We start from the raw sequence: 121,036 nt of genomic DNA, 5'->3' as shown, positions 1-121,036 counted from the left end.
CGAGTGACTTTGGATATGTTTAGAACTAATCGGGAGTCAGTTATGTATAGGCTCCCCATCTTCTACCATGTGTGTACCAACTCTTAACGCTACCAGACATTCAATATTAATGGAACTTAAACCACAAAATAATAGTATTTATTATACTGTGGGACAGAAGTAATCTTCTATACCTTTATAAAATACAGACACAAGAACTTTTTACGGATTTTATGCTGCACCTGCTAAGGGAGTCATGAGTATTTATTTTCATCAACTTAATTTTTTTTTTCAGTCCCTTGAGATAAAAGTTGATGATAAAAAAAATTTAAACATAAATTTTCTGTTTTTATCTTAGGAGATATGAAAACTGTAAACGAACACAGTATTCAACATATTAAGGGAGTTAAACAATTTTTTGTTATTTTTTTCGAAAAAAAAAATGTCCAACCCTAGACAATTTGGGTCCATTAACGAAATATTCACAGATTTTCTATCTCTATATTATATACATCAACCTAGAAATATTTTAAGCAAAATTTCGGCAGGTACCTTGTACATTAAACTGACATACATTCAGATAAATAAATATATGTAAAAAAACGTTTGTTGGGGTTTAACGACCGTGAAATTACATTTCCTGGAAGTAGTACCATGGTAAAGACTGCAAATAGTAGTATATAATAGTATATTCGGGGGCAATGTATTTCTTATGGGACTACAATTTTGGTTGTTGGTGGTGGTTGCTTCCTAATCGTACGGATTCGGCCATATTGGACTCAAAATTACTCAAAATGGCTCTAAAAGTATTCAAAATGACTCATAATAACTAGAAATTACCCTATTTCGAGGGGGGGGGGGGGGGGGGGGGGGAAACATTTTGAGGGAAAATTTCCTGTTTTATTCCTCAAAAACTTAAAAATTCAAAATGCGGTATTTTCAAAAGACTTTTGCCTTAGAAAGAACCCAAATTCCTAAAAGCGGCTTAAGAGTCCCAAAAGGAAGCCGCCAATATCTGCCGAGGCTATGAATTTGGCCTTGATCGTAAACTCGAAATTAATTAATTTTTGACCAAAAATTCGGAAACCTATTGCAAAATTAATCAAAAAATTCGCTTATTAAAATATGTATTAATTCAATCAATTTTTGCACTTGGTTCGATCCTTGTTCGATGTGAAATTTTGATGTTAGGCGAAAAAAAAATATAAATAAAAAAAGGTAATAAATACCTAAAAGAGGTTTAAATACCTTATCTACCAGCCTCCAATTTATTCCATCGATTACCATCCTTGGTTAGATTCACGACCCGTGATAAGAGTAAATAATGATTTAAATAATTTAAAATCAATTAAGATCAGTTTTCTGTTATACTTCGTGGAATTTATTAATTATTCTCCCTACGAAAAAAAAAAAAACATACAAGATACCTGTCCGATGAATTAAATATGTTGTCGCACTGCCTGACACAGAAGTCAATTTTTTTTCGATGCATGAAATACATTTCAACCAGTTCATGTAGAATGTTAGGCGAATAGGCCAAATATCTTCGAACCACGAGACCAGGCCATGTACAATGTCAGGCTATAAATCAGATGTCTCCGAATCACGAGGCCAATTGACCTTACTATAGACACAACTATCCAGAATCAACAGCAGGTTACGATCGGTCGCAAAATGCGGTAGGATAAAATGACTCCAAATGTATTTGCCTCAAACTGTGTTTGGCTCCAACATACTTTAGCTGCAACTGTCTTTGGCTCTAACAGTCCTTAGCTTGAAATGTCTTTGGCTCCAAAAGTCTTTGGCTCTAACAGTCTTTGGCTTCAAATGCCAATGGCTACAAAAGTCATTGGCTCCAACCCTATTTAGCTCCAACAGTCTGTGGGTCTAAAATTCATTGACTCAGAAAATCATTGCCTTCAATGGTCTTTGGATCCCTCTTTGGCTCCAGCAGTTCTAAATTCTCCAAATGCTCTAACTGCATTTAGCTCTAACAGTCATTGGCTCCAAAAGTCAATGGTATAATACCCCAATTGCTCCAACAGTTCCAAGTACTTCAAAGTCCAAAGTCTCCAATGCTCCAATTGCTCCAATTTGCCAAAAGCTCCAAGTTCTCCAATTTATCTAAGAGCTCCAACTGCTCCAACAGCTCCAAGTGCTCCAAATTTCCAAGTACTCGAATGCTACAATTTCTCCAAGAGCTCTAAAGCTCAAATTGTTCCAACAGCTCAAATGCTCAAATTGATCAAACAGCTCTAACAACTCCAATTGCTCCAAGTTATCTATTTGCTCTAAGTGCTCCAACTGATCCAACAGCTCTAAGTGCACCAATTGCTCCAATTGCTCCAACTACTCCATCTACATTTGGCTCCAACTGATTTAAATGACATTTTTTATCGAACTTGGCCTAATTGCTGGTATGACCAGGTCAAGCCTCGAACCACCTGCTCTCGCCGCCGGCTTCGTCCCAAGCCAGCAACTCAGTGCCGACGCCCGAGACGTCGTAGCACTGATCAGCCCCAGGTCTACAATGATAATGGAACAGACTCAGATACTGTTATTCGTACCGCAGTGCGTTCATTACTGGAAGAATGTGTGAAAAACCTCTGAAATACATAATGCTTATATGTAGTAGATTTTTTCCCTTCAGATATGCACTTTTAGAAAAAAAATAGTAGGCCTATGTAACACTTTTGCATTGTGTTTTTATTTATTTTGCCTTCTATTTAAATTTTGTGGTTGAAAAGATAATCATAAAAAAATATTTTAGTGGTGAAAAAAAAATCTTTTCAAAGTCAGTATTTTTTATGGAAAAAAAATATATATTATTTTACAGTCAGTTATTTAAATATGATAGTTTTGAAAAAAATCAAACAAATAAATTTATGATGTAAAAATAACAAATCTATAATTATAAAATAAAGTATCTTATTTTATATAATTGTTTCAATAAGTTAATATTTTTTTCTGTCGGAGCAAGGCGATTATCATGGTGACTCTTCCAGCTGCCAGGACCTGAATGAATCTGATTGGCTAAGTGAGCATTCCCACCATATAGTCAGAATTTCGCGGAATTAACTGCCTCCCCCCCCCCCCTACTGATTTCCCCTACATCCCACCCCAATTTTTTTTCTTCGCTCCTCCCACTTTCCCCTCATCGCTTTCAATAATGACGCAATCGCGCTGACCATGCAGCAGTTCCTAGCCCTCTGATTGGTCGGGGCCACTAAATCCAGTGGGGAAAGGGGGATAATTTACTTATAAATTAGTGACTACGAGCAAGGATTCTTCTTCCGGAACCATCCTTCTGTTTCCCGTAACCAACCTGCTTGATATTAATGCATGAAATTTTTGCATCCAGCATGTAAGTGCCCAGGGTCTTCCCTGTGTCTATGCAGGTTTTACCTGGGCCCAAATTATCTAGTTTTCAGTCTAGAATAGTCAGTGAGGGGAGTTAGTCAGGGCTAAAACGTTGCCATGACTGGCCAATCCCCCTCCTAGCACATGATGCATGCTACCTCTCCTGCATGGCTCATAACCGGCATGATTAGAGCGTATAGGCTTCGGCCTGAGACGCACTTAAGAGTCTTACCTACCAAGACCTCTCCCGCACATTCATAGCTTTAAGTTAGGTTAGGAAAAAAAAAACGGGAGAGTCATTTGTGCTTCTGCGTCCGGATGAGTTCGGTTGAGTTCGCGAGCGACTACAATGACTTGCACAAATGCACAAATTTAGTTTTTCCGAACATTTTTAACTTTGAAATTTTTCCGAACATTTTAACTTCAAAATTTTTCCAGTCTCTGTTGGCTGTGCCCCGCTGCGTCCTTCACCCGGTGCGTAACGGCTCAGTGAAGATCGCCGCTGAGCCAGCTAGTATGTGACATAGATAACGCCGCGTCACTGGCTGGCCTGGGTGTATACCATTTGTCCGAATGTCCATTTCTCCGAACGACCACTTCTCCGAGCTCCTTTTGTTCGAAGAACCACTTGTTCGAGTGACCACCTGCCAGAGCGGCCAACTCTCCGAGCTTTACTCGTCTGTGAAATGAAAGCTTCCCCACGAGCAAGCGGAGTGGCTATGCCCTGGCGCTACGCCTATGTCAACCAACTGACTTAATTCCTACGCATTCCGCATGGAGCGCTCGATTCCCCTCACGCACAAAAATGTTCGCGCTTGTAGTTAATAGTACACTTATATTATTTATGTAGATTACCTACTATACAATTTTTACTGAAAAAAATGGCAGGTATTTTGTTAAATAAAGTCTTGGTAATGTTACACTTTAAGCTGGATTTTCAAACTTTTTTTACAACAAAATTTTACTTTTCATTACTAATTTTAATAACCCTATTTTTTATATTTTTTACAGCTCAATTAAAACAGTATGGAAATTAGCATTTTTTTTTGCTATCGGAATTATTAAAAGAAACAATAAACTGTACTAGTCCACACACATACAACATGAACACGACCATTAACATTACTTCTACAATAATTTAACGTGGTATGGATGTTGCACAGGTATTCAGAATAACCTCACTTCACGTCGAGGCACCTTCATGTGTGATCTGTGAAGAGAGAACCTGTGGAGAGATGGCACCGAAATGACAAAATGGCAGATGCATCAGTAATAAAAAATTACTACACTCTATTGGGTGAAAATAAACTGTTTTGCGGCAGCACACACTAGCAGAGGAAAACAATATGTCAGCCTCCAGCAGATATAAACAAGATGGCTGGCAAGTAGTCATACTAGCTGGCGATATATCTACCTTGGCATTGGTGGTGGTAGTTCAGTCTGTCGGTGACTTCAGTGGAGGAAGGATTTGTCGCCAATTTTAATCGGATGACCTCGCCAGCGTCAAAAAGAGGACTCTATTATGTATGTTTATTAACTATAATATTATTAACCTTTTTTATTAAATTTAAAACTTTTCCCATTACCACGTAATAATAATTATTAATTTTCAATATGGTGGCCGTCATGTCATAATCCAAGACGACGGAATTTTTAATTTTAATTTTTATCAAGTAATGATTTTTACAAATTAAATTTATTTTCCAGATTTTACTGGATAAAAGTACGGATTTAGAAGATCGAGACCATAACGAAAAGTTTAACGATTACATTATAATTCGAGATGGCCTCCATGGCATCCTAATTGTCAAGGTGCGGCTTATGACGGCTTGTCGTAGGGGAATTGAAGATACTGTCAAAATTTTCAAGCAATTGCCATCTTGAGGACTTAAACAGGATGTTTTCCCTTTAAATGGAAATTTTTCCAACGAAATTGGGGAATTTTTTATTTTTAAAATTTTTAGAGATTTTTCGCGAATGTTAAAAAAAAATAATTTTTTGGTTAATTTTGGCAAAATTTAAAGGTCAAGGTTAAGGTCATCCAAGCTGGAGGCCACGACGTCAATTACCAAGATGGCGGTCGGCTCCTCTGGTTCTTCCTGGCGAAGCCTGTCCCAAGACCAGTCAATTTATACTACTCATGTTTGTCTCGTATATTATTCACGAATAATTATCTAGAATACTGACAGTACATTAAACTCTATTGCGTAAACAGTTTAGTTTCCTCTGGGTCTATTCTGATTGTGAACAGTAGCCATCTTCTTCGGCTACATAATCTCATAGTTCTACAAAATAATTTAAAAAAAAGTTTGTTGTCTGTAAAGTCGGTTTACGGACGATAGTTTAACGTGACAACGTCATAACAAAATATTAATGAAATGATTGCATACTTTTATGAATAAAATTGAATCATTTTTATTTTAATAATAAAATAAAAATACTTACTTGAAATTATACCAGTAGGTAATCAGATTTTTAAAATGCAAGAATAATTAACCTTTATTGCCAAAATTCTTGTTGTAATAAGAAATGAAAACCACATTAACTTTTTACTTCACTTTATAAACAGTCGACGAAACAGTTCACGTGTAGATGACTTGTAATTAATTTTAAAAACTGGTTATACTATACTACTGCTAAATTTCTTCGGTGTGTTCTTACTGCTGGCGCCAGTACCATTAATAGTACTCGTTGATTTATAAATAGACCCTTTTGTTGTGTGTGTGTTGTCGGGACGATATACACTGGCTGTCACTATTTTTCAAAAAAAAAAATATATATCTATATATATAAATATATAGATATATATATGTGTCAATGGTACTGTTATGCTCTTGCCCTGTGACCCTTAGAAACATGCATAAAAATGTTCTTTATCATAAAACACATACTCTTGGACACAGGTAGCTAGGTAACATATATCAACACATAGGGATATAATTCAGGTTTTTATTATTAAGAATAAAATGGCTATTCATCAGGGACAACTAACATATGTGTAGAGATAAAAATCAATACTGTATTAATATAATTAGATAAAAAATCACAGAAAAACAATCCTAATGATACTGAACATGACTCGTGGATATGCGCTTATGTAAATTAAACATCAGGAAAATACGTAGCACACATGAATCGTTCACAAAAGTTCGTTAGTGTAAGTTCAGAAAATCAATCAAATGATGTTTTTACGGACGCATTCTTACATAACAGAAAAATGTTTGAAATCATAGCACAATTAAATAGTATGATTACTATTTATGTTTATATATGGGTTCGTATTTGCCTTGGCTTAACTCAGTTTATATGGTAGAGACACGAAACTTGTACTCCCATTTCACCTCTGGGTATCACAAAATAAAATAATAATTTAAATCTTGGAAATATCAATTCATTACGTAGTTCAGGATAATTGACACCTTTTACGTGAAAACTAATCAGTTTGTAGTCAAATCGAAGTGATTCACGAAGAAATTACATACAGCTGGGTATGTCTATGGGCGATACAGAATGCAAGATCTTTACTTACAGATTTTCACTCCTAATAACATATCCGTCAGAATATGCCCTTATAATCTTACACATTATTTATTTATACGTCGTTTAAGCTCATCCTGAGTGTCGGATGGCATAATCTAGCTAGCTATCTTTCAAATTTTAAAATAGGCCTCCCGCCTTTGCGTCGGCATCAGACGCCTTTTACAACCCAACTTCTTATTAATTAAGACGTTCTAGACGCCTCACATCTAAAACACGGCCTCTCATTGGCCGAAACCAAAATCGGTTAGCGTAATTTACAATAGGAATACCGTAAATAACACTTATTAATACAATCGAAAACACAGAAATGCGGTAAATTTAAAACGAAAATTTCCAACAATGAAAATTTCTTTAAGTAATACCCCGAATAAAATCATCGTTAATTCGTTAAGTTCATTAGTCCTTAGAGGGGTATACTCAATTTACTGTCCATATAAGTCCATTTCAGATCATAGAGCATAGCTCTCGTAGATATACATAATTAATAAAAATATATTTAAATAACTTTTGCGGGCGAACAATATACAAATTAAATAATAAAATTTCATAATAATAATAACAGTCAATATAATAAGATTTTATAAATGATATCCTTAAAATAAATCATTACTTTCTGTGCATTATGAAAATAGTAACAGCACAGAATTGCCGCCCTTGTCAATCATATTGAAGTGAAATCGTTGACTTGTTCAAAACAGTACAATGTGATTGGCAGTTTACCGTCTCTCTCGCACTATGTACAACGAATAGCCTTGTCGCCTAGCGGCGCGCGCACCACACATAAAAAAAAACTTGGAGCGACCGAGTTTCTTCTTCTCCTCCTTTTTTATTTATTTATTTTTCTATCGTCCTTTCGACCGTTACACCAGACAATTCGCGCAATTTTAATCACTGTGCATCGGGTCGTCGCCGCTAGCAAACCTGCGCTCGAATGGTCCACGGGTTTTCCCGCGCAAAATCTTCTCTGCTGGACCTGCTGCAGCTCTCCGACGGCGTCTACTCCGTTGAGCCGCTCCTGTTGAGAGGGACGTGGGAGGACATACTTACTGTAAGTAGCAATCTCATATGGCTGTAGCGGGTGTATGTACATGTGAGTCAACAATGTGACGTTCTCCAGGACACGTCACGGCAGTGGATCAACGTCCACCCGCGGTGCAAACGACATCGACGGTGGCGGCTGAGGAGGCATCGGGACAGCGCCCGACCTCAAAGCGGCCAACACCAACACCTGCTCCACACCAGACGTCGGCGGGTTTGGCGTGTGGCGGCTCGCAGCACCGGACACCACGGCTCCTAGCTCCGCGGCGAACTGCGGCTGCAGCTGCCGCCCTACCCCACGAACACGTGAGAGGCGGCGTCGGGACGTCTGCGGTGCTGCTCGTGTCGGCGGAACCGCCACTTCTCACAAGGACGCACTCGTCGGGTCCCGTCACTGATAGGTACACAGCCGTTGCGAACCGTATTGTGTACATTTTAACTAACACGTGTCCCGGTCATTAAACAGTCTTAAAACTCTTCACTCATGTGTGAATCGTGCACTTGTAACGCACGAATGTCGGCAGGCTAAGACATCTTCTGTGCTTAATGTAGCCTATCCACAAGCCAGTTCAGTATAAACTAACTCTATTAAAACAAATAGTAACTAATGGGATCAAATAACATCAGATATTAAATAATAAGTATAGTAACTTAGGCTAACCATTCATTAACTTTCAAAGTGAAATTGTTACATCTTAACAATAGGTATTATTAGCTAGATAACATTCAAGCATAACTTTAACTAAACTGATTTTCATATTAATGAAAGGGTTTGTTTACATCATTGTTAGGCATCCTTATGCCTTCAGGTTGTACCTGTTTTATTCTATGTACAATTTCATTATGCATCTCGTACATTTCCATAAGCATCATCTCACAATCTTTCATAACTTCATGATATCAACAATTGATAAAATTAATAATTCTCACTAACATCTCATATCATATACATAAAATCATATTTACAATATCACTTCAAGGAACATTTCATATATTACATCATTAAAAGCATTTGTTTATGTTAGCAAACAAATCAACAATAGTTTTGATTTCGTTTAAGTACACGCATCATGTGTATCTTGTGCTTGGAAAGGGAACGCACAGTGTTTCCTTCTCTTTTATCTCTCTTTTATCGCAGCTTATCGCTCGGCGAAGGTGGCCTTTCTTTTATTTTACTCGAGTGTCTGGTGAACTTTCATTTCTACCATTTCTCGCAAGGTAGTATTTTTTTTTTCTGTAATCAGCTGGGTTCTCATATAACGCAAACAGCTGTTTGGAAAGTGTATAGCAGTTTCCCTCTCATCTCGACCATTAGTTTCGTTTTTCAGGCATCCGATGCGGGCTTCGCAGGATCCTGACTGTGTATTCATATCATTCAGAAATTTCTCTGATAGGAATTGTTTCTTGTTAAAATAACTTGAGATTCATTATCTCGATGCAAAGGATAATTCTATCCTGACAAAGCCAAGTGAAACAAAAAATAAATGCTTTCATGATAGCTTGCAAATGTTTTTTTTCTTTTTTTCTTTTCTGGCTGGCTCAATTTTGCAGTAACTTAGTACTTGTTTATAATACAGCCTGCTGACATTTACTGCAACAGTGTACTAAGTCCGCGACATAGTTGTTAGACATTGAGTTTTTCAGGTCTTCGTTTGACATCATATTCGCCTACTCGACGATTACAAACATAAACAAACAAAATCTCAAGTGCCACGTTGAATGAAATTAAAGTATTTTGTATAGTTTTTTTTTTCACAATAAATAACACAGTCGTTCGTATATATCTCGTTATTATTTCATAAATATCATTATTTAAAATAACCAAATCAAGTTAATTTAAAGAAATAGCTTTCTAATACTGAGTGGATTTGTATGCGAAAGAAATGCATACTTTTCTACTCTGCATTCAGGGCAGAATGCAACCCTATGAGATCGTTTGCAAAGCCCTACTTCAATCATAGAATTCGTGTAAAACAAGAGTATTAAATTTGCAAAAAAAAAAATTTTTTTTTTCATCTTCTTCTCCAGCAGTGTTTAATAACAAAAAATAAATAAATCTCGGCGATTCTTAATAAATTCAGTGGTGTGTTGTGCTTCGGAAAAAATTGGAGTAACCACATCAGTAATTCAAGGTAACCTTATTATTATTATGCTAGTAGTTGCAAAGTGTTCATGTGCTTCTTAGATGCTTTGTAGAACAGTGCTCACCCATGTTTACACAGCTAGGCCATACTTCTCTCACACAAGTTAGTCGACAACACACAAGCTTGACATTTCTTTTTGCTAGTTAGTATGATAGTACTTACAGATAGGCGCATCTCATTACATGGATTCAGGTATTACTGTTAGTGAACTTATACTCACACGAAGAATAACGCAGACCAACTGACAAACAATATTATACACATAATACACTATTAAATTCGAAGATTCATTACATCTGTGTGGGTGGCATTTCACTTCACCTCACTACAGGCAATAATAAGCGGGAATTGCACTTCCGCATCGACGCGACGATAATGTACCAAGCGGGTATCACACTTCCGCTACACATTAGGTACCTGTCAGTGGTTGCAATACACCTCACATGGCGTATTAAATTACACAGTAACCATTTAATACCTTTCACATTCATACTGGTCAGGTCCTGGCTCTGACCTAGACATTCCGATTGCGCTCAGCTGTTATAGTACCTATACTCGCACTATACAGGTGTTTCACTAGCTTGTGTCGAACTTGTTCACTGGGACACAGGTTTCTTGTAGGCTCTCAACTGCGAAATATTATACCGGCCTACTGGTCGGCCTGTAGATGGGTCTTCCAGAGCATAACAGTTCTCTTGAACTATGTCAGTTATGACATATGGTCCGTCGAAAAGCAAAAATAATTTCCTGGTGACATTCTCCCATGCCTTGCTGACAGGAGATGTTTTCTTGAGCACAAGGTCGCCGATATTAAATTTAGACAATTTGGATGCTGGTTTCCTTCTTCTTCGTACATCAGCTTCTGCTGTGAGCTTCATTCTTACGAATGCTTCCACTTCTTCTCCTGTGGGTAGTCTTGTCCTTTCGGGCTCCTTGTCACAGTGGGGTATAAATTCAGGGTTGATCGCCGCCGATCTATCCAGGCTCAAAACTTCGCTAGGGGTTATTCCGATTGAGCTATGCACAGTATGATTAATAATGCACTCTACATAAAGGCAATTTATCTCGCCATGACTGTTGCGAGTGGTGACACAATGTTAGTAGCAATCCACCTATAGACTTCATGAGTCTTTCCACCGGATTACTCTGTGGATGTCTCACGCTTATAGTAGTCGGTGTTATACCTAGTTTTCGTACACCTTTCTGCCACAGGTCGCTAGTGAACTGCGTACCTCGGTCAGACAACACAACTTTTGGCGTACCGATTTTGTCCACAAATGATTTCAATTTATTTAACACTGCTTTTGCAGTTGGGTTGACAATAGCATACAATTTGGAAAATTTAGTAAATACATTCTGCATTACAAATACATGTCTGACTCCTCCCTTCGATTGTGGTAAGGGTCCAAACAAGTCGACCGACACTAATTCCAGTGGCGTTGTCGGCAGGATAGGCTGTAGCACACCATGCAGGTGCTCACCTGGCGGCTTCACCTTTTGACACAGATCACAACCACTTGTGACCTTGATTACACATCTGGACATGTTAGGCCAGTACAACTGCCTCTTTAGTGCTTCTGTCACCTTCTTGCTTCCCACATGTCCGAGTGCTGTGTGGGTCTCCCAGGTGATTTATTGTCGCAGATCAGCTGGTATCACTGGTTTCCAGTGATCTTCATACAATCCTGTTTTCCCAGACTTGGCGAACAGGGTGTTGTCGTTGGACAAACAGTAGTGTTGATGTATCCGGTGGTCATCTGGCTGCTTCTTGAGCTGGTCAGTGATCTTCTTGCAGTATTCGTCTGCCTTCTGTTTTTCATTCAGATTGCTCAAAATTTCTCTTAGCTTGGTGCCGGGTTGGAAAATCTTAGCAGATACAGGAGCAATTAAAAATTCCTTCGGATGAACTGAAGTTGAAGTTGCATTCTCCTGTAGCTCATGGATTCGACTGAGGTAGTCTGCTGCTGTATTATTCGATCCTTTGATGTGCTGTATCCTGATGTCATACTCTTGTAGTAAGAGAAACCATCTGGTTAACCGGCTGCCAAATAACTTTCCGGCCTTTAAGCAAGTTAATGCTTGGTGGTCAGTGAGTAACACAATAGTTTCTCCCAGTAGCAAATCTCTATATTTTTGCAGGGCCCACACTATTGCAAGAGCTTCTCGCTCTGTCACAGTATAGTTCCTTTCAGCTTGGTTTAGCGTACGACTAGCCAGGGCCACAGTCTTCTCCACTCCTCCATCTTCCTGGGCTAGCTTGCATCCCAAAGCGGTGTCTGATGCATCTGTGTACATGAGGAATTCCTTTCCTTGCGTGGGATGATAGACAACATGTTCAGTTAGAAACAGGTTCTTCAAATTGGTGAAAGCTTGTTCATGTTCTGCGCTCCAAATCCATACTTGACCTTTCTTAAGTAAGGTAAACAAAGGAACTGCACACTGGGCTACTCTATTCGAATAATTCTTGTAGAATCCAATGATACCAAGGAAAGCTCTCAGCTGTTTTACATTCCTGGGAGTTGGAAAATCTTGAATACATTGTAATTGTTCTGGTGATGACTTTATGCCTTCTGGTGTTAGTATGTGGCCTAGGAAAGGCAGTTCCTCCCTGCAGAATACTGATTTTCGGATTTTTACTGTCATGCCTGCCTCATGCAGTTTTTGTAGCACTGTGGCAACATGTTGGATGTGTTCTTCGAAGCTAGATAATGTGACTAGGATGTCGTCAACATAGGCCCTAGCGAATCCTTGGCATTCGGGTCCCAATGTTGCATCTAGGCATTTTGTAAAATCTGCCACCGCATTGCACAGTCCGAACGGCATGACTGTGAACACGTACTGTTGGTTTCGAAATAGGAATGAGGTGTATTGGCAGGAATTTGGTTCCAGTGGTATTTGCCAATACCCGGACGACAGGTCCATCGTAGTGAGGTATCTCACCCCTTGGTACAGCCTTAAAATCTCAGATGTTTGCACTGGGCTCTCTCTGTCCTTCACAGTTATTTTGTTTAGTTCTCTGGCATCCAGACATAGCCGAACGGTGCCATCACGCTTGCCTACACATACAATCGGGTTGGCGTAGGGACTCGCTTCCCTCCTCACTACCTTCCAGTTGATCATCAGTTGCAGGTAGGCTGTTGCTTCCTGTATGTACTTCACTGGGATGGGGTAGGATTTTCGACGATATGGTGCATCTTCATCCACTCGAATTCTGGCTTGGTAAAACTTGTTATGACCTGGCTTGTCAGTGAACACCTGTTGAAAACTCTTCAATAATTGGAACAGCTGTTGCAGCTGGTTGGGTGTCACACTTGCTGCACCTTGCAGTGACTGTCGAATGTCCTCCAATGAGGCTTGTAGCTGCTCGCTGGTCTGATTGCTGTAGATTCTCATGTGCATGGGTTCATCACATAGAATTCCCACAAAATTGTTCCTTACGTGCCATTTGCTGTTAAGGGATGTAGGTTTGTCACTATCACTTGAGTGAATGACACATAACTTAAAGTCAATCACAACACCAAATTGAGATAGGAAATCGGTTCCTATTATAAGGGGTTTCGCTAGGCCTTTCACTACTAAGGCAAACATCTCCTTAGGTTGGCCTAGGCCTCTTACTGATATCAACACCTGCCTGTTGACAACAGGGCTTGCTCTGGATGTCACCCCAATAATTTTCAGTGCTGGCACTGGCAGCTTGGGTAAGTTCACTCCTTGCTGCTCGAGGTACTTTACCAAATCTTCACTGATGCAAGTGACCTCAGCGCCACTATCTATCAAGGCAGTTACTTCATGGTCACAAATCTTTAGTGTCACTTGGGGACAAATGGCGTACACTTGAGGTATGGATTCTTCCTCATTTTCATGATACAAAAATTCTCTCTCGCTATCTCTTAACATTACTGTGCATAGAAACTTGTAGTAGCTGACACAACTGTACACTGGAGTTGTGTTATCCACCCCTGAGCCTGGATAGGGGTTTTCCGTTCAGGGCGATCGCACGGAAACCCTTTCTAGTTTAACGTGCCCGTGTTGGCACGTCCACCTGGAGCTGGTGATCTGGCTCCTTCTTGACGATTCCACTGTCGGTTCCCTGCTGCTTCAGACACAGCAGCTTTGAATTCTGCTGCCACCTGATTTGCTGGTCCCTGGTTGTAGTACGTCGTCTGCTGAGATGTAGACGGTGCAGTAAATGGTGGCGGGAAAGTTGTCATCTGTGTGTTCCGGTTGTACGAGAGGTGGCTGTTCTGGGCATGGCCGCCACTTGTCTCGTGAGTCCTGGGGGCATAGTGGTATGGCGGGCGGTAGTCCTCAGGTTTGCCATTGTAGCGGGGCTCGTCGGTACGGCGGTACTTCTTGCAGTACTCCAGATCGTCTTCTGACGATGCTCTCCGGCGGCGGTCTGCTGACTCCCTGGGTGGCCATGACTCTGGCGAGAATGATCTTCGCTTGTTGTCTCGGTAGTCCCCCTGCCTCCGGCGGTGGTTTGCTTCGTCATCGCTGTGGTAATTCCTGGAGTTGGACCACCACGTCTTCCTCTTGTGATAGGGGGTCTTTCTGTAGCCTGTCTGGTATTGATTGTTCCGGCTAGGTCCTCCTCCTCTTGGCTGCCAGTTCATCGTGTTCACCGCTGCCTGTCTGAGCTCCTTGGGTTTTCCCTCGCGATTCTGCCAGTAGTTGTGGACAGGCTGTTGTCGGTGGGGCTGTGGAACCCTCTCACTCTCCTCCTTGGTATTGGGTGCTCGGTCCATTTTCTCAAGTTTATCATAATTGAGAAGGCGCTAGCGGAACTCTGTCACATCACGGTATGGCAGGCCTGATAACTGCTTCTGATACTTGAGTGGGAGCTGCGTGAGGATGGCCGCGATGAATTCATCATCCGTCATGGGCTGATCAAAGTAGCGTGTCTTCTCAAACATTGCTGATAGATGCACTTCCAAGGACGCGCACTTCCTTGGGTCATACTTCTCCGTGTGAAGCTGTGCACGGAGGTGACTCTGTATTCGGATGTTCCAATACTGGTTGTGGAACAGGGACTGGAACTGGGCGTAACTATGCGTTGATGCACTCAGCATCTCCCACCAGTAAAATGCCGGTCCTTTCAGGGCGCTGTTGAGACACTTCAGTATCTCTGTATCTCTCAAATGAAAGTTTGAGGTGTATTCCTCAAATATTTTCAGGAAACGGATGGGGTTCTCTGTAGCTCTGCCAGCAAACGTGGGCATAGCTTCTGCCCAATGCTTAGCTGGATGGTGCATGAGCGTGGCCGCATCAATGTTGGATGGGCTCAATACAGGGGTTTCTCTGGGCAGATCCATTTGAACGGTAGGATGATTGTGGATGGGTAGCAGTGGAATTGTGTACATCTCACTGGGGCACGGTTGCCTGTCTACTGGGGCAGTCGGTACAGTTGACACAGGGACTGTGTGTGACTGTGAGCTTGGCGGTCAGCTGACTCACTCCTGGGACTGGGGTGTACACTAAGGTGCTCGATTCTATCTCGTAGTGTGGCAGTAGCCACCTCCATGTCCTCCAGTCTATGTTCGAGATGCTGGAGATGTCCTCGCACCTCCTCCCTAGCACTAGCTTGTCCCTGGTGTTCATTCGAGATCATGTTTCGTATGGATGTTACATGAGTCTCCAGACTGTCCACACGACTACTGTTCTGTGATACCTGCTCAGATATCTGCTGGACCTGTTCGTGTTGCTGGGCCAGCCTAACCTCAATGCTGTGTTCCAGGCTCTTTAATCCTGAGTTGGTCTGATCCCTCAGCGCTCCCAACTCAGCCGTAAACCTCCCCATTTGAGTATTGTTCTGTTCAAGTTTCGCATTGTTCTGCTCTAATTTCGCATTTAGGGATGCATTATGCTGCTCCATTTGAGTATTACTCTGTTCAAATTTCGCATTGTTCTGCTCTAATTTCGCATTTAGGGATGCATTATGCTGCTCCATTTGCGTATTATTCTGCCGTAATAACTGCACGAGTGCTTCCAGTGTCACAGGTGATGTAGCAGTATTATCTGGCAATGGTGTGATGTTAGGGACAGTGGCCTCCCTTTCCTCCTGCTCCCCTGTTGCTGGTGACATGGCCCGCCCTAACCTCTCAGTCACGGTGGTAGAGTGATCACTAGGTCCCTCCACACAAGTGTTCCCTGGTGAACCCCCTGCTGATGATGTAGTCGCCGTGTCACTTCCTGAATTCCCTGTGTTATCGCAGTCTTCACACATACTGTCACGCTTACTCCTGAGTGAGTATGTGGGGTGGTTGTGTGCCATGTTATTATAATGGATTAGATACACTATGCAGGATCAAATGACAACTTGAAATAAGGTGTGACAACTCAGTGTCAACACACTCGGGCCCCACGTTTATGTGCGCCACTTTCTATACTTGTAAACTTCTTCGGTGTGTTGGGCCCCATGTTGTGGTAGCCACTTTCTATACTGTACTACTGCTAAATTTCTTCGGTGTGTTCTTACTGCTGGCGCCAGTACCATTAATAGTACTCGTTGATTTATAAATAGACCCTTTTGTTGTGTGTGTGTTGTCGGGACGATATACACTGGCTGTCACTATTTTTCAAATATATATATATATAGATATATATATATGTGTCAATAGTACTGTTATGCTCTTGCCCTGTGACCCTTAGAAACATGCATAAAAATGTTATTTATCATAAAACACATACTCTTGGACACAGGTAGCTAGGTAACATATATCAACACATAGGGATATAATTCAGGTTTTTATTATTAAGAATAAAATGGCTATTCATCAGGGACAACTAACATATGTGTAGAGATAAAAATCAATACTGTATTAATATAATTAGATAAAAAATCACAGAAAAACAATCCTAATGATACTGAACATGACTCGTGGATATGCGCTTATGTAAATTAAACATCAGGAAAATACGTAGCACACATGAATCGTTCACAAAAGTTCGTTAGTGTAAGTTCAGAAAATCAATCAAATGATGTTTTTACGGACGCATTCTTACATAACAGAAAAATGTTTGAAATCATAGCACAATTAAATAGTATGATTACTATTTATGTTTATATATGGGTTCGTATTTGCCTTGGCTTAACTCAGTTTATATGGTAGAGACACGAAACTTGTACTCCCATTTCACCTCTGGGTATCACAAAATAAAATAATAATTTAAATCTTGGAAATATCAATTCATTACGTAGTTCAGGATAATTGACACCTTTTACGTGAAAACTAATCAGTTTGTAGTCAAATCGAAGTGATTCACGAAGAAATTACATACAGCTGGGTATGTCTATGGGCGATACAGAATGCAAGATCTTTACTTACAGATTTTTACTCCTAATAACATATCCGTCAGAATATGCCCTTATAATCTTACACATTATTTATTTATACGTCGTTTAAGCTCATCCTGAGTGTCGGATGGCATAATCTAGCTAGCTATCTTTCAAATTTTAAAATAGGCCTCGCGCCTTTGCGTCGGCATCAGACGCCTTTTACAACCCAACTTCTTATTAATTAAGACGTTCTAGACGCCTCACATCTAAAACACGGCCTCTCATTGGCCGAAACCAAAATCGGTTAGCGTAATTTACAATAGGAATACCGTAAATAACACTTATTAATACAATTGAAAACACAGAAATGCGGTAAATTTAAAACGAAAATTTCCAACAATGAAAATTTCTTTAAGTAATACCCCGAATAAAATCATCGTTAATTCGTTAAGTTCATTAGTCCTTAGAGGGGTATACTCAATTTACTGTCCATATAAGTCCATTTCAGGTCATAGAGCATAGCTCTCTCTTAGATATACATAATTAATAAAAATATATTTAAATAACTTTTGCGGGCGAACAATATACAAATTAAATAATAAAATTTCATAATAATAATAACAGTCAATATAATAAGATTTTATAAATGATATCCTTAAAATAAATCATTACTTTCTGTGCATTATGAAAATAGTAACAGCACATGGTGTTTAGCAAATATAATTATGAACAAGTTTTCATATAAATAAACTGTAATCAAATATCTATCATCAATTATATGAATCACCATAATTTTGTAGTCAATTGTAACATAACATATTATTACTGCACTCGCCGACAGCGTAACGGAACACAGCGTAACGGGACACAGCGTAACGGAACAATGAGTGTAACGGGACAAAGCGTAACGGGACAATGTGCGTTCATCGATTTATTAGACGTTGGCACGTCAAAAATAAGCCTAAACTGGTTGCAACAGAATAGGGATTTACGGGTAGCGAGGTGCACCGCCACATCCAGTACGGCTTTGTGTCTAAAACGTCAAACATAATATTTCGGTTACATAGTGAGTGCATGGGATAACGGTACTGTTTCTTAAATAATTATGTTTGCCATTGTATTCACGGAGGGAATGGATGACGGCCTATCGCTAATGAATAATCTGCGGTTGTTCGGTCAATTCTACGCACCGTGTCAGCGAAACTTAACTTATCTTGAGTGGATCGACCTATTTCCTCCGCGGGAGTATTGTAATTTATTTATAAACTGTTCCTTGAATAGCTTTCTGACATTAATTGCGCACATTAATAAGCATAATATAACTAAATAAACCCCAATCATTGAATAATCAATTATCTTTTCATGTTGCTTTAAAATAATTATGCTTGAATGAAATATCAATTAAAATATAAATTAATGCACCAATTTTTGTAATAAATACTTAGTGCTATCTTAAGAAATGTACATCATATATGGAAAAATAACTTTGTTTTAGAAATTTACAATATCTTTTTGTAGTGTTACAAACTATTTTTGGCCAATATTTTTCCAAGGGAATATTTTGTAAAAGAGCAGATTTTCTTTCTGTGTAGCCAAATATCTATATTAAGTGTAATCATGAGTTGAAAAAAGAAATTTATTTATAAGTGTCCTTGCCTTATGTGGAATTATAAAATAAAATAAGGGGAGTATCTCTGTAGCGTCGCTTCATTCATGCTTACCCGAAAAAGGGAGTGGGCGCACAATGTCCTACCTTCCCCTCTCAGATATAAGCCCCTCCTGAGCTTTGTACTTTTCGTTACAGTCTGATACGTCATCACCTCGTCTTAACCTATTGAAGTCAAAATTCATGAACTGTGCTTAATTTTATATTAGAATTGATGTTTCATTCAAGCATAATTTTTTAAACCATGGAATGGATAGCCTAACATTAAATAATTTGACTTTATTTAGTTTTATTATGCTTTTTAACGTGCGTCGTTAATACAGGAAACCTATTCAGTGTACGGTTTACAAATAAACTATTGGACTTACTGGGACAACACAAAGCATATATGCCTGAATAAGAATATGAACCCAGTGTTACTGCAGTGTTCTACAAATATTTGTTCTATTTAAAACAAATTACAATGTATAGCAAGTAAAAAGCCGAGAATAAGCTTTAGTCATATAGGGAATAGTCATATAGAAACCAGGATTCTTACCCATGTCCTTAGAAATGCAAAATTATGTTTTTTACCACTTCTGTGGACTGTGCCGCCAATAAGTATTTTTGGCACAATTATAAATTTCAATTTTTGAAAAATATTGTCGCCAGTCATTTTTTGCTGCAAAAACTTAAACTTTTTCCGCCTCCTGTACACTCCCGTTTAATCTTTGTCAGACCTGTCTCCCCAATCGTTCCCAGGATATATATAATTTTTGCCTACCATCTAATGACCCAGCAAGTGCTATCGTATTATCCCCGCCTTTGGCACACATAAGTCGCCTGTAATACCTCTCCGAGCCGTGACAAGAAGTGCTATGGCCTGCAAGCCATTAGACCTGCTAGTTTCTGAGAGCCAGCCTTACGCGAGCGATTTCAGACACACCCGCGGCTCGTCTTAACTTACGTTTCGGCATGTCACTGGCTTAATTATCCACAGCAGCGCAGTTCCACCCCACCACCCCCTCTCCATCCTTTCCTGGGAATACTGCCCAGAGCAGTGACCGTTCGTTAACGCCAGGTCTGTACACGAGCGTTCGAATGTACCGCCTCTGACCTCTAGTGGCAGAGTTGCGAATTATTTCCCCTGGGTGTTTGAACACCCGCTAAACGCCTGCCCCCTGGCGCCTCACGCAACAAACAGTGCCCCGTAGTTGTTCATTTCCAAGCCACCAGAGCGCTGCACTAGTCCCCTACATAAGCCCAATGCTTTAGCAGTCGCCTCGTGTGAGTCGATCTCTCCTTGTTTCGGACACCCCTCAGTAGGTCGCGCTGACATCGGCCAGTACCAACAACTTCGAGATATCGAAGTTAGTATTTCTCGACAACTCCCTCGGAAATCTTCGGAACCTTTCGGTCCAGAAGCCGAAGCCTCCACTCTTCCATTGATTTACGTCGTCTTTTAATTACGAGTCGCTGCCGCCCCAAACTTACTTCGCGCCGCGACAGCAGACGCACCACATGCATCGTCGGCAAGCCGCACGTCAAGATTTCACTTCGGTCGTTTTTCAAAAATGTAATCATCTAGGCAAGGGATGTGGTCCCTACAACCTTTTAGTAATTAGTAATTAGTCAGTCTGCGTACCTCGTAGAAGTAACAATGCTTCGTTAATTATGCTTGATAATATTTTCTATCTTTTTGAATTATGGAAACATCCGCGACAACCGCGTGTTCGCGAGCTCCGCTCCCTGGCTGATGCTAGAAGCCATCTCCCTGTATGGTGAGTTTTCGACAAACCTTATTCCCCGACCACAATCATCTTGGTTAGCAGGCATTTTCTGCCTATTTTGCTAACTGTCTGTGATCATGATCTGATCATGTTTTATTCGGACCTGTTCACAGACAGGGTCCAAGGACCGGATGAAAACCTTACAACACCACCCTTGAGTCCTTCCAGCAATCAGGACGACTAAGGTGCCCTGACGCCTCGTTAGCAGCTCAACATCGGCCAGCGAACTTCAAACCTCCAGTACTCCAGCTTTTTTTATGCCTTCTGTATAAACATTAAATCACAACATTGAAAAGATCGGGACACCAGAAATGTTTCTTTCGGGACTTTAATGGGATTGCAACAAATTTAACCTGTGTATTGTTTCTGATTTTATTTTAATTATGTACAATAATTAATGGTTATTTTCTTATTAGGGCCGGCCCATTCTTTTGATAATGTAATTTTAAATCCATGTTAATATAATTTAATAATATATATTCGTCAATCAATTTATCAAGTTTATTATTCTATTTGAAAGTAATCAAAAGTTATATAAACATAGAGGTAGGTACTTATATATAGACGAAATCATTATTTTGCATTTTGAAACTAAAAGATCCACAAGTTACACAAGTCATCAAGAGAGAGTGAAGAGTGACAAAATGATAGCAGAGTTTAGGTTTACTGTTTACTCTGTTACTACGGATGTGTAACAGGATAGTAAATGGTCTTAAAATTATGGTTTTCAACCAGTGACGGACGCAGAGGGGAATAAGGGGATGTACTCCCTCCCTCCTAAATCATGAAAAAATTAGGAAAATATCAGTGAAGACAGTATGTTACTGTGTGAAAATCCACAGCGCCTACAGCTACTACTGTAGGTCTATATGTCAGTGTCTTAGAGCCAACAGTAATGTAAGTTTTTTTCCCTTATACTGGATTATAATTTATATTTTTTCCAATTTTTAAAAACTCCTTCCAAAAAATTCCTGGTTGTGCCATATTTTGTAAAGTAATATTGAAGGAGCTCCAAATTATACAAACGCAAGCTTTAGTAGGTAGAGATTTTTTCAGTAATTATGTTTCATTGGCAGTGAAGTTAATTTAAGGTAGCTGTACACAACAAATACAACTAATAAAAATTTTAGGAGGAATATTTATAGGTAAGAAAAGAGTATATATAAAAAATTAAGTATAATTTTACATTTTTGTCCAAGAAATTGTAAAATATAAACCTACATTTAATATTATTATACAAAAATGTTTCTAGATACCCAAAATTTAATACAAGACTTGGTTAACATGCACGAATTTACATCTTAAATGATAACTACTAACGTGTAAAATTACACATAACAAGTTATATGTGTGAATATAACAAAGAAAAAAAATATTTATTTATCATACCAATGTAGTGTTAAAAAAATTATTACATCAGTCGAAAATGATTGGAAACAATTTAAATTGTAAAATTGTATTAAAATTAAAAGGTAAAAATATTCATCAGAGTCAATTTATACAAACCATTTATTTGCATAAATACATATCCATACTAAAAATATATTTTTAAATGCAGGCTTGTATACACTTACAGTTTATATGGTACCTAGAAAAACATATATTTACGCTAAGGCTAAACTCATTACCATATTATTTCTTAGTGTGTACAATAGTTCAAGAGTACAAGACATCAGACTAACTTTCAAAAGGAGTGGAATGTTGCAATATCAGTTCACTTAGGATCATAGAATATTTTAAATAATACTAAATGGTAATAAATTAAGAAAAAAACAATTAAGTACAAAGTGTAAAATAAGAGTCTTAGCTACAAAAAATTTATATATAATAATTTGCGAAGAAGTAAAACCCTACATAGATACTCATAGTTTCTATAAAATTACCTAAAAAAATATTTAAATTTACTAGTGTTTCATGATACATTCCAGATAGTATAAATAAAACAATAGCTATGACAAATTTACCAAAACCGATGTGTCCAATGATGGAAATTTTATTGTGATTTTACTTAAACACAAGAGTAAAAATACACCAACACATGTCATTGCAAAATTACACTTACATTGGTTGGGTCTGCTGTCACACACAGTTTGTGTAAAATCACACTATTTTTGGTGTAAAGCAACATATATACTACTATACAATTGTTGTCATTGTAAACATTCTGTGTTGTTAAGTGCTATTGTCATTGTGTTGTCCATAGTACTTGTTAATCTTCATCGTTGTGTTTATATGTTTGCTCCGTTGTTCAGGTTTGTTGTCTACCTGAATTTAATCTGATTCTTTGTTGTTAGCGCAATATGTTCGCCTGTGTTGTTATATTTTTCAAGACTAAGTTCCTTTAACGGAATTATTGTGCTGTCTAATATTTAGAGGTTGAACATTTTTTGTCCGTGCTGTCGTCGTTGTGTTGTTCATAATACTTGTTTAGTTTCATTGTTGGTTCCGTTTGTCCGACATCAGCTGATTCAGTTGTATTTTCTGTTAATTTTTAATGACAATATTTTTTATTTTCGCATGACAAATAGTGCAAAACTGCAATGGTGTATGTCCAAAAAACTGCATTAAATCGAAATACCCCATTGCAGGAATAATTTAAAGGACGTATATCATATATAATTAATTATATATTAGGTCATATCATTGGTAAACTATTTTTGGTCGTTCGAGTATTAACGTAACAATTATGTGGTTTGGAGTCCTTTAAAAGCAAACAATGTGGTTATATTGTATGCTTTTTGACTGCATTTTCATGAAGAGATAAGGGAAATTTTAATGTAAATGTGCTTGAGTCGCAATGATCTGAAGGCTGTTTGCTCAAATAAGTCGCAAAAGAATAAAATATTTGGACACCAAAAACATCAATTACCACTGATTTCAAAAATAATAATTTAAGAAAGATATTGGTACAGCGTTGCACGTGAGATTCTATTTGGAATCCTTTATCTTACACAGGAAAAAAAAATTGTATCTACTTAAAAAAATATATTCCTTTGCAAACCAGTTGCCGAAATATTTTTGTAATACTACAAAACAGAACATGTATTTTTACAACATATAGCTATGGTTATTTTTGCATATATGAAATACGTTTGAATAGATAATACAGAGTATTTATTACGTAAATTTAGGCATAATTTTATATTTCAATTGATGCTTCAATAAAAAGTAATACTTTTAAAACATCTAAAAGATAATAGAATATTCAATAATTTAAGTTTATTTTGTTTTATTATGCTTATTAATGTATGTACACAGTTAATGCTGCAAAGATATTCAGGAAATGGTTTACCAAAAACGTATTCTATTGGAGGCACTAGGACAACACAAAGCATTAATGCCCTAGTAAGAATCCACACCAATTTTTTCTGCAAAGACTATTTTGTACTGATATAGTTGTTTTCATGTAAATGTACAAACTTACAAATATCTGTAATTTTACATGAATATTTCTGTTACATTTACAAATAAAAATACAGCATGTCACGTGTGTTGTGTTCTTTTAAATTACAATGACTGCAGAAGAAGTTTCAAAAAAGAACTCTTGGAAATATGTTTTAAAGAAGGTAAGTTCGTGTTATAGCATGGTAATTTCGAAATGTACAGTCCAATTTTAAAACACGGGAGGTTTTAATCACGTTAGAAAAGCATATATTTTATATGCAAAAATAATTTGCTGACTAATTCTTACATTTTTGCACAATTATACTAAGGAAAACTAATAAGTAACTCCAACAAATGTATAAAATATCATACATCATAACTTATGTAAAAAATGCAAAAAAAAATATTACCGTATATTGCATGTAAGCTGGAATCACACAATGTAAGATGCAATTATTCGAAAATGTACAGAACCTCTAATGAAAGAATATGACGCAATTCCAAAATAGAAAATAATTTATACATATATCTGATGCCAGTTATTAACATTTTTAAAATATTCCCTTGATGGCATTCGTTATAAAAAAAGTAGGGCTGCGTTTAAAAGAAGATAATGTTCTACAACTGGCCAAAAATGTTCTTGGGACGAGCAGGTAAAATGACATCGTCCAAAATTTACGTAATGAAATCTAAATGCCAGTCTGTTTTGCAACATCTTAGCAATTAACTTTTTCATCAAGGTTCACCAGTTTTTGAATAACATGCATTTGGCTTATTTCCGACCCCTGTTTCTGGTGCAAAGACATCACGTGATCAGTAATCTATCACAAGAGATTGCATGAGAGTTTTGGAAATTTGCATGGTTTTTGCGTGAATCATGCACTGTGTGATTTCTGCTTTATTAGCATGGAAAAATAAAAACACAAAATTCAATTCAGTCTATGTCAAGTTTCTTGAAGGAACCTACTATTCCAAATGCACCTTTTGACTTTTTGTCCGTTCCTAGTCTTTTTGATTCGTTTATTTGCAGTTTTTCTTCTTCTAGGAACCAATCACGGTGTAGTTTCATCTCTTCGATTGTTTTACCTGTGAAAATATAAAGACACCTTCAACATGATAAACTCAAAACAGGTTACAGATAATTGATAGTTAGAACTAAGATTATTTTCACATTTATTTCACTCCAGGCTAGATTCCAATTGCCCGTAGGCCTACATAATAATAAATTTTAGAATGTCCATTGGTCGACAGCAAGTTTACATACATTTGGCATGCAATACGTGATGGGGAAACCAATTATTCTCCTTGGGCGTATCAAGAGCACTGTGGTCCAATCATTAACATTAAGACTTGATGTAAGCTTTTGGAGATACACCATTGCTAAGCTCATGTATGTCTGTAGAAGAAAACAACAAAAAACCCAAAATACAAAAACAAAAACACAAATTAAGCAAATAATTGCTGTTGTCAATAGAATATAAACACCACATAATATTCCATAACAGGAATATGGTCAACAAACAAAGAAAAAAAAGAAAAATGGACTAACAGTACGAAAAAACCCCCACAATTAATGACAGCACAAAAATATTGAACCCAAAAAATGTTAGTTTTTTGTAGTTTTCTTCTACAGACATACATGAGCTTAGCAATGGCTTATGTCCAAAAGCTTACATTAAGTCATGCTCTTCCATTGCACAAATCTTTCAAAGATAATTAACATTAAGCTGATGCATATGTGTTTCAAGTCTACTTTGATAACAATGGATACACAAAAAAATCGTGGCTTTATTGATAATTGAATGCTATAACTAAATAAACCATAAAAGCTAGAAAAAAAAACATTCATCAATAAATTTTTGACGATAAATAGTATTCACATACAAATAATTCTCTAGTTACTTTCTTCCATTCAAATGTTAATATATAATATTCATTAATCCTTTATTTCCTGACTCCAGTATTAATGAAACACCAAACGGCAACTTGTTTGGTAGAAAAGTCTTATCTGATATAATTATTTTTAAAATCATATTTAAGAACAGTTGACATTGAAACTTAAATTATGTATTTACACAACCATTGGTTTCGCTTGTCATTGTTAAACTCGGTGGAGCCAAACATTTTTCATAATGACTTAAGCTGTTAATTTTTAGTAATTCAATTTTCAAATTTACATCCTGATATATCTTGGAAAGCCTTAAATTGGCAGTCACTACATAAGTTCCTCTGGGTACTATGTCCTACCAATAGAATGTGCTTCATCCAGCTTGATGACTCGCATATAAATGCGATGTGACTCAGTTCGGCAGTGTCGAATGTGTAGTGTAGTGTAGTGTAGTGTAGTGTAGTGTAGTGTAGGGGAGTCATTAATTAGTGTAATTTAGTTAATTGAAACGATTACTTGTCATTTCATTCAAGCAGTATTCATAAAAATTTCAAAAATTTGTATTTTTAATTGTTATTTACATTTACCACAAAATTTTAAAATAATTTTAACAAATTTCATTTTTATTCATTATAGGGTAAAATATATTAAAACAATGGAAATATAATATGTTAAGTGATGTTAATTTGTTAAAATATATCATTTTCTAACAATTTTCATTGTAAGGACAGTCAAATAATGTATCAAACTGAGATTTGTTTAAATTTTAAACATTTATCAACAAAAAAATTTAAATTATTCATGAGTAGTTTAAAATTAATTTTTTTATGTTAACTAAAGTACCTTAGGTTTTGATTCAGTAGCATTCACTGATTCATCAATTAGCAAAAATTTAGTTAACATAATATTTATTTGCCTTAATTTCGGTGAAACAAATCAGCAATTGGAACGTAGAGTGATAGTGCTAACAGGAAAATATCATTCGTTTATTTTAGACATTCACATCAACAACTGGTTGTTTGTCTTTCTATATCTACGAAATTTCAGTGATAAACCAGATTCTTCATTGTTTACTATTTTTTGATTATCATTGGCATGTTAGTGCATAATACAACTCTGATTTGATGCGGACTGATTACAAAATGGGTCAAAATGAACCCACTGATAGTACTGATAACTATAAACCTATACGTGGAGAACTTTTAGATTCTAAATTTATATATTCTGCAAAGATGTTTGAAATATATATCGTGTTAGCAAGATTTATTTGACATAATTAATATTTCAATTAGTAATAACAGTAATGCTATAAATCAGTAAAAATTTAAATAAAATGTATTAAAAACTTTTATCTTTATTGCACAGTCATCATACAGTTTCTTTTAATGCATGAATCACAGATAGTTCTGCTACCCTGAAGATTGCGACTGCAAGGTTAACCGAAACGTCATTGAGATATTCGTTTTCGATGCGGCTAAAAAAAGGAACTTCACATTCATACACGGATTGAATGTGATAGAATATGATCGTGCTTTAGTTTGCACTTTTATATAGACAACTATCTCACAACATTTTTTTTTTTAAATTTGGATGTTAGAGACAAATTTAATTGAAATTAGGCTCTGACAGCCAAATATAAGGTCATGTTTTTTTTTTTTTTTTTTGCAGTTCCGAAGTATGAACAAATTGCAATAACATACGTGTATGCTTTATAAATTTAATGATTAGTAGAGACCGGAAAAATTCGCGGGTTCAATGACCTCCAGGATAGACTCTACTACGCTATACACACTCAGGCCAATGCCACCTGTTCATTGGCTGCTGACTTGTGAGTCGTCTCGACTGGGTGGCCTGTGATTCGACACTTCTATGAGTGAGGGTCTCTAATTGGCCCTCACTCCTCCAGATTAACAGTGAACCAGTGGTAGAAGCAGCGCTAACGTATAATTATTTTAATTGTAGCATATCACGAAATGAATTCGCGAATTTTGCAGGTCTCTAGTGATTAGGTTCGCGCGTACTTACTGTGCAAGTCCTTGAAAGAGCCGGCTTCCCCTCCATACTCAGTTGGAAGTATTTCTCGAGGAACACACTTGTACAATGACTCCATACCGCTTCCATGAACTCTTAACTGGAATAAAAATCATACACAATATCTCATCTACAGAAAAATAAATTAATATACTTCAAACAAGCATCGTAATCACAACTAATTATTGTTTGTAGAGTTGAAAGTGAATTGAACCCACCAAATACAGCTGTGTGCCGTTTATTGGTATGATTGGCACAGATTTTAATTTTTAGGCTCAAATTTTCATTTTTAAATTTTTTACAATTTTTATTCTTATTTAATTTTTGTCAGACTTCTGTACACTCATATCAAACCTTTTTTATCCTAGTTCTCTTTCCCTGGTTTTCGGCGCACATTAGTGGCCGTGACCTTAAGTCTCTCCCTCTCTCTTTTCTTTGGCCGCCAGAGAGCACACTTGTCCCCCACCCCTTTAGCCCCATGCTGGTTGCAAGTCACCTAGCGCGAGATTTGCGAGTCGAAGTTAAACTTAGTTCAACTGCGCCTCCATAGAGCGCGCGGCGCTCGGCGGCTATAGAGGTTTTTACCAAGCAACAGACCTTCGTTTTACCTTGCCTCGGACGTCTTCGGCTCCTTTCGGCGCTGAGCCATATCCCCCCCCCCCCTCCTTTTTCGGCCTACCGGGTCCCAGCATCCTTTTTTTTAGACGATCTAGCCGCCATGATGGATTAATGCGCGGGCTGTTGGGCTGACTACATCGGCGTCTCTGTCGATCTGCTTCTTGAATAATAAATCGCGTGCAGATCTGCCTTCTTCTGCGCTATAGGATGTAATCGTCTTGGCCGAGGGAATTTTTCCCTAAAACTTTTCTTTGTCTTCTGTTAGTTAGTCAGCCAACCCGAATAGCTAATTTTAGTTGTGCTTCCGCGACATCTCCGCGATGCGCGTCCTAACTGGCGATCGCGCAACATGAATGGAATCATCTGTCATCACCCTGCTTCGGTGAGTCTTTTGCATTCAATATTTCCCCCAATTCGCTCCTTTTTAAAGGGCGTTTTCCCGATTGATGGTCTGAGTGCGACCTGGTCTAATCTCTGGTGATATTGGACCTTGTTGCAGGCAGGGCGCAAGAGATACCCCCCGATTGAAGAAACACCCCCGTCATCCGAGAGTCACCCCTGCACAAATGGTCGTGATTGAAAGTCAATTGAGTGAACCCCAACAAAATTTATTCTGCTCTTCCCACCGAATTTTACCTGGTCGTGAGTTCTGAACGACAAAATTTCATAAATCTTGGTGTGCCAGTGGACAGGGGAGAAGTGTTTGTTAACGATGTAAAGTTATATCTTCAGTAATTGTAACTCAAGAATAATCAACCCTTATCAGACATGGTGTTATTGTAATTTTTTTGCATAAGATTCAAAACCAAGGCAATATATTCTAACTATTTTTGTAAACATTTCACTATGGCTAGAACCTTGTTAAATTTTCGCTAGATTCGCGGTCCGGACTCGCTAGCACTATAAATTGTGTTCATGTTTTCTTCATTAATGATTGCTAAGATGTTAAAATGCTAATTGGTTGATCGATGGTTAATCTGCCTTGATCTTTTCTGGTAAAATCTAATTAAAGAAAGATTATGCACTACATAAAAGAATATTAATATAAATAAACCAGCAAGCCTATAGATCACATGACTTATTTTGTTGTTTTTATTTAATTGAGTACATATATGTATATTTCTACCGATCCACTGACTCCCAAATGGATTGTTTGTAGGGAGTTTCTAAATTATTTCGTTCTCCGCCTCGTGCCACCTCTGGTGATGTTCGAATTTTATGTGAATTTTGTAGCTTGTTGCTCAGCTGTTTCCTAGGACTTTTAAGAGGTGTTATAACACTAAAAATCAAAGGCACGAGGGGCGTTACAGCTGCAATACAAAATTTAAAAAAAAAAAATTGGTTGTCTGTAAAGTCGGTTTACGGACGATAGTTTAACGTGACAACGTCATAACAAAACATTGATGAAATTATTGCATACTTTTATGAATAAAATTTTATCATTTTTATTTAATTATCACTATTTTGTATGGATACAAAGAAGGAGTGAAATGAAATCTTCAATTTAATTGATAAATTTACTTTTATTTGCACTCATTATTCAAATATGTTTATTACTTTTACGACGAGATTATTTTAACTATAACTTTTATACATGTTTGCTATTTAACTTCTTCCAATCTGTGTTATTCTGTTAAGGATAGGACGATGATAGGAAAAGTAGGAAACGAATTGGAGTGTTTCAAGTTTAATGTGCCTCGAAAAAGTCAAATCGATGGTTGTTCCAATCGAGTGGAAGAGAGATAAATGCGGCACAAGCGTACAATGAGTGTAACGAGACCGCGTAACGGGACAATGTCCGTAACGGGACACATTTTTGTGCGTGCAGCCGGCGTATATCGATTTATTAGACGTTGTCACGCCAAAAAATATATGTACGAACTAGTCTTTCAGTCCTTGCCAGAGATGTGTAACATCTAACATCAGTAACAAGCAAATTCATGTATTTTCATGTTACAAATGTTATACTACGAAACTGGAACACGAAATAAACGTAGAATTATTTCAATAATGCTGAGTGTAATATATAGATATACACATACATATATACATATATATACACACAAAAACACGAAATTTGTTTTCAAATAGATTTCTCGACGCGAATCAAAGTACTTTCCACACCCGCAGTTAGAATTCTTTGCCAGAGCATCTATGTCAACTATAGGATCATTCGATTCGCAGACCGAAAATTTAAATTACATAATGAAAGTGCTCCACTACAAGCGAAAAATACATGACACAATACTGAACCTTGGCTTTGGACCTGAATTTTGACAAGGAATATTATTGAAATGCTGCGCATCTTGTTAAAATTCATTAAAAAGTTTATACTATGAAGTTTCCCTTTGGCTTTGTGAGCTTCGGTTCGCACCATCTCCCACAGAAGACAGCACCGTGGCTACACATTTCCGTTACATGCAACTTCCGTTCTTACCATATTACTCCTACCGAATTCCGTATACTGAGAGCTAAGATGTTACAAATCAAAAAATTAAAATATATTTACTTTAAAACATGGTCTAAAGTATTCCCAAGGCTTTGAGTATGCCTTTTAAGTTAGAGGTGAACAACTGTTTTATTAATTTTATTGACTGAACACATTTTTATAACCATCGCAAAACTTGTTTCTGTGGTGAAATAATTTCATCAGAATAACTGGAGGTATAAAAACATCGCAAACTTGTATGGGTGATATAGTATGTTACCCCCAATTAGTTCAATGAAATCATTCTGTAACATCAATAAATTTTGGGGTGGTCATAGAAATTTGTTTTATTAAAACATTAAGATTCTTATGTTTCAATCTTAAGCACCTAAGAAGTCTAAGATGTTCAAGTACTACTTATTGATTTCTGGTCCGAGTCCACATCCATACCAAATTATAGCGTGCCTCTTATACTCTACACAGAAAAAAAATTTATGTACATTTACAAAAGATTCCTTTGGTAACAAGTTGCCAAGAAAAAGTTTGTGGTACTAAAAAACATATAGTCCTTATTGTAACTTTTTACAACACATGGCTATTTTTAAATTTGCGTTATATGAAATACGTTTTCTGTGATGATACTGAGTATTTCTTACGTAAATTGGTGAAAAATGTTATATTTTAAGTGATGTTTCAGTAAAGTTTAATTCAATAAGTAGACATTTTTATAGTTTTTTTATGCTTTTTAATGTGTGCAGTTAATAATGAAAAGTTATTCGATGAACAATTTACAAATAACTTTTACAAATCAAGCTACTAGGAGAACAAAAAGCATAAATGCACTCAGTGTTACTGTGTAAATGTAAAAAATTACAAATATCCAAAATTTTACATGAATATCAAATCAAATTTACAGTGTTAAGAAGAAAGTTGGGAATCCCTGCTATAATTTTTATCTCCAGGACATTGGATCTGTGCTGGTTGAGTGTCTTATGCTACTATTTTGACACATTGTTCGATCCATGCTTTTGCACTAAATGAATGTGAATTTGTAAGATTCACGACGGAATGCCTAGCTTATGCGCTTCTTGCACAATAGATTGAAGGCCTTCGTTGCAAAATTCACTTTCTAATTCTTGCTCCTCGACTTAGACTAAGTCCTCGGAAATGATGGCTTTCCCCATTTTTCATCACGCTTATTGCAGTCATCTCCAAGGGCCACAGAGAACTTGACCATAGTTGAAACAAGGCTGGCCGAAACGACGCACACTTCAGGTTTGTGAAATCAATATTAATTTATATTCAGGTGTTTGCGATGATTTCTAGTGTTGTATTGAATTTTGTTTTGTAAATGGAACAGAAATATTGATGACTTGATGTACCTAAGCTTTTGGACATATGCCATTGCTAAACAAATGTTCAGAAATAGTGTATGTCCAAAAGCTTATATCAAGTCATGCACTCCCATTGCACAAATCTTTCAAAGACAATAGAAATATTCATGTAAAATTATAGATATTATATATTTGTAAATTTTTTCATTTACATGAAAACAACTATAAACAAAATAGTGTTAGCAGTAAACCTGGGCTCGTGTTCTTACTCGCGAATTTGTGATTGTGTTGTCCCAGTACACACAATAGTTAAAGTTATTTGTAAACCGTACCCTGGATAGTTTTACAGTATAAACTGCGCACATTAATAAGCATAATAAAACAAAATAAAGCCAAACTGTTAAATATTCAATTATATTTTTCATTGTTAAAATAAATATGCTTGAATGAAACATATCAAAAATTAAAATAATGTGCCAATTTTCGTTAATAAACACTCAGTTTTATCTCAAAAATCGTATTTCAAATATGCAAAAATAACCACAGCCATGTGTTTCGAAAAGTTACCAATATATTCCTTGTAGTGTTACAAACTATTGGCAACTGGATTCTAAACGAATCATTTTCGCAGGCTTTCATGGCCATCGTCTGAAGTAGCTTGACTTCCGGGGTTGCAGCCGCGTCCCTGACGAAAAAATTCACCGACGTTTCGGTCGACAATGCAGTCGCCATCATCAGGTAGCAGTTAACCTACAACTGCTCCCTGATGATGGCGACTGCCATGTCGACCGAAACGTCGGCTAATTTTTTTTTCGCCAAGGGACGCGGCTACAACCCAGAAGCAAAGCCACTTCTAAAAGGAATCTTTTGTAAAAGTACACAATGTTTTTGTCTGTCTACTTAGTGGGCCGTCCGTCGGTGAGTTGACTTGAGCAGTTTGTTCTGTCACCTTCTCTAGGAGCTCGCTCTTCAGGAAGGGCCTCGCTATCGCCAGGAGCTTCTCCGTCACGGACACGCAGTTCACCACGTGGAAGTTGACGATCCTGCCCGGGAACCCGTCCTGCCAACGCAACAAGTCGAGGGTTTCAGGCATACCACTGTTGGAACAAAAATAAGATTACACATTAAATATCAAAGGGCAGACATATCATTTAAACTTTTCTTAATCTAGCTTCATAATTTACTTATAAAAGGTTTTTAAGACATGCCAATTTGCAATAAAAAATAAGATACATTAAATATCACTGGGCTCACATATCATTTCAAGTTTGCTTAATATTGCTTTATAATTTACTTATAAAGGTTTTTAGGTATACCAATTTGCAATAAAAATAAGATTTCACATTAAATAACACATGGCTGACATATCATTTAAACTTTTCTTAATCTAGCTTTATAATTTACTTACATAAGGTTTTTAAGGCATACCAATTTGCAATAAAAATAAGATTACACATTAAATATCACTGGGCTGACATATCATTTAAATTAACTTAATCTAGCTTTAGGTATAATTAACTTATATAAGGTGTTTAAGGCATACCAATTTGCAATTAAAAATAAGATTACACATTAAATATCACAGGGCTGACATATCATTTAAAGTTTGCTTAAACTTGCTTGATAATTTACTTATAAAGGTTTTTAGGTATACCAAGTTGCAATAAAAATAATTTTTCACATTAAATAACACAAGTGACGAGCACAACGCTGCGAGACGTTGCTCAGTAATTTTCCCTGCTGGGTTTGACACTTGGATGTTTTTGTCTATGCGAGCCGTATAGTTCACAGGCCTGAGAGCCACGCCCTAAAAGTTCTGACGTTCTCAGCAGTTAGCTGATCGATTGTGAAAAAAAAAAAAAAAAAACCAGAATTGTTCATGGTTCTATGTATTTTACTGCCATAGAGTATTTTAACTAACCTAACATAACCAATATTAATTTTAGTTTCGATATAATTACCTTACCAATTTCCCGGAAAATATAACATTATTATTTATTCCACTTACCAAACACATTTTAACATTAAAATTTCACTTCGGTAAACTATGAAACGGTTTGGGTTGTGGTTGTGGCTTTTACCTTTGTGAACTGTAGGCTATCTCTTGTCATTAAGTTGATGTCACCCTGGTAAGCATTTTGTAAACAATACACACCAATGCTGTACATTTAGTTCTTAAAATGTTACAGACGTTTACAGAAGTTTCCAAAATATTTCCAGACTAAATAGGTACTTTGAAATCTACCTACGCCTGTAGGCTGTAACGAAATGAATTTTTTTAAATTTTACACTTATTTTGTTTAACCCCTTGCCTCAATGGTTTGTATAAACAAATTTGGTTTCCGAGAAACATTTTTGATACAAATTATAGAATAAACAAAACAATTGTAACAATTCGATGTTGTGCCGACGAAAGGGTTTATATTGTCCTCCAACCCATTCAATTTGATAGTTTTCCTTCAACTGTTTATTACATTTATTTTAATTTTAGCATAGCTAAGAGCGACAGTATTTTCTGTCCCTTATCAACATATCTATAGCTTGCTTTCTTGAATATAAATTAAACTTAATTTCACTTTGTACAATTGACGACTTAAAGTAATACGTTAATGCGCTTCAACTGTCAACCGGGAATAAAAGAGCCTACAATGTTTTTTAGCGCATTCTATACTGCATTTTATGGACGCATTTAGCTTTGGAAGACTTTCTGAGAGCCAATATTAAAGTTGGTCGTGTTATTTTTGTCGTGATACTGTGATCCTATGCTATTTACTATCGTGATGAAACGCTGTATGACGCCTAATCATTTTGTCATGTCGTGTTCGTCGTAGCATTGTGATTTCAGCTTAAAACCATTCGCAACTACATTGAATTTGACCTTGAAAAGCAATTTCTCTACACATATATAATTCTTAGAGTCAAATTTTTCGCCCTGGAGATCACAATCAAGCATAAATAAGGCCCCAAATTGAAGAAAGATGGTGGAGTGATAAAATACTTATCCACATTATACAGGAACCAGGATCAGATCCTAGTCTGGCAATCCTGATTTAAGTTACCCAAAAAAAACTTTAGGCAAATTTTGTGCTGGTCTCTTAAATTCCTTTATTATAGAAACTGTGGTCAATAAATTCACCAGTTTTCTGGGACTGCGTTTTTTTAGTGTATTCGTCTGTCTATAATAAAATAATTTTTAATAATACCTCTAAAAAAAACTTACGGCACAAGAAATGTTATCTGGACAACCCGGTCGTGTAAAAGAAGAAGCCTTGTTTATAACTTGGTGCAAGAAACATGAAAACATAGCATCCTGGTTCTGTAGCTCCGTGTTATGTATGTAGTATGAGGTGCGACTAGAGGACAAAATTGTAGCTTTCTGCTACCATGCGCGCGTCTGTAATTAGCCGATGGTGGGGGGAATATTGTCACGTGCACCTAGCCGGTGCCACCGCCATTTCTGTCACGATCCACCTTCAGAGGGGGGGGCGAGAATCGTAGCTCTTTACATAGAAACAACTCGCTTGGCATCAACTAGTCTTAACTTCATAAAATACTTTACTGTACCTAGGATCATAGGTTCGTCATCCCGTACAGGATGTCTGGTGAGAGCTGAACTAAGGAGATTTTGCAAAATAACATAATACTTAATTAAAATTATTTTATTCTTAAAGTCAAATACTCAACATCATTTTAAAGAACATTTAAATAGCGGGATTACAATTTAAAACAATAATCTCTTTACTTCCTTAACGATTGAACGACCTTACAAGAGAGAGAATGAGAGAACTTCACTAAACACTTCCCTAGTCCTTCCGAATACCTCAAATCATAACAAAGATAAGTCCATACTCACATTTTCCGAAAAGCCTTTCTTGATCGATTACTTTAAAAAAATAACGTAGGGGCCTCTCCTGCCCTTGAAATCCCGAACGAACATTACATTTTAAAAACTATGACGCGTGACCCCTGACGAGGGCCATAGCCTCCGCCCGAAAGCTTGACGACTACATTATGACCTAACTTAAACTACATCACGAACGAACTAACTAAACAACTCGTGGCCACAGGTGAGACGCATAGCCTCCGCCTGAGTGAGCCTGAATTCCTACATCACGAACGAACTAACAACTCGTGACCACAGGTGAGACGCATAGCCTCCGCCTGAGTGAGCCCCGAGTCACCAATCACTTGCGCTTAAATTCGCGCGCCCTGCCGCGCCTACCATAACAAAAGCTCGTTATTGAAGTCAAATTTACTAAACAACTAACTAGAACATCTGGGAAGGCTACCCCCCTCTACCCCGATGTGCAGGCCACACCGCGCGGCTTGTTACGACAGCGCGCCCCAGTAACTGCGGCCCGTGGCTGCGCCAGCGCGCGGCCAAACAAACAAACAAAATTCTGCAAGCCCGCAGCGCGCCGCGCCGGCCCCGTGCCCCAATTACATGGTCACGCCACTTGCGCTGACGAGTGAACAGAGCAGCCAGCCCAGAGTCCCGTCAGTAAAGTCCCTAAATTTGATTTCAACAACCCTGCAAAATTTCAACCCGCGACATAACCCTCCCCTCACAGAGCTCGAGCCCCATCGAGCTACCTCAAAATTACAAATTGTCTTTTTCCATTAAACCATAACTATAAATTCCTCATTTCACAAAAATAATAATTTTCTTAGTTCCTTGCTGTCTGAACATACATCTAGATTCTGCATAAGATTTATTTTAAAACAACAAGTATTCATAAAATTAAATGTAAAACTTTTATCTGGTTTGTTCTCACAGGAACCTTCAGAGGCTCGAGTTCTCAATTCAAAAAAAATTGTTCTGTTAGTGAAGCTCTCTTTACAAATTAAATTACTGTTCTTAGTTTCTCAGTATTCGTTAAACAATGTGCAAATTCTTGATAATTATTATTATTTTTTTTTTTTTCGGTTTCCGTTTATTACCATACTTCTTTCGTTCTTCAAAAAAAATTAAGTGTCCTTACAGTGTTTCAATTAATTAAACTCTTATCTCGTGAAGGTTGGTGCAACTCCTCGAAGTCAGTGTTGTCGAGAAGAGTAGCTCCCTGGGCTGGCCATCAGCAAACACCACTCAACTCCAACAGCTACTGGACTGGCTTCCAGGGCAGCTCACAACTTCTCCCCACATCTGCTTCGGAGTTGTGCCATCCTCATCACGAACAGATTACAATTCTGAAACATCATCAACAGGCATTACCATCACGCCTGACAAATACAAAACTAACTACTAAACTGCAATCGATGGGCAAGGATGCAAACACACAAAAAAATAAAATTAATTAATTCAACTGCTAACATAAAGTATCCCACCCTTAGCATAATCTAATCAGGCAAATAATTTGATAGGAAAAACTTAAGGAAGGGAAACATGACCTCCAATGATTTTCCCTAACTCTTGAGTCTTGATCTTCTCTATACAGCAAATAGTCCCCACGAAGTAACTGGGTTGAAGGTCAGTTCACATGACCCACCCATAACCTCTTCTACTCTTCTTTTCTTCTGGGGGCAACCACAATGCCCACCAATCTCTCTCCATGGTGCCGAACCAGCTATCCCATGAGAGTAAACAACGTAGTCAATAGAAGCGCAGAGGGGAAACACCAATCTCTGGCTTGTCGAGTCATAAAACTGCTTTGTCTTCTTCTTCTTCTTCTTCTGAGTAAAACATCTGATTAATCTTGCTACTATTCTTCCCAACAATAAAAAAAAAGTTCATCAGGTATCTTCATAAAAAAACATTCTAACTAATAATAAGTCTTCTTTTTCTTCTTTTTTTTCTGTTAGATGTAATAGAAGGCCATGTTAGGGAGGTTATAGGGAAAAAGAGTGGCCAATTCCCACCCCATCACCCACCTAGATCATGACTAATTAACTTTTAAACTTTCTATTTCAAACAAATTAAAAAAAAACATTTTTTTATTCAAACTTTTAAATTATAATTACTTTTACTTCATAACCTCAAAAGCTAATCAATAATTCTAAATGAAATTGTGATTTATTGCATCCTTGTTCCATCCGATCTGTTTGTTTATAACCTTTCTTGTAAAGTATAAAATTTTCAAACATTACTAATTCAAAAAAAAATTAAATTCTGGTGTCCTTTGAGTTACAATTAACTTTACTATTTCTTAGCTTGAAATAATTTAAGTTTTCAGAACTATTTCATTGTCTAATTCACAACACTTAAAAATCAACTCAAAACAACAAATCATCAAAATCAATAAGATCATCTGACCTACCTATCAGTACTGTGAACTTGAACTGTTCGTACACATTTATAATAAGCTATTGTATTTAAATTCCAACCTAAATAAGGTTTTAAAAAAAAAACTACTAATCCCTCTGTAAATTAAGAAAATTAACTTTAAAAATTAAACTTAAGGTATTAGTTCTTTTTGACAGCTACCACAACTCACTAGTTCCATTACATTACTATAACCTAAAAAGTTCTGTAAATAATGTTTATAACAAAAAAAAACTCCAGTTACTGTCTTCCATAAAAAAAAATAAAACTTTACATGACCTTATTAATCTCCACTTGTAAGTCCATGGCTGCCAGCTTTCTCTTCTCTTGAATCTTCAGTCTTGGCTCTTGTTTCAGTGATCTTGTATCTTGTCTCTCGAACTCTTGTCATCTTGTAAACTGGACTGCTGCTCAGCTCATCTTAAGGAATCTGTAACAGTTTCAAAAATACATGTTAATTTAAATTACATAATTCCTGTTCTTTGGTCCTAAAAAAAAATTGTATTATTAGTACACATTACCCTGAAACAACATTATTATTCATTGTTTATTACTTAAAAAAAAATGCTTTACCATAAAATCCTTTTTTGTTCTTTTCATTAGGCCTATTTATTTTCCTTCTTCTTAATTAAATTCTGCTTCAAATGTTAATCCTAACTTAAGACCTACCATCTATTTATTATTCATTACCTACATTATTTATGTTACCCTAAAATTCCCATAAGTTTCTAATACTTCCTATCAAAGACATTCTCTCTAAAAAAAAATTTACTTGTGACTCTTAACTTAACAAACTTAAAAAAAACTTTTACACTAGACTTAACTTATTATTCATTCTTAGTTACTAAATTTCTATATGTAAACTTTAGTACTTACAAACAAAAACTGCCTATTTCTCTCTACCTCTTAATCTCTTTCAATTATTACAATAATAATGTTACCTTGCATCTTTAAACTTTCTTCTTTTCAATTAAATTAGACATCTCATAACAATAAAAATTCTGCCTATACTCTTCTTATGGGTGTCCAACCCAACAACAAAATTTCAAATTCTCAAGTTTCCTTATATTTAAATTATGCAATGCACATAACCTCTGTGGTGCCTGTACCCTTTTAGGCCTACCACCTTCTCCTCTCACAGCATGACAACTCTTATTCCTCGGGGTCTGTATTCACTGTTACAAATCAAATATCTCAAAAAAATTAAAAACAAATTTATTATTTTAAGAAAACAAAAATTTACATTGAATTTACTATGGAGCCTGGAAATCTTAATGTCTCACAGCAGCTAACATGACTAAATCCCATGGAACCCCAGGTTTACATAACCTGTGCCCAAAAATTTAAGCATACCAGGCTTTCTCTGCACTGGTTTTACAGCATCACACACTATTTAGGGCCCCTGATCTGCCATCAGTCCCAAGGAGTTTTCCCACAACCCCTCTCTACACAAGCGCCTACCGCATTCCTCTCAATTGGCTATCGGTTTTACGGCATTCTTTTGGGATCCGACCATCAAGTTAGGGCTAATCGAACACTAAACCTCCATACTTCCAAACTAATGTAAATCAATTAAATTTTCTCTGTAATTTCTTAAAATCCAAATAAAAATTATTCAAACATGCCCAAGAAACTTTCAAAAAAAAAATTCATAATCTTATCTTCAAACCCTTAAAATAAAAATAAATAGATTACTCTGTTTTCTCCTTAATAACTGTAAACTATCAACAAATATCATGTCGTAAATTTTAACTATGCTTACTGACTCTTAATCATAAAATCTCATTTGTCCTAATTAATAAACAACCGATTTCCTTAAAATCTCACTGTATCTCTCACACTCAAACTTCACTGGCTGAATATCTCAATAAATTCAAAAACAATTATCTAAACTCTTAAAGAAACTCCTCCCCAATTATTCAAATTACTTCACCTTATTTTATTTCATTACTTAAAACACCTTACTCAAAAAAAATTAATTAATTATCTAGCTATCTTCCATTATTATTTATTTACCGAACAAAACTTTCTCCTAAATTAATTTAGTAAAATTCAATTTCACATTAGGCAAGTACACTAACTCTCTACAGCAATGTTTCTCATTTCCCTCCTTCCTAACTGAATCCAATCTTACTTAACCTCCAGGGAATTTACCTCACAAAATAACCAAAAATTTCACTGTAGTGCCTATCTGCTATAGGCCCACTACACAGGGGGCTCTAACCCCACCAACAAACTTCATTGAAATGGTACCCTATCCCATACAGGATAGCCACTTCGGTACTACCATGGGGAACTCCTGCCCCAAACTACTCACAACTCTCAGGATTCTCCTGACCCTTAATTCCGTAGTCAGCCCATCTCCTATGGTCTGCGCTACAATTCCCTTTCTTCCCAGGGACACAACGCCTCACCTTAGGGTCCCTCGCCCTAATGAAAACATTAATTTTGTCTCTCTGTTCTTTTGGAGTAAATTCCCTCTACACACAAAATCTAGCCTTCCCACTTTTCTCAATGCTTATCGATTTTATAGTGTACCTCCTTAATAATGTTTACAAATCCCAAAAAAATATTTTTAAAACCGAGGTAGAATTTAACTAACAAAAACATAAACAACTTACAACGAAACACTTCTAGCCTATACATCATACACTTCTTAAAATAAATTACTTACATACTGAAAGTTCCTCTTCTTCTAAAACACACTTAAATTTAAATTTATTTAACCAATAGTCTATTTTCTTATCGCTAAGTTACCGTACAGCTGATCAAAACAAGGTCACGGCCGTCCACGTCTCCGTATGAGCCCGTGACGTCACCGAATTCCATCAGGTGCGCCAACCCTCGCTTGCGGTTCCTCCGTTCTCCGCTAGGTCTCAGCACCTCCCCGTCACGTGTTCATTCTGCCACGTCCACTGACGTGTCGTTCTGAAACAACTCTCAACATTTTTCTAATTAAAACAAAACATCACTATAAATTCTATAACTCTCTTTTACATAAACTCTCGTTTTCTCTTTAATTCCTTTCTAACGTTTATCCTTCCCTCGACTGATTTAATTCGTACGTCTCGTCTCCTACGCGCACGACAACAAAACAAACTTCTCTTGAAAATAATTCCTATTTACGACAAAAAATTTTTATTTTAAATTATAATTCTCTTAACCTACAATCTTAAATTAACTTTAATAAAACTAAACCACTTGCATTATCTTTATTAAGTATTTAAATTATAACGTATTCTCCTCACGTAAAAATCCCCGATAAACTCAACGACTTAAAACAACTTATCACTATAAACTTTATCCTTACAAGTATACTCAAATAAACATCTGTTACGTCAAAAAAAAAATCTCAAAGACTTCCTCCACTTAGATTAAATTCCGTAATCCTCTCCTCAAGTAAACTCTTAATAACCTGCTATCAGAAGCTGAAACTAACTTAATAATAAACATAAAAATCTACCTCTCTCTCTCTCCAGAAATAGAACCTACCCGGCGCCTCCACCATTTCTGTCACGTGCACCTAGCCGGTGCCACCGCCATTTCTGTCACGATCCACCTTCAGAGGGGGGGGCGAGAATCGTAGCTCTTTACATAGAAACAACTCGCTTGGCATCAACTAGTCTTAACTTCATAAAATACTTTACTGTACCTAGGATCATAGGTTCGTCATCCCGTACAGGATGTCTGGTGAGAGCTGAACTAAGGAGATTTTGCAAAATAACATAATACTTAATTAAAATTATTTTATTCTTAAAGTCAAATACTCAACATCATTTTAAAGAACATTTAAATAGCGGGATTACAATTTAAAACAATAATCTCTTTACTTCCTTAACGATTGAACGACCTTACAAGAGAGAGAATGAGAGAACTTCACTAAACACTTCCCTAGTCCTTCCGAATACCTCAAATCATAACAAAGATAAGTCCATACTCACATTTTCCGAAAAGCCTTTCTTGATCGATTACTTTAAAAAAATAACGTAGGGGCCTCTCCTGCCCTTGAAATCCCGAACGAACATTACATTTTAAAAACTATGACGCGTGACCCCTGACGAGGGCCATAGCCTCCGCCCGAAAGCTTGACGACTACATTATGACCTAACTTAAACTACATCACGAACGAACTAACTAAACAACTCGTGGCCACAGGTGAGACGCATAGCCTCCGCCTGAGTGAGCCTGAATTCCTACATCACGAACGAACTAACAACTCGTGACCACAGGTGAGACGCATAGCCTCCGCCTGAGTGAGCCCCGAGTCACCAATCACTTGCGCTTAAATTCGCGCGCCCTGCCGCGCCTACCATAACAAAAGCTCGTTATTGAAGTCAAATTTACTAAACAACTAACTAGAACATCTGGGAAGGCTACCCCCCTCTACCCCGATGTGCAGGCCACACCGCGCGGCTTGTTACGACAGCGCGCCCCAGTAACTGCGGCCCGTGGCTGCGCCAGCGCGCGGCCAAACAAACAAACAAAATTCTGCAAGCCCGCAGCGCGCCGCGCCGGCCCCGTGCCCCAATTACATGGTCACGCCACTTGCGCTGACGAGTGAACAGAGCAGCCAGCCCAGAGTCCCGTCAGTAAAGTCCCTAAATTTGATTTCAACAACCCTGCAAAATTTCAACCCGCGACAATATAGAGAAAGTGTTAGCGGAGGAACTGGGTTCTGATCTCCGCGTCAATAAAGGAAATGCAACTTTTACATGCAGCTGGCAAGGTGATACTTTCAGCACTTAGAGAGCTAGCGAGGCAGTGATGGCGAGAAACACAAGACGCAATCTCCATATTGAGAGTGGAAACGCACCACCTGTAGGCAGGAGAGGTGGTTCCTCAGCAAGGAGGGATAGATTGAAGAAATGCCTTGGTTGAAGAAGGGGGGATGCAAGTTGTGATCTCCGTGTGGAAAAGGGTAAACATGTTCCATGTCTGTAGGTAGGTGAGGTTGTTTCACAAAATGGAGTGGGGCCGTTGGAGGTTATGGGGGGAGAAATGAGTTGCGACATCTTTGTCGAAAGGGGAAATGTGATGTCTACCTTTAGGCAGGTGAGATATTTCCTCACATGGACTAGTGATGAAAGGGTATGTTGGAATGAGTTTGTGAGTTGCGATCTCTGCTGCTAAATGGGAAACGCGTTGTTCACTAGTATGTAGGCGAAGTTGTTCCTCAGCATGGAGGGGTGAATGGAAGAAATTTTGGCGAGGGAAGCAAGTTGATATCTCCGCGAGGAAACTAGGAAACACGGTGTTCACCTGTAGGTAGGTGAGGTGGTTATTCATAGGGAGGATCGCCGAGGGTAGATGCGGGGGAGACTAGAGGTTCGACCTTCACGCTGTAAGGGGCAACACGGTGTTCACCGGTAGGTAGGTGAGGTGGTTATTCATAGGGAGGATTGCCGAGGGTAGATGCTGGGGAGACACGTGAGTTTCGACCTTCGCGTTGAAAGGGGCATCACGGTGTTCACCTGCAGGTAGGCCAGGTGGTTCCTGAGCACGGACAGGTTGAGCCGCGCCACGAGGCTCAGGTTGGCGCCCTTCTGGTCCAGCACCATGACGACCCCGGGCACCAGCCCCGCCCGCCAAACCGACAGGTCGTGGAACATGGAGTAGGCCTTGGCCGCCTCGGCGTGCACGAAGCGGGACGGGTCCGCCGGCTCGGCGAAGCGACACACCAGCACCAGGTTGCCGTCGGGGTCGCGGCTGGGTAGCGCCGACATCTCTCTGTGAGGGGCACCACAACAGTCCTCGGACACTCTTACTATGAACCTTTACAGGTCCTGCCTAGTTGGTGAGGCGAAACGACAAATGCAAAAACTCTCAGGTGATCTGGCACATTGTTGTCTCTAAGACCAAGGCAAATGGACTGGCGTTCTGTCATATTGTTGTGCGTAGGACATCCATGAGATTTGTGTGGAAACTGGGCTGGCGTTCTGTCATCTTGTTGAGCATAGGACATCCATGAGTTTTGTGAGGAAACCGGACTGGTGTTCTGTCATCATGTTGTGCATAGGACATCCATGAGTTTTGTGTGGAATCCGGACTGGCGTTCTGTCATCTTGTTGTGCAAAGAACATCCATGAGTTTTGTGTGGAAACCGGACTGGCATTCTGTCATCTTGTTGTGCATAGGACATCCATGATTTTTGTGTGGAAACCGTCCCATTTTATGCCGTATAAATAGAGGTAATGGTACCTTCAAGAATCTCAACTAGGAATTTTATGTCTAAAGTTGATTCTGAAGTATGCATTTTATTAACTCTCGCTCTCTTACTCTCATATAGTTTTAAAAAAACTAAAACTGGAAACAGAACTCAGTGTATTCTTAAATGCTTTTAAAACGATACCTCTCATATAGCTTTAGCAGTTCATTAATCGCCTTGTTTTTCATGAATCTCTGCACACCGTATGTGTGCCCAGGTAGGCTCAACCCTTGAGCTAAAATCTTTGCCAGCGAAATGAAAAGGAACAGTGAGGAAAACATAAAAGACTCTCTACCTTCTGGTAAACATTTATGGTGCAAACAAAAACATGTGAAACGCATTACCTCAGAATTAACATCGTGAAGCCTGAGAAGCACATAAGAAAGCTAAGCCTTGAAGATATCCAGGTAGGTCTTGAATTTTTACATTAGAGCTTAAGAATAAACTTCACGTCCCCTATCTTGAAATAAACAACGGTAAACGTCAAGAAATACTTTTAGGCTTCTGGGTTGAGGCATTGACCATATCAATCACGGTTTGCCTGACATTTCGGCATGCCTTCTTGCAACCTTTCTAAAGTTGATAACGGCCTAAGGATAACTAAATTATTGAAAGATGAATAAATGATAACCATCTTTTTTCAAGTAAGAAGTAGTTAGTAAATTCGGCCAAAAAAAGCCCTACAATCTTGTTGTCGAATACGCACATAAGCCAGACACTCTGAAACGAAAATATCTTGGTTTCTAGTATTTAAGTTTTCACGTTATTGTGGAACAGTTGAATAGTAGTGACAGCAGTGACGTGGCATTTGTGGGCGACTCACATGATTTGAAGAGCTCTCTGCACTTCGGGCCTCGAAGGGTCCCTGTTGCTCCACACCTCAGGGGCGCTGGCCTTCAACGAGTAGTGTCTCTCCACGGTGTGCTTGGTCGCGTCTGTCTTGTAGTTGCAAGCGTGCAGGAACATGATCAGCATCTCGTCTGCGAACAATGGACAGCTACAGCGTGACCCACCTTTAGTTTGCAGTGAGCAGTTCCAACGGGCATTTGTTTTATCTCTTTCTGCTATTAGCACTGTCCTTTTCTCGGCATGCAATGTTGCCAGATACAAGCCATAGAGAATGACAGTTTAAGACACAAATTTACCATTTAATAACAATTATTGAAATACATTCCATATTTTTTATTAGTCATAGTCTAATAACATTATATTTTTACTTACATAACTGCTAAAAACCATCTTGCTTATGACCTTTTTTTGCCGAAAAATTATTTATATAATTAAATATTAAGAATTTTGACTCTCTTTGAGCACAGCACATGATTTAATGGAATTTCTTCTTATTAAAATTGACTGACTGGTACAGACAGTTTCTCCTGTGAAATACATAATAAATGGTTTTTAGAAATTATTTTTCAAAATGACTTTAATGGCAACTATTTTGTAAATATACACTATTTTATTGTCTCAGAAATATCAACAAAACATGAAAATTTAAAAATTTAAATTTATAATTAATGATGCCATACAAAATAAGATATTTTTTTTAAGTTCAGATGCCGAATAGGATCAATCTGGCAATAATCTACGCCATTTATCCTGTACTCAAACTAAGAGTGACAATCAGTGCATATATGACTGATAATGCCGGCAGCAGTACGCTTCGCCGGTGAAACTATGCTATTCGGATTAACAGCCAATGAGGTATCGAGAAAGGTTTGCCTATGAAGAAAGTGTCCGATTATGGTCGTTCAGCTTCAGACCAAATGCAACGAAATACAGACAAGCCCGAACATTACCGATTCCTTAAGACTGGCAAGGTATGAAGCCAACAAGCTAAAAGCCGTGGCTCCATAAGAAATAATACATGGTCCCAGTATCGGCACATCTGTACTACTGATGGCATACAATTTTAAAATTCGTTCATTTAGCACTACTCAAGGTCTTTCAGATGCCCTTGAGAACTCAAATGCTAACGTCACTGTGAAGCTCTTTGACTATTGGTTGGAATGGGGAGGGAGGAAAAATAAGGTTTTTAGTTTAGTATGACAAGTGTGTGAAATGTCACTGTAAGAAAAAAATTACGCAAAAAGAGTTTAAGAATCGGTTTGTTTCTTCTGTTTGGGATTTAACGAAACATTTATAAATATTAATTTAAAAAAAAATCAATTTTAACGGCTGATGTAACCAATATTTGTAAAGGCGATACTATTTTTGTGTAAAAAATGGTAATGCGATTATCTGTAAGGTACTTGCATAAAATAACGTGGAAAAATGTATAAACTTCTGGGTTTTGAACACATTTTGTGACCTAAACATTAAAAATTATTAATGTTGAACTTATTAAAATTTATTAACCACTATAATCACTAGAGAGTCATAACTAAGTATAGTGTGAGAATAATAAAATTTTAAGCTATAAAAAATTATATGACGGTCAATTTATTTAAATTTTATTAAGTTGTGTGACTAGAAAAGGTAGATTTTCTTCAAAGCTATTTTATTTCTAAATATAAATAATTTTTTTTAATTTTAGCAATTTGCGAAAATTTATTTCTTCTTTATTCTCCCAACCGTAGTTCTATATACGGCCTAAGATAGGGTTTCACAGACCAGACACTTTTCACGTAATTCAAACACCTTAAACATAATCGATTTCACACCAAAAATACAGATAAGTTCTAAAAATAAAATTACTAAAATAAAGGTTTGCATTTCCAAGCTAGAAAAATTTGAACCGTGAAAATATTAAGAGAATGTAGAATTGTTCTAAAAAAAATATTAAATCTGTAAGAACACATTTATGTGAAATTATTTTATTTTGAAGATAGTTATTGCTATAGTATTAACATTTATCAGCAACCTTTTTTAATACTTTTTTCTCCTACTAAGATTTTTGTTAAAAAAGTGACTACACGAATTATAATTGGATGCACTTTTAAGTTTAACTACCAAAAATGGATCTATTATATTTTTGGTTTAATAACTGTTTTCATATAGCTGCATAAAATAAGTACTATTTTGTAGTAAGAATACGAAGTATGGGTTCCTAAGATGTTGCATTTATACAATCTTTTATGAACTTATAATGTGATTTGTTTTTTATCTGATACCAGCATACAAATCGAATGTTCTTGGGATATTTATACAGCTGATAAGAGTAGTTGGAAATAGGGGGTTCAAGCACAGGCGCAGGAGCCAGGAGCCCGCCATCTTGGATGACGTCATCGGCGGCCATCTTGGATGACGTCATCGGCGGCCATCTTGGATGACGTCATCATGACCTTTGACCTTGACCTTTGACCTTGCTAATCTATGCTAATCTATGCTAATCTATGCCAATCTATGCCAATCTACGCTAATCTATGCCAATCTATGCCAATTCGTATGCCAATCTATGCCAATTCGTATGCCAATCTATGCTAATCCATATGTTAATCCATGCTAATCCATATGTTAATCCATGCTAATCCATGCTAATCCATCCACCATTTTATATTTCTAGAAATTTCCACCAACTTCGAATCGTGACGTCACCGTTGCACTTTTCGTCACGGCCGCCATCTTGGATTCGAATTTTTTTTTTCGAACTTTTGAAATTCGATGTAATCATCAGCCACCATCTTGTTTCGTCTGCTGGTGGCCGCCATCTTGTTTTCGTCTGCTGGTGGCCGCCATCTTGTTTTCGTCTGCTGGAGGCAGCCATCTTGTGACGTCATATAGTTCTGTTGGTCGCCACCAGATAGCAGCAGGGATTATTTTATTTTAACTAAAATATTTTCAGTGCCGAGGCTGGGATTCGATCCATGGGACGTGAAAACGTCCAGGATGTCGTGGTTACGAGGCGGACACCTTGACCACTAGACCACGAGACCAATTGGGATATGGTGGAATAAATAATCTATATATGCCACGTAGAATAAATAATCTATATATGCCACGTACTGACGTCAAGTTTTATGATAAAAGGGGGGAGGGTGTCTTTGCCTTCCCAAATGCATGAAATTCAAATTATTATTATACCATCGCCATCTTTAATTCTAGCACAGACTACCAGATGGCGCCAAATTCAAAATATTAGTTAGGGAGTCGGCAGGCAGGTGTCGCATGCCGCCATCTTGGTTCTCAAGTTGGCTGGTAGATGTCGCTAGTATCGCGCACCAAATTCAAAAATTAGTTGCCAGAGGCGCCGCCATCTTGGTTCTCAAGTTGGCTGGTAGATACCGCTAGTATCGCGCACCAAATTCAAAATTAGTTGCCAGAGGCGCCGCCATCTTGGTTCTCAAGTTGGCTGGTAGATGTCGCTAGTATCGCGCGCCAAATTCAAAATTAGTTGCCAGAGGCGCCGCCATCTTGGTTCTCAAGTTGGCTGGTAGATGTCGCTAGTATCGCGCGCCAAATTCAAAATTAGTTGCCAGAGGCGCCGCCATCTTGGTTCTCAAGTTGGTTGGTAGATGGCGCCACCGTCGCCATATTTTAGTTAATATAATCGATACCAGATGACGCCACCGCCGCCATTTTTAGTTCCTAGTGTTGCTACCAGAGTGCCACCGCCGCCATCTTTAATTCTTAAAGTTACCGCCGGAGTGCACCACCGACACCATCTTTAATTCTTAAAGTTACTGCCGGATGACGCCAAGTGTTATGTAGTCAGTCTAGACAAGTCGGGATAAGTTTGGAACCTGTAGCCATATTATTATTAATTAATAATGTATGTTTATTAAATATGATAGAGTATTTATAAAATATTGGTGTTGTGTAGAGTCTCTCTCTCTTCTTCTCGTAGTGGCGGAAGACATCTCGAAGGTAGTGTTACAATTTATGTATTAAAGCAATCACTCTAGCTGAGGAGGTTAATAACTTATAGTTACAATTCAATAATAGCGAAAATTAAATGTTTTGAAATTAAAGCAAACAACGTAAATGTTAAACACATATTTATTTAAATCTTATTACAAACAGCAAGGGGTAAGAACAATCGATGATTTAAAAGAAGTAAATAACGAGTAATAAAAGTACATAATATTCACACACTACACATCATAGTGACAAAGGCAACATTAACTCGAGACCCAATTATACATAGTAGCATGGATGGTCGAATAGCCAGAATTTTAAGTAGCTGAACATTACAATGGGCGCAATGGAATTTTCCATACATTTTTATACATTTATCCAGGCGGTTTCCATAAGTCTTTTAAAAGTTTGTTCAAGCTAGGACAGTTTCTTTCATTATGTAAATCAACAATGTTGGCACTGCACAGTTCACTCAAGATAAATTTTTGTTTGTCTCCTAGAACGTACACTAAATATCCTTCTTCAGGGTTGATGATGTCACATAACACTGATGAGATTTGGTCAAAGCACACTTCACCTTCGTTCCACGAGAGTCCATGCACTTCATAAGTCAGTTTACGATTCTCGCTTTGCGACAGCCTGTCTAGTTCGGACCAGTCACATGGCGGTTTGAATATGTATTCGTAGGTCCTTAATACATCACCGTCCACGATGAACATTGGTCCAAGTTGCTTAACCACATACCCCTTTTGTGATGTGAGGCACTGAATGTTGCAGAGAAATAATGTCATTTTTGCCAGTACTCACGATAACTGATGTGTGAAGCTGTGCTAGCTCTGCAAGGCTGATGCTAGTTCTACAGGTATGACTGCAAGGCTGCAGTGCTGATGTTGTCTCTAGGATGCTGAATGTCAGACTGGTTGTAACAACCTTTGGTGTCGTAGTACACACAAATTTATAATTCGTCTTCATCACTATCCCCCAAGCCACTATCCGTTCCTTCATCCACATCTTCGTTCGCCTCTTGCGCTTCCTTTGCGGCCTCGATGCAGGTCATAACAGCCTGATATAAATAGGTAATAAATTCCTCTTCCTCAGGGAACTCAGCGAGAATGTTGAGGGTGGAGGATGTAAGGTGGTAATGTATATCATTAAAGTCCATACCTATGTAGCGACGTACTACCTCCATTACAAATTCCCGAACATCGTCCATCGTAACACTGTTTAAATTACAATCGCAAACACTCTCCGCGTAAACACTGGTGGAAGCCATGTTGACTGGAGCTTGGTCAAAAGCAGAATGAATTCTATACCTACCACGTTAGCATGGAGATGTTGTCAGAGCCCCCCCACACCACTGGGCGGCAGTTACGGTGACCCCGGAACTCGCTCGAAATATCCTGCACAACACATTCCAAAAACATGACGTAGCCTATGGTTGACGGCACAAACACCCTGAGTGGCTCTGTGTGTTTCCTCCTGCCCGAACACGCGCTGCTGTGAAAGCCTCTTCCCGAGCACAGACGTCACTCCCGCAGCAGACAAAACAGGCGTATGCTACAGGAGCTAGAACAATTGAATAACCAAATATATTTAGACTACCCAACTACATAAATGACATGAGATAATTTCTGTGCGATAATCGTACTTTAAATAATGCAATGTATGTATAAACAATAATCATGACTAAGTACTTGAAAAAAAAAATATGTAAATGAGATGTTATTCACCTTTAGCGCTTCTCGATTTCTGTATCTGCTACCCACGAATTAAATTGAGACGGGAAACCCCACCATTTCACAAAAGGCCGGCCATTTCTTCGTTTGAGAACTTATTCCACCAAATATAAGTCCGGATACATCGTAGGCTGGATCTCTTCAGCATAGAAGCCACCACGAATAGGCTTGTGGTCCAAGTCTTCGAGGTAGTAGGTCCTGGGTTTCGATTCACGAACATGTGTCACACGGATTAGTTCAGAACTCCAATTCATCGTGAAACCTTTCTCAAAGACACCTTTCTGCTTGGAGATTCTCACAATGTCACCAACATTAGCTTTATGCTTGCGTGTATCTTTCTTCTTCGTGTTGGTGAATACAGTCCCAAGCAGACGATCATCCTTTACATCTGTCGATGGTACATCCTCCATCGAGTACGACGTTAAAGTCGGTAAAGATGCCATCGAAGTCTCAAGAACAGGCAGTTACGCGACTTATGCACCAGAAGAAACAAACTAGGTGATCCGTACACCGTCGACGGCAGTAACAAATTGAGCGTCCTGCTGTCTAGGACTCGTTTTTATACATTAACTGGTTTGAATAATACGCTAGTCAAATCAAGAACAATTTACTAAAATACTAGAGTCAAAACAACATTAAAAAAATAGAAGTACCATCAACAAAAAAGGCAGCAAATTTGGAAGCACCGACTACGAAAAGGCAGCACATTTGGAAGCACAGACTACGAAAAGGCAGCACAATAGGAAGCACCGACTACGAAAAAACAGCACATTTGGAAGCACCGACAACGAAAAGGCAGCACATTTGGAAGCACCGAATACGAAAAGGCAGCACATTTGACAGCACCGACAACGAAAAGGCAGCACATTTGGAAGCACCGACTACGAAAAGGCAGCACATTTGTAAACACCATCAACAAAAAGGAAGCACAATCGGAAGCACATTCATAGAAAAGGAAGCACAATCACAAAAAGGAAGCACATTTGGAAGCACAATCACAAAGAGGAAGCACATTTGGAAGCACAATCCACAAAAAGGAAGCACATTTTGAAGCACATTCAACGAAAAAGGAAGCACAATCATAGAAACAACGCACAATCGGAAGCACAATCAACAAAAAGGAAGCACAATCGGAAGCACATTCATAGAAAAGGAAGCACAATCGGAAGCACAATCACAAAAAGGAAGCACATTTGGAAGCACAATCACAAAAAGGAAGCACATTTGGAAGCACAATCCACAAAAAGGAAGCACATTTGGAAGCACATTCAACGAAAAAGGAAGCACAATCATAGAAACAACGCACAATCGGAAGCACAATCAACAAAAAGGAAGCACATTTTGGAAGCACCATCAACAAAAAGGAAGCACATTTTGGAAGCACCATCAAAAAGGCAGCACATTTTGGAAGCACAATCAAAAAAGGCAGCACATTTGGAAGCACCATCAATAAAAAGAAGGAAGCACATTTTGGAAGCACCATCAAAAGGCAGCACATTTGGTAACACAAGTTACGAGAACTAAGTCTTAGTTAGAAATCAGAATGCAAGAAATAAAAACATTAAATTTTTACTTTTTAATATTTAATTTATTTCTTAAGATTATACAAATAGAAGTAAAATAAGCCATTATTGTATGTAGCCAGCTTTCCTCAGTTCTTCGAGTATGAAGGATATTTCTTTTATGCACGAATAGTTTCCTGCACAAAGCGAGCCATGTAGAAGTCTTAGCTGGTCAACCAATATGTTTGGATCTTTCCACGATGTGTAATCAATCTCTTCTACCACCATTTCACTTGCTTGTTTATTATAAATACTTTTAATATCACAATCGTCCCAGTGATCATAATAAGCGTTATCAGATTTATTTATTATAACACATCGTTTCCATCGTTTCGGTCTCAGGACACCGTTACATTCTTCGATCTTGTCAGCTTTAGGTGCTTCATCACAGTCTATGCTTTTGTCAACAGCCTCAGAGTCACTGTTACAATCACTGTAGAAGACATCCTCTTCACCCAGATTACCATATGAATTCGATATCGATGATGTCGAAGTGCCATTATCGTCTTCATGCTTCCTTTTTAGGAGTCCATCATTTTTACAAAGTAAGAAAGATCTACTTGAATTCGGCTGGAATGTATTCTCACTTTTCACGTTAAGGATTCTTCCATTGTCTTCATTCTTCCATAAATCATCATCGTCCTTCAATTTAAGTTCTTCGTCGAGATCGGAAGAGCCACGAACATAATCTCTCTCAAGACAAGGAAAATTATTGTCGTAATGCAGATCACTATTCCTTAGTCTAGTAGATCCATCGTTGTACTCTGGCTTGTACGCAGGCTTAACGTTACAAGTTCTGTCATGTCTTTTTAAGCTCTCTCTCCGCGTAAACGACTTGTTACATCGAACGCAACTTATCATATTGCGTAGTGGATTTTTAACACAGTCATTCTTCTGGTGTTGTCTTCCATTCTTTCTCAAGATAAATTCTTTGCTGCAAAACTTACACCTGTGTCCTTTCGATACAGCGACAGACACCGAATCAGGATTCATATTAGTTACTGTGACTAATGTTAGATACAAACAGACAGTTTTCCAATTGGAACCATTACTTAAATATAATTTTTTAAATATTTCTTAAGCGAGAGTTATCTCATGCAAAGGTACTTGTTGTAAGTAGTTCTGCTTTTCAACAACAGATGACACCACGTATTGCTTGCAGGTAAATATTATCTCTTTCTTTCATGCGGGATGCAGGATTCTCACTAACGATCGCAATACAGGGATGGCATCGCTAGACTCCAAGGAGAAGGTAGTTTGTTCATCCAGTTAGTGTTTCTCAGATTTCTCAGGGCATATATTATTATTATTTGAATGAATAATGATTTTTTTTAAATTCCACCTAATAAAAATAAAATAGAAGCACTCAGACAAAACCATCAGGGATGATGTCGTTTATAAACATCATAAATTACCATTTTTTTTTAAAAAAAGTCCAAACTTAATCCTGATTAAGCAAAGAGTTCACAAGCGGGCTTGTGCTAGAACTCTCATGTTGCTTAAGCAAAGAGTTCACAAGCGGGCTTGTGCTAGAACTCTCATGTTGCTTAAGCAAAGAGTTCACAAGCGGGCTTGTGCTAGAACTCTCATGTTGCTTAAGCAAAGAGTTCACAAGCCCGCTTGTGCTAAAACTCTCATGTTGCTTAAGCAAAGAGTTCACAAGCGGGCTTGTGCTAGAACTCTCATGTTGCTTAAGCAAAGAGTTCACAAGCGGGCTTGTGCTAGAACTCTCATGTTGCTTAAGCAAAGAGTTCACAAGCGGGCTTGTGCTAGAACTCTCATGTTGCTTAAGCAAAGAGTTCACAAACCCGCTTGTGCTAGAACTCTCATGTTGCTTAAGCAAAGAGTTCACAAGCGGGCTTGTGCTAGAACTCTCATGTTGCTTAATCAGGATTAAGTTTGGACTTTTTAAAAAAAAAAATGGTAATTTATGATGTTTATAAACGACATCATCCCTGATGGTTTTCTCTGAGTGCTTCTATTTTATTTTTATTAGGTGGAATTTAAAAAAAATCAGTATTCATTCAAATAATAATAATATATGCCCTGAGAAATCTGAGAAACACTAACTGGATGAACAAACTACCTTCTCCTTGGAGTCTAGCGATGCCATCCCTGTATTGCGATCGTTAGTGAGAATCCTGCATCCCGCATGAAAGAAAGAAATAATATTTACCTGCAAGCAATACGTGGTGTCATCTGTTGTTGAAAAGCAGAACTACTTACAACAAGTACCTTTGCATGAGATAACTCTCGCTTAAGAAATATTTAAAAAATTATATTTAAGTAATGGTTCCAATTGGAAAACTGTCTGTTTGTATCTAACATTAGTCACAGTAACTAATATGAATCCTGATTCGGTGTCTGTCGCTGTATCGAAAGGACACAGGTGTAAGTTTTGCAGCAAAGAATTTATCTTGAGAAAGAATGGAAGACAACACCAGAAGAATGACTGTGTTAAAAATCCACTACGCAATATGATAAGTTGCGTTCGATGTAACAAGTCGTTTACGCGGAGAGAGAGCTTAAAAAGACATGACAGAACTTGTAACGTTAAGCCTGCGTACAAGCCAGAGTACAACGATGGATCTACTAGACTAAGGAATAGTGATCTGCATTACGACAATAATTTTCCTTGTCTTGAGAGAGATTATGTTCGTGGCTCTTCCGATCTCGACGAAGAACTTAAATTGAAGGACGATGATGATTTATGGAAGAATGAAGACAATGGAAGAATCCTTAACGTGAAAAGTGAGAATACATTCCAGCCGAATTCAAGTAGATCTTTCTTACTTTGTAAAAATGATGGACTCCTAAAAAGGAAGCATGAAGACGATAATGGCACTTCGACATCATCGATATCGAATTCATATGGTAATCTGGGTGAAGAGGATGTCTTCTACAGTGATTGTAACAGTGACTCTGAGGCTGTTGACAAAAGCATAGACTGTGATGAAGCACCTAAAGCTGACAAGATCGAAGAATGTAACGGTGTCCTGAGACCGAAACGATGGAAACGATGTGTTATAATAAATAAATCTGATAACGCTTATTATGATCACTGGGACGATTGTGATATTAAAAGTATTTATAATAAACAAGCAAGTGAAATGGTGGTAGAAGAGATTGATTACACATCGTGGAAAGATCCAAACATATTGGTTGACCAGCTAAGACTTCTACATGGCTCGCTTTGTGCAGGAAACTATTCGTGCATAAAAGAAATATCCTTCATACTCGAAGAACTGAGGAAAGCTGGCTACATACAATAATGGCTTATTTTACTTCTATTTGTATAATCTTAAGAAATAAATTAAATATTAAAAAGTAAAAATTTAATGTTTTTATTTCTTGCATTCTGATTTCTAACTAAGACTTAGTTCTCGTAACTTGTGTTACCAAATGTGCTGCCTTTTGATGGTGCTTCCAAAATGTGCTTCCTTCTTTTTATTGATGGTGCTTCCAAATGTGCTGCCTTTTTTGATTGTGCTTCCAAAATGTGCTGCCTTTTTGATGGTGCTTCCAAAATGTGCTTCCTTTTTGTTGATGGTGCTTCCAAAATGTGCTTCCTTTTTGTTGATTGTGCTTCCGATTGTGCGTTGTTTCTATGATTGTGCTTCCTTTTTCGTTGAATGTGCTTCCAAATGTGCTTCCTTTTTGTGGATTGTGCTTCCAAATGTGCTTCCTTTTTGTGATTGTGCTTCCAAATGTGCTTCCTTTTTGTGATTGTGCTTCCGATTGTGCTTCCTTTTCTATGAATGTGCTTCCGATTGTGCTTCCTTTTTGTTGATTGTGCTTCCGATTGTGCGTTGTTTCTATGATTGTGCTTCCTTTTTCGTTGAATGTGCTTCAAAATGTGCTTCCTTTTTGTGGATTGTGCTTCCAAATGTGCTTCCTTTTTGTGATTGTGCTTCCAAATGTGCTTCCTTTTTGTGATTGTGCTTCCGATTGTGCTTCCTTTTCTATGAATGTGCTTCCGATTGTGCTTCCTTTTTGTTGATGGTGTTTACAAATGTGCTGCCTTTTCGTAGTCGGTGCTTCCAAATGTGCTGCCTTTTCGTTGTCGGTGCTGTCAAATGTGCTGCCTTTTCGTATTCGGTGCTTCCAAATGTGCTGCCTTTTCGTTGTCGGTGCTTCCAAATGTGCTGTTTTTTCGTAGTCGGTGCTTCCTATTGTGCTGCCTTTTCGTAGTCTGTGCTTCCAAATGTGCTGCCTTTTCGTAGTCGGTGCTTCCAAATTTGCTGCCTTTTTTGTTGATGGTACTTCTATTTTTTTAATGTTGTTTTGACTCTAGTATTTTAGTAAATTGTTCTTGATTTGACTAGCGTATTATTCAAACCAGTTAATGTATAAAAACGAGTCCTAGACAGCAGGACGCTCAATTTGTTACTGCCGTCGACGGTGTACGGATCACCTAGTTTGTTTCTTCTGGTGCATAAGTCGCGTAACTGCCTGTTCTTGAGACTTCGATGGCATCTTTACCGACTTTAACGTCGTACTCGATGGAGGATGTACCATCGACAGATATAAAGGATGATCGTCTGCTTGGGACTGTATTCACTAACACGAAGAAGAAAGATACACGCAAGCATAAAGCTAATGTTGGTGACATTGTGAGAATCTCCAAGCAGAAAGGTGTCTTTGAGAAAGGTTTCACGATGAATTGGAGTTCTGAACTTTTCCGTGTGACACATGTTCGTGAATCGAAACCCAGGACCTACTACCTCGAAGACTTGGACCACAAGCCTATTCGTGGTGGCTTCTATGCTGAAGAGATCCAGCCTACGATGTATCCGGACTTATATTTGGTGGAAAAAGTTCTCAAACGAAGAAATGGCCGGCCTTTTGTGAAATGGTGGGGTTTCCCGTCTCAATTTAATTCGTGGGTAGCAGATACAGAAATCGAGAAGCGCTAAAGGTGAATAACATCTCATTTACATATTTTTTTTTTCAAGTACTTAGTCATGATTATTGTTTATACATACATTGCATTATTTAAAGTACGATTATCGCACAGAAATTATCTCATGTCATTTATGTAGTTGGGTAGTCTAAATATATTTGGTTATTCAATTGTTCTAGCTCCTGTAGCATACGCCTGTTTTGTCTGCTGCGGGAGTGACGTCTGTGCTCGGGAAGAGGCTTTCACAGCAGCGCGTGTTCGGGCAGGAGGAAACACACAGAGCCACTCAGGGTGTTTGTGCCGTCAACCATAGGCTACGTCATGTTTTTGGAATGTGTTGTGCAGGATATTTCGAGCGAGTTCCGGGGTCACCGTAACTGCCGCCCAGTGGTGTGGGGGGGCTCTGACAACATCTCCATGCTAACGTGGTAGGTATAGAATTCATTCTGCTTTTGACCAAGCTCCAGTCAACATGGCTTCCACCAGTGTTTACGCGGAGAGTGTTTGCGATTGTAATTTAAACAGTGTTACGATGGACGATGTTCGGGAATTTGTAATGGAGGTAGTACGTCGCTACATAGGTATGGACTTTAATGATATACATTACCACCTTACATCCTCCACCCTCAACATTCTCGCTGAGTTCCCTGAGGAAGAGGAATTTATTACCTATTTATATCAGGCTGTTATGACCTGCATCGAGGCCGCAAAGGAAGCGCAAGAGGCGAACGAAGATGTGGATGAAGGAACGGATAGTGGCTTGGGGGATAGTGATGAAGACGAATTATAAATTTGTGTGTACTACGACACCAAAGGTTGTTACAACCAGTCTGACATTCAGCATCCTAGAGACAACATCAGCACTGCAGCCTTGCAGTCATACCTGTAGAACTAGCATCAGCCTTGCAGAGCTAGCACAGCTTCACACATCAGTTATCGTGAGTACTGGCAAAAATGACATTATTTCTCTGCAACATTCAGTGCCTCACATCACAAAAGGGGTATGTGGTTAAGCAACTTGCACCAATGTTCATCGTGGACGGTGATGTATTAAGGACCTACGAATACATATTCAAACCGCCATGTGACTGGTCCGAACTAGACAGGCTGTCGCAAAGCGAGAATCGTAAACTGACTTATGAAGTGCATGGACTCTCGTGGAACGAAGGTGAAGTGAGCTTTGACCAAATCTCATCAGTGTTATGTGACATCATCAACCCTGAAGAAGGATATTTAGTGTACGTTCTAGGAGACAAACAAAAATTTATCTTGAGTGAACTGTGCAGTGCCAACATTGTTGATTTACATAATGAAAGAAACTGTCCTAGCTTGAACAAACTTTTAAAAGACTTATGGAAACCGCCTGGATAAATGTATAAAAATGTATGGAAAATTCCATTGCGCCCATTGTAATGTTCAGCTACTTAAAATTCTGGCTATTCGACCATCCATACTACTATGTATAATTGGGTCTCGAGTTAATGTTGCCTTTGTCACTATGATGTGTAGTGTGTGAATATTATGTACTTTTATTACTCGTTATTTACTTCTTTTAAATCATCGATTGTTCTTACCCCTTGCTGTTTGTAATAAGATTTAAATAAATATGTGTTTAACATTTACGTTGTTTGCTTTAATTTCAAAACATTTAATTGCCGCTATTATTGAATTGTAACTATAAGTTATTAACCTCCTCAGCTAGAGTGATTGCTTTAATACATAAATTGTAACACTACCTTCGAGATGTCTTCCGCCACTACGAGAAGAAGAGAGAGAGACTCTACACAACACCAATATTTTATAAATACTCTATCATATTTAATAAACATACATTATTAATTAATAATAATATGGCTACAGGTTCCAAACTTATCCCGACTTGTCTAGACTGACTACATAACACTTGGCGTCATCCGGCAGTAACTTTAAGAATTAAAGATGGTGTCGGTGGTGCACTCCGGCGGTAACTTTAAGAATTAAAGATGGCGGCAGTGGCACTCTGGTAGCAACACTAGGAACTAAAAATGGCGACGGTGGCGTCATCTGGTATCGATTATATTAACTAAAATATGGCGACGGTGGCGCCATCTACCAACCAACTTGAGAACCAAGATGGCGGCGCCTCTGGCAACTAATTTTGAATTTGGCGCGCGATACTAGCGACATCTACCAGCCAACTTGAGAACCAAGATGGCGGCGCCTCTGGCAACTAATTTTGAATTTGGCGCGCGATACTAGCGACATCTACCAGCCAACTTGAGAACCAAGATGGCGGCGCCTCTGGCAACTAATTTTGAATTTGGCGCGCGATACTAGCGACATCTAGCAGCCAACTTGAGAACCAAGATGGCGGCGCCTCTGGCAACTAATTTTTGAATTTGGCGCGCGATACTAGCGACATCTACCAGCCAACTTGAGAACCAAGATGGCGGCATGCGACACCTGCCTGCCGACTCCCTAACTAATATTTTGAATTTGGCGCCATCTGGTAGTCTGTGCTAGAATTAAAGATGGCGATGGTATAATAATAATTTGAATTTCATGCATTTGGGAAGGCAAAGACACCCTCCCCCCTTTTATCATAAAACTTGACGTCAGTACGTGGCATATATAGATTATTTATTCTACGTGGCATATATAGATTATTTATTCCACCATATCCCAATTGGTCTCGTGGTCTAGTGGTCAAGGTGTCCGCCTCGTAACCACGACATCCTGGACGTTTTCACGTCCCATGGATCGAATCCCAGCCTCGGCACTGAAAATATTTTAGTTAAAATAAAATAATCCCTGCTGCTATCTGGTGGCGACCAACAGAACTATATGACGTCACAAGATGGCTGCCTCCAGCAGACGAAAACAAGATGGCGGCCACCAGCAGACGAAAACAAGATGGCGGCCACCAGCAGACGAAACAAGATGGCGGCTGATGATTACATCGAATTTCAAAAGTTCGAAAAAAAAATTCGAATCCAAGATGGCGGCCGTGACGAAAAGTGCAACGGTGACGTCACGATTCGAAGTTGGTGGAAATTTCTAGAAATATAAAATGGTGGATGGATTAGCATGGATTAACATATGGATTAGCATGGATTAACATATGGATTAGCATAGATTGGCATACGAATTGGCATAGATTGGCATAGATTAGCATAGATTAGCATACGGATTGGCATAGATTGGCATAGATTAGCATAGATTAGCATAGATTGACAAGGTCAAGGTCAAAGGTCATGATGACGTCATCCAAGATGGCCGCCGATGACGTCATCCAAGATGGCGGGCTCCTGGCTCCTGCGCCTGTGCTTGAACCCCCCATTTCCAACTACTGATAAGTAATATCAGAATAACATGTTAACGGAAATTGGCAGGTAATAGAGTTAATGTGTTATGATTGGGAAACAGGCCAGGAAAGGATAGCCTAATTATATAGAGTTTTATTTCGTATCGAACATATATACTATTGATAACATTACCAAAATTAAAAATGTCTGTCCACAAATAAATTACACTTTCATTAAGTCAACAATCTACTCTCGCCATTCAAGTACCTTACCGCGCACTTCGGTTTCAACACATTGCCTCGCAATACTCACCATTCACGTCGCAAACACATCCCAGTTTCATAGAGCCTTCGGTCCACGATGCAACGATCTTTGCACACGAAGCCCGTCACTCGTCGCCCGCCATCGCTTGCCAAGGGTTCACTTAACATCTTCACTTCACTGCCCTCGCAGGTCACTCACGCGGATCCGCCAGGGCCGCCACCATCCTCCGTCACTTCACGACTCCCCGCGCAGGTCAACATTTGACGTGACAACGTCTAATAAATCGATGAACGCCGGCTGCACGCACGAAAAAGTGTCCCGTTACGCCCATTGTTCCGTTACGCTGTGCCCCGTTACGCTCATTGTTACGTTACGCTGTGCCCCGTTACGCTCATTGTACGCTTGCGCCGCATCTATCTCTCTTCCACTCGACTGTTTATAAAGTGAAGAGAAAAGTTAATGTGGTTTTCATTGCTTATTACAACAACAATTTCGGCTATAAAGGTTAATTATTCTTGCATTTTAAAAATCTGATTACTCGTATAATTTCAAGTATTTATTCATTGATTATTAAAATTAAAATGATTTAATTTTATTCATAAAGTATGCAATCATTTCATCAATATTTTGTTATGACGTTGTCACGTTAAACTATCGTCCATAAACCGACTTTACAGACAAAATTTATTTTTTTCTTAAAAACCTGCCTAGTCCCGACCCGGAAAGATCTTGCAGCCTTTTGAAGTGTCACGTCGTCAGAATCCCCGACTGAACACTCGAAGCTGCGAGAACAAAGGCGTACCAGTTACGCCACTTAACTCAGACAGGGATCTGGGAACGTGCTGTCAAACACTCGAGAGACAAGGATTACAGCGGAGGTATTGGAGCTACCATTCCAGGAGGTGAAAACTCCTTTTGAACACCAGCTGCGATGGCCGGCTCGCCGGACCGTCTGGCCTGCCTCGATGCCTCGTCTCTAGTATCCTCGTAACAGTGCACCCTCCTTATACCTGCTGTTTGTCCCGAACAGGTAACAATATGCTGCTGTTGTCCGTGCTGCGATGTCATCCTACGTGTACTTGATATGACCCTTCATGACAGATATAACTTCATGGCCGTAATCCAACAATTTGGGATATTAGGTCTTCTTTGAGATTATTCTGGACCCCCTTCTTCTTTATTGGTTATCGTGGCGTCTCTTTTGTCATCAGACAGTCCCACTAGGTACGTTCCCATTCCGGGCACCTCAATTGAATATGCCGTAGTTCTTGGTATGCGAAGCTTCGTGAGCGACTTCCTGTTCTTCGAACCCGAAGATTCTCCACCTTCTTAACTCTATCACATCACTGTAATTTCGTCGGCACGATTTGACTGTAGCTCTGGATATGCCCTCGTTATCGGCATGCGAAGCATAGAGGGCGACTTTCAGACCTCCGAAACTGTAAACCATGCAACAGCTTTCTTAATGCACCAAGAATATTTCCTTCGTTAAACTACTGAAAATGGCATTCACAACGTGGTAAGTTCCTGTTACCGTTCGCCTCGCCCTAATGCTCATGTTCCTTGAAGCAATGCAGGCATCTTCAATTTCCAGGGTGTGAACAAGAGCATCGCAGCTCTTTTGGCGGACTAAATGAAGGTTTTGCTGGATCTCTGCATACACGAGTCCATCTATAATTGTACTAAACGCTAGCTTCTGTCGGAGCTCTGCAGGGGCCTCCGGGTTAAGCAAGTTGCACAAGTCTCTCGACGCCACCTTCGAATTCCTGGAGTGTTTCCGAGGATCGCTGTTGACATGTTTTGAAAGCAGCCCTGCACACCTCACCCATGTGTCGGTCACCATACCTCAGTTTAAGAGCTTCTACTAATGCAGCATAGTCCTTGTAGCCCGGAAACTGGTATGGTCCACAGCAGTTATAGGGCAGATCCTCGAAAGACCAAGACGAGTGATGTAGTTTTCTCTTCCTCGCTCCACGCATTCACTTCAGCAGCTGCCTCGAACTGTCGCCTGTATTCTGTCCACGAAGACTGGTCATAGCAGGTGGGGAGCTTGAATTTTGGGTGGCCGTTAGTAGAGATTTTTACCTTGACCTCCTCGGAGGCACTCTTACAGTTTGTAGCATCTGTTACTTCCTTAATCATTCGTAGGCATTCTTCAGTTTCAGCTGATACACACTGTTGAAAGTCTGCTCGAGCTGAGTTATCTGTTGTGCCATTAGTTCTTCATGTTCAGCTGGATTCTGATTTAAACATTGCACCTCTCAATGGAACTGGATGCTAGTTTCGTTAATCTTATTAATTTATTATTGAGCAGCCACACACTCACACCGCATGCCTTTTTAGGCAAAATTCGGCAAATTTTTCCTGTAATTTTTGGCAAGTTTTGGGAAATTTTTTAAAGGTAAAGTTCAAGTTCATCTAATATGGCCGCCATGACGTCACAAACCAAGTTGGCGGACCAGCATCAGTCACCTCACAACAGATCTAGACGAAGGAGGAACATTTATATAATACTCACAATTATTTCATTTTCAACTAAATGGACTTAAAATTTTGGGTGTTCCAAGACCACTGAAATTTAAATGATTTGTTATTCGAAATCTGGACTTGGCATGGATTGGATGTTTTTGATTGCATGCTAAAGTTGTAAACTTATACACTTCATTCCAATCACTCAAAAGCTTTATCTTGCAGATGAAGTTAAACATCTGTCAAATTATTAATTTTTAACTTTACAGTTTTCTTTCTTAGAGCAGATAATGCTAATGGTATGATTGTATTTATAATGAACATTACTAAACATATAAAAATAAGTACAGTTTCCATAACTTCGAAATGCTAGCTTGAAAATATTATTTTACAAACAGAAATGACAATTTTATGTTTTTATAATGTTCACTTTAAGGTTAAAAAACGTAAACACTGTACCTGGAACGGCAGGGAGATGTGGATGTTGAGTCAACCATTCCTTCAGGTTACTGATGTCCTCTCTTCTTAAGCATGGGTTGTTTTGGTACTCCTCCTCCAAGGACAAAGGGCTCATGATGTACTGTAACAAAAAGTTCAGTTGTATTCTTTTTTTTTGCTTTTGAAAGTGTTTACACTGAATGAGTCTGCTCTTTACCAAAAAAACTTTGGCTCTAGGTTCATCACGAAAAGGAAAAGTTGAAAAGAAAAAATATATATACGATTTATGATGTAAAGTTTTCCACTGAACAACTGGTTTATTGAAGAAAGTATACAAAGAATTAAATGTGTAACTCTAAGTGTGTTGATAATATTTAATCGACCACTGCAAAACTTGTCTTGTTGTGCAGTATTTTTATAGACATAATTGAGAGTAGTAACAAGAAGCGAAGGCACAATTTCATTTCATGGGAGAGGGGGAAAGTAATGTTTTTTTTACCGCTTGTTTACTTTAAAGTTCATTTTTTTTGTTGGTGGGGATGCAATATATTTTTTATGATTGTAAAGGCGGGTTGGATATATCCTTCTGAACTCTCCCCCCCCCCCCCCCCCTCGCATATACCGCTGGGAACAAGTCACAAATTGTATGGGAAGAATGAAAACCACCCCAAATATTTCCATCAAATAATCTTACGACAGCGACAAGTTTTGCGATGGTCGTGAAATGAGCATGTTTCAATGGAAATTTTCCCGTTTTGTGGGAATTTGAAGATGGGTGTTTCAAAACTTAAGCTTACAAATCAGTATTTTGGTAACAATTGGTAGAAAAGCTGCAAAACTGTATTTCAACCCTAAATAGCAGTTTCCAGTAACCGTAAAGGTGACCACTTATAGTTTTGTAAAATGAGCTTTATGTTTATTTTACACAGGCTATAGTTGATAAATACTGATACATTATCAAAAACCTCATTGATGTCTATAATCTTAAACTGAAAATTTGATATTGAATAATAATTTGCCAAAGATATTAGATATTAGAAATTTTTCAGTAAAACATTTGAAAAGGACTAAATTATTTAAATATTTGTAATAATTTTAGATTTTTGAAATAAATTATTTGAAATTAAAATTTTACCATGTTGTGTAAGACTGTACAATTTAAGATTTTTATAAATAATATATCTAGTAAATTCAAGTTTAGATAGTTAAACATTTTATCACTTAGCTTTACCACAAAATTAGAAATTTTCTGACGAATGATACTTATTACTCAAAAAGCTTTTAAAATAAAATAAAAACGTTTCGTACCAAAAACATCTTTTTTATAATGCAAGTGCATGCTTCTTAGTTATATAAAAGTAAATTTAGTTACATGTTTGCTCTAAACATTTAGGGTATTATTTCTTTTTTAAATTCATATCATATTAAAATATGACAATTTGTAACATTGTCAGGAATTATGAGTTTAATTTATAAGTGTACTTAAACTCCCTGCCAAAATGGAATATAAAAAAACCTGACTGTGTGATTATGGTAACCATTTACGTGCAACTTCTTATAGCTACATTCCCATTTTATCACTGACAAAACTTCTAGAAAATCAAAATAATTCAGAAAATGTTAACTGTGTTAAGTTTTTATATAAAACAACATTAAAATCATTTGTAAACATTGTTTTCTTTGAAAGTGGTGTTGTATGTACTAGCTAAATGTATAGTAGGTGTTCTGCAAATAATTAGAATAAATCATTTTACTTTTTTATGTTAAAAAATTTATATGTTTAAAATAATATATATTTGTTTGAATTAATCCGTTTAAGTAGTAATTGAGTATTAGAAAGACTATTACTGACACCATAAATTTTAATAAATATGTATTTCTGTTCTTATTAAAGATATTTGTTGGGTTATTATTTGCTTAATTAGCTTCTGAACTCAGAAACATTAATATCTTTCTAAAAAACATAAACCATGACAAAAGTTAAATTGCATAAAACAATTATGTAATAATACGTAGAAATGTTTCCTGACACGAAATACGCAAACTGTAGAAAAGCTTACACAGTAAATATATAAAAAAATAATTTGGCAATTTCGCATTAATCTAATTATAACGTTAATACTTATGTACAGTCTACAAGCTTTGAAATAAAACAAATCATTCTCAATTATTTTATAAAGTACTTGTAAATTTCTGTACCAGAACATTTTAGAAACCCTTTATCATTTCAAGAAAATGCTTAAAAATATTTGATGAATTTTTGCGCTACATCAATTATCGTCTCTTAGTTAGCCACTAAGTTTTTCAAAATTATTTATAACGAGAACAACTTCATTAAACGTTTAGCACAAAAGAACGCAGGCTTGGCTAATTAAATCGAATTAGCGTATCTCAGTGTAAAAATATAATTGTGCTCTCCAACCAGGTTTTTTTTTTTTTTTTTTTTTTTTAAAGTATTGTTATCGGCTTTCCATTCGGAACGAAAGGAGCGTGCGTACACTGTTTTATTTAAAGGGGGAGAAATAAGATACGAAAGACGCCATCATGATTTGAAATGTTTTGAGCACCTTAATTAATTAAAAACTGACATTTTCCACATTCTGCTTTTGTTAAAGTATGGTATAATACTGAATGAAATACTTAAAATTGATAGTGACTCATAGCTACAAATATTTTCTTCCTGGGAATTCATTAGCGTTCAGCAGTTAATTAATTTGTAGAGACCGGAAAAATTCGCGGATTCATTCAGCGATAGACTAGAATTCAAATAAATATACCTCTTCGATTATTTTGCTATTGGCTTACTGTTCATCTGGACGCATCTCAACCAATTATAAACCCTCAACCAAAGAAGGATCGAATTACAGACGAACCAGCCGAGACGACTCACAAGTCGGCAGCCAATGAACTTGCGTTATTTGCCCGAGTGTACAGGAGAATGTGCAGTCTATCCTGAAATCCATCGAAACCGCGAATTTTTCCGGTCTCTATTCATTTGTGATTAAAAGCAGCTGTTATAATTCTGTTTTAATACTACACTATCACATCTCTTCTAAAACATCTGGTGTACAGAGCTTGAGAAAAAAAAAAACACGCGATTAGAAAACATTTCGAAGACATCCGTGCGGTGTCTGGTTACGAAAAACTCTCAAGAATATGTTGATAGCGGATGAGTATGGTCCTGTTTCCGTATTTTGCATTTAAAATGTTTTTATTTATGTTTTATTTTATTAGCATGGAAATTATTAAAACGCTTGATTTCAGAGTAATATTAAGTATGTAAATAACCGGTAGAGATTCTTGAAATAACTCAAGGGTCTTGCATTGCATATTTATCTTAGTTTCTACGTCATATAATGGCATGGTTAACACTCAAATATCATAGTTGCCCAACGCACGACGTAAGAATGCGCACTAGTCAACAGCCACTAGAGGCGATGTACCGTTAAAACCACCAGCGAGCGTCGCACTTATCATCCCGCCTCACCAACACAATTTACACTCCTGAATATGAGGGCCCTTAAATTTATTATCTCTACCGTAACAAAGGCATATTTTCAATATCAGATAGGTCATTACAAGTGAAACACTTGAAACAAATATGGCGTCTCACAGTTCCTATCTCTCCGCCTTTATTTTATCGGCCGCTGAATAATGGTGAGGTGAAAGAAATGGCAGAAGTCAGAGGCGTAAATATCTGGATTCTCAAAAGAATGAAGAAAAAAAAGGTGGGGGGAAGTTGCAAACGGCCCATGAATTTTGCGTGTGTGTTTTAACCGTCTCAAGTCATCTCTGGATAGGTTGTTTGCATGTTGTGTACTTGCCCATACGTGGGCCTATATGCATGCAATAGGCAGAAAACTTTAAAACCTGGAGAAAGTTTTCCCTAAAACAAAGTTCTGTTGTTTGTAATCATCAAACCGGTTTCAGAGTTCATATTTTGGAAGCGAAAGTGGGTCCTACTCAGTGATAGGTTTTTTGGGAAGGGGAGCAGTCATCTAAGCCCGGGGTAATAACCATCACAATAATACTTTACTAGAACTTTTTCAAAGTAATATGATTTTAAATAATATTTTAAACGTTTATAAATTTAATCCAAATAAATAAGGGAACATAACCTCACTTATATAAATACATTTAAAAAAATGTATAAACATATTTTCTATCACTAATATCCACAATAAATAAATGTTAATAGATAAATGGACCAGTTTTCATTAACATTCACTAAAATATGTATATGATTAAAAACCAAATATTTTTTATTTGTCAAACATCTACAACAACATTTTTATGGAACTTAATTTTTTTTCCAATGCCCAGTAATTTATTTTGTTTTTATTATTTATTTTAAGTGTTAAGTTTAAGTGTGCAATCTAGACAAGTTTCAGTTGGTGCAAACAACCCAGATCTCTTGCTTCGTTGCTTCCACAGAGATCGGGGTACGACAGATGAACCGACAGTATCAAGCAAGTATTATCTCAAGTGTAGAACGTGACAGACATAGCAGTGAGTCGGCGAGTTATCACCACGTGCTTGCGATAAACATTCCCCTTCCCTTTTTTTTAGGTTTTTAATGCATCGAAACTTTGCTGCTATTTGGGTAAGGTATGCCACTTTACAAGTCATTATTTTATATTTACGTTCAACACGGTTCAACTTGTGCACTATTTTAGTGACATGTTTACACACATGAAATATATGTATGTACATATATAAAGCACACTTTTTGCCATAATGAGCTCTTAGTTTTGTTTTAAATTTTGCGTGTTACTTCAGTTAAAAGAGTCGAATGGAATAATTGAAGGAACTCATTTAGGAATTTAAAAAAAAAACCTTGTATGATTAAGTATTTAAATTTCTTTCAAAAAACATCTACTTCATATTTCCTAGGCTCATAAATTTAAAAATTGTGAGAATTTTAAAAAGATAGGTTAAAATTATATAAATACTTCTAAAAAATATATATATTTTTAAATATCACGTAGTGGCCAAAAGCATTGTCTTTAAATATAGAATTCTTTGGTAATTAATTTTATAAAATTATTTTTATCATACGTACGGCAAAAATATTTTTATGAAATTTTTCCAGATGATCAAACAAAAATTATTAACACTAGCTACTAGCTTTGCTCATGTAATTTCTAAATATTGTTAAAATCATACCATTAAATTAAAAGTATGTAAATAATTTCAAACATGTTTACTTAATAAATATACATAATAGATTGTCAGTTTCTAAAATTAATTATTCCATAACAAAACTGTTTAAGAATGATAATTTTATGTGGTTATGTGTAGACTTTTAAATTTTTATTATTAGGTATCTGATTTTAAAACTACTGTTTAAAAGTGTTCGAAGATATATATTACCTTATCAAAATCACACTTAGCTCATTTATATTTTATTAGGTAGACAATTAAAAAAATTGTTAAATCTGCACCTATTTAATCTTAAATATTAAGTATGCCATTTTTTACACTAACACTTTGTTTACTATGGTCAAAGATATGATTAGAATAATAAAATAATTTCACCTTACTGCATATAACGCCCATTATTTATGGCTGTTTGATATAATCGCATCTTTATTTTAAATGTAAATTAGAAATATAAAATTTCTTATCGAACGTATTATTATTTGATTCTAAGTTTACATACCGTTAGTAAAAAAAATTACCAAATTTTTTACCCCTCTCCTTTTTTCCCACTACGATGCCAACGTAAAAAATTCATAACAAAGTAAACAAAAAAACAGAAATTTTTGTTTCTTCTAACCGTAGATGAGAACTACAATATATTTATAACAAACTTAGTAGTATATAATAGGGGCTCCGAGATCAGGCGCCAGGCGCTGGTGCTTGGTGCCGGTGTCCGCCATCTTGGTTTGTGACGTCACGGCGGCAAAAATTCCTCAAAATTCCTCAAAAATGACTCAAAATGACTCAAAATTTCCCGTTTTCGAGGGAAAAATTCCCGTTTCGAGGAAAAATTAGGATTTAAAAAAACCACAAATGTCTTTTGCCTTAGAAAGAACACCAATTCCTAAAATAGGCTTAAGCATCCTTAACTCAAGCCTCAGTTAAGCCATTTCTAGGAATAAGGATACCTTGACCTTTGACCTTGACCCCGACGGCCATCTTGGATCCACCATCTTAGATCCGCCATTGTGTTCTCGAACATTCCGTCGATGTGTTATCCGCCATTTTGAATTATGACGTCACCGTTGCAATTTTCGTTACGCTCGCCATCTTTAACTTTTTTATTATCCGATTTTAATGAAAATTTTTTTAAAAATTATAAAAAAATTCACTTAATAAAATTTTAATCAAAAATATCGAAAAAACATATATTTACGACACGGAGCTCGGAGTCCTCGGTTCGAACCCGGTGAGGGCAAAAAAAATAAAAATGGTGACCGATCCTTCCCCTGTGGCGGGGTGCTGGCAGACTGACCCCCACCACTTATGTCAATGCACATATACCATCAGGTAGTATGACGTCATGTCCGCCATCTTGAAATTTGGACGCCATCTTGAAAATCTTTATTTATTATCCGATTTTAATGAAAAAAATTCCAAAATTCATCAAAAAATTAACGTATTTAAATTCTGTTTGATTATATCGATGTACGTCCTTGGTTCGATTCCCGACGAGAGTAAACAGTCGATCCTTCCTCCATGAAAGCTACCTAGACTGATCTATCACCACCAATACCAAGGTATATATCGTCAACTGGTATGACATCATGTCCGCCATCTTGTCTTCATCCACTGGAGACCACTATCTTGTTTTCGTGTGCTAGAGTGTACCGATATCATGTAGTATAATTATCTGGTCACCACACCTTTGACCTTGACCTTGAACTTTGACCTTGACCTTGAAATTTGACCTTGAACTAGAACTTTGACCTTGACCTTGAAATTTGACCTTGACCTTGAAATTTGACCTTGACCTTGAACTTTGACCTTGACCTTGAAATTTGACATTGACCTTGAAATTTGACCTTGACCTTGAAATTTGACCTTGACCTTGAACTTTGACCTTGACCTTGAACTTTGACCTTGACCTTGAAATTTGACCTTGACCTTGTGATTTGACCTTGACCTTGACCTTGACCTTGAACTTTGACCTTGACCTTGAACTTTGACTTTGACCTTGAAATTTGACCTTGACCTTGAAATTTGACCTTGACCTTGAAATTTGACCTTGACCTTGAAATTTTACTTTGTCCTTGAAATTTGACTTTGTCCTTGATGTCCATCACGGATCCGTCATTTTATGTTCAGTACATGCTACCAGGAGCGACCACCTGCTGGAGTACACCATCTTGTGCGTGTACTCGTATTACCATCATGCTAGTTTTATTCTAACATGCTACAGTGCAGTAATCATTTATTACTGAGGTACCCACCATCTTAAAATTTGACCGCCATATTGAAATCATGTAATTATTTAGCTAGAAATGCGGGAAAAATTCCAATAGTCTCCGAAAAAATCATTTATTAATTTACAAATCGAATCGATGGATCCCTGTCCACGGTTAGATTCTTGACCAGAGACAGTTGTAACTAATTATTAAATAAATGTTAGGTTCTGTTTTCCATTACCTTTCGCGGAGTTTATTAATCATTCACTCTACGAAAATCAACTCAAGTCAATATACCGGACCAACGAATTAAATCAGTGCCGATTAGCCTATTATGAAAGTCTAATTTTTCAATAATCTGAATAACATATAAGCCGTTCATGTACAAAGCCACACATATAGATCCATTGCCTTCAGTCCAAGAGACCGAGTCATGTCATTATCAGACGTATAGGCTAGTCATTTCAGGACCACATGACCTTCGTAATCCATCGTGACATTTTTATACATTCTAAAGGACCAAGTAACCTTGTAAAATATTTTAGTAACACCAAGAGGTGATAAACTAGTAAATATTCAATCACTACATTTTGTACTACGCGCAGTCAACAAAAAAGGAAGCACCAACAACGAAAAGACAGCACCACCAACGAAAAGACAGCACATTTGGAAGCACCGACTACGAAAAGGCAGCACATTTGGAAGCACCGAAAACGAAAAGGCAGCACATTTGGAAGCACCGTCATCGAAAAGGCAGCACATTTGGAAGCACCGACAACGAAAAGGCAGCACATTTGGAAGCACCGACAACGAAAAGGCAGCACATTTGGAAGCACCGACAAAGAAAAGGCAGCACCGCCAACGAAAAGGAAGCACATTTGGAAGCACCGACAAAGAAAAGGCAGCACCGCCAACGAAAAGGAAGCACATTTGGAAGCACCGACAACGAAAAGGCAGCACCGCCAAAGAAAAGACAGCACATTTGGAAGCACCGACAACGAAAAGGAAGCACCATCAACGAAAAGACCGCACCGCCAACGAAAAGGAAGCACATTTGGAAGCACCGGCAAAGAAAAGGCAGCACCGCCCACGAAAAGGAAGCACATTTGGAAGCACCGACAACGAAAAGGAAGCACCATCAAAGAAAAGGCCGCACCGCCAACGAAAAGGAAGCACATTTGGAAGCACCGGCAAAGAAAAGGCAGCACCGCCCACGAAAAGGAAGCACATTTGGAAGCACCGACAAAGAAAAGGCAGCACCGACAACGAAAAGGCAGCACATTTGGAAGCACCGACAACGAAAAGACAGCACCGACAACGAAAAGGCAGCACATTTGGAAGCACCGACAACGAAAAGGCAGCACCGACAACGAAAAGGCAGCACATTTGGAAGCACCGACAAAGAAAAGGCAGCACCGCCAACGAAAAGGAAGCACATTTGGAAGCACCGACAAAGAAAAGGCAGCACCGCCAACGAAAAGTAAGCACATTTGGAAGCACCGACAACGAAAAGGCAGCACCGCCAAAGAAAAGACAGCACATTTGGAAGCACCGACAACGAAAAGGAAGCACCATCAACGAAAAGACCGCACCGCCAACGAAAAGGAAGCACATTTGGAAGCACCGGCAAAGAAAAGGCAGCACCGCCCACGAAAAGGAAGCACATTTGGAAGCACCGACAAAGAAAAGGCAGCACCGCCAACGAAAAGGAAGCACATTTGGAAGCACCGACAACGAAAAGGCAGCACCATCGACGAAAAGGAAGCACATTAATTTGTCATTGACTGCAATATTCATTGGTTCCAATATTCATTGGCTCCAATATTCATTGGCTCCAATATTCAATGGCTCCAATATTCAATGGCTCCAATATTCATTGACTCCAATATTCATTGGCTCCATCAGTCATTGACACCTACAGTCTTTTGGTTCCAAAAGTCTTTTGGCCCCAAATATATTAGGCTAGAATTCTTCGAGTCTAAGAGACTATGAGACCACATGGCTACAGAACTACGTGACTACGAATCTTCAAGTTTACGAGACTGCGAGGCTACAGAGCTACGAAGCCTCTAGTACACAGGTTTACGTGACTGCGAGGATACAGGACTACCAGTCTGCATGAGTACTTGACTACGAAGCTACTCGTCTACAAGGCTACAATTACAGCATCTGTTTTCGTCAGAATTTTCTCTTTTGCTCCAACTGCACCACCAGCATTATGTTATAAGATTACAAGGCCGCCTGCTTACGTAGCTTCAAGTCTACGAGGATACTTGGATACGTAGCTTCAATTCTACGAGGTCCTAAGACTTCATGACTACGCGACTTCGAGCCATGAGGTTACGAGATTACGTGACTACGAATCTTCATGTTTACGAGACTGCGAGGCTACAGAGCTACGAAGCCTCTAGAAAACGAGTTTACGTGACTGCGTGGATACAGGAATACAAGTCTGCATGAGTTCTTGACTACGAAGCTACTCGTCTGCAAGGCTCCAATTGACACATCTGTCTTCGATGGAATTTTCTCTTTTGCTACATCTACGCCATCAGCATTATGTTATAAGATTACAAAGCTACTTGCTTACGTAGCTTCAAGTCTACGAGGCTCCAATACATCATGACTACGAGACTACGAACCATAAGGTTACGAGACTATGCGATTGCAAGTCTTCAAGGTTACGTCATCGCGAGGCTATAGGGCTACGAAGCTTCCAGAACGCATGGTTACGAGAATGCATGACTAATTGGCCGCATGGCTACGAAACTTTATGTCTCTGACTGACTACAATAGCACTATTCAGTGGTGAGAGTTAATTTATTTCATGCAAAGGTACTTGCTGCAAGCAGTTCCGCTTTTCAACATCAGATGACGTCACGTTTTGCTTGCAGGTAAAATAATATTTATTTATTTTATGCGGGATGCGGGTTGTTCACTATCGCTCGCATAAGAAGAATGGCATCGATAGTCTTCAAGGAGAAGGAAGTTCGTCCTTCCTGCTAGTGCTTCTCAGATTTCTCACAGTCCGCCATCTTGGATTGCGACGTCACGGCTGCTATCTTGGATGGGTGTGACTTTGACCTTTGACCGAAACCGCAGGAATGATCGCAAGCACACGGATTAACCATCATAATATTGATAAGAATAATCAGGAGCACACGGAGAAAACCATCATAATATTGACAAGAATAATCAGGAGCACACGGAGAAAAACGACACATGTTTTCTTTGATATCATAAAATTACAGGAAAAAAATATTTAAAAATAAAAATAAATTAATAAAAAATTTTTTAAATAAAAACAAAAAATACATAAAATTCTGGCTTGTACTAGAACTCTATCTTTGCTCAACAATGATAAGTTTACAAGCTAGCAGAATCAGTTTATGTATTTTTTGTTTTTATTTTAATTTTTTTATTAATTTATTTTTATTTTTAAATATTTTTTTCCTGTAATTTTATGATATCAAAGAAAACATGTGTCGTTTTTCTCCGTGTGCTCCTGATTATTCTTGTCAATATTATGATGGTTTTCTCCGTGTGCTCCTGATTATTCTTATCAATATTATGATGGTTAATCCGTGTGCTTGCGATCATTCCTGCGGTTTCGGTCAAAGGTCAAAGTCACACCCATCCAAGATAGCAGCCGTGACGTCGCAATCCAAGATGGCGGACTGTGAGAAATCTGAGAAGCACTAGCAGGAAGGACGAACTTCCTTCTCCTTGAAGACTATCGATGCCATTCTTCTTATGCGAGCGATAGTGAACAACCCGCATCCCGCATAAAATAAATAAATATTATTTTACCTGCAAGCAAAACGTGACGTCATCTGATGTTGAAAAGCGGAACTGCTTGCAGCAAGTACCTTTGCATGAAATAAATTAACTCTCACCACTGAATAGTGCTATTGTAGTCAGTCAGAGACATAAAGTTTCGTAGCCATGCGGCCAATTAGTCATGCATTCTCGTAACCATGCGTTCTGGAAGCTTCGTAGCCCTATAGCCTCGCGATGACGTAACCTTGAAGACTTGCAATCGCATAGTCTCGTAACCTTATGGTTCGTAGTCTCGTAGTCATGATGTATTGGAGCCTCGTAGACTTGAAGCTACGTAAGCAAGTAGCTTTGTAATCTTATAACATAATGCTGATGGCGTAGATGTAGCAAAAGAGAAAATTCCATCGAAGACAGATGTGTCAATTGGAGCCTTGCAGACGAGTAGCTTCGTAGTCAAGAACTCATGCAGACTTGTATTCCTGTATCCACGCAGTCACGTAAACTCGTTTTCTAGAGGCTTCGTAGCTCTGTAGCCTCGCAGTCTCGTAAACATGAAGATTCGTAGTCACATAATCTCGTAACCTCATGGCTCGAAGTCGCGTAGTCATGAAGTCTTAGGACCTCGTAGAATTGAAGCTACGTATCCAAGTATCCTCGTAGACTTGAAGCTACGTAAGCAGGCGGCCTTGTAATCTTATAACATAATGCTGGTGGTGCAGTTGGAGCAAAAGAGAAAATTCTGACGAAAACAGATGCTGTAATTGTAGCCTTGTAGACGAGTAGCTTCGTAGTCAAGTACTCATGCAGACTGGTAGTCCTGTATCCTCGCAGTCACGTAAACCTGTGTACTAGAGGCTTCGTAGCTCTGTAGCCTCGCAGTCTCGTAAACTTGAAGATTCGTAGTCACGTAGTTCTGTAGCCATGTGGTCTCATAGTCTCTTAGACTCGAAGAATTCTAGCCTAATATATTTGGGGCCAAAAGACTTTTGGAACCAAAAGACTGTAGGTGTCAATGACTGATGGAGCCAATGAATATTGGAGTCAATGAATATTGGAGCCATTGAATATTGGAGCCATTGAATATTGGAGCCAATGAATATTGGAGCCAATGAATATTGGAACCAATGAATATTGCAGTCAATGACAAATTAATGTGCTTCCTTTTCGTCGATGGTGCTGCCTTTTCGTTGTCGGTGCTTCCAAATGTGCTTCCTTTTCGTTGGCGGTGCTGCCTTTTCTTTGGCGGTGCTTCCAAATGTGCTTCCTTTTCGTGGGCGGTGCTGCCTTTTCTTTACCGGTGCTTCCAAATGTGCTTCCTTTTCGTTGGCGGTGCGGTCTTTTCGTTGATGGTGCTTCCTTTTCGTTGTCGGTGCTTCCAAATGTGCTGTCTTTTCTTTGGCGGTGCTGCCTTTTCGTTGTCGGTGCTTCCAAATGTGCTTACTTTTCGTTGGCGGTGCTGCCTTTTCTTTGTCGGTGCTTCCAAATGTGCTTCCTTTTCGTTGGCGGTGCTGCCTTTTCTTTGTCGGTGCTTCCAAATGTTCTGCCTTTTCGTTGTCGGTGCTGCCTTTTCGTTGTCGGTGCTTCCAAATGTGCTGCCTTTTCGTTGTCGGTGCTGTCTTTTCGTTGTCGGTGCTTCCAAATGTGCTGCCTTTTCGTTGTCGGTGCTGCCTTTTCTTTGTCGGTGCTTCCAAATGTGCTTCCTTTTCGTGGGCGGTGCTGCCTTTTCTTTGCCGGTGCTTCCAAATGTGCTTCCTTTTCGTTGGCGGTGCGGCCTTTTCTTTGATGGTGCTTCCTTTTCGTTGTCGGTGCTTCCAAATGTGCTTCCTTTTCGTGGGCGGTGCTGCCTTTTCTTTGCCGGTGCTTCCAAATGTGCTTCCTTTTCGTTGGCGGTGCGGTCTTTTCGTTGATGGTGCTTCCTTTTCGTTGTCGGTGCTTCCAAATGTGCTGTCTTTTCTTTGGCGGTGCTGCCTTTTCGTTGTCGGTGCTTCCAAATGTGCTTCCTTTTCGTTGGCGGTGCTGCCTTTTCTTTGTCGGTGCTTCCAAATGTGCTTCCTTTTCGTTGGCGGTGCTGCCTTTTCTTTGTCGGTGCTTCCAAATGTGCTGCCTTTTCGTTGTCGGTGCTTCCAAATGTGCTGCCTTTTCGTTGTCGGTGCTTCCAAATGTGCTGCCTTTTCGATGACGGTGCTTCCAAATGTGCTGCCTTTTCGTTGTCGGTGCTTCCAAATGTGCTGCCTTTTCGTAGTCGGTGCTTCCAAATGTGCTGTCTTTTCGTTGGTGGTGCTGTCTTTTCGTTGTTGGTGCTTCCTTTTTTGTTGACTGCGCGTAGTACAAAATGTAGTGATTGAATATTTACTAGTTTATCACCTCTTGGTGTTACTAAAATATTTTACAAGGTTACTTGGTCCTTTAGAATGTATAAAAATGTCACGATGGATTACGAAGGTCATGTGGTCCTGAAATGACTAGCCTATACGTCTGATAATGACATGACTCGGTCTCTTGGACTGAAGGCAATTGATCTATATGTGTGGCTTTGTACATGAACGGCTTATATGTTATTCAGATTATTGAAAAATTAGACTTTCATAATAGGCTAATCGGCACTGATTTAATTCGTTGGTCCGGTATATTGACTTGAGTTGATTTTCGTAGAGTGAATGATTAATAAACTCCGCGAAAGGTAATGGAAAACAGAACCTAACATTTATTTAATAATTAGTTACAACTGTCTCTGGTCAAGAATCTAACCGTGGACAGGGATCCATCGATTCGATTTGTAAATTAATAAATGATTTTTTCGGAGACTATTGGAATTTTTCCCGCATTTCTAGCTAAATAATTACATGATTTCAATATGGCGGTCAAATTTTAAGATGGTGGGTACCTCAGTAATAAATGATTACTGCACTGTAGCATCTTAGAATAAAACTAGCATGATGGTAATACGAGTACACGCACAAGATGGTGTACTCCAGCAGGTGGTCGCTCCTGGTAGCATGTACTGAACATAAAATGACGGATCCGTGATGGACATCAAGGACAAAGTCAAATTTCAAGGACAAAGTAAAATTTCAAGATCAAAGTCAAATTTCAAGGTCAAGGTCAAATTTCTAGGTCAAGGTCAAATTTCAAGGTCAAGGTCAAATTTCAAGGTCAAGGTCAAATTTAAAGGTCAAGGTCAAAGTTCAAGGTCAAGGTCAAAGTTCAAGGTCAAGGTCAAAGTTCAAGGTCAAGGTCAAATCACAAGGTCAAGGTCAAATTTCAAGGTCAAGGGCAAAGTTCAAGGTCAAGGTCAAATTTCAAGGTCAAGGTCAAATTTCAAGGTCAAGGTCAAATTTCAAGGTCAAGGTCAAATTTCAAGGTCAAGGTCAAAGTTCAAGGTCAAGGTCAAATTTCAAGGTCAAGGTCAAATTTCAAGGTCAAGGTCAAATTTCAAGGTCAAGGTCAAAGTTCAAGTTCAAGGTCAAATTTCAAGGTCAAGGTCAAAGTTCAAGGTCAAGGTCAAAGGTGTGGTGACCAGATAATTATACTACATGATATCGGTACACTCTAGCACACGAAAACAAGATGGTGGTCTCCAGTGGATGAAGACAAGATGGCGGACATGATGTCATACCAGTTGACGATATATACCTTGGTATTGGTGGTGATAGATCAGTCTAGGTAGCTTTCATGGAGGAAGGATCGACTGTTTACTCTCGTCGGGAATCGAACCAAGGACGTACATCGATATAATCAAACAGAATTTAAATACGTTAATTTTTTGATGAATTTTGGATTTTTTTTCATTAAAATCGGATAATAAATAAAGATTTTTAAGATGGCGTCCAAATTTCAAGATGGCGGACATGACGTCATATTACCTGATGGTATATGTGCATTGACATAAGTGGTGGGGGTCAGTCTGCCAGCACCCCGCCACAGGGGAAGGATCGGTCACCATTTTTATTTTTTTTTGCCCTCACCGGGTTCGAACCGAGGACTCCGAGCTCCGTGTCGTAAATATATGTTTTTTCGATATTTTTGATTAAAATTTTATTAAGTGAATTTTTTTATAATTTTTAAAAAAATTTTCATTAAAATCGGATAATAAAAAAGTTAAAGATGGCGAGCGTAACGAAAATTGCAACGGTGACGTCATAATTCAAAATGGCGGATAACACATCGACGGAATGTTCGAGAACACAATGGCGGATCTAAGATGGTGGATCCAAGATGGCCGTCGGGGTCAAGGTCAAAGGTCAAGGTATCCTTATTCCTAGAAATGGCTTAACTGAGGCTTGAGTTAAGGATGCTTAAGCCTATTTTAGGAATTGGTGTTCTTTCTAAGGCAAAAGACATTTGTGGTTTTTTGAAATCCTAATTTTTCCTCGAAACGGGAATTTTTCCCTCGAAAACGGGAAATTTTGAGTCATTTTGAGTCATGTTTGAGGAATTTTGAGGAATTTTTGCCGCCGTGACGTCACAAACCAAGATGGCGGACACCGGCACCAAGCACCAGCGCCTGGCGCCTGATCTCGGAGCCCCTATTATATACTACTAAACTTATATTTATATCAGGTAAAATTTATCTTGCCAATACTGATTTAATGGATTCCATAAGTTTTTTTTTTTTAAATAATATTAACCCCTGTTACAAATTAACACGTGATATTTCGAGAACGTATACAATATGTAGGTTAAGGTATGTTTTTTTACCATTTAAAATAACTTACATAAAGTTTTATTCGATAAGAATATATTACTTTATAATGTTTAAAACCATATTTACAATATTAGAATTTTTTAAAAAGTATATCTTCGGCAAATTATAAAAATGAGTCGGTAAATTTTTCATGTTTATAAATAAATCATACCACATAACTTACATCCCAATTGATTAGCTTCAGAGATACGACTTTTATAATAGAACACTGACCGCCTTTTCACACCTTTTGCGGTCGAACATAGAAAAATGGTAAATATTAAAACATGATATTAAATCATAATTTTTTACATTATTATTTCTCAGTTTCTTAACTTCATTTTAATTTGCTTGGATATATGATTTATTAAAATAAAAACTAGTGTTTCACTGAGGTTGAATATCGAAAAATGATAAACGAACTCAACGTAACTAATTATTTACGTTATTCATGTTTAGTTTCTTACATCCAACATTATTTCTATGGAAATTTGAATTTTTAAAATTAAAGAAAACCTACACCTTTTTCACACCATTGAAACACGTCTTTGAAATCTTCTTGTTCAAGTGGATGGCGGGAGTGGACCTGGCCCTGCCAGGAAGGTAATTGTCGCTTGCGGAGTCGGAGCTGTTGCCGGCTCTAGTTATCCGAGACATGATCCAACAGGTCCACGGAATGGGTGCAAGGATACGAATATATAGCCTCTCCGCACCAAGAGGCAATCCTCTGCCTCCACGTGGGCACCGCTGCTGGGGGCGAATCGTGGTGACCATGTTGGGATGGGTAGCCTCAACCTCTGGTCATAGCATCACCTTAACTGAAGAGGACAATGCCGGGCGTAACCCTGCCGCAGTGCATCCTCAGTTGCATGGATGGGACTAGAAATGGTGAATTGGCTGAATCTGCAGGCAACAGCAGATGCAATTGAAATTTTTCTGTGGGGTTCGACTGCCGAGCCCCGGCGTCTCGGCCCCAAAAGTCCCCATAGTGAATGGATCAGGCCTATGGTAATGGATGGACCATGAAGGGCGCCCCTGTGTTTGGGTGCACCCGGGCTTAAAAAAGAGCTGTAAACCACTCGACTAGGTGTGATACGTTCCCCTAGTCCTGTGGTCGGGGGAGGTACAGAGGCAACCCCGAGACCCTCCAGCATACGCACAGTTGGTCTGTCATTTCTAGCCAGGGCTTCCTGTGATCGCCGCCGGATGAGTTCAGGCACTTCCGGGCCTTAATCGGCTGTAAATCTGCCGGGCCGAGATACATCAGGTCTGAGGGTTCCGAGGAGATTAGGACATCCTGTGGAGTAACTATGAAGAGTGGCAGTCGGTTAGCTGCTGGCGAACGGTCTGTCGAATCGACGTCAAGTTGGCAGTAGTAAGGGAATAATCCATGAAAGATTGATTGGTGTCCCGCTGAGGTTTCCTCCAAGGCCCTGGATTCTGATTGGGTAGGACGTACTTGGTAGTGGTGCTCCGATCGCTTGGAGCAGGCTTCAAGGGTTCCCTAGCCTGATGCGGAGTCGACGTGGTGAGCGACGACACAGCTCCGGTACTAGACTGGACAGCTATCACAGGCTTGGATAGGCCTCCACCGGACCACGGGTTCACTGGGTGTTTTGAGGGTTCCCGGTGTGATGTGGGAGATCGGGGAAGGCGCCAGCAGTGCTGATAAAGTCTTAAGGTTCAGGACACTGCCAACTGTTTGGTTAGCTGAGCGAGGTGTGGGGCTGAGGCGGCGACTATGCTGGATTGGTGGCCCTAGCCGCTGGTCATTGCTGAAGCTCTAATACCTTACCGATCAAAAAGAGGGAGTGATCACTAGCAGTTCTTTTTAAATTATATAGATCTGGAATGTATAAACGAACTGAAATGTTAATCCCACCCTACCCTGATAGGGCGCACATTTGGGAGGTGACCGTGAGAATGCCGGCCGTAGGTCGGAACAATCTGTCCAAGTGTGAAACATACTTAAACCATCTATAACGTTTGTTGGTGAGCAATTTTACATTTATTCGTTATGAACGCTCAGTATTACATTTCATAAGCCACACTTGTAAAACTTTTAAAGTGGTCATTTATAAATTGTATTTTTTTTGTAAATATTTTATTATACTAATATTTTACACAATGTCTATTGGTCTTGTGTTTTGGTATCACGCACTTTTTTATAAGTCAACACACTTCGCCTGGATAAATTTAGATACTAAATAACTTAGCATTATAACTAACTCAGCATTACGAGTTGTTTGCCTGTCAAAAGTAATTTTGTAGCTACAAATTTTGATAGTGTACAGTAGCAAGGCAATTAAAGCTGCTAGTTGTGTAGCCCGTGCAAAACGACTTCAACTGTGATAGCTATACACCCCCATTGCATTACAGCTAATGTCATCGTAATTTAAGGCTATTATTTATGCTAGTTATTTAGTTCACAGACTCCTGTACGCTGAGCCGGCTTGTACGATATGTGCTAAGATTATCGAAGCTCAGCGTTTTTAAATATTATATTCTCATGTCATCACAGTGTGTGAATTATAAAGCCCTTATGTTCAATTAATAACTTGTTACTTTGCACTTATAGTTTCAGCATAGGTACTTACTCTGCCAGCCCGTTTTACCTCTTGTTCCTCTGACCTGTTTTCACTGTTCAGGACAAAGGTTACAAAATGTAGACAGTAATTTTCCTCCTCATTCTAACGTCAAGTGTGCAAGATGTTGTCAAAGTTGTACAAGTACTTAACATTAGGTAGTGGGATAGGTAGACGTAATGGTTTTTTGAGATCTCTTCAGATAGTTTGATGAAAGTAAATAATTAATTTAATGTAATAATTTCATTTTCTCTTAGATGTAAACACCAAGTTTCCATAATTTCATCAGGAATTACCATAATACTACGTTAGAATTATTAAGGGGAATAAGGGGTGGTTTTTCGAAATATTAAGTGGACTGGTGTATGTATGTGAGATATGGATTTTTTTAAAATCGGAAATAGACAGTTACTTTCCACTTAATTTTAACGCCAAGCGTGAAAAAGTTCATTAATGAATACCTGTATTCTATTTAATGGGAGTGGAAAACGGGATGGGGTGATTTCTGAAACCTAAAGAATACCTACAGGAAGATGATGTCGGCTATTTTCAAAACAAGATAAAGCAGTAAATTTTCTCTTGTTTTTATCATTAGTTGTGTATATATATTTTTATATGCACCAACGTTATGATTTAAAACATAAAAAAGGGAGTGGGGTGATTTTTAAAAAATCCCATGTAGGCAATAACCTTACACTAATTTTCTAAATGATACGTAGAATAGTAATTTTCTTCTTATTTTAAATTTAATATATGAAAATTTTTATCATGCAGTACCGAAGGTGGGAAAAAGGGATGGGTTATTTTTATTTGTTTCCCCATTTTTTTATATAAATCATTTGAAGTCTGTAATTTCCCGCTTAATTCAAACACAAAGTATGCTAAATTTCATCATAGAGTAAAAAAAAAACTGTGTTTTAGGGATGGGAAAGGACGATGGGGGTGTGTTTACCTATTTAATGTAGACAGTGATCTGCCTATATGTTATACATCAATTATAGACATTACTTTTCCCCTGATTTTAAATAAAAAGTGAACAAAATTTGATCAAGACGTGCCAAAGTTCTGTTTTAAAAGGTAAAAACTGAGGGATGGAGTTGAGTTTTAGAAATCTTACTCAAACAGTGTCCTTCCACGTGTTTCGAAGATCTAGTGTGCATAGTTACATCACAATCAAGCGAATCCTTTATAAACGCATAAGTACGGGACCAACAAACAAACAAACATTATTTCTTATTGATTTCCCTACTACTGTTATCAAAGCGAACGTGTTTTTTTTTTCTTCTGATCGTCCTTCCTGCAGCAATGGAGCAACGGATTCAAATGATTTGTTTGCATCTATACATTTTATGGGCTGGAGAGTGACATAGACTACATATAACTATAAAACACCATCCCTTAGGGTGTGAAAAAGGGTAACAATCACTTTTATAACAGAAAATCATAGGAGGTAGGTCATAGACACACAAACAGTGAGTATGCGTATTTATCTATGTCCGCCACACGGTCATATAGTAAGGTATGGCATATTCCTATCCTTCTCATTGGCGAAACCCATCCGCTTAGTAAAGCTCGCTGCTGTTAGTGAATTTAAGGCACTAATAACAGTTTGGTTCAGAACTTGGTCGATAGATTGCGTTTCTTTGAATTTATAACGCGATATCGTTTGGTGCGTCCGTCACGTCTTGTCTAGGAGTTACCAGCCTTCCCGCGAAATGAAAATGAAGATTGGCGTCCCGGTTTTGCTAATGCGCAGCCTTGATTCACCGATATTGCGCAATCATTGGGACTTTGAAATCAAAATTTCCCGTTTTTCAAGTGTCCTACAGACTTGAAACTTGGTAGTGGTGTTCCTTATATTAAGTTTTTAGCCCGGGAAACCCCAGGTACTGCATTTATTAGATTATAATTACTTTTATTGCTTTGATAACTGCTAATGCTACATAAACGTGTGCAATCTCCATATATATTTCAAATAACTTCAAGAATTGTCTATGACAAGAACCCTGATTTTTTATTATAGTTTATATCAGATTTTTAGCAGAAATCAGTGTTTAGTTTTTAATTTATTTGCGTATTTATAACTGGAATCAAACATGAATAGTACAAAAAATAAAAATTACTCACTTTTTGCCATAAACTTTATAAGCAATGGGGATTTTTTTTATTTACTGAGATATAAATTATTTTCTGGTTAAGACATTATATCTAATTTAAATTTAATATGTTTAAGTCAGTATTTTAATATTTATTATATAGATAAATAAATCAATTTGCAACCCTAATACCCCGTAAAATTATACTTTTCTTTATGTCATCTCTGTATGGTATCAGATATTGACTTTTTATTTTCTTGTTTGTTGTATAAAACATTTTATTTATACTAAAAATAAGGCACGTTAATTTAAATAACACATTTTAGCTTAGAATACCTGAATAACTTGTTAAATAAAAGTCAAAACTAAAGGTTTGTTTATATACTATATTTTACACTTTATTACACAAGAAGGTAATTCAAGTTAATTGCGTTGCCGTTGCATAACATTGCATAATGTACATACATGCTATGAAATCTTTGTTGCTCTGCAGCCTACTGCTGCGGAAGCAAGAAAGCGCTTAAGGTGACACAAACGCGCTAATTACCTTCTTCGCCGCCTCTATGTGCAGTGCAGTGAACTGACAGGTATTTATTTTTTAAATAGTCGTGTATCAGTGCGAGCAAACTAAACATGCTTTAACTAAGATGGCTTTATGTTTAAAGAAACACAAATTTACCGATTAAATAAATAATAAAGACCTCACAGGTGGGACATTTTATGAAGAATTTGTAGTAAGGAGTCATGTTTATATGTTTGCAATGTTGTTAATTTTTTTATTGATATGTTTGAAATAAATTCGCCATAGGAATATAAAGCGTTGCACTAACTTGTTACTTGACAACACGTTACGTAATATTTAGAATTCATTTTAAACGTAATAATTAATATACACTACACACAGGTCCCGTTTGAAAAGAATAATCGTGTTGGAATTACAATTTCGCGACAAGTTCAACGCGATGGACACGACGCGAATAAAATATTTTAAATATTTTTCTAATCAATATTACGTTCGACATACCTGTGACATCAGCACTAACAAATTCACGGGCGCGAATGACTAACGACAGGGCAGATTTTTCTATTTTAATCGAATCGCGTCGCAAGCCCGACGTTACTGAAATGGGTGTCAACATTTTGTTCGTGTATACGGAGTGCTAGACTTGTTCGTTAGTATTGAAGGTTTTGTTTACTAGAATAATTTGTGAAATATTTTAAGTGTGTTAATACATAATATAAAATGCTTTTAAAACTGTCGATAAAGACTAACTTGTTAACACTGATTTTATTTATTTATTATCGTCTTTATTGGTGGGGAATATAAGGCGATACGTCTTATCTTACACTTAACCACATTTTCTGCTGTAACATCATACATTTAAATTTAAAAAAAATACTAACATAAACATAATAGATGCTAGAATATGTCATTAGATAGAGAGCAGAATTATACTTTGAATAAATTTTAGAATATATGAGGTAACCATTACAAATTAACCATAAAGTTTATTTACAGGTAACTAAACATTAAGATGTAAAGCAGTTAAAGGTTTAGAAAAATCCGGCGTTAACAAACCAAGATTATAAGCAGTATTATATTAAAACCAATCACTCAAAAATTCACACACTGATTCAAGCAGAAGGTAAGCTGCGAAAATTGAATTTTTGTAGTAGGTGTTCCAAATAAGATTTTTAAGTCTGAGTTTTAAATTAGCTATGTGTTTTTATGGCTTTGGTACGTTTGGTGCATACGTAGTAGCCCTAAAGATTATATATATATTTTATTATTTTTTATTTGTCACGTGGGGAAAATACTGCATGTTAAAATTATCGCGATATTACGCTGTCGCATCGCTATTGCGGTCACAGCACGACTTCGTTAGCAACAGTTGGTACAGCAGAACCTACAGTTGTGCAACATGGGAAGCCTTCATTTCACAGACGAGAAAGCGAAACCCCGAAGTTCCCCGAAGTTCATTCCCGCTTTTTTTGACGTGAAAACGTCTAATAAATCGATGAACGCCGGCTGCACGCACGAAAAAGTGTCCCACTACTACGGATGTGTCCTGTTTGCTCATTGTACGCATGCCTGGCATCTCTCTTCCACTCGATTGGAACAACCATCGATTTGACTTTTTAATCATATTTTCGTTGTTTGAATTATAAATTTTATGTAATTAAACGATCGTCCACCGATTTTCAGCTCAATCGGTACGGTTATTTAAAAGTAATGTTGAATATTCAAATACGTTTTGAACCAACAATGGTGTTTTACAGTTACACATAATAATTCAAATTACACCCGGGATCTTTTGCACAATGTTTTAAAAAATATTGCAACACATTATAAATAAGTTTGGTGTATTTGGGATGCGTATTTATTATAAAATCGTGTTATATAAACGAAATAATATTATTCCCCTACTGTGAACAAAATTTTTATAATTAATTATATATCATCTGAAACTGATATTTATAAGTATTGCCTCGTGGCTGTGTGGTCAGCAGAGCTAACTTTAATTCTAAAAATACGTTTTGCAAGGAGCGTTTCTAGCGATGATCGTTAAGCGATGATCGCTCTGCGATCATCGTTCAGCGATCATCGCCTGTGATGTGTTTTCCCAAAAGCGTCTTTTCGCACGCGTTTTTCGGCAAAATGTTTGCAGAGTTGTGCAAGGGTGTTTTTTTGAGTTTTCTGTGCGTTTTGAGGTAGCCTGAAATGAGTTTGAGAAAGAGAAAAGAAAGCGTTAATTAAGTACCTCTTGGTTGAGGAAATATTTGATGAAGAATTGCTTCTATCCTGCGAGTAGTATAGGAATGTATTTTCTGGCACTGGGTCCTGGGTCCGGAGCTGTGTGTCCGATCCGCCATATTGGATTGTGACGTCACGGCGGCCATCTTGTATGAGTGTAACGGGACACAGCGTAACGAGACATAACGTAACGGGACAAGTAGATCACGGCGGCCATTTTGGATCCGCCATTTTGGATCCGCCATTTTGGATGACGTCATTGTGTGTTCTAGAAAATTCCAGCGATGTGTTTCCGCCATTTTGAATGATGACGTCACCGTTGCAATTTCCGTTACGCCCGCCATCTTTAACTTTTTTATTTATTATCCGATTTTAATGAAATTTTTTTTTAAAATTTATAAAAAAATTCAAATAATAAAATTTTAATAAATTATTATTAAAAAATATACAATAACGACACGGAGTTCAGAGTCCTCGGTTCGAACCCGACGAATGCAAAAAAAATAAAAAATTGCGACCGATCCTTCCTCAATGGTGGTTGCAGGCAGACTGACTCCCACCACTTTTACCAACACACATATACCATCAGGTAGTATGACGTCATGTCCGCCATCGTGAAATTTGGACGCCATCTTGAAAATCTTTATTTATTATCCGATTTTAATGAAAAAAATTCCAAAATTCATCAAAAAATAACGTATTTGAATTCTGTTTGATTATATCGATGTTGGTCCTTAGTTCGATTCCCGGCGAGAGTAAACGGTCGATCCTTCCTCCATGAAAGCTACCAAGACTGATCTACCACCACCAGTACCAAGGTATATATCGTCAACTGGTATGACATCATGTCCGCCATCTTGTCTTCATCCGCTGGAGACCACCATCGTGTTTTCGTCCGCTAGAGTGTGCCGATACCATGTAGTATAATTATCTGGTCACCATACTTGTGTCCTCAACTGTTGACATTGAACATTGACCTTTACCTTGAACCTTGACCTTGAAAATTGACCTTGACCTTGAAATTTGACCTTGACCTTGAAATTTGACCTTGACCTTGAAATTTGACCTTGACCTTAAAATTTGACCTTGACCTTGAAATTTGACCTTGACCTTGAAATTTGACCTTGACCTTGATATTTGACCTTGACCTTGAAATTTGACCTTGACCTTGAAATTAGACATTTTCCTTGAAATTTGACTTTGTCCTTGTCGACCATCATGGATCCGACATTTTATGTTCAGTACATGCTACCAGGAGCTACCACCTGCTGGAGTACGCCATAATGTGTGTACTTGTATTATAGAGTACATTTCCATCTGGATAATTTTATTCTAGACTGCTACAGTGCTGTAATCTTTTATTATGGAGGTCCCCTCCACCATCTTGAAATTCGGCCGCCATCTTTAAATCATGTAATAATGTATCTAGAAAAGCGAGAAAAAATCCAAAATTCATTAAATAAATTTTTATTCCATATAATGATTGATTGGATCGACTAAGGTCCTTGGTTCGATCCCTGGCCGATACAAACCAACTTTAATTAAAAAACTAAAAAGTGTTATGTTTGAGATAGTAAAAACACCACAAGTTCTTTTAATAAAATTTTATTACATAAATTCAATACACTACTAAGAGTAAAAAAAACACTGACAAATAACCAAAGCCTTTTGGATTCCTCGATTCAAACAGTCTTCTTATTGTACTGACTAAGCCTTTTACATGACTTTAAATGTATATCCGATCCGTTCATCACCGCAGCCAGAGACGGACTGAAGTTCATAGCACCTATATATAGTCTCATTAGCCGATACAACACATGAGTCAAATCAATAACCATGTTTATTATACGTCTCGGAGCATTTTTTATAATGACGATGTAAGCTATCGAGACGTGAAATTAGTTTATTGCACTTATTGCACTGAAATTGTATTCTTTGAACATTATAAGAACAACCGCTTCTTTCATGTCTGCGAGCATTTGAGGTGATAGTAAATGATGCACCACAGTATTTGCACTGACGCGAAGTACGCTCTTCATTAATTAAAGTATTCAATGCTGATGAAACTTCAGCTGATGGTGGAACAGCACATATCGAAGTCTCCTCCAGTGTTGTCAGAGGCGTTGCCAACGGGATCTGCTCCAACATCGTCGGCGCCGACGTCATGGTTCCCGTAGTCGATGGTACATCCTCCATCGAGTACGACGTTAAAGTCGGTAAAGATGCCATCGAAGTCTCAAGAACAAGCAATTACACGTCTTATGCACCAGAAGAAACAAACTAGGTGATCCGTACACCGTCGACGGCAGTAACAAACTGAGCGTCCTGCTGTCTAGGACTCGTTTATATACATTAACCGGTTTTAAAAATACGCTAGTCAAATCAAGAACATTTTACTAAAATACTAGAGTCAAAACAACATTAAAAAAATATAAGCACCATCAAAAAAAAGGAAGCACACTTGGAAGCACCTTCAAAAAAGGAAAACAATAGGAAGCACCGACAACGCAAAGGCAGCACATTTGGAAGCACCGACTACGAAAAGGCAGCACATTTGGAAGCACCGACTACGAAAAGGCAGCACATTTGGCAGCACCGACAACAAAAAGACAGCATATTTGGAAGCACCGACTACGAAAAGGCAGCACATTTGGAAGCACCAACAACGAAAAGGCAGCACATTTGGAAGCACCGACAACGAAAAGGCAGCACATTTGGCAGCACCGACAACGAAAAGGCAGCACATTTGGAAGAACCGAAAACGAAAAGGCAGCACATTTGGCAGCACCGAGAACGAAAAGGCAGCACATTTGGAAGCACCGACAACGAAAAGGCAGCACATTTGGAAGCACCGACAACGAAAAGGCAGCATTTTTGGAAGCACCGACAACGAAAAGGCAGCACATTTGGAAGCACCATCATCGAAAAGGCAGCACATTTGGAAGCACCGACTACGAAAAGGCAGCACATTTGGAAGCACCGACTACGAAAAGGCAGCACATTTGGAAGCACCGACTACGAAAAGGCAGCACATTTGGCAGCACCGACAACGAAAAGACAGCACATTTGGAAGCACCGACTACGAAAAGGCAGCACATTTGGAAGCACCGACAACGAAAAGGCAGCACATTTGGAAGCACCATCATCGAAAAGGCAGCACATTTGGAAGCTCCATCAACAAAAAAAAAAGGCAAAAAGGAAGCACAAGTTACGAGATCTAAGTCTTAGTTATAAATCAGAATACAAGAAATAAAAACATTAAATTCTTATAATTTAAATTATTTATTTTATTGCTTTACATTATACAAATGCAAGTAAAACAAGCCATTATTGTATGTAGCCAGCATTCCTCAGTTCCTTGAGTATGAAGGATATTTCTTTGATGTACGAATAGTTTCCTGCACAAAGCGAACCATGTAGAAGTCTTAGCCGGTCAACCAATATGTTTGGATCTTTCCATGATGTGTAATCAATCTCTTCTACCACCATCTTCCTTGCACCTTTATAAATATTATGATCTCTGGTGTCTTCCGTTTTACCACCAACCTCAGGGTAACTTTCATGTTTGAGACGGTGATCATCACAAGCTTGATCAGATTTATTTAATATATCACGTCGTTTCCACCGTTTCGGTCTCAGGACACCGCCACATTCTTCGATCTTGACAGCTTTAGGTGCTTCATCATAGTCTTTGTCTTTGTCAACAGCCTCAGAGTCACTGTAACAATCACCGTAGAAGGAATCGTCTTCACCCAATTCACCGTAATAATTCGATGTTGATGATGTTGAAGTGTCTTCATCGTCTTCATGCTTCCTTTTTAGGAGTCCATCATTTTTACAAAGTAGGAAAGATCTACTTGAATTCGGCTGGAATATATTCTCACTTTTCACGTTAAGGATTCTTCCATTGTCTTCATTCTTCCGTAAATAATCAACCTCCTTCAATTTAAGTTCTTTGCCGAGATCGGAAGAGCCAAGAAAATTATTGTCGTAATGCAGATCACTCTTCCTTAGGATGGTAGATTCATCGTTGTCCTCTAGCTTGTACGCAGGCTTGGCGCTACAAGTTCTGCCATGTCTTTTTAGGCTCTCTCTCCGCGTAAACGACTTGCTACATCGAACACAACTTATCATATTGCGCAGTGGATTTTTAACACAGTCATTCTTCTCGTGTTGTCTTTTATTCTTTCTCAAGATAAACTCTTTACTGCAAAACTTACACCTATGTTCTTTCGATACAGCGTCAGATCCCAAATCAGAATTCATATTAGTTACTGAGACTAATGTCAGATACCAATTGAGTGTTTTAAATTAGATCCAATACTTAAATAGAAATTTTTTCATATTTCATCAGCGAGAATTAATATATCTCCTGCAAAAAGTACTTTATGCATGTAGTTCTGCTTTTCAACAACAGATGTCACCACATGTTGCTTGCAGGTAAATAATATTTAGTTATTTTATGCGGGATGCGGGATGCTCACTAACGATCGCAAAAGAAGGATGGCTTCGCTAGACTCCAAGGAAAAGGAAGTTCGTCTTGCATGTTGGTGCTCCACAGATGTCTCATGGCATAATATTAATTTGACTGAGTAATGATATGTGTTAATTCCACCTTATAAAAATATTACAAGTTTTGATTTAGTAGCAGAAATTATCGAATTAAATGTAACTCCAATAAAATGACATGTCTCATTAGACAAAAAAAATCCATGCAGAGAGCGGTTCCTCAGAATAGTCAGAAACACTTGAAGAAACCGCAGGGATGATCGCAAGCACACGGATTAACCATCAAAATATTGACAAGAATAATCAGGAGCACACAGAGAAAACCATCAAAATATTGACAAGAATATTCAGGAGCACACGGAGAAAACCATCATAATATTGACAAGAATAATCGGAAGCACACGGAGAAAACCGCCACAAGTTTTCTTTGTTATCATAAAATTACAGAAAAATAATAATAAATAAAAAAACACAACAAATTCAAAAACTGATTATGCTAGCTTGTGAACTTCTCATTGTTGAGCAAAGATAGAGTTCTAGTCCAAGCCAGAACCAGTTTTTGAATTTGTTGTGTTTTTTTATTTATTATTTTTTTTCTGTAATTTTATGATAACAAAGAAAACTTGTGGCGGTTTTCTCCGTGTGCTTCCGATTATTCTTGTCAATATTATGATGGTTTTCTCCGTGTGCTCCTGAATATTTTTGTCAATATTTTGATGGTTTTCTCTGTGTGCTCCTGATTATTCTTGTCAATATTTTGATGGTTAATCCGTGTGCTTGCGATCATCCCTGCGGTTTCTTCAAGTGTTTCTGACTATTCTGAGAAACCGCTCTCTGCATGGATTTTTTTTTGTCTAATGAGACATGTCATTTTATTTGGAGTTACATTTAATTCGATAATTTCTGCTACTAAATCAAAACTTGTACTATTTTTATAAGGTGGAATTAACACATATCATTACTCAGTCAAATTAATATTATGCCATGATACATCTGTGGAGCACCAACATGCAAGACGAACTTCCTTTTCCTTGGAGTCTAGCGAAGCCATCCTTCTTTTGCGATCGTTAGTGAGCATCCCGCATCCCGCATAAAATAACTAAATATTATTTACCTGCAAGCAACATGTGGTGACATCTGTTGTTGAAAAGCAGAACTACATGCATAAAGTACTTTTTGCAGGAGATATATTAATTCTCGCTGATGAAATATGAAAAAATTTCTATTTAAGTATTGGATCTAATTTAAAACACTCAATTGGTATCTGACATTAGTCTCAGTAACTAATATGAATTCTGATTTGGGATCTGACGCTGTATCGAAAGAACATAGGTGTAAGTTTTGCAGTAAAGAGTTTATCTTGAGAAAGAATAAAAGACAACACGAGAAGAATGACTGTGTTAAAAATCCACTGCGCAATATGATAAGTTGTGTTCGATGTAGCAAGTCGTTTACGCGGAGAGAGAGCCTAAAAAGACATGGCAGAACTTGTAGCGCCAAGCCTGCGTACAAGCTAGAGGACAACGATGAATCTACCATCCTAAGGAAGAGTGATCTGCATTACGACAATAATTTTCTTGGCTCTTCCGATCTCGGCAAAGAACTTAAATTGAAGGAGGTTGATGATTTACGGAAGAATGAAGACAATGGAAGAATCCTTAACGTGAAAAGTGAGAATATATTCCAGCCGAATTCAAGTAGATCTTTCCTACTTTGTAAAAATGATGGACTCCTAAAAAGGAAGCATGAAGACGATGAGGACACTTCAACATCATCAACATCGAATTATTACGGTGAATTGGGTGAAGACGATTCCTTCTACGGTGATTGTTACAGTGACTCTGAGGCTGTTGACAAAGACATAGACTATGATGAAGCACCTAAAGCTGTCAAGATCGAAGAATGTGGCGGTGTCCTGAGACCGAAACGGTGGAAACGACGTGATATATTAAATAAATCTGATCAAGCTTGTGATGATCACCGTCTCAAATATGAAAGTTACCCTGAGGTTGGTGGTAAAACGGAAGACACCAGAGATCATAATATTTATAAAGGTGCAAGGAAGATGGTGGTAGAAGAGATTGATTACACATCATGGAAAGATCCAAACATATTGGTTGACCGGCTAAGACTTCTACATGGTTCGCTTTGTGCAGGAAACTATTCGTACATCAAAGAAATATCCTTCATACTCAAGGAACTGAGGAATGCTGGCTACATACAATAATGGCTTGTTTTACTTGCATTTGTATAATGTAAAGCAATAAAATAAATAATTTAAATTATAAGAATTTAATGTTTTTATTTCTTGTATTCTGATTTATAACTAAGACTTAGATCTCGTAACTTGTGCTTCCTTTTTGCCTTTTTTTGTTTGTTGATGGAGCTTCCAAATGTGCTGCCTTTTCGATGATGGTGCTTCCAAATGTGCTGCCTTTTCGTTGTCGGTGCTTCCAAATGTGCTGCCTTTTCGTTGTCGGTGCTTCCAAATGTGCTGCCTTTTCGTAGTCGGTGCTTCCAAATGTGCTGTCTTTTCGTTGTCGGTGCTGCCAAATGTGCTGCCTTTTCGTAGTCGGTGCTTCCAAATGTGCTGCCTTTTCGTAGTCGGTGCTTCCAAATGTGCTGCCTTTTCGTAGTCGGTGCTTCCAAATGTGCTGCCTTTTCGATGATGGTGCTTCCAAATGTGCTGCCTTTTCGTAGTCGGTGCTTCCAAATGTGCTGCCTTTTCGTTGTCGGTGCTTCCAAATGTGCTGCCTTTTCGTTTTCGGTGCTTCCAAATGTGCTGCCTTTTCGTTGTCGGTGCTGCCAAATGTGCTGCCTTTTCGTTGTCGGTGCTTCCAAATGTGCTGCCTTTTCGTTGTTGGTGCTTCCAAATGTGCTGCCTTTTCGTAGTCGGTGCTTCCAAATGTGCTGCCTTTTCGTAGTCGGTGCTTCCAAATATGCTGTCTTTTTGTTGTCGGTGCTTCCAAATGTGCTGCCTTTTCGTAGTCGGTGCTTCCAAATGTGCTGTCTTTGCGTTGTCGGTGCTTCCTATTGTTTTCCTTTTTTGAAGGTGCTTCCAAGTGTGCTTCCTTTTTTTTTGATGGTGCTTCTATTTTTTTAATGTTGTTTTGACTCTAGTATTTTAGTAAATTGTTCTTGATTTGACTAGCGTATTATTCAAACCGGTTAATGTATATAAACTAGTCCTAGACAGCAGGACGCTCAGTTTGTTACTGCCGTCGACGGTGTACGGATCACCTAGTTTGTTTCTTCTGGTGCATAAGACGTGTAATTGCTTGTTCTTGAGACTTCGATGGCATCTTTACCGACTTTAACGTCGTACTCGATGGAGGATGTACCATCGACTACGGGAACCATGACGTCGGCGCCGACGATGTTGGAGCAGATCCCGTTGGCAACGCCTCTGACAACACTGGAGGAGACTTCGATATGTGCTGTTCCACCATCAGCTGAAGTTTCATCAGCATTGAATACTTTAATTAATGAAGAGCGTACTTCGCGTCAGTGCAAATACTGTGGTGCATCATTTACTATCACCTCAAATGCTCGCAGACATGAAAGAAGCGGTTGTTCTTATAATGTTCAAAGAATACAATTTCAGTGCAATAAGTGCAATAAACTAATTTCACGTCTCGATAGCTTACATCGTCATTATAAAAAATGCTCCGAGACGTATAATAAACATGGTTATTGATTTGACTCATGTGTTGTATCGGCTAATGAGACTATATATAGGTGCTATGAACTTCAGTCCGTCTCTGGCTGCGGTGATGAACGGATCGGATATACATTTAAAGTCATGTAAAAGGCTTAGTCAGTACAATAAGAAGACTGTTTGAATCGAGGAATCCAAAAGGCTTTGGTAATTTGTCAGTGTTTTTTTACTCTTAGTAGTGTATTGAATTTATGTAATAAAATTTTATTAAAAGAACTTGTGGTGTTTTTACTATCTCAAACATAACACTTTTTAGTTTTTTAATTAAAGTTGTTTTGTATCGGCCAGGGATCGAACCAAGGACCTTAGTCGATCCAATCAATCATTATATGGAATAAAAATTTATTTAATGAATTTTGGATTTTTTCCCGCTTTTCTAGCTACATTATTACATGATTTCAAGATGGCGGCCGAATTTCAAGATGTCGGAGGGCACCTCTATAATAAAAGATTACTGCACTGTAGCGGGTTAGAATAAAATTATCCAGATGGAAATGTACTCTATAATACAAGTACACACATTATGGCATACTCCAGCAGGTGGTAGCTCCTGGTAGCATGTACTGAACATAAAATGTCGGATCCATGATGGTCGACAAGGACAAAGTCAAATTTCAAGATAAATGTCTAATTTCAAGGTCAAGGTCAAATTTCAAGGTCAAGGTCAAATTTCAAGGTCAAGGTCAAATATCAAGGTCAAGGTCAAATTTCAAGGTTAAGGTCAAATTTCAAGGTCAAGGTCAAATTTCAAGGACAAGGTCAAATGTCAAGGTCAAATTTCAAGGTCAAATTTGAAGGTCAAGGTCAAATTTCAAGGTCAAGGTCAAATTTCAAGGTCAAGGTCAATTTTCAAGGTCAAGGTTCAAGGTAAAGGTCAATGTTCAATGTCAACAGTTGAGGACACAAGTATGGTGACCAGATAATTATACTACATGATATCGGTACACTCTAGCGGACGAAAACAAGATGGTGGTCTCCAGCGGATGAAGACAAGATGGCGGACATGATGTCATACCAGTTGACGATATATACCTTGGTACTGGTGGTGGTAGATCAGTCTAGGTAGCTTTCATGGAGGAAGGATCGACCGTTTACTCTCGCTGGGAATCGAACCAAGGACGTTCATCGATATAATCAAACAGAATTTAAATACGTTATTTTTTTGATGAATTTTGGAATTTTTTTCATTAACATCGGATAATAAATAAAGATTTTCAAGATGGCGTCCAAATTTCACGATGGCGGACATGACGTCATACTACCTGATGGTATATGTGTGTTGGTAAAAGTGGTGGGAGTCAGTCTGCCTGCAACCACCATTGAGGAAGGATCGGTCGCAATTTTTTATTTTTTTTGCATTCGTCGGGTTCGAACCGAGGACTCCGAACTCCGTGTCGTTATTGTATATTTTTTAATAATAATTTATTAATATTTTATTATTTGAATTTTTTTATAAATTTTAAAAAAAAATTTCATTAAAATCGGATAATAAATAAAAAAGTTAAAGATGGCGGGCGTAACGGAAATTGCAACGGTGACGTCATCATTCAAAATGGCGGAAAACACATCGCCGGAATTTTCTAGAACACACAATGACGTCATCCAAAATGGCGGATCCAAGATGGCGGATCCAAAATGGCCGCCGTGATCTACTTGTCCCGTTACGTTATGTCCCGTTACGCTGTGTCCCGTTACACTCATACAAGATGGCCGCCGTGACGTCACAATCCAATATGGCGGATCGGACACACAGCTCCGGACCCAGGACCCAGTGCCAGAAAATACATTCCTATACTACTCCTGCGCAAAACCAAGATTTGAGAAACATCCGTTATTTAAAGCTAGAAATGAAGAGGGATTCTTTCAGACATGATAGCTAATCATCTTCGTGTAGACGACAAGAAATTTTCTGAAATTTTCAGGGTTTCAATATCCCAGTTCGATTTTCTGCTTAGTTTGATAAAAGATGACATCCAGAAGCTAGCTTGCAACATAAGTCAATACCCTGTCACACCTGATGAGAAACTTGCCATCACACTAAGGTAAGAAAAAAATATCACTGAACCGTTCATTGGAATAAAAAATCTGTGACTTCCTAGGAATATTGTAATGAAATAAAAACATTTCTGCTAAAATTATTTCCGAACCTTAATTGTAATGTGGATTAATTTAACAAATACATCTCCTTAATATTAAATAAGTCTATTGAAATGTTAGAGGTTTTTTCCAGTCTTCTGTGTTAAAGTTATTCAAAAGTAATTTATTGAGGATAAATTAATTATACAAATCAAATCTTTTTTTAAATAATTGAAAATACTCACTAAAGGAGAAGAAAAAGTAATACTAAATATCTATTCAATGGACTAGTTGAAAACATTCGTTACAAAAAGGCTAATTATTATTAATGTTCTGGAAACGCGGCTGATATTCTGTATAATGAGAACCGGAAGTTGAAACATTTGCAGGTTTGGCGGCAGGTTGCGGTGAATAAATCGGTAATGTAGTAAAACCACAGTCAACAAACGAAGAATAAATATAAGTTTGATTCTTCTCCATTGGATAAGGAGATGGTAAAAAAGTTTCATAGGAATTGCTGCGTGAAGACGTAGCATGAGAAGAAATAGAAAATGGAGGATCATTTGCCGGTGATAGAGCCATTCCTGAAGATAAATTCCACATCTGCATTTCAAGTTCACTAACTATGTTTCATGTTTGGAGCTTTGCACGCTGTTGTAAGTCTGGCCGCAATTTTTTCACTGACTTTGCAATGCTTTTGAAAAATAAGTCGATGTCATCGTTTTCATCTTCTTTAAGCAAGTTTTTGATCAAGGCATTTCTCTCTTCTGTTCTTTTTTCCATGCTTACCTAAATTTTATCTCTATAGTTTGTTTTCTTAGGGATGATTGGTGGTTGATCGTATGTAATCTTGGTTTCCTGTTGATTGGGAACTTAAAGGAACTGAGTCTTCGTGTTTCCGAGGTTTGGATCGTGGTGTCTATGTCATCAGCTTTTTCAGTGACATTGTCAACATTGTTGTAACTTATGTTCGAGAAACTCCTGTAGTCAAAAATAAGAATTAATTGGGACAATAATTGTACGTTTACGAAGGTTTGACAACGAAATGAGGAGAGAAATGTTAGTTTCAGTAAGTTAAATGTGAAGAAAAATAGTAAGAATGTTAAAAACAAATTAGTATAATAGTTTTCTTTGATAAAAGTATTTGCATTTTAATTATTTTCCAAAGAATACTAAAATAAACTTGCATTCGGTGATGTTCAGTTCACTTAAGACAATGAGCAGCGTACCGTCCTTGACGAATAATCGCTAGCGACCGCGATTATATTTGCCTCGGGACCAGCGACTGAATCGGGCCCGCGATCGACGCTAGCGACTCTGGCGATCAACGCTCGTGGCAACACAAACGTATGTACACTTGACGCAACATAACTCCGAGCCTGGGTGACGGTTAGAAAATCGTTGTGTGTATGTGAGTCCCGACACTGGAGAAGGCAGACGTGGCGCGGCAGTGAGAGATAATGCGTAACTTGATAACAGGGGCTACACGCTACTGCACAGAGTGAAAACTTAGTCCTTCGGTGAAATCCGACGAATATGTTGGTACTTACTAAACGTTTGGATCTGAGGTTTGTATGCATGTAGTGTATCACTTTTGTTCAGAGCCGTGTTACATATGTAGTGCATTACTTCAGTAAAGTACAACTTTATACATAAAATGCCTCCAGTGTTGTCAAAAGTTAAGAGTAAAAAACTGCACTCGCAGGCGCGGGAAATCGTCTATAACGTTCTGCAGTTTATGGAAAATGAAGTGCGATTGCAGGAACCCTCCATTTCACTAGAGAAAGCACAGCTGAGAACAGCTAATGCGACGGATGTGTCTCGCACGACTGTACAAACAATATGAAAAATTGCTCACCGAACAATTAATACAAAATCTTCCACCAAACAGTGTTGTTGTGATAGATAATGCTCCCTATCACAATGTAAAAATAAATAAAACGCCTACCTCCAACTCGACAAAAGGAAATGCAGCAGTGGTTAAGTAAGGAGAATATTTCCTTTACTAGCGACATGCTCAAACCAAACTTGTATAACCTCATAAATAAATACAAACCTTCGCAAGTGCAGTACTCGGCAGACAGATTATTGGTAAATAGTGGCCACACATTACTTCGTCTGCCCCCTTATCATCCGGATTTGAATCCGATAGCATATGGGCTAAAGTTAAAGGAGAAGTCGCTTCAAGAAATGTTACTTGCAATTTGGCAAATGTAAAAAAACTTTGCGAGGAAATATTTAACCGAATGGGTCCAGAAGATTGGATACCGATTTGCAATCACGTCAAGACACTCGAGAACGAATACTGGGATAAGGATGTGCGTTTTGACATTGAAATTGATAAAGCGATTGTTCTGTTAAGTGATGCAAACAGTGACAGCGGTGACGTTTACACATCAGACTCTTCGGATGGAACAGTCAGTGCGGCGTTGAAGAACTGAGGTAGTGCTTGGAACGTCAGTGGTAAGTGGTCAATGTTTTCTGCTTTTCTCTACCTGCTGTGCAAGGTCGCCGTATCTGCTTATACCCCTTCCTCATCCACCCGACCCCCCACACGTGTTGCAGTCAACACTCCTCATGTGTGACGTAGCTCAAGCTCGGAGTTATATTGCGCCTTGTGTAAACACCATCTGACCGGTTGCTCGCGATGAGCTCGCTAGAGACGCTCCTTGCAAAACGTACCTTAAAGGTTGTCGGTTCGAATCCCGGTAGCTGCGTAATTTTTTTTTGTACTTGTAAAAATAAATACGGCGCACGCTATATTTCAAAAATAATAAATATATTTCAATTAATGAATGTAAATAAAAGTAAATTTATTAATTAAATTGTAAATTTCATTTCACTACTTTGTATCCATACATAATACTGATAATTCAATAAAAGTGATTAAATTTTATTCATTGAAGTATGCAGAGGTAGATTTTATCATACAAAAGATAAAAAAATTTTAAAAAAATTCTTCCTCAATGAATATAAAATTTTTAATGCCTAACTGTTTTGGTTGCAAAAACCTATTACGGCTGTCTCAGGCCGAATATGATATTTACTTTTCTTCTGGATCAATCATTTCATCAATGTTTTGTTATGACGTTGTCACGTTAAACTATCGTCCGTAAACCGACTTTACAGACAACAATTTTTTTTCCGTACTACAATAGGTGTATTTATTTGGGTGAAAAAAAAAATTCGCGGGCATTTATTCTCCAAATGCGCGGGTTTAACTTATAAGATGTCATTCTTAAAATTAGCAATAAGTAATTTAAAAAATTATTCAGTAAGTTGGCTACATTATAAATACTTTAGAACATTGTGGATGGTTGGTTATATTAGGAAGTATAGCTACCTACATTAAAACTACTGTAAAATCATTTCATGGTTGCTTAGCAAATAGCTTTTTAATATGTAGCTTTCCAGCGCTAGGAAACCGTTTACATGATTTCACAGTATCTTTAATGTAGCTATCCTAACCAAATCAACCGTCCACAATGTTTTAAAGTATTTATAATGTAGCTAACCTAACCTAATTGACCATTAGTTATCATGAGTATGTTAATGAATATACGGCGATTTCTCGTAAACGTGTTGGAACTTCGTATATCCGCAAGTTGTATTAAATAGAGGAATTTATTTTAGCACAAAATAAAAGTATTCCCAAATTTTTAATATTATTTACAATGAACAAAAAAAATACCGAAGATGCACGATCGGAAGTTTGGCTCTCTCGTCTGTGAAACAAAGGCTTCCCGTGCAACATCTGTAACGTTCCTGCAACGTTTGTGTTACGTACCTGTACGGGTTGTGCTTCGGGAGCCGGTGCTTACCTGCAAAACACGTGCAGAAAAGCGCGACAGCTCAGACGTACCTTCCTGCACGGGGCCAGCCGACAACACGTTTATGGCAGGCTGGACGCTCCCCCCTCCCACCAATATGGCCGGCAGTGACGTAACCGACGCGGCGGGGAAACCGGTCGATACCGCAGGCCGACCAACCGCGCAGATCGGAATATCACCGCTCGCCCGGGTCAGCTGCTGCGTCGCGCGCTGCCGTCGAAGAAATACATGGGAAGCCATCATTTCACATCACCATTTCCAAACGCCCGATCGTGCATCTTCGGTTTTTTTTATTTGTTCATTGTAAAAGGTTAGGTTAGCCACATTATAAACACTTTAAAACGTTGTGGACGGTTGATTTGGTTAGGATAGCTACATTAAAGATACTGTGAAATCATGTAAACGGTTTCCTGGCCCTGGATAGCTACATATTAAAAAGTTATTTGCTAAGCAACCATAAAATGATTTTACAGTATTTTTAATGTAGCTATACTTACCTAATATAACCCACCATCCACAATGTTTTAAAGTATTAATAATGTAGATAACCTATACTAATCGACAGCAAAAATTAATGCCACACCGGTTTATACAATCAGATAGAACGGGGAAAAAAAAGCGAGCATGAACTTCGGGGAACTTCGGGTGTGGCTCTCTCGTCTGTGAAATAAAGGCTTCCCGAAATACATACCCACGGAAGTGTTGCCAACCTAGACCAGAATGTCACCCCCCACCTCGCGCCACTGTGCGGGCGCACTGGCTTCGAAGAACTCGTGCTAGTGCTGCCAACTTAACCTCTTTAAGACTGAATCAAACGTTTATTTTTATACACAAATAATTGTTTTAGCACTTTAAACATAGCTGTTGAATTAAATAATTATTTGATATATTCGTTATATTTTTAACAGGTTACGTCAATGTTGTGGGATAACGAAAACCATTTTCTTCAATCTTCGTCACTATTGCAATGATTATACCTAAAAAATATAACAATAAAAATGCAGGGCTTGAAAAGTAATATAATTACGGAAAGGCAGCGTAGAATAAAAATCCAAGCTTAACTGACATTAATATTAGAATTTTACTGCTTTCAAATTTTATATGTATACTAGCTGATGCATACGCGTTTCGCTACGATAGTCTACAGGCAGTACTCTCTAGCACTGCTCAATATATTTGTCCCTCCTCAAGGGCACACCACTGTCTTGCCACGAATGAAAATAAAATTAAATAAAAAATAATAATTTAAGAAAAAAATGTTCTCTGTAAAGAATTTAACCAGGAATAAATACAAAGCAAGAACGCCATCTTGGATTCAACAGTTTTCTAAGGGCCAACAAATTTGCATTTATTTAACCGAAAATAGTGTACATATGATGGCAAAATTTATAATTACAGAAAGACTGGATGGAGATCCGAACGTAAATAAAAGTGTGAACCATGTAATAGCCGTTTCCAGGAGACGAGTAAAATAATTTACAACGCAATAGGATATGAAGAAAGCATCACAAATGTGATAGCCGATGTCATGAGACGAATAAAGAGTCAACAATGCAATAGCAGTTTCCTGGAGAAGAAGAAAGCATCATAGAGAATGCATCTGCCATTGCCATGAAGATCATTAAGGAAAAAAAAAGGAGTTGAAAAACGAACAAAAAATTAAATTAAAAAAAACTAAGACGAATTTTGAGTAAAATCTCTTCGTGGTGTAAACGGAACCAGCTTGGAAGACTTAACGTGCCAAATCTCATGGCTTGACCTCCCCGTATCCGGGCCACGCGAACTACAGACAGACAAACTCTCTCCTTTATATATATATATATATATATATATATATATATATTTATATATATATATAAATATATATAAATAATTATAAATACATACAAACATACACACATATATCTATGTATACACAAAAGGGCTTACAAAATGTATAGTATTGTTGCAAGCGCAATCAGGGCCGCGACGCGCGCCAGGTTCGGAACTGGCTGGCGGCCCCGCGCGGTCACTGACGTCATGCGCCATCCACTGACGTAAGACATGCCACACATACCTGGCTGGATTACAAGGGTCCTCGCTATCCCTCCCACCCCCAACTCTCCGCTCCCCGCGCGGCGCCCTGCCCCGGCGCTGGACTGCCTGTGGGAATTCCGCGAGTCATCGTGCGAGCTGCTGATGCCCTTCTCGATGCTTCGGGCGACGGGTCGGCGCGGGATGACGCGACTGGCCCCAGCCGCACTCGTCACTTCTAGAAGGGCGCCAGGGTCTATATAAGCCTGGGATGCCGGCCTCCGCGACAGTGGCTCGGCGAAGGGAGTACGGCGATAGTTCGGCGACGGAGGTTCACGAGGAGTGCTGCGGCGAGAGTTGCGCCAGAGGTGCGGCCCAGCGAGATGTGCGGTGTGTGAGGACTCGAGATACTGAGTGCGAGTAATTCATTAGTGGGCATTTCAAGTGAGATTATGTATTAGTGTTGTAAATATTATCAGACAGTAAAACTGTTAAAAAAAGTAAATAATTGGGCTATTCCTATACGAACCCAGTCCTTTCCACTCAAAAGATTATTAAATTCGTAACAGTATTTTTGCCTAATTTTCTGCGGCGTATTAGGCGTAGTTTATCTTTTTTTAAAGAAGATAAAGATGATAATTTTGTTTCTGGTACTTGGACACACTGATTGTCGGTTTCGCAGTCGACAAACTAGAAGCGCGTGCAGCGGCTTGTAGATCGCTATCTCGGGTGCAATTTCACGTTTCGCCACGTACTTTGCGGCTGTTATCGCGAGCGATTAGGGTTCCGGCGCCTCAGTGCATAACAAACAGTTTTGTTTTATTGAAAAATTTTAACACGTGCGTAGACCTGAAGGAAGTGACGAGAGAATGTCTACTATTTACCCCCATTACACACTTTCATGCAGCAAAATTCGTTTTAAATGCATTTATAAAATCCTGATGAAACATTGGGAACGCAATGGAAAAACACCGAGATGTGTATTAAATATAAAATTATACTGCAAAGAAAATGTTCTAGTTTGTTTGTTGGTAAGAAATATACTTTAAAAATACTGGAAGGATTTTAAAAATTAGTTAGTAAGGCCATAATGTTTCTAGAAAAGATCTCTATGGCCAGCTATGCGTTTAAACACGTTAAGATCGTCTGCGTTTTTTGATTAGTTGAATTTCTGTTGTTTCATCAATCGCAACAGGTTTGTACGAAATCAAACGCGTCCTTAATCGTCCGGCCAAGCCAGGCGATGGCTTTGCTGTCAGATGCCAGTCAATCGCACGAGAAAATCTGCTGACGAGGGCATACAGTTTTGAAGTTTAATGAGGGTTCCATTTTTTTTGCGCAAAAAATGTGTGCCGATATGCTTTTACCAAAGAATTATGAGAGAAAACTTTCTCTCATAAAAATCCTAATATCCACCGGTACCAAGGCGGGTACCGCAACAACCAAACGAATAAAGGTTCAATGTCCCTTGAAATCAAGTTCAACGGAATGCATAGGTGAAAGAAACGGAAGGACCATGAGAAAACACATAGGCTGATGATAACGTCCGTCACGTCTCCTACGTTACAGAGGAAAAAAAAATCTTTACTGAAATATTTTGCATTACTACAAGAAAGATATTGCAACTTTGTTCAAGACATGTCTATGGTTATTTTTGCACATATAAACCACGTTTTTTCGAAATAATACTGAGTACGTTTTACGAAAATTAGTGCATTATTTTAAATTTTAATTGAGGTCTTATTCATGCATAATTATTTCAAACCCTGGGAAAGGAAATCGAATATTCAACTATAAGGCGTTGTTTTGTTTTGTTATGCTTATTAATGTGCGCGGTTTATACTATAAAGCTATTCAGGGAACTGTTTGCAAATAATTTTAACTTTTGGAGGTACTGAGACAACACAAAGCATAAATTCCCGGGTAAGAATCCGAACCCAGTATTACTGCAAACAGAATTTTGTAGCAATACAGTTTTTTCATGTAAATGTACAAATGTATTTATATCAGTAATTTTACATAAATATTAATGGTCCACTTACAAAACAAATTTACAGTGTGTGTAGAGACTAAAATATTTAAATAAATTTGATTAGTTATTTAGTTTTTTGGTCGAAATTATCTCCAACAAATAGTGTAACTGCGTATGGTAATATAAGCAGGAGAATTTTACTGAATCTAATAGGTCTCGAATTTAAATTTTTAAATAGTAGTACTTGCTGTACCCAGTTCTAAATATCGCTTGCAAAATAACACACAATTTTTCTTTACAAACACTAACAACCTCATAAAGTTGCTAAACAACACTTTTAAAGAACAATAGTGGCGAAATTATACATAGAGAATTGGTACAATATTTATGAAATTTAATATTCCATTAATTAACTTCATAGAAATGATTTGTAGGTTTTTCAGAAATGTTTGTTTTGATACGGTTCACAACGCAGTGGCTTTGGCAACAAGACATGCCCAGCTCCTTACATGACCTAGCAAAAACAATAAAGTATACTTTATCTCCTCTGTATTCAGCACTTTAATCTGCCTTATATGCGGAGAACTTGGACAGTTGCTTGAAATTTTCTCCATAGGGAGTTTTCGCTATATTTAATTAATATTACTTATGTCTTAAAGTACGAAGCTTTTTTTTAAAATCCTTGCAAATAACTCATAATCATTAAAAAAATTAAAAGTATAGAATGTTTGAAATTATGAATATTTTAGTTAATATACATAAGTGTAGGTGTTATAAATATTATTCTATCGTCATCCATATGCCACGCAATAAGTTTTGCGATAGATAAGACTTTTTTAAACAAATATCCATGGTTTAATTTTTTTGAATTTTTAGTGAACAAACTGCAAAAAAAAAATCAATTTTCTTAGTCCTGAAATGGAGAGACTCGTTATTATTATTATTATTTTAGATATTGCGCTAAAATTATTTTGGAGGGTTTTGTTTAATTTTTTTTTGCTGCATAACATTACACTAACTTCAGATACCTGTTGTAATTCAAGTATTTTTCTTGCAAAGTTCAGAATTTTTTTTGAGAGGACAAGTTTTTATAGTTAAATTTTGGAAGAATTATTAACAAAGTAAATTAATAACTTTTATAAAGTGTTAAAATGAAACATCTTAAACTGTGGTCATGTCATCACATGAAGCAAGAGGTACCTACTTGTTTCACGACATTAAAAAGACAATTCGTTATAGTAAATGACCTCCAATTTAAACAATTAGTATACTTAGGTTGACACTAGTATGAAGTTTTGAATACTTAAAAATAAAAATGGAAGCCAGAATTAAAAAAGGAAATGTTTTAGGACACTATATTTACGTTAAACAAAAGTACGTTTCAACAATTACTAGTATAAACAAAAATAGGCACCTTACATTTTATAACACTCATTCATGAATAATGTTGAAACTTAGAAAGTAATAAGTATACGAATATGTCACTTTTAACTTAATTTCTGTCAGACATTTTTTCAAACTTTATATTTTAAAATTTAAAACATTAAATATTACGTTAAGTGACATGTTTCAGCCATGTGTAAAGTATAACGATTAAAAATTTTAAGTATCTTGAAAATATTTCCTTGTAATTAAGTAAGACGTGTAATACAAATCTAAATTAATTTATTTTTCGCCACATATAAAAATTTAAACCTTTTAAATTTGGATAAAAAAGTTTTATTAGACGATGATAAGAAATTACTTACCATTATCTGATGTAATAGTGAGTGATTTTAAACCACATTGCGATAAAGTTTAAAAAAAAGTGCGTTATCACAACACTTAAGGAAAAAATAGGATTAAAAATTTTTAAAACTAAAGAATATATATGAATATATATGTATATATATGTATATATATGTATATATATACACACACACCAAGAAAACAGTAACACAGCACAGCTAAATTAAATAAATTAAAAATTGTAGGTAGTCATATTTGAAAAAAAAAATAACTTCATTTGAAATTTAAAGCTTTTTAACTCACAGGGGAACCGATATTTTGCAGCACGAAATTGATCACAATATTAATAAGGCTGTGTCTTTATTTCAATTAATGCATTATAACTATCATAACACACAAATATAATTTACTGTCATTCCATTAACAAAACATATCAGTTCATTTGTTGAAGTTACCGTTGATTTTTTTTTTTTGCTGCTACGTGCGATAGGTACGCGTTTAGAGATCGTATTTAGCTATGGTCCGTTAACGTTGAACGAGCATATAAGCATAATATATCAATCGTTCCAAGGAACTTTCTAAACCTGTTTAATTTTAAAGGTGAGTAACTACTATCGGAACACGCTCAAAATTCATGTTATAACTGCTTGAGTTAAACATATTCTAATAAAGTAATTGAAAGTGTATCATTGGCCTAAGAACTTTAATTGTTGAGTGACGTGGCAAAGACTGAAATTAATTATCTGTACTTTTAAAAAAGGTTTCCTTTAGAAAAAGTTGCCGTGAAATATTTTTGATACTGCAAGATAGATATTGTAAATATGTACAAACCATGGCTGTAGTTATTTTTGCATGTATGAAATACATTTTTCGATATACCTAATACTTAGTATTTCGTACGAAAATTGGTACATAATTTTATACTGAAAATTGTGATTATTCAAGCATAAATGTTTTTAAACTATTGAAAATATAGTCGAATATTAAAAAAAATATATTGTTGTCTGTTAAGTCGGTTAACGGACGATAGTTTAACGTATTAACAAAACGTTGATGAAATTATTGCATACTTTATGAATAAAATTGAATAATTTTTATTTTAATAATAAAAGAATAAATACTTGAAATTATACTAGTAATCATATTTTTAAAATGCCAGTAAAATTAACCTTTATTGCCGAAATTGTTGCTGTTATAAGCAATGAAAACTATATTAACTTTTCACTTCACTTTATAAACAGTCGAGTGGAAGAGAGATAGATGCGGCGCAAGGTTCACAAATAACTTTAACTATTGGAGGTACTGGGACAACACAAAGCATAAATACTCGGGTAATAATCCTGAGCCAATATTACTGCGAACATCATTTTGTAGTGATACATATACCTTCATGTAAATGTAAATATCAGTAATTTTACATGAATATTTCTGTTCCATTTGCACACAAAATTTACAGTGTATTGATATAACTTTTGCGTCGCTTTCATAGTACCAAGGTTGGTAGCCCTGGACCATCCATACTGATTTTGTTTTATCATGTTTTTACGAGATCGATCCAAATTAATAACAGCAATATTTTACGAATATATTCCATAATTTTGTAAGTTCTGTCACCGTTTGGATTAAGCTGGCTGTCGGCAAATATAAAAACCCCAAAAAGACTAATAAAAATATACATAATTTTTTTTACTAAATTTCTGTGTCGGTCTATGATTTAGAAACATTAGTTACAAAATAGTTCCACTGTTAACAAATAATATACTGTTACAAACTAATATGTTGAGACTGGGTCCGTAAGGGATTGTCCAATAATGTTTTATTAAAGTTTTATTAATTACTACCTAATATTTACATTACTAATAGATAACTGTACTTAAAAATGTCCGATCAACAGTCACTGACACTTAGAAAATGTTTATTCATAAGTCACTCAATGTCTAGTTCCGCAGTTCGCACTCCTCACTGGAGCTAGGCTCGACTGTGGTTCGCCCCTCACCTCGCGCCTGTCCACACACACACATTGTCGCGCCACTCATTCGCACTCTCTCGATCCCGTCGCTCCACGTCGCGCCACTCTCAGGGGGGTCTCTCACCCTCTTCGCCGATGTCGCACTTTCCCTTCACTCGCGTAGCTCTCCAAACTTTCTAAAATTGCTCGTAACTGCCGCGGAAGGCCGGCGTCACTAGTGGGTTCGTCTTTCCAGAACCGACGAGAGTGACTGTGACGAGTCGCGTCATGCCGGGCTGACCCGACGCCTGAACAGTCAAGAAGGGCGTCGTTAATTCGTTCCACTACGTGCGGTGGCCCAGGTAAATTCCCAAGGCCGCTCAGCGATAGATAACAGCGCCGTGGCAAGACGATGCCTGAATTTTGATTGGGGGGGGGGGGGGGGGGGGGGAAAGAGGTGTAGCGACAACACTTGTAATCCGGCCAGGCGCGCGTTGCATGCCTTACGTCAGTGGACGGCGCGTGACGTCAGTGGCCATGCGGGGCCGCCAGCCAGCTCCGAACCTGGCGCTTGTCACTGTCCTGTCTGCGTTCGTAACAATACTTTACACCAATCAAACGTTATATATTTTTTTCTCTGTGTGTACAAAATAATTCATCGCAAAATATAATATTTATTTTATTGAGTTAAAATTCCAAAAATTTGGAGTCGGTAAACTTGGTATGAATTCCGTCTTGATTTTATAGTGTTGTCTGGAACGATTTAGAAGATATGAAAATATTAATGTACCAAAAATCAACTTTCGTAAATCATTATAAACGCGAAGTTATAGTTACTTTGGATGAGCGAAAGGAGAGTAATTTTGACTTACGATTTTTTTTTGTGTAACATCGTAGCAGTCGGTATACGGCATTTTGTAGGAGTAATTTTGTGGATGTAACGGAAGTCGCGTGGAACGGAAATTCGTTAACACGGTGCTGCTATCTGTGGCGAATGGTGTGAAACATAGTTTTAAACAATGGAATTTTAATATCTTTAAAGGTTTGATAAATTTTAACAAAATGGTATATATTTAATTCTCTTTCGATAAGCAGGTACAAATTAAGAATTAAATATTTTTTTAATTTTATTTTTCGTTTTATGGGAGCCGTTTCATTTAATAGTTTGAACTTTTGGTATGCAAACGGAATTATTTAATAGTCGACGTAGCTGCTTCGCCAGCGAATTCTAGCGGTTGGTGCGGAAACTAAGTGTGATTTAGATGAAATCGAAATGTGTGCGTAGTTTTCACGCTCGGATTATTTTTTAATAATTCTACGTTAAATTTTGTGTCCGAATTTCGTTGAATGAATTTTACTGCGTTTCTGAAGTTGGATGTTTAGACACTGACGAGAACTGAAACACTCGATCACGTATCTTTTTTTTACTATTTGTTATTGAAAACATGGAAAAATTATTGGGTGCGTCCCCTCATACGAATAGGGCGTAACTCGGCAACAACAAAGTTAATGTCAGCTTGTTGCTGGAAGGTCGCCAGCCGGACGTCATTGAATTCTATTTTTAGGCTCCTTGGTGGTGGTGTCTTCTTTACCGTGTCTCGACTGCGCAAGCTGTCTGGGATCCGTTTCCCTGCACGAACGCATATACCTTGCAGTAGCGTGGTGTTTGTTCCGTTATGATAAACAATCACATCGCAAATGTGAAACACTAAAGAACAAATCATTTTCTACCTTTTATTTTGAATTTGGTAGTTTACCAAATAATGTTTATAAAAAAATGGAAGGGGTTGGGGAGTAGCCCCTTCTACACCGTTTTCCTCCTTTTCCCATTTTTATTTCCTTAACTGTTCACCTGCCGATCACTTTAAAAAACCACCCAGCATTAGCAAACCAATATATATTTTCAAATATTAAATATTATATAGACAGAGAGTGAGTTTGTTTGCTAGAAGTGAACACAAGTACTACTGAAAAGATTTAGAAAGTTTTTTCTTGTTATAAAGCTAGATTATTCCACATTATTCTACATAAGCAAGATGTAGCAATAAATCTATCCAAACGTGGAGAAAAACGATATAAGTGGCTGTATTATAAATAACAAGTTTTTTACGGCGTAAAAGATCTCCGCAAGAAAACGTTCGCTTTGTTTCCCCATCCCCGTAGGAGAAATACCGTTCTGCATCTACTTCTTCCAAACAGTCTAGTGGCAGAGGTGTTGCAAGAAATCCATGATGGTTCCTCTGGCAGTCACTAAGGGGGGAACTAAACTCTAGCCAAGATGTGTCAATGTTATTATTGATTGCAGTGTTGGTGCAGACAATGAGAGGTATGCTCGAGTAGAAAATGAACACATCACCGAAGTCGTGGGAAAATGTGGACTTACAATGTGGGAGCCTCCTTAGAGAGGATACTCATTGACATCAATGGACCATTTCCCCAGACTAAAGATGGTATCCGGTATATTATGCTAGCAATGGATTACTTCAGTAAGTGACCAGAGGCTTATGCAATTCTTAAGCAAGAAGAAACTACCAATGCAAATGCACTAGTCATCAAGTTCATTTGCGGATTTGGGGTACCAGTGGAGCTCCACTCAAACTTAGATCGCATTTTCGAGTTGACAATGTTTCAGGAGGTGTGTCGGTTGCTGGGAATAAATTAAACCAGGACTACAGCCCTACATCGTCAGTCCGATGGCATGGTGGAGAGGTTCAACATAACTCTGGAGTAACACCTTGCCAAGGTTGTGGCCGAGCATCAACAGGATTGGGAACAACATATCAAGTTATTCCTGATGACATATAGGGCTACGATCCATAACTCCACTGTCCAGACCCCTGCGGTTATTGTGTTTGATCAGTAGTTGGGGCTGCCCTGTGACGTTTTGTTCGGTCATCCATGCCGAGAGACGACCAGCACCAATGACAATTTCAATAGTCTGGAAGAGCGTAGGGCCCTCATACACGATCAAGCTCATAATAACCTCCTATTAGCGAGAAACCGAATGAAGACGAGGTATGACCTAAAGGCTCGCTTGACTGGTTATCAGGAGGGCGATTTGGTGTGGCTGTACAACCGACAGCGAAGTAAGGGCAGCTGCCCTAAGCTTCAAGCGGCATTGGAAGGCCCATATGAAGTGCTGAAATGGATAAATTAAGTGGTCTATCGCATCTGGAGGGGAAAGAGCAGACGAGTGAACGTTGTACATTTGAAACGATTGAGAGAATATGCCGGATGTGTTACCTGTTCGGGACGAACCGTTTTTAAGGATAGTGTGTTAAGTGTTACTAATGTGGGAGGCAAGGGCGACACGCACACCTGGTGCCTGGATGACCCGCACTGCCACTGATGTCACACATGCATACCTTCAGGGATCATAGCGGCCCGGCTTCACAACACCCTGAACTCGCGATATCCTTATTTATCCTTTGGTGGCCTGAGAGTTCGCGTGGAGTGGCGTGAATAAGCGTCGTTATTCTGGATGCTTCGAGCATCGGGTCGGTCCGGGTTGGCGCGACACGTCGCAACCACTCCTGTCGGTTCCAGAAAGACTGCCAGGGGTATAAAAGCGGTGACGCTGACCTCCGCGGGAGTTCCGAGAGTCCGTGCAGGCGAGATGAGTGAAGTTCAAATTCCGTCGAGGAGAACGAGAGACTTCCTTTCCGAGCGGCGAAACGTTGAGCGACGGAACAGTGTGTGTGCGACTTATTGGCGCGAGGCTGCGTGTGTGGACAGGCGCGCGGTAGGAGGCGAACCACTGTTGAGCCTGGCTCTAGTGAGGATCGTGAATTGTAGACGTTGACAGATATATAGTGATTTGTGAGCAAATATTTAATTGCCAGTGATTTGTGAACAGACATTTAGTGTGGTGATTTAAATAGTGATGTAAATATTAGTACCAAAAAAAGTGTTTAGAATCAATTGGGCTTACATTTCGACCCCGTTTTCACCACTCGTGACAATTTATTTTTACCCTGGATAGGAATTTAAGTTGGTGGTAGGATGAAAATTTTTCAACTGTAATATAATTAATAAGTGTAAGTACTTTAGAAATGGTTTTAAATTGTTTCAAAATGCATTAAGACTGAGGTTCGACCCCTATCTTGTAGAAGCTATAACTTTTTTTTCTTTTTACTTTTTACACGTGCTTCCTCTTCCAATGGAATACATATTTACATATTTAAGGTTTTCCAATTGGAACCATTATTTAAATATAATTTTTTTAATACTCATCAGCGAGAGTTAAGTTATCTAATGCAAAGCAAATTGATACAAGTAGTTCTGCTTATCAACAACAGATTTCGACACATTTTGCTTGCAGGTAAATATTATTTATTTTATGTGGGATGCGGTATGCTCACTAACGATCGCAAAAGAAGGAAGCCTTCGCTAGACAACAAGGAGAAGGAAGTTCGTCCTTCGTGATAGTGTTTCTCATCCGTCTTATCAGATATTTTTGGACTGAAGACTTGCTTTGAAATGCAGAATTTTTAATTTTTTAAAAATATGTATTTATAAATAGTGTGATGTTCCACCACCCGGGACTATTCGTGGAGCTGTGTTTAGACGTCCAGTCAAACTTATAGACAAAAGGGTTTTTGTGCTTTTACAAAAGATTCATTTGGAAGCCAGTTACGAAGAAAAAGTTTGTAAAACTATAAGAAAAAAATTGCAAATTTTTGTATATTTATAACGCATTTTCTGAAACAATACTGAATATTTCTTGTCTTGAATACAAAAATTGTTGCAAAATTAATATTTTGTAGAATATTTTAAACAAGCTAATGTTTTGAACCATCGAAAAGATAATCGGATGTTTAAAAATTAGATATTATTTTTTTCATTATGCTTATTAATGTGAGTTGTTCATACCGGAAAGCTATTCAAGGAACTTTTTACAGATAAATTTAACTAACTAATGTACTGGGTTAACACAGTTCATGGACAAATATTAGAACCCAGTATTAATACGAACTTTTTTTTTTGGTAGGGATACAATAAATTGTGTTCATGTATATGAACATATTTACAAATATCTGTAATTTTGCATTATTAATTCAGTTCCATTAACCAAAAACAATTTCAGTGCAATTGAGAAACATAATTTACACAGGTCGGTAAAGTCCAGAGTGATAAACTGTGGCAATTCATATTGAACATTTAAGGAAATCCGTGTGTACATTTACTAGGTGTGAAGAATATGAGCCAAGGCCTTAAACTGTGGCGGAGTCGAGTACACAGCAAGCTATTCAGCACAGACACGTGATTTTCAGTGTTAGTTTTGCAGATTGAGCTTGTCGACATCCAAACTGTAATCACATTTTTGTAAATGGAACAGATATGTTGCGGTAAAATTAAGGAATCTTGTAAATTAGTACATTTACGTGAAAACAACTGCATCACTACAAACAATTGTTTACAAAAATACCTGCAATAGTTAAAAGTTATTTGTAAACTGTTAGCAAAACAGCTTTCCAGTATTAAATACTCACATCAATAAGTAGATTTAAACAAAATTAAGTCAAATTTTTGAATGTTCGATTACATTTTCCATGGTTGAAATAATTATGCTCGAATAAAAGATCAATCAAAATATATAATTAGGTGCCAAATATATTTCTTGTAATATTACAAACTATTTCATAGCAACTGGTTTCCAAAGGAATCATTTGTAAAATACTGAATTTTTTAACGTGACAACGTCTAATAAATTGATGAACGCCGGCTGCACGCACGAAAAAGGATGACTCATTGTCCTGTTACGCTCATTGTCCCGTTACGGTCATTATACGCTTGCGCCGCATCTATCTCTTTTCCACTCGATTGGAACAACCATCAATTTGACTTTATCGAGGCACATTAAACTTGAAACACTCCCATTCGTTTCCTACTTTTCCTATCATCGTCCTATCCTTAACAGAATAACACAGATTGGAAGAAGTTAAATAGCAAACATGTATAAAAGTTATAGTTAAAATAATCTGTTCGTTAAAGTTATAAGCATATTTGAATTAATGAGTGCAAATAAAAGTAAATTTTTCAATTAAATTGTAGATTTCCTTTCACTCCTTTGTACCCATACAAAATAATGATAATTCAAAAAAAATGATTCAATTTTATTCATAAAAGTATGCAATAATTTCATCAGTGTTTTGTTATAACGTTGTCACGTTAAACTATCGTCCGTAAACCGACTTTACAGAAAAACCTTTTTTGTGTATGATTTCGAAACAACTCGGTATTCTCCAAGGACGTTTTGACGTTAGGTGCACAGAAGCGATTAGGAGTTGCTGACGGGCTGACGACATCGCTAATTATAGTGGAAGGCGTTACGAAAACAGGAAAATACCATTATACATACACCGTGCAATTTTCCATCAAATGAATACGGCAGCAGTTTCTCAAGCGATAATAGTGCAATTTTACACCTACACTTGATGGTGAATTTATTCTCTTGTGCTTCGGTAAATAATCCATTATGAGTGTAAAACTGCCATTAAAAAATTCTTTGCAAACATTCCACAGCTGTTGGTTTATTTTAATTTCGTGCTATAAATATAAGTGCTTATACACATACCACATCTTACAGATAATGGAAATACATAATTTTGTAATTTTTATGAAAAATATTTACAGGTAAATTTTACTTATTTTTCAAAAAATTTCCCTTTATTTATTACTAAATTACATAAATTTTACATTTGTAATTTTATTACAATTCATGATCAAGTAAAGTAATGTTAATAATCCGAATGAACTAAGAATACCAACCCCACGACCCGTTGGCTTGAAATCTAGCGTATTGACCTCTATTCCATCGGATGCCAATTGATAAAGTACAGAATGTCATGGGACCTGCACTTTCTAACAACTCGTTGACCTAATGACGAATATTCAAAATTATTTTTGGACTTAACGCCGTTTTTGGTTACACTGTAGTTATGTCACGTTTAAACCTCAATAACAGACAAAAAACGTGACAACGTTTTATCAAAACATTGATGAAATGATTGCATACTTTTATGAATAAAATTGAATAATTTTTATTTTAACAATAAAAGAATAAAAAATTGAAATTATACTAGTAATCAGAATTTAAAATGCAAGAATAATTAACCTTTATTGCCCAAATTTTTATTGTAATAAGCAATGAAAACCACATTAACTTTTAAATTCTCTTTATAACCAGTCGACGAAACAGTTCACGTGTAGATGTAAGTTGTGTGCTGCCGCTGTCTTTCTTCTCGGACGCATAGGCCAATCGAGTGGAAGAGAGATAGATGCGGCGCAAGCGTACAATGAGCGTAACGGGACACAGCGTAACGGAACAATGTGCATAACGGGACACTTTTTTCGTGCGTGCAGCCGGCGTTTATCGATTTATTAGACGTTGTCACGTCAAAAAGATTAACACGCCAACAAGTGTTATTTCTTTCGTATGGTACAAGTGAAAATATATGAAGTAATATCACAGGGAAATAAAACCGAGTTTAATGATTTATAGGTCTTTTCTTATCATTAAAGCCAATTTATTCTATCTATACAAGACAAATATTCACCACCTTCTGGTCTGTTGGTAGCATCAAAATAGACATAAGCATTTGATGGACAGATTTTGAATCACTCGGCTTGTAAACGGACGGACTGGTGACAGACGGACGCAACGGATAATTGAGAGTCTACCTTAACTTGTATCTCCAGCAGTGCATTGAACGTCATGTAGGCCCTGTCATTCTATACTCCTTATCAGTAAAGCAGAGAATTGAGGGATTTATATTTCGACCAAATTCGTTGTAAAAATGTTAGATTTTTTCTATGAATGTGGTACACTTATCATTGATATTGTGAGTCAATTTAAATTATCATTTACTGAATTATATGTATTAAATTTATGGCCTAATAGTATATACGGTACAAAACTTACAAAACGTTATTAGCGGTGGCCCAGTGGTGAATATATATATATATATATAATTATATATATATATATACATATATAATCATTTTAAGTTTTAATTCTTTCTCGTGCTCTGAAAGTTTCAAATGTGTACCTTATATTTTGTTTCTGTCTTATTATTACAATGCTATTAAAATTAAAAAAAAAAATACGAAAGAAATGTTGGAAGCAAATTATTCTTATGCGTTGCATTGTGCGGTATTAGACATTGACTTACGTTATTTATTTAACTGTTAATTAAGGTTTTCAGCTAAAATAAACAATTACTTTCCACTTTGCAGTATACCTGATACATTTACAATATTAAAAATTAAGATCTAGTAAGAAATATAGAGTTATTTAAAATTTCTAAATAACTGCTCAATATAACTGTTTATGAAATTATTTCTACATTTTAAATGAGAAGTAGGTGTTAAAAGTGTTTTTGTTTCACTTCTGTTATTTTCTTCCCTTGGGATTGGATGTTAATCAGTTTTCACCCCTTGTGATCACGTAACCTTGTCTCTGCCTGGCATTTTTAAAAAGCCCTGCCTACCATGGCACACATGATTAGAGATTCTAGAAAGCACTCAAAGGACTTGCATTACACCATTATCTTCATTTCTTCACCATTGAGTGTTATGTTTACCACATGTATTTCGCAGTTGCCCTATACACGACGAGAAGACTGCGCGCCAGTCCAGAGGAGACACCGCGCTAGAAGCACCAGCGAGCGTCGCGCTTATCATCCCGCCTCACTAACACAAATACACACCTGACTAATGGTGTTGATGTCTACGAGTATACAAAATATTTCAGTCATGCCTCCCCTAACAATAATTAAATAAAATTCTAATACTTATTCTGGTAAATATTATGTACAAAATTACTATTTGAAACAAACTTATCTAAACTAGTTTAACTGCGCTGTAATACAACAAAAGCAATGATTAAATTCTTGACATACTTATAAAGAACACCGTGTGCGTAATCTTCTGGAATTTTGTAGTAGGTATTAACTAACAATATAACATATTTATTAAACTGGCCGTATTACTGAATAATTACTATTGACGCTGAACGACGCTGGAACTAGGAATTTGCAGTAATATTATTACCAGAACATGTAGTAAACTAACATTTGAAATGCAGGTCAATTGGACGACGAAGAAAAAAACTGTTTAACTACCTGAAGAATTTAATTTGGTGTAAAATATTAATTATAAACCTTGAATAAATTGCAAAATCGTGGAATGTATATTACGGCATTCCAGTCAATTTGTGGTGCGGATAAAATATTGGAATCATATCTGGCCGAATTTGAAGCGAACTTATACTTAAAGCTAATATACTTTTCAGAACTTAAAAAAATCCGAGTTGTTGATCGCTGTATATCTAAGTTGATACTCAGAATGAATAAATATTAGGAACTTTTACACAATTTCTTACGAAAATTCGTTATCAACATTGCTTTTATATTCATATAAACAGTAAATATGTAAAAAATTTAAATCTAACGTGACGTAAACACATCAGGCTTCTGTAACGAGCGAAGAACACCACATAAAGTGAAGTCCAGCTTACTTATGAAATAATTGTTACTACTCGGCATTGTGTTTAACATCGATTTGAGCATATGTTGAAGTCGACATTCGCAGGCATAGATCGATGTTATTACATTTATTGTAGTTTCTTGCGAGAGTAATCAAATATTTATTTTGGCGATTACATACTAGATTCTACAAGTAAATATATTCTTGTTATAAGACATAAAAGCCCGAAGAAGATATGATCTTTATCTTGCGATGCCAAATATCCCGCTAAATAAATTAAAAATAATATTGTACGAATAACAAATTCAAAACCTAAAGCTACTGAGATATCATCTCCCTTAAACGCGCTATGTTTGCAAAAAAAAGCGTTTTGCATAAATCGTGTTGACTTCAAATTAATGTAACTTTTATCCTTCTATCAGTTAAAAATAATGTTGTATTAAAATTATGTTCACGTTTATTTCGTTAGTGTCTACAAACTAAACCTTTTTTAGTTATGCGTAGAATGTTTTTTCAGTATTACATTATAGAATGCTATTTATGGTTTACCTAAATTCCAACGGGCAGATAAAAAATAAAGCTAAATTTTGTTTTAACAATCTCTAGTAAAAAAAACCAATTGATATCAAAATAAATGTAGAGTACCAGACCCTTCGATACTCTACAAGATAGCTTAAGCACACTCACACTTAAAGACACAAACACACTAAAAAATACACACAAACCTACCCAAAATCAAAAAATTGCACACTTCTGCACTCAAACATAACTACGCACAAAAAGGGTAATCACCCGCTAGTAGCTAATGCAGAGACACGCAAGCTCTGAATTTTTTAACGTGACAACGTGTAATAAATCAATGAACGCCGGCTGCACGCACGAAAAAGTGTCCCGTAACGCACATTGTCCCACTACGGATGTCCCACTACGGATGTGTCCTGTTTTGCTCATTGTACGCATGCATGGCATCTCTCTTCCACTCGATTGGAACAACCATCGATTTGACTTTTCAAATATAGTTTCGTCGTTTGAATTATTAATATTATGTAATTTAACGATCGTCCACCGATTTTCAGCATAATCGGTACGGTTATTAATTTCCCGCCTACGCATATAAGAAATAAACATGCCAGACTATATACGTTTTTAAAACTTCCACAACACAAAACAAAATTTGTATAAATATATATATACCATCTGAAACAATTGTTTCCAATATGGCCTCGTGGCTGTACGGTTAGCATCGCTGACTGGACCTGGTGATAGGCACTCGCCTACCCAGAGTCAACCCCCTCACTGTCTGCACCGATCTGACATCCGACCACTACCCTGTAATTGGGACAATCGACACCACAATCACCCCAGATCCCACCAACTGCTTATTTAATTACAAACTAGATGACTGGCAAAAGTATCGAACAGCTATGGACCAGCAGCTAGACCTGCAACGTAAAGCCCGCACAAAAGAAGAACTTGACCAACATGTTCTTCACTTTGCTGACACCACTATAACCTCAGCATCACTGCACATCCCCAAAGTCAAACCACACCCACTTGGGGTCCCCTTCCCAAATCACATCAAACAACTCATCTCACTTCGCAACAAGGCACGGAGCCGATGGCAGCGTACACGCCTGCAGCCGGACAGGGACTACAACAAGGCGCTGTTTCGACGGTGCAGAGTGGCAGTCGCTGAATGGACGATGGCGGGCGAGGCCAAAAAGCTCCAGGCGCTGTCACTGGCAAATGGTTCGGTGTGGCACTTCGCACGTGGTATCCGCTCTGCCAGGCCAACGATCCCATCCCTAGAGGTGGACGGTGGTGTGGCGGAGTCGGCGACTAACAAAGCTGAGTACCTGGCCGACCACTTTGCCAACTCATTCACTCCAGAACCCATACTGCCACACCTCTCAAGGATTCCCACTCACTACCAACCCCCCCCCCCCCTCCCCCTGTTCCTGGCACACTGGAGCTGGCCATGCCCAGGCAGGTGAAGAAGAAGATAGACCGTGTGCGCAACAATGCCGCCCCTGGAGCGGATGAAGTCACCCCACGCCTTTTCAAATCCATCTCACGATAAGCCCTCATCTACCTCACCAACATCTTCA

At 37.8% G+C, this 121,036-nt stretch overlaps 1 protein-coding gene and 1 long non-coding RNA gene across 3 annotated transcripts; both read right to left on the bottom strand.

The window, feature by feature from the left end:
• Positions 1-22,266: 22,266 nt before the first annotated feature.
• LOC134541016 (alpha-tocopherol transfer protein-like) lies at positions 22,267-101,911 on the bottom strand. Of its 2 annotated transcripts, none has more exons than XM_063384143.1 (7): positions 101,770-101,911; positions 64,400-64,520; positions 45,749-45,905; positions 44,192-44,447; positions 33,408-33,518; positions 28,073-28,178; positions 22,267-25,245 (listed from the first exon to the last, which is right to left on the bottom strand). In XM_063384143.1, the coding sequence occupies exons 2-7, from the start codon at positions 64,512-64,514 to the stop codon at positions 25,094-25,096; spliced, it is 897 nt and encodes a 298-aa protein (XP_063240213.1). In that variant the 5' UTR covers positions 64,515-64,520; positions 101,770-101,911; the 3' UTR covers positions 22,267-25,093. The 2 variants fall into 2 exon arrangements, with proteins under 2 accessions (XP_063240213.1, XP_063240211.1); XM_063384141.1 differs by having other exon boundaries at positions 101,736-101,880.
• Positions 37,370-41,479, bottom strand: LOC134541018 (uncharacterized). The gene is made up of 2 exons (XR_010076536.1): positions 41,395-41,479; positions 37,370-39,150 (listed from the first exon to the last, which is right to left on the bottom strand). It is a non-coding gene; the product is annotated as an uncharacterized LOC134541018 (long non-coding RNA).
• Positions 101,912-121,036: the final 19,125 nt, after the last annotated feature.

This window comes from Bacillus rossius, chromosome 17 (assembly GCF_032445375.1).
Source record: "Bacillus rossius redtenbacheri isolate Brsri chromosome 17, Brsri_v3, whole genome shotgun sequence".
Classification (NCBI taxonomy): Eukaryota; Metazoa; Arthropoda; class Insecta; order Phasmatodea; family Bacillidae; genus Bacillus; species Bacillus rossius.
Note: the sequence above shows the minus strand (reverse complement) of the source record. Positions and strands in the feature narration are given on the sequence as shown.

Excerpts from the sequence above, each read along its gene's own strand:
- LOC134541016 (XM_063384143.1), bottom strand. The coding sequence starts at position 64,514 with ATGAGCCCTTTGTCCTTGGAGGAGGAGTACCAAAACAACCCATGCTTA. Across the intron at positions 33,519-44,191 it reads ACCACCTGGCCTACCTGCAG|GACGGGTTCCCGGGCAGGAT; the intron begins GTGAACACCGTG and ends TTGCGTTGGCAG. Across the intron at positions 28,179-33,407 it reads AGAGCGAGCTCCTAGAGAAG|TTAAGAGTTCATGGAAGCGG; the intron begins GTGACAGAACAA and ends TTTTTATTCCAG.